Source organism: Mus caroli, unplaced genomic scaffold, assembly GCF_978045245.1.
Source record: "Mus caroli unplaced genomic scaffold, Mus_caroli_1 scaffold_2, whole genome shotgun sequence".
Lineage (NCBI taxonomy): Eukaryota > Metazoa > Chordata > Mammalia > Rodentia > Muridae > Mus > Mus caroli.
Genome location: NW_028227257.1, coordinates 158,151,826 through 158,296,004, shown reverse-complemented (window position 1 = coordinate 158,296,004; position 144,179 = coordinate 158,151,826). Strand labels below are relative to the sequence as shown.

At 40.8% G+C, this 144,179-nt stretch overlaps 2 protein-coding genes across 3 annotated transcripts; one reads left to right on the top strand and one right to left on the bottom strand.

The window, feature by feature from the left end:
• The first annotated feature begins 27,472 nt into the window (after nt 1-27,472).
• Apbb1ip (amyloid beta precursor protein binding family B member 1 interacting protein) lies at nt 27,473-125,663 on the top strand. The gene is made up of 14 exons (XM_021155983.3): nt 27,473-27,662; nt 70,835-70,906; nt 73,458-73,545; nt 76,935-77,230; nt 80,726-80,803; nt 90,021-90,180; nt 91,652-91,773; nt 100,983-101,069; nt 104,539-104,682; nt 109,655-109,765; nt 118,366-118,464; nt 119,114-119,228; nt 121,677-121,789; nt 125,087-125,663. Exons 2-14 carry the CDS (start codon nt 70,835-70,837, stop codon nt 125,612-125,614), a joined length of 2,013 nt encoding a protein of 670 aa, XP_021011642.1. The 5' UTR covers nt 27,473-27,662; the 3' UTR covers nt 125,615-125,663.
• Nucleotides 125,664-138,882: 13,219 nt separating this feature from the next.
• On the bottom strand, nt 138,883-142,311 carry LOC147005962 (igE-binding protein-like). 2 transcript variants are annotated; one of them, XM_085835136.1, is made up of 3 exons: nt 142,053-142,311; nt 141,699-141,890; nt 138,883-139,945 (listed from the first exon to the last, which is right to left on the bottom strand). In XM_085835136.1, the coding sequence occupies exons 1-3, from the start codon at nt 142,154-142,156 to the stop codon at nt 139,777-139,779; spliced, it is 465 nt and encodes a 154-aa protein (XP_085691262.1). In that variant the 5' UTR covers nt 142,157-142,311; the 3' UTR covers nt 138,883-139,776. The 2 variants fall into 2 exon arrangements, with proteins under 2 accessions (XP_085691262.1, XP_085691261.1); XM_085835135.1 differs by having other exon boundaries at nt 138,883-141,890.
• Nucleotides 142,312-144,179: the final 1,868 nt, after the last annotated feature.

The window sequence follows — 144,179 nt, the reverse complement described above, 5'->3', positions numbered from 1 at the left end:
TCCTTCCTGCTGAAAGGCACTTCCCCTTTTGCTTGTGCATTTAAACCTTGGGCCTGGCTAATACAGTGGAACCTTGATGCCACTCAGAATGTTTCCGTGTGTCGTTATTCGCACAAGGTTCTCGTCTCTCTCTATCCCCCCATTTGGTTCTTAGGAGAAGGTCCCCTCGAGACCCTCGAATAACTGGACCTGCTGGGTGGGTCAGTCTACATAGCAAGTTCCAAACCATCCAGGGTTACATAGTAAAGCCTATCCAGAGAAATAGTAATTATGACTTAGTAATTAGTAATCATGACTTATAAATAAAAATTCTGTGAAAGAACCCTACTACAAACACATCTTATGTTCCTATTTTAAAACTTTACAGTTTTAGTGACTTTAACATTCACATAATGAGTTTGCTCTTGTTTTCTTGCCAATGGGAACGATGGTAGACATGCTGCCTCTTAGAGTAAATCCCACACAGGACCAAAGGCATCAGCTGCAATGAGCTTAAGAATCAGCCTCATAGTGTTATGAGTTGTGGAGGTGATGCTACCCTTTGCCCCTTCCCACCTTTGGCATTCTGGAAAGCTGGACCCTGGAGTCATGAGAGGAGGTGAGCTGGCCCTACCCCTTAATGACTCAGGAACTATGCTGGCCCTGGTGGAGGAGGTGAAAGGTGGGAAGGGCAGGGGAGTGTTGAGGAGGGTGGGAATGGGGGGTTGGGAGTGAGGGAGCAGAAAGTGAAAGGATTAGCCCCACCAGTCTCCTGCCTCTGAGGTGATATGGGTGTGTGGGGGGGTTGACCACCCCCTCACTTCTGCAGTCATCTATGGTAGTTGGGAGAGCTGGCCCCCTGCACTTCGACAGGGCAACACAAGTGGAGTTGGCCCTGATGGTGAAGGCACACCCCTTACAGTTGCAGCACTTGGGAGAGTGGGCACGCCCTTGACTGGGCAGCAGAGTGGAACTGACTCTGGAGGCATGGGTCTAGCCTAAGCAGTGCTAGTCACCTGGCTGATATGGATAAGGGAACAAGCTAACCAGCTCAGCTACCACCCAGGCCCAGATCCAGCGCTCTGAGTTGGCCTACCCCAACATCTATATCATCTGAGAATGGTTGGGACATGTGATAGGGCCTGCTGATCCAAAGCTGCAGGATCTCCATGACACAGGGTAACAACAGAATAACTGGGAGGAATCTCAGTGAGGATCCATATTGATGATGTCACAGAAGCCAGAGATATAGAACCAGACCAATGACTCATTGCAATGAACATTGGCAAGTGAAGATGTGTGGGGAGAGAGGTATATACTGTGACATATGATGAGATGTTTTCTATGCTTTGTTGTTGTTGTTGTTGGTGGTGGTGGTGGTGGTGGTGGTGGTATGTGTGTGTGTGTGTATTTATTAGGGGGGAGGGCAGAGATGAGGGGATAGGGAGATGAGCAGGACTGGGGTGTATTATGTGAAACCCACAAAGAATCAATAAGAATTTAAAAATCAGCTTCACAGATCAGAACCCACATCTGCCTGCCCCTCAACTCCAACTCAAGGCTGCACTTTCGCAGCCACACACAGACTCTCTCTTTCTGTCTGTTGGGAACTAAAATGGGGGCCTTGGGGAAGAGAGGGGGGGAAAAACCCATGTCCTACCAGAGTTTTACCTAGTCTCTGGTCTGTCAGGCATAAGAGAGAGAGCTGCCATACACTTTCCACTCAGCCCTGGGTGGGCATTCAAGCTTCTGACCCACTCTTCAGGGGGTGGTCAAGGGGCAGCCCTACCTGGGAACTCCGGAGCTACTTTGCTAAAGCCACCAGGATTATAGGAGAGAGGGATGAGGGAAGAGAGGTTCCCAACACTGACAAGAGTGAGTGCAGTGGGCCTTGAGCAGAGAGACTCTATGGTTTTAGAGCTTTATTATAGAAATGCAGGGAGAAAGAGAGAAGGGAGAGAGAAAGAGAGAGAGACAGGGGGAGAGAGAGGGGAAGAGAGGGGGAGAGGGGAAGAGAGAGTGGGAGGGGGGAGAGAGGGAGGGAGGGGGAGGGGAAAGGGGGGGAGAAGGAGAGAGGGGGAGAGGGAGGGGAGGGGGAGAGAGGGAGAGGAAAGAAAGGTAGAGGAAATTTCTGTAGATGCCTTATGAAAAAATTAAGATTAACCCATATGCAATTCTAAGACCTTCAGCAGATGCATAAACCTGCAGCTGGTATGGAGGCCCTATTAGTGTACATTTCCTGTGAATTCACATCTCTGAAAAAATTCAACTTATATGTCAGGCACCATAAAATATATTAATAGTAATAACTAAACGTAAAACAGTTATAACAGTGTTATGTAACAAAATTACCACTAGTGTACTTTGAGGTCATTGTTAGTAAAAATGAAGGTTACTTGAACACAAGCAGAGTGATGCTGCAACAGTCGACCTACTAACCAACGTGGCTGCTCAGTGATTAGGCAGTGTACGCCTGCCCGTTGTTCATCCATTGTTCATGGATGTGTTGAACAAAGGCTCTACTCTCAAGAGGGAAGCAGAGGGAAAGACCTATTAATGTTCAAAGGGAGTGACAGGTCACCTGGACATAAGGATGATACTTTGAGAGAGATGGAGGGGAAGGGGAAGGAAGCTAAACTTTGCTCCACTGTCTTAGTCAGGGTTTTTATTCCTGTACAAACATCATGACCAAGAAGCAAGTTGGGGAGGAAAGGGTTTATTCAGCTTACACTTCCATACTGCTGTTCATCACCAAGGAAGTCAGGACTGGAACTCAAGCAGGTCAGGGAGCAGGAGCTGATGCAGAGGCCAAGGAGGGATGTTCCTTACTGGATTGCTTCCCCTGGCTTGCTCAGCCTGCTCTCTTATAGAACTAAGACTACCAGCCCAGGGATGGCACCATCCATAAGGGGCCTTTCCCCCTTGATCACTAATTGAGAAAATGCCTTACAGTTGGATCTCATGGAGGCATTTCCTCAACTGAAGCTCCTTTCTCTGTGATAACTCCAGCTGTGTCAAGTTGACACAAAACTAGCCAGTACACTCCACTCAAGTGGCTCCTCACCTGGAACCTTAAAAGGTGGGGTCTCATTCAAATGACAAGCCAGGTAGCCTGGATGAAGAGACTGACAGTCCCACCCTCAGGCCAAGCCTGTAGCTCACACAAATGTCCAAATACTGTAAGTTTTAGAGGACAGTGATTCCTCTAGCAAAGGGATCATCGACTATGATGATGAATTCCATCTTGTCTCTGGCTATGACACAGAGTGAATGCGGGAGTGTAGTCTTAAAGAGGACCTACACTATGGAGCAATCCCAAATTAAGGAGCCTGAATTCAACTTGCCACATCCCTTGGGGAGGAGGTCTGCACAGCCCTGGGATGCATTTGGAAAAGCAAAAGGAACAAATGCCAGAGGCTCAGTTCAGGATGTGAAGTATATAGGGCAATGCACCTCTCCTAGTGGTAGAAGCAGACCTCCTCAACTGGAAGAAGTCTAGCGTTTGACAGATCTTCATCTGTTGAAGCCACCTATCTGCTGTGAGGTTCTCTGCAGTACAGTGTAAGCACCCGGAAGCTCCCGTGGGGTGCTTTTCCTCTACAGACCTATCTATTCACCACCCCATTAGCAGGATGATTAATGTCTAGGGGATTTTGAAAGTATTAAGACAGGTCTGCCTGTACAGATTCGGTTCCTTGGTCAACTCCCAATGCATTAAGAGATACCCCTACTCCCCAAGTTAGAACTGGGATATGAACTATCCCAGGACAGTTAGAAGGACCTGGCTGACCACAAACTGCAAAACTAAATGTGACCAGCAGAGGTCACTAGTATGCAAAGACGAGATGCTACTAAAGGGAGGACAGCTCTGGTGAACTGGGGAAAAGAGAGTACAGGACTAATAAATAAACCCACAGAGCAGTAGCTGGCTAATCTTTGACAACAGTATGAAAATCATGCACTGGAAAAGAAGACAGCCTCTCCTTTACAACATTACACGTGAGACCATAACATGTATAGAAAGAAACACTTCAAAATACCAGCACAGGAGAGGACATTATGAAAAGGGCCCCATTAATACTGGAAATAATAATCCATGAATTGACAAATGGGAACGCTTGGAATTATAAAGCCTCTGCCCCACAAAGGAATCTGTCACCAATGTGAAGACAGCCTGCATAGGTGTTGGTAGGGGAACACTTGCTAACTATGTGCACATCAAATAGAGGACTGAAATCTAGATTACCTATGGGGTTGTAAAACTTAAAACCCAAGAGACAAATCATCTAATTGGTACATGGCAAGATGAACTGACTAGGCAGTATCGAAAAATAAATGCAAATGGCCCATAAATATTCAAAAATGCTTGCAGCAATCGGTGCCAGATCAATTGCTCTAAATCCTATATCTGAAGTATGTGGTGTCTTCAACAATAGAATCTTCCCTTCGGGTTCTAGAATGAACCAAGGACATAAGCAATAGCCTTCATTGTTTGGAGATGACTTGCATTCACTTGACCAACCACTAGAAGAAAGGTGTTCCATTAAAACCTACTATCGCCTAAAACTCTCCTAAACCAGTATAATTTCTAACTCCATTCTAAAACCTTATCCTTATATCCATGGATAAACGTAGCTCTTGTCCCTCTTCAAAAAATAGTTTTTATTTTTCCTACAATAGATGGAGACTACTACAGAAATCCTAAAGTAGCCAAACTGCAAAGAATAGCATGCATATATATATATATGTGTGTGTGTATGTATACATATATATATATATATATCCCCAAATGATACATCACATAAGAAGGTGGGGGAAAGACTGTAAAAGCAGAGGGACAGGATATCTGCTGAGAGATGGTGCCTTAAATCTACGAAGGAAAGCTGCACTCAGGAATTATAGGTTCAAAGATATGTTTACCTAAACAAGAGCTGCTCGGTGACAATACTATAGGACATGCAACACAGATGGGGGGAGGGGAATCTCATTTCTAAATGAAAAGTTACAGGAAGTAACAGTCAGTCTTCTCCAAGAGTGAGTCACTGATAGGTTACCCACTTGCAAGTGGCCATCCCTAAACACATGTACATACAAGCAACACCAAACAGACTCAGCAGGTTACATATTACATATAGAATAATTAAAGAGAGGCCATGAACTTAAGAGAGAGTAGCGGTGGGGATATGGGATGAGTTGGAGGAGTGACTACTGTACTAATGTATAAAATTCTCAAATAAATAAAATGTTTTTCTTTAAAAAAAAAAAAGAGTTCTTAGCCTTAAATGCTCAGTAATTCTTTATGTGTTGTAAAAATTGGCCCAGAAAAGAAAGTTTCTTGTTCAAAAGAAATTACAAATCAGGAATAGTACTTAACAGCAATTGAAAATTAAAAGTTTCTGTCTGATAAAAAGAAGGAAGGGAGGGAGGGAGAGAGGAAGGAAGGAACGAAGGAAGGAAGGAAGGAAGGGATGGAAAGCTGACCCAGTGCCTAGCCATTGGGGAAGTATAAATTAAAACTACTTTTGGCTTCTAGCTCTTTCCAGTCAGAATAATCATCATCTAGAAAAAACAGACAACAGATCCTGGTGTGGGTGTGGGAAAGGAGTCTTTTACACGGTTAGGAAATGCAGCTCCTATGGAAATCAGGACAGAGTTTAAAAACAAAACCCTGGTGCCAGAACTGTCATATAACCCAGATGTATCACTCAGCAATATCTTTCCAAAGAACCATAAATCAATATACTGCAGAGACATTTATGTATTTATTTTATGGCTGTATCAATGGATAAAGAAATATGTTATAAGTACAAAATGAAAGTTTATTTAGCTGTAAAGAAAGACAAAATTTGCAGAAAAATAAATGTTAATTACTATGTTATGCACAATGAGCCAGACTCAGAAAGTCAAGCACTGCAGGTTTCATCTCCTATGCAGATTTAAATGTGTGTGTGTGTGTGGTGAGTGCATACATGCCTGTGTGTACTCATGTGTACGTGTGTGATGTGTATGTTCGTGTGTGTGTGTGTGTGTGTGTGTGTGTGTGTGTGTGTGTGTGTGTGAAAAAAGAGAGAGAAAGAGAGGTAAGTAGAAAGAGAACATGGAAGGGAAAGAGCTTTAAGAGTGGAAGGCATAAAGGGGAGGATAGTTGCGATACATATGATATGAAAGCAGAAAGAGACTATCTCTCGTGTGGGGGGCAACCAGCAAGAGGGCACTGGGGGAGATAGCAGTAGGGGAGAGAATTAAATATAGTATAATATTTCTATCTCTATCTCTCTCGTACACACACACACACACACACACAAATGCCATAATGGAACCCACTACTATCTACATTAATTTTAAAACTTACTTTAAGATAGAAAAATAAAAGTCAAATACAGCAAGCATCATCTGACATGGGGAGAGCTGAAAGCATTTTCTTTAAAATCAGGAAGCAATGGAGATGCTTTATCATCTTGTTTTGAGTTTTCGTTTGGGGGTGATGGTTTTGTTTCTGATTTTATTTGGTATCATAGTCAAAGTCTTAGCTGGAGCAACAAAACAAGAGAGAGAAATTAAAGGGGCACAAAAAGGAAGAACTAAAATTATCATTTGTAAACATCATGATCCTATTCATTAAAGATCTTAAACAGCCACTAAACACGTCTTCAATATGATAGGATGTCAGCAAAGTAACAGGATGCGCAATAACCCCATTGTATATACCAACAGTGAACCTGCTGAGAAAGAAATGGGGCCCCATTGACAATAGTTCTAAAACTGTATTCCTAGGAATAAACCTGCCCAAGGAACTACAAGACTTCTACAATGGAAACTTGAAAATGCTGAGGAAGGAAACTTGAAAAAGACACTACAGATGGGAAGACCTGCCTCCATGCTTATGGATTGGAAATTTTGCTTTGAAAATGAGTATAATGCTGAAAGTTATCTACAAACCCAACAGGATTCATGTTAAATGTCAATGGCATTCTTCATAGGACTCATTAAAATTAATGTAGAAGCAATCAATCAATCAATCAATCAATAAATAGGAAGACCACAAGAAGCTAAAGCAATCCTGAGCAAAAAGAACAGTGCTGAATCGCCTTTAATCCTAGCACTTGGGAGGCAGAGGCAGGCAGATTTCTGAGATCGAGGCCAGCCTGGTCTACAGAGTGAGTTTCAGGACAGCCAGGGCTATACTGAGAAACCCTGCCTCGAAAAAGCCAAAAGCCAAAAGCCAAAAAAAAAAAAAAGAACAGTGCTGAAGGTATCACAACACTTGACCTCAAACTACACCAGAGAGCCATAGGGTCAGGGGCCAAGCAGCACTGTCACAGAAGCAGCTTGTAGACCAGTGAAAGACAACAGAAACCAGAAATAAACCACACAAGTGCAGCCACCAAAACTTTGACAAAGATGTCAAAAACATAACATTGGAAGAAAATTCTCATGAGGAGAAAAATGCTGAGAAAACAAGTTGAATACATAGAAACATAAACTAGATCCTTATCTTTCTTGCTCTGTGTGTGTGTGTCACACACACACACACACACACACACACACACACACACACTCACACTGTCAACTCAAAATGGCTAAATGCCTTAATTTCAGACCTGAAGACACTGGTCAAAAGCTTTATCAGCTTTATCATCTCCCATGCAAATGCACTTGTCCCACATGTTTGCAAAGTTCTACCCTGAATCATTTCCTTCCCTCTCAGCTGATACTACATGTGGGGGTAGAGGATGGTGAAAGGCTGAGGCCTGCTCTTGGCCTTGAAGTATCAGGAAAGTAGAGGCACATTCATCAGGCCAGTGAGCTCACCCCACAACAGGAAGCACTCTGGGACTGTCTGGGACTGTCCCTTGTCATTCTATATGTCTGTCTCTGGGAAATGGACTCTGACCCACAGAGAAGCCAGTACCAAGTTGATGTGTGTCTACCATCTACTGAGGGGGAGTTCTTGCACATTCCAAGAACTCATTTCATCTTTACTGTCTTCCTTCAAGTTGGGTCAGTCACCTGCATTAATTAAAGAAATCATCCAGACAATCAGATAACTCAACTCAGGTTTTTTGGGCTTTCGTGCTTCGATAACCATGCAGTGGCCATCTTTTCTTGTCTTCTTTGTCTTTGTCCATTCATTTTCATTTTTGGTCTGGATTCATCCTGGTACCTGACATGGGGGCTAGTTTCCCAGGTTGTGGTACCAGGGATTGGTTCCTAAATGCCTTTTCCTTCCTAGGTACACCATCCAAGTATAAGGCCTTTGAGATGCACCTGAAGAAGTCTCCTGCTTAGTACATCATGACTTCCGTTGCCTCCTCTGTCATATTTGTCACATCTATTCGTCATTGGTTTCCATTGTGCTCATCATCATCATGGGTTTTCTCCCCTCTGCCATCAAGGAACCCCAGATTAGGTCTCAGAAAATCCTTCTGGTTATTCGTGGTCTCAAGGTTAAGACTCACGACCTGGACCAATTTTTGGAGGAGACTGCTATATTGGCTCCCTGGATATCCCCCAGAGAACATGTGGGACCCTGACCTCTGGATGTGTGTTCTCTTCCTTGCCTAAAAGCACGAGGTAGAGTCTGGAATTATCCCTCCATTATTCTTTGTCTTCATCCTCCTTGCAGTCATCACCAGTCTTAAGAATTCTTTCGCAGAGGAAGTAGAGGCTGCCCCTAACAAACACTGCCAGAATCAGGTTAATATTCACCTTTCCATTACTGACCCCACCCCCCCTTACTCTGGGCAAGCAGGTTGATTTTAGCGATGAGAGCTCCAGTCTGCAGGCACCAAGTCAGCTGCTGTCCAAGGTCCCTTGCTCAGTAGCCCTTCTACTCTGGCCATATAGGAGGTACCACCAGCTTATCCCCCAGTGTGATTTAGGGGGACTTTCATGTTACTCTAACTTATGGCACCATGTTAGGCTTCAAACGTCACATTCCCCTTGCTGATTACAAATCACCAAAAGATCCCCCCAAGTATATCACATCAACCCCTGCCTCGCTTTCCAAGGGTCCCTCACATGCTTACTTCCATTGGACTTCCTATCCCTTGGGAGCACTGCCAGCCTGCACTAGTAATTCCAACATGAGTTTGACATTGGGCAAATCAAGGTTATCTTGATCAGTTCCCAGAAAATCTTTTTAAAAATTGGCACCTATGCCCATTGGTGCTTCTCACTGAGTGGTCCAATTTACACCTCTTTTTCTCAAATCTTTGCTTCTGTTTGTGAATGAGCTCAATCACCAAGAAATTAGGGTAGAGATGGTCAATATTGTCCACAACATAATTACACTTGGGACATATATCATTATCCTCCAAATTCTGATGAATACACTTGTAGCAAAAGCTGTAGCCACATTTTGTCATGTATAGCTCCACAATCATATCAAAGCAGATGGGGCTGCGTGATGAAGAGGTATAGAATTCATCGGGAGCTACCCAATATTATCACTTGCAATGTGGAGGTTTACCTCATATGATGTTTCCAATATTACTCCTTATGTTAACAAGGGTCCCATTAGATTTTGATATGACCCTATTATGAGCAATTGGGATTTATGAGGCCCCTCTAATTGTCTTGATTTATGCCCCCTTACTCTCCTAAAGGGTGGTGGTCTCTTTAATGGGACAATATTAAGAGGTTGTTTGACCCCTCATGGATAGCCACTTATGCTATGATGGGAGGGATGGTCATATTAATAATTATTTTGTTTAAGTGTCTCACACAGCACATCTCCGGGCAGCATTCCATAAATAAGGCAACCCTCCAGGTGCTGATGGCTCTCAAAAATTCCAATTGTGGCTTCCCAAGGAAGTGATCAAAGCCAGGATGGCAGAGATATGTGAGACCACCATATAGGCTGTTCCTTGTCTCCCCCTTGTGTGACATGCCTCCAGAATGATATCTCTTTGAGGGCTGATAGTCAATGACAGGTAAGATCCTGGAAGACAGGACAGCCTAAGATAGTTACGGTCCAGTATACTGGGAATCATCCAAGGTGGGATCAACAATGTTGAGGCAATGGCATTCCAGATACAACTAGGCTGTCAAATCTAAAAACAAAAGGGTGGATGTGTAGCAGGAACAGCAGGGCTACCTCTATGTAAACACTGGGGGCCATGCAGCTGCAGAAGCATCTCCTGCAGGAAGACCTGATTGAGGACTTCCTGTGATATCAGCATTCCTGCAGGAAGACCTGATTGAGGACTGCCTGTGATATCAGCCTTCCTGCAGGAAGACCTGGTTGAGAACTGCCTGAGAGAGCAATGATTGCTGGTGCAAATAATGCCAGCCAATCAGGAACTGCTGTTTAGAATAGTTACTTTCTTGGGACCAATGGGGATGTGGGTGGAGGGTATTAAAGGAGCTTGCAGCAGTGCTCAGATGAGCTTGCTGCAGCATTCTCACCTGCTCCCAGAGCCTGTGTCATTGACTCTGTGTCCCCAAGCCCCAAAAGCAGGTAGGGTTGAGCTGAGAGCTGTTCAGGGCACAGGCAACATATAGTTGTTGGATATTTGTAGTTTTTCTTTTTAGAATAGTAAGAGGCCATTTTTAATAATACAACTTCCAATTTCAAAAACTGCAGCCTTAAATATATGCTAAATATCCCAAATATTCTTCCTGTGCACCAATATAAAGCTTTGGACTTTCACTAATTTTAGGATATAAAAACCCTGAATTATTTAAAGCTTTAGAGGTTCAAATTTTAAAAGTTTATTCTTTTTTTCTTTCTTTTTTTTAATTATTAGGTAATTTCCTCAATTACATTTCCAATGCTATCCAAAAAGTCCCCAATACACTCCCCCCCCCCAGTCCCCCACCCACCCACCCCCACCCCTTGGCCCTGGCATTCCCCTGTACTGGGGCATATAAAGTTGGCAAGTCCAATGGGCCTCTCTTTCCAGTGATGGCCTACTAGACCATCTTTTGATACAAATGCAGCTAGAGTCAAGAGCTCTGGGGTACTGGTTAGTTCATAATAATGTTCCACCTATGGGGTTGCAGTTCCCTTTAGCTCCTTGGGTATTTTCTCTAGCTCCTCCATTGGGGGCCCTGTGATCCATCCAATAGCTGACTGTGAGCATCCACTTCTGTGTTTGCTAGGCCCCGGCATTGTCTCACAAGAGACAGCTATATCTGGGTCCTTTCAGCAAAATCTTGCTAGTGTATGCAATGGTGTCAGCGTTTGGAAGCTGATTATGGGATGGATCCCTGGATATGGCAGTCTTTAGATGGTCCATCCTAAAAGTTTATTCTTAAAATTAAAAAGACATAAGCTGCTCTTCCAGTCTGACCAGCACCGGGGTAGCTAGGGTGCAGGGTCGGCTGACACCCGCCAGCTGCCCACGACACCCGCCACAGGATCTTGGGACTTCTGGTGGGTGGAACACAGCTTCTGCTCCAATCCAATCGCACGGGACCTGAGACTGCTTTAGTTAGGGAAGCAGAAAGCCGGCCTGAGTGGGGCCACAGGCCTCTTCCTGTCTGACCAGCACCAGGGTGGCTGGGGGCAGGGTCGGCTGACACCCGCCAGCTACCCACAACACCCGCCACAGGATCTTGAGACTTCTGGTGAGTGGAACACAGCTTCTGCTCCAGTCCAATCGCGTGGGACCTGAGACTGCTTTGGTTGGGGAGGCAGAAAACCGGCCTGAGTAGGGCCACAAGCCTCTTCCGGTCTGACCAGCACCAGGGCAGCTGGGGCGCAGGGTCAGCTGACACCCGCCAGCTACCCATGACCCCCGCCACAGGATCTTAAGACTTCTGGTGAGTGGAACACAGCGTCTGCTCCAATCTTTAAACAGTGACAACGATAACAACTAACCCCAGAGATTAACAGATGGTGAAAGGTAAACTTAATAATCTTACTAACAGAAACCAAGACCACTCACCATCATCAGAACCCAGCACTCCCACTTCGCCCAGTCCAGGGCACCCCAACACACCGGAGAAGCTAGACCCGGATCTAAAAGCATATCTCATGATGATGATAGAGGACATCAAGAAGGACTTCAATAACACACTTAAAGAAATACAGGAGAACACTGCTAAACAGGTAGAAGACATTAAAGAGGAAGCACAAAAATCCCTTAAAGAATTGGAGGAAAGCCAGACCAAACAGGTGATGGAATTGAATAAAACCATTCAAGACCTAAAAAGGGAAGTAGAGACAATGAAGAAAACCCAAATTGAGGCAACACTGGAGATAGAAACTCTAGGAAAGAAATCTGGAACCATAGATGCGAGCATCAGCAACAAAATACAAGAGATGGAAGAGAGAATCTCAGGTGCAGAAGATTCCATAGAGAACATCGGCATGACAATCAAAGAAAATACAAAATCCAAAAAGATCCTAACTCAAAACATCCAGGAAATCCAGGACAAAATGAGAAGACCAAACCTACAGATAATAGGAGTAGATGAGAATGAAGATTTTCAACTCAAAGGACCAGCAAATATCTTCAACAAAATTATAGAAGAAAACTTCCCAAACCTAAAGAAAGAGATGCCCATGAACATACAAGAAGCTTACAGAACTCCAAATAGACTGGACCAGAAAAGAAATTCCTTCTGACACATAATAATCAGAACAACAAATGCACTAAATAAAGATAGAATACTAAAAGCAGTAAGGGAAAAAGGTCAAGTAACATATAAAGGCAAGCCTATCAGAATTACACCAGATTTTTCACCAGAGACTATGAAAGCCAGAAGGGCCTGGACAGATGTTATACAGAAACTAAGAGAACACAATTTCCAGCCCAGGCTACTATACCCAGCCAAACTCTCAATTACCATAGATGGAGAAACCAAAGTATTCCACGACAAAACCAAATTCACACATTATCTTTCCACGAATCCAGCCCTTCAAAGGATAATAACAGAAAAAAAACAATACAAGGACGGAAACCACGTCCTAGAAAAAGCAAGAAGGTAATCCCTCAACAAACCTAAAAGAAGACAGCCACAAGAACAGAACACCAACTCTAACAACAAAAATAAAAGGAAGCAACAATTATTTCTCCCTAATATCTCTTAATATCAATGGACTCAACTCCCCAATAAAAAGACATAGATTAACAGACTGGCTACAGAAACAGGACCCAACATTTTGCTGCTTACAGGAAACTCATCTCAGAGAAAAAGATAGACACTACCTCAGAATGAAAGGCTGGAAAACAATTTTCCAAGCAAATGGTAGGAAAAAACAAGCTGGAGTAGCCATTATAAGATCTGATAAGATTGACTTCCAACCCAAAGTCATCAAAAAAGACAAGGAAGGGCACTTCATTCTCATCAAAGGTAAAATCCTCCAAGAGGAACTATCAATTCTGAATATCTATGCTCCAAATACAAGGGCAGCCACATTCATTAAAGATACTTTAGTAAAGCTCAAAGCACACATTGCACCTCACACAATAATAGTGGGAGATTTCAACACACCATTTTCACCAATGGACAGATCATGGAAGCAGAAACTAAACAGGGACACAGTGAAACTAACAGAGGTTATGAAACAAATGGATCTGACAGATATCTACAGAACATTTTATCCTAAAACAAAAGGATATACCTTCTTCTCAGCACCTCACGGTACCTTCTCCAAAATTGACCACATATTTGGTCACAAAACAAGCCTCAACATATACAAAAATATTGAAATTGTCCCATGCATCCTATCAGATCACCATGGACTAAGACTGATCTTCAATAACAAAATAAATAATAGAAACCCAACACACACGTGGAAACTAAACAACACTCTTCTCAATGATACCTTGGTCAAGGAAGGAATAAAGAAAGAAATTAAGGACTTTCTGGAGTTTAATGAAAATGAAGCCACAACATACCCAAACTTATGGGAAACATTGAAAGCATTTCTAAGAGGAAAACTCATAGCTCTGAGTGCCTCCAAAAAGAAACTAGAGAGAGCACACATTAGCAGCTTGACAACACACCTAAAAGCTCTAGAACCAAAGGAAGCAAATTCACCCAAGAGGAGTAGACGGCAAGAAATAATCAAACTCAGGGGTGAAATCAACCAAGTGGAAACAAGAAGAACAATTCAAAGAATCAACCAATCGAGGAGCTGGTTCTTTGAGAAAATCAACAAGATAGATAAACCCTTAGCCAGACTCACTAGAGGGCATAGGGAAAGTATTCTAACTAACAAAATCAGAAATGAAAAGGGAGACATAACAACAGACCCTGAAGAAATCCAAAACACCATCAGATCCTTCTACAAAAGACTATACTCAACAAAACTGGAGAACCTGAATGAAATGGAGAAGTTTCTAGACAAATACCAGGTACCAAAGTTGAATCAAGATCAGGTTAATGATCTAAACAGCCCTATATCCCCCAAAGAAATAGAAGCAGTCATTAATAGTCTCCCAACCAAAAAAAGCCCAGGACCAGATGGGTTTAGTGCAGAGTTCCAGCAGACCTTCAAAGAAGATCTAATCCCAGTTCTTCACAAACTATTCCACAAAATAGAAACAGAAGGTACTCTACCCAACTCATTCTATGAAGCCACAATTACTCTGATACCTAAACCACATAAAGACCCAACAAAGATAGAGAACTTCAGACCAATTTCCCTTATGAATATTGATGCAAAAATCCTCAATAAAGTTCTCGCTAACCGAATTCAAGAACACATCAAAACAATCATCCATCCTAACCAAGTAGGTTTCATCCCAGGGATTCAAGGATGGTTCAATATACAAAAATCCATCAATGTAATCCATTATATAAACAAACTCAAAGACAAAAACCACATGATCATCACGTTTGATGCGGAAAAAGCATTTGACAAGATCCAACACCCATTCATGATAAAATTCTTGGAAAGATAAGGAATTCAAGGCCCATACCTAACCATGATAAAAGCAATATACAGCAAACCAGTAGCCAACATCAAAGTAAATGGTGAGAAGCTGGAAGAAATCCCACTATAATCAGTGATCATACAAGGCTGCCCACTCTCTCCCTACCTATTCAACATTGTACTTGAAGTCCTAGCCAGAGCAATTAGACAACAAAAGGAGATCAAGGGGATACAAATAGGAAAAGAAGAAGTCAAAATATCGCTTTTTGCAGATGATATGATAGTATACATAAGTGACCCTAAAAATTCCACCACAGAACTCCTAAGCCTGATAAATAGCTTTGGTGAAGTAGCTGGATATAAAATTAACTCAAGCAAGTCAATGGCCTTTCTGTACACAAAGGATAAACAGGCAGAGAAGGAAATTAGGGAAACAACACCCTTCTCAATAGTCACAAACAATATAAAATACCTTGGCGTGACTCTAACTAAGGAAGTGAAAGATCTGTATGACAAGAACTTCAAGTCCCTGAAGAAAGAAATTAAAGAAGATCTCAGAAGATGGAAAGACCTACCATGCTCATGGATTGGCAGGATCAACATTGTAAAAATGGCTATCTTACCAAAAGCAATCTACAGATTCAATGCAATCCCCATCAAAATTCCAACTCAATTCTTCAATGAATTAGTGCAATCTGCAAATTCATCTGGAACAACAAAAAACCTAGGATAGCAAAAACTCTTCTCAAGGATAAAAGAACCTCTGGTGGAATCACCATGCCTGACCTAAAGCTGTACTACAGAGCAATTGTGATAAAAACTGCATGGTACTGGTATAACGACAGACAAGTAGACCAATGGAACAGAATTGAAGACCCTGAGATCAACCCACATACCTATGGTCACTTGATCTTTGACAAGGGAGCAAAAACCATCCAGTGGGAAAAAGACAGCATTTTCATCAAATGGTGCTGGCACAACTGGCGGTTATCATGTAGAAGAATGCAAATTGATCCATTCCTATCTCCTTGTACTAAGGTCAAATCTAAGTGGATTAAGGAACTCCACATAAAACCAGAGACACTGAAACTTATAGAGGAGAAAGTAGGGAAAAGCCTCGAAGATATGGGTACAGGGGAAAAATTCCTGAATAGAACAGCAAAGGCTTGTGCTGTAAGATCGAGAATCGATAAATGGGACCTCATAAAGTTGCAAAGCTTCTGCAAGGCAAAAGACACCGTCAATAAGACAAAAAGACCACCAACAGATTGGGAAAGGATCTTTACCTATCCTAAATCAGATAGGGGACTAATATCCAATATATATAAAGAACTTAAGAAGGTGGACTCCAGAAAATCAAATAACCCCGTTAAAAAATGGGGCTCAGAACTGAACAAAGAATTCTCACCTGAGGAATACCGAATGGCAGAGAAACACCTGAAAAAATGTTCAACATCCTTAATCATCAGGGAAATGCAACTCAAAACAACCCTGAGATTCCTCCTCACACCAGTCAGAATGGCTAAGATCAAAAATTCAGGTGACAGCAGATGCTGGCGAGGATGTGGAGAAAGAGGAACACTCCTCCATTGTTGGTGGGATTGCAAGCTGGTACAACCACTCTGGAAATCAGTGTGGCGGTTCTTCAGAAAATTGGACATAATACTACCAGAGGATCCAGCAATACCTCTCCTGGGCATATATCCAGAAGATGTCCCAACCGGTAAGAAGGACACATGCTCCACTATGTTCATAGCAGCCTTATTTATAATAGCCAGAAGCTGGAAAGAGCCCAGATGCCCCTCAACAGAGGAATGGATACAGAAAATGTGGTACATTTACACAATGGAGTACTACTCAGCTATTAAAAAGAATGAATTTATGAAATTCCTAGGCAAATGGATGGATCTGGAGGGCATCATCCTGAGTGAGGTAACATATTCACAAAGGAACTCACACAATATGTACTCACTGATAAGTGGATATTAGCCCAAAAACTTAGGATATCCAAGATATAAGATACAATTTGTTAAATGCATGAAACTCAAGAAGAACAAAGACCAAAGTGTGGACACTGTGCCCCTTCTTGGAATTGGGAACAAAACACCCATGGAAAGAGTTACAGAGATAAAGTTTGGAGCTGTGAAGAAAGGATGGACCATCTAAAGACTGCCATATCCAGGGATCCATCCCATAATCAGCTTCCAAATGCTGACACCATTGCATACACTAGCAAGATTTTGCTGAAAGGACCCAGATATAGTTGTCTCTTGTGAGACAATGCCGGGGCCTAGCAAACACAGAAGTGGATGCTCACAATCAGCTATTGGATGGACCCAATGGAGGAGCTAGAGAAAGTACCCAAGGAGCTAAAGGGAACTGCAACCCCATAGGTGGAACATTATTATGAACTAACCAGTACCCCAGAGCTCTTGACTCTAGCTGCATTTGTATCAAAAGATGGCCTAGTCGCCATCACTGGAAAGAGAGGCCCATTGGACTTGCCAACTTTATATGTCCCAGTACAGGGGAATGCCAGGGCCAAGGGGTGGGGGTGGGTGGGTGGGGGACTGGGGGGGAGTGTATTGGGGACTTTTTGGATAGCATTGGAAATGTAATTGAGGAAAATACCTAATTTAAAAAAAAAAGTACCCAAGGAACTAAAGGGATCTGCAACCCTATAGGTGGAACAACATTATGAACTAACCAGTACCCCGGAGCTCTTGACTCTAGCTGCATATGTATCAAATAATGGCCTAGTCGGCCATCACTGGAAAGAGAGGCCCATTGGACATGCAACCTTTATATGCCCCAGTACAGGGGAATGCCAGGGCCAAAAAGTGGGAGTGGGTGGGTAGGGGAGTGGGGGGGAGGGTATGGGGGACTTTTGGGATAGCATTGGAAATGTAAATGAGGAAAATACCTAATAAAAATATTTTTAAAAAAAGACATAAGCTTGATATAAAATCTTTAGTGTGTGTGTGTGTTTCATCTAGTATCTTCTCCAATGTATCACAAAACAATGTTTTGGTCTGCTATCTCAACACTAGGGAGACTGAGACAGAGGATCTTGTCACTTTGAGACCAACCTAGGCCTCACAAAATAGGCACAATGACAAAGATTCAGAATCAGGCATCCACACATATATAAGTAAGCCCGTATAGTAGCATAGCTAATAGACACTCAAGAAATTATAGATATTGTGGGTATAAGACCCAGATTTTTAAAATTATGATTAATTATGATTAATATGTTTAAAAATCTGATAAAAATGGACACTACAGAGAACCAAAACATTTTAATAGTCAAATCTGAATTCTATAATAGAAATTATGGAGTAAACCAATCGTGCTTAGCAGCTCAACATAACAAAGTGAGACCGGAAAAAAAGATCAAAGCACAAGGAGAAAGAAAAATGATTAAAATTATTTTTTTAAAATGCTTGAGACATAGTTATCACACAGAAAAATGCATTGGGCATACACACAATTAGGATCTCAGAAGAAGAATGGGGCAAACACCTTTTTTTAATGAGATAAAAGCTGAAATTTTATGTAACTGACAATTTTTTTTAAAAAGCCAAACTGCACACTCATGTTTCTCACTGAGACAAGCAGGTCACACCACATTGGCTCTCACTGTCAAGCACACTAAGCCTGGGGGGTCTCTGTGATCTGCTCTCTCTTCTCCTGTCCCAGTGGTTCTCACCCTCAGAGGGTCTGCACTCCCTGAGAATTATGTAGAGAGAATTTTACAGATCTCCAAGCCCTCCTCCACCCCCTGATCTGGTTTAGCTGAGCTGCACATGAGGAGCAGAACATCTGTTAGTTTTGAAAAGCTCCCATGAAGGCTGTAATGTGCAACCGTGAGAACCGTGCACAGCAGCTCCGTTTGGACCAGGGGAGCTCAACTCTGAAAAGAACTAGAAATCTAGTATTGCGCCCAAATTCTACACTTCAGGCTTACCAACCAGAGCTGCTGTTTGTATTGCTGCTGTTGTTAGTCAGCCACTGTTGGCTCTTTATTCCCATCCTTTATCTGGAGTAGAGTCTAAGAAGGAAAGAAAAGTGGGTCTTTTATTAACTCTGAAAAGCCCAGAAATCTGTTGACCAAAAATCTGAACAATGATTCCTTTGATATCAAAAGCAAGTGCCGTCTGACATGTTGGTCCTTTGTCTAGGCCTGCACTATTTTTTAAGGTTTTAATTAGTGTATGTCTGAATGTCACAACTATGAAGACTCAGAAGGCCTTTGTCAACTGCATCATATTAAAACCCAAGGACATCCTTGTCTGCATGAGCTTTGAGTTTCTCTCCATTGAGTTTTAATTGCTTTTCCCATGACAGAAATCAACTATAAATTTAGTAACTTAACTGGCTATGAATTAGGAAAGGCTTCAGATTGATTCAGTTGAGACAGATCTACTAAGAAGTGGGCTACCATTAAGCAGAGCCTACCACAAACACCACCTGGGTACCACGAGGAAGATTACTTCATAATGCAGACTGAGAAGCTAAACAATAGCAGAAAGGCACCGACAAAATGAGTGACAGCCATGGTGGCCCCTTGGCAAAAACACAGCAGCATTCATTAGGCCCAGATGTCACTGAGTGAAGGTTAATACGTGGATAAGGACTATGGAAAGCGATTATCTAGGGATATAGAATGCCAAGTGGATAAGAAGAGTCACTAAAGATCTCTGTTGTATAGCATGGTGACTGAATTGGTAATAATATATGGTGAACTTTAAAATCTATGACGTTGCAACTAGCAATCGGCACCATGTACAGCATAAACATAATTTCATCAACCAAAAGTTTTAAATAAGTAGGGAAACGGGCATCTATGGGCCGGAAATCATTTATTGCTTCAATAAAAGATTGAACAAAATCCTGCAGACAGTTTTGTAAATTATAAGATTCTTTGTTAGAGATGGTCAAGGTGAACTGACCTGCCCCAACCTGTGCCATAGTGGACTTTAGTTTCAGTATAGTACTACAGAAAGAGTACCTGAAACTTCCTCTGTACACCCTTGTCAGCTTGTTTCTAGTCTCTACCCTGCCACTAAGAAAGTGTGCGGTCCCGGAGACCCAGTAGATTAATCTGTAAGTGACCAAAGGCCCGTTTGCCATGCTCCCGGTCACTAAGCTCCTGACACAAAGTCCCAGATCCATAATTCTGTGGCCATCAGTCATGTGGGTTGTCCAGACTCCATACCCAGTTACCTGGCATCAGCCAGGTATGTTCCTCCCCACAGTTACCTGGCAACATCCAGGTAGGCCCAGTCCACTATAAAAGGAGCTGCTTGCCCCTCCTCTCCCTCTTGCTCTTGCCTCTCTTACTCCTGCCCTCTTGCTCTTCCTCTCTCCCCATTACTTTCACCATATGCCCATGGCCAGCCTCTAATTCTCTACTTCTCCCTCTCTCTGCCTTTCTACAATGAACATCTTAAACCCATGAACTTCCTCTTCTAATCAGGATTCGCCGCCGTGCTGGAGCAATGGAGCAGGTCTTCCCTTAAAGAGTCGCACCTCCCACAAGAAGCCTCTCAGCGTTCCCAGACAGTCTCCACCAATCCAACCCGCCCGCTCAGGCAAGCCACAGCTTTCCCCCTGCCCTTTTCCCTTAGGCCCCAGGGCAGAGCCCAACCACTGGCCAACTGTGTTCTCAGCTCTTTCACAGCATTCAGTAGCCTCTGTGATGCCCAAGAGTGAGAACCTGCTGGTCTTGGCCTCCGTGTGGGCCTGGACTCCCAAGCTGGCTAGCAGCAGGTCTGCAGGGACCTCCAATTGCTCCTTCCCCACCATTGGAGTGGGATCCAGTGGCTTCTCACAGCCCAACGCCCACCTGGTGGCAGCTTGGGGTCCACTATGCAGTCAAACTTCCTGCATCCCGCCTTGTCCAGTGGCTTGAGCCCTGGACTGGATGCAGGACCCCATTTTTAACCCACAAGGAAGAGCATTCGGAGATTCCCAGGTAAGAGGGGAAGGTTGGAAGGCACATAGTTCTAAAGAAAGCACAGAAAGGTTTACTTAGTAAATAAAGAGATATTCCTCTATTATATACCAATATCAACCAAGGCAAAACCACCCATTCTGAAGGGAAGATCTTTAAGACACGGGATGTTAAAGGGGCTATAGAATATTCCATCCAACAGAGGGCACCTTAAGCTCAGGAAGCAAACCATTCAAAGGCTTCAGGAAATACCAGAAACTGATAAGAATCACTAGACTCTCCCTCCCCAAAGGAGTAAGGACTGCTGAGAGACTGTCAATAAAGCCAATATGCCTAGAAGAGGCTCAGACCAGTCAAGTGGACTGGAAGAAGCTGAGACACCAGCTGAACTGCCTGGAAAAGATATTCCCAAACTGTTGAGCTTGCTGGCAGGTTGTGAGACAAGCTCCATGTTTCCAGTTTTCATCACCTGATTCCTGTGCTGAGTGGTCTTTGGTGATGCAACTGTCTTTGAGTAATTTCTTCTGCTGTAAGAAACCCCTCACATATTTGTATAAGTAACCCCAATAAAACTCTTTGACTCACCAACTTAGACTTTGGTGGTATACATACTTTGGTCTGTCGTCAATTTCCTCTCTGAAAGGAAATGACACTTGTTCATGTCTCCTCAAGAATGAACACATCTTTCTAGAAAAATACTGAACTGTATGTTGAGGGCAGTACTCCTTAGCAACAATTTGAGTAACTACTAAGTTCCTTATACAGATGGTCTTAGCTAATCTTCAGAGAAACCATATAGCCACATATGTGAGTAGAAATGCAATGATTTAACATGGTTTTTCATGATTTCTACCCAATGGCCTTCGTTTTAGTTTTGAAAGTAAATCATTCCAGTGTTTAAAAAAATAAATGGTTTTCGGGGCTGGAGAGATGGCTCAGTGATTAAGAGCACTGACTGCTCTTCCGAAGGTCTTGAGTTCAAATCCCAGCAACCACATGGTGGCTCACAACCATCCGTAATGAGATCTGATGCCCTCTTCTGGAGTGTCTGAAGACAGCTACATTATCAGCTACATTATATGTAAATATAATAAATGAATGCATCTTTTTTAAAAATGGTTTTCAGTCCCCGAAAACACATTTATTTTGTCATCTACTCTTATGAGGAGAAAACTTTGACGAAAAGACTTACTTAAAATGATGTCTTTTTACCTTTGTTACACACCTACATAAATATCAATTACTATAAAAAGATAGAAAACTTAATTTGGAGATTTAATCAAAATTCTTCAGTACATTTATAAACATATAATTGTGAGCTAGTGAGATGGCTAAGCACATAAATGTTCCTGTAGTTGACTTTAGTTTGATCACTGCAATGTACATGTAAGTCCCACAAGTTATCCTCTGATTTACACACACACACACACACACTATAGATGGATAGATAGATAGATAGATAGATAGATAGATAGATAGATAGATGATAGATAGATGATAGATAGATAGATAGATAGATAGATAGATAGATAGATAGATCATATTTTTATACAGCATATAAAATCTGTACAAAAGCCAAATGAGTGAGACTCTAGCTTTGCCATGACTATAATTTGGATAACTGTCTCTTCTCTACCCATGTGTTAAATGCTTGGCTCTCCATCCTGTGGCACTGTGAACCTTTAACAGGTAAGACCTAGAGGAATCTAGGTTACTGCTGCCCAACCCCATTTGACCCCTTCTCCACTCTTCCAACCCTTCTCCCCACCTGTCTCTAGTTTGGACCCCCTCTCTCTCTTACTTCCTTCCCTCTTCCCATACCCCTCTGCCCTCTCCTCCTCCTTCTCCTTCCCCGTTCCTTCTCCTTCCTCGACACTAGAAGAGAAACACCTTTCCCAAGCACTCTCTAGGATGAACTACTTCATTGCAAGCCAGAGACAGCAAATCCAAGAGAACACAACCTCTGAAACCACGAGTCACCACGAGCTTTTCCTCCTTTAAATGGATTTTCTCAGGCCTTTTGTCCCAACAAAGATACACTGATTAACACAGACCAATAAGAATAAACCTAAAGCAAAATGTGAGTAGGGAGACTGGACTGTGGACAGCAGTGTTGGGGTCCTGACAGACGCGGCTTTTGGGTGTCCTGGCACTTGACGGGGCCAGCAAAGCAGTAGTTGCCAGAATTAACCAAAATCTCTCTTCCTCCACATGTTCCTCCTCATGTCTAAAGACCCGTTCCCAGCTTCTTCCACTGCTCTGTGCACACATCTCGGTGTGAGCATGGTGAGGATGTCACAGGAAATCTGGGACCTAAGTGCCATGCCCCTGTCTTGTTCTTGTAAGCCTCAGAAGTTGGGAATATCCAGTAGAGATTATCCATAAGCACTTAAAATGAGGGAAACCCAGAAAACAGAGGTGTTGAGCTCTTCTCTCTTGTCAGCTGAGACTACAAGGGTGAGAGTGTCACTCAGGACAAACACCTTCATTCCCATCTGGCTTCTTTAGACGGAGCAATATCCTCCAAGCTCCCATAGCTGGATGCTACAGTCACCTCCCTGGCAAGCTGAACAAATGGGCCAGAACATGCTGCTCATAGTCGCCAAGGCACAGCATATTACAGGAGGGAGCCAGATGTTTCCTTTGTGTACCCAGAATATGGGAGGTAGAGTGCTGGAAGCTTTATACTAGGGAATGTCCTCCAGACTAGGGGAAAGGGCAGGGGACTTTATAGCCCTGGCCACTGAGAGTCAAATAGGAGACCATCATATCAGTATAAAACAGGGCCTTGGAAAGAATCAAATAATATTCCCTTTAAAACAACAATGAAATGCATTTTAGAATTGAGATAAGAAAAAGCTGAAATAATGGGAAAGTATTAGTGGAAACTATTTTATCAAATACCATTTTATTGACCAACATAAGCCAGGAAAAAAAAAATGACAATTTGTTTTGTATCTTAGGGGAAAAACAAATTACAATTTGAAAGAAGAAAAATATTTCAATGTGGTTTTAATTAAAGATTTAACTTCAGTAATGGATTATTTTATCCTTTTAACCGGAAGCCATAGGCTGTAGATGAGCTAAGTAAACTTTCATTTGTTGTCTTAGGAACTCTGCTTGGTCAGGTGACTACACTAGGACCCACTTATATCACTGATGACAAATTTTAAAATGTCGTCACAAGTTTTCCTGGTCAGAAATTGTTCATACAGAATTTTCCATTTTGAACAGATTCCCTTTTCAATTTAAGCAAGGACTGGGAGGAAAGGATAGGAAAGGAGAAAGAGGGAATGAAAAATAAAGGGAGAGAGAGTATGAGAAGGAATGAAGGGCGATGGGAGCTTAGACTCAAGTGAGCTAGACAGGAGTTTCCTAGGTACACTCTGACTCTTAAAGCCAGAGTGTAGCTTACTGGTAGGTGTGCACAGTGGGCAGCCCTGAGTTTAGTTCCTAGCCCAAAAGGAAAGAAAACAAGAAAAGAAAGAAAGATGAGGAGTAAGAGGAAGAGAAGAGGTGAGGAAGAAGAGAAGGAGAGGAGGAAGAAGAGGAAACAAAAAAAAAAAAAGAAAAAATGCTTTTTCCCAACAGTTCTGAGGTACAGATGACATCCAGGAAGCTGCACATTCCAAATGTGTGATTTGTTCAGTTCTGACACACTCGTCCACCAGAGCCATGACTGAACAGAGTTCACCACTTCTGTCTCCCTACCACCACCCCCACTACAGCCCTTCTTGTTCCCCAACTTCTTCACACAATGAGGTTGAGTTTTATTTCATAGGATCACATAACGTCACACCATGTGTTCTATTTTATAGTATGGTGCCTTTCAGCAAATCAGGCTTTGTATATGTTCTGTGCTGATAAGTAGCTTCTTCTCTTGGATACAGACATGTCTCCATACAGAGGTGCCAAGACTGACCAAGCTTGACTTGCCTGGTAACTGTCAGCCATCCTAACAGAGCATCTCCTCCAGATGCAGGCTTACCATCCCCCTCCCTCTATTCATGTCCAGGCACCACAGCCTCCTGCCAGCAGAGCCTGCAAACATCTTCCTCATGCATCCATTGCTTTGCATTTCCATGGCTACCAAACAAAACCATGATAATTTCTTTCCCAACTTTCTTGGAAATCACCCTGTGTCCATTCTTTTCTTCATTTTAGCAATCCCCATGGTACAGCCAGGGTGATTTCTTTCTAAAACACAATCCCTCCATTGCAGCTCCAAGTCTCATTGAACATAGTTTTGTTATCCTTAAGATTTGAGGACAAGTCTTTGACTCGATTAACTTGAGTGGTTCCTGTTAACCTTTCTATAGAGACTGACCTCTGGGTTAGTTACCAGAGCTGCTAGTGACTCAGGTCACACTGTTTCTAAGCCCTCTGGAAGTCCCCCATCTCCACCCAGAGCCCATCAGCAAATCACAGTTCCTACTGTTAGTATGCTATTGGAAGCTACCATTATTTTAATGTTAATATTTATTTTTCTCTTTGAGAAAAAAAAATTTCCTTAAGTACTCCAGGCTATACTTGAACGTAGAACTCCCTACTCCCTTCTCACTCCCCACCCCCACCTCTGTAACTCACCAAGTGCTGGGATTAGGGACTTGAGCCACAGTTGGGTTCAGCAACCACCATTTACAACCAACCGTTTCATCTGAACTGTTGCCACAAACCAGTAAGGGGAAAGTTAAGTATAATTCATTCATATTCTTCTTCCTCCATCTTCCCTCCGTCCCTCTCTTCTCTCTCCTCTTCCTCCCACTCAACTGCTTTTCTAAGTATTCCTTAAACTGTATGATGACTTCTAGAATAAATCAAAGCACATATCCAGTTGTTATAGTCCTTCTACTATCTGTCCATTATTATTATAGTACAACCCGAAGTCCTCTGACTGACCACAGGTCCTATTTAATCCGGTTCTTGCTCACGCTCTCCCCTCATCCTCTGCCTCTGCCTGCCTCTTTCACCCTACTGCAACCCTGACATCTTATCTTTCTGCTCTTGGCTCAACACACCCCATTGATCATCTCTTGGGATGCTTTTTGAGCTCCTAAATCATCAGAACTCTCTGACCACCTTTTCTCTTCGGGAGAATCGCTCTCCATCCTGTTGCTTGTTTTTGCTTTCTGTTCCTCTCAATGGCATCCCACCTCACTACATCAGCCTCTACAACCATCTGGCCATCTTGTCCTTCATAACCTCATCTCTTTTCCGTTCTCTTCACACCACTCAGGCCATGCTGTTACTAGTTTCCTTGATGTTTTTCCAGGCTCTTCAAGGGCTGTCCTAACTGAAGAGTTTAGAGGTATCAACCTTTCTTTCTAGGATATTCTTGCATAAAACTCCTAACATCATTGGATCGCTCCTTTCATTTAGGTCTGACTCAAGTGCTGGTCATAAGGTTGATCTTTTTCCACAACTCAAATTAACAGAGAAGCCTTATCAGCACAACCATTACTCTCTACAGTCACCTTTTATTCTTTCTCAGCATGTTGACTATGCAGTGTATTAGCTGTTTTCTGTGGAGTAGGGTGTGCCATCCAGCAAAGCAGCAATCCTTTCTGTTACTGCTGTTTACATTCTTCTTAGACAAACTATATATAGTCTCCCATTGAGTACTGGAACTATCTGAAATTAATTTATATGTCTAATTTATATCTTCATGTCTCCACCATTTTGCCTTACAGCGAACCCTTTAAGACACAGCTGTGTAGAGGAAGAGAAATTAACTCAAACATCATTTAAAATCATAATTGATTTTAGTGGCTGTATTTTCAGATCTCCCTAAACACTTTCTCTCAGAGTGAGTCCCAGTCAATCTTGTGATATACAAGCTATGAACAAACAAAATCATAAGAACAAAACCAGAAAGTGATCTCGGTGGCACATGAGAGGCAGGAGGATCTCTATGTGTTCGAAGCCAGCTTGATCTACACTGCACCACTTCTCTGTCCACCCTAACTGGAACGTCCCCTTCTGGGCTGGTCCAGGAAGTCTTAGACAATGGCAGATTGAGGAAGTGCAGCGAGGATTGAGGTAAAGACATAGAAGGCTATTGCAAAATAAGATGGCCCCTTTACCCTTTGTGGAACTTAATAGATTGGGATTGATCCACACGATGTGAAAATAAACGGAAGACAGGCCTCAACAGAAGCAGAGGGTCCTTTTATTAAAACAATGAAGGGAGGCAGTCTTGGGGGAAGTGGAGGCTGCGCAGATGCTCAGGGAGCTTGAAGGTTTCGTGGGGCAGAAAAGGGAACTTACATCTGTTCCGCTCAAGTCTCAAAATTGTAACCAATGTAGGTTGATTTTTAGATCTCGTTGGGAACTAACTGCCTGCAGGTGTTACTAACTAACTGGTGAACTCTCCTGTAGGGAGTTTCTCAGCTAATCTGAGACTTTTAGTCTTGAGCACTAACCCTTCAGACTAGCATCTGGGCGTTAGTCTCGACTCTTACAAAGACCACAAAGACCCATACAGACGAGAGAAGGCTTTCCCTAACCTTAGGGCAGGAAGTGTTTTCTTCCAGGGGTGGACAGGGTTTGGAAAAAACAACCCAAACTTGCTAAACTTGCGGAGCCCTTTAGGCGGGGCTTGGTGTCTGTCTATTCTCCTCCAGGGCTTTGCTAGCTAGCACCTCCGTGCAAAGCCAAGAGTTTGCGCCGCTGGGTGGGCAGGGCTCACAGCACTTCCTCCCTGAGCCCACGTCCTCGCCTCGAGGCCGGTCCAGCCCAGAGGCGCCAACCACTCATCTCTGCTCATTCCGGTGCACTTCAGCTCAACTCGGCCCATCTCGGCTCAGCCCCGCGCATCTCCGCACAGCCTCCTCGCATCTCTGCACAGCCTCCTCGCATCTCTGCAAGCTCGCACCCCCCTTCCCAGCAGTCAAGGTAAGCCGCACCCTAATCCTGCGCACGGGTTTGGGGTACTCAGGCTGCTACACTGCGTGTCCTATGGGGGTGGGATGGGGGTGGGGGAGACTACGTTGTGGCACAGGTCCACGCTCCGGCCACGTGAACACGCCCCACACCCCACACCCCCGCAGCAGCCAGGAAGCTTCAGGTCCCCTGGGAACCTCTTGCGCTCTTGACCTGGGGCTCCCTCTTCTCCCCCGTGCGTTTTGTTTTAACAGATTTTCTGCTTAAGAAATGCTACCAGGTCTCAGGGACCCCACATTAAATTGAGCTAATCTTGAAACAAAACATCCCCTGAGGCATTTTAGGGCACCTCACATTAAGTGGTAGTCTGAGGAGACTTTTGAGAGTCAGAGGACACATAGCTCAAAGTGTTTCCCTTCATTTAAAACTTTAACTGCAGTTCTGCTTTTTGAAGACTGTCTTTCCCTCTCAGTCTCCTTTTCTTTGTAAAAAATGTGGTAAGGATAAGTTTGAATACCAGACAAGGGATTCCTAATTTAGTTTGGAGTGAAGATGCAGAAAATGCTTTATATTTTGAAAGATAAGAATGCTCTTGTATACCACCACCACCACCACCACCACCACCTCCACCACCACCACCGCTAGAACCCCCAGTACAGGCCCCTCGCTCAGACTTTACCACGTGTACCTCTTCATTCCCCTTGGCAATGTATTTCTCAGCTTTCATACCAAGGTGCAGAGTGACATGTGCTCTCCTAGAGCATCTCTGTTCAAAGAGTAGTTTTGTGATAGGAACGCGCCGAGTAAAGGGGAAAATAGAGCAGACAAGAGGCTGTGGGTTTATCCGCCATACAACAGTGATACGGTGTGAACAAAAGCAAGCGCGCAAATCTGGGACTCCAAACTGAAACTTCAGAAAAGAAACTTTGGCTTTCAGACTAAACCAAGAGTTTTGCCTTCTGGGCCTCCCTAAAATGGGAGCACGTGGGCCTGAAGAGGAATGCTGGCTAGCAAGATAGCAGAAGATAAGAAAAGAGTCGCTTGTTCTCAATGTCCTTCCAGGTGGTGTCTCCTGTCTGATCAGTAAACTCAGAGTCTAGCAAATGTAATGTCATCTTCAAACTATTAGCACTTAACTTGTACATTCTTATAAATATTTGTGACCTTTCTGGTACTTGATAGATTCCAGTTGTTGCTCTACATCTATAGGACACTAGCAGACAGAAATGAACTTATTTACATTATTTTAACCACACTGGAACTCGTGTATAAATAAGATTATACCACATAAGAATGGAGACGCTAGCAGTGCTCAGAAGGGGTCCGGTGAATCACATGCTGCTTCAATCTTGCATTCAGTTCCAGAGGGAAAAGGAGAATGTGCCAACAGACTTTGTTATAAGCTGAAATATAAACACTTTTGATGAGTTTTGTTTCTGAGACATTCCTCTTAAAAAGCAACGTAATTTCTGGTCCTTATGTAAGTTGCCAACATTCCATTGTATTGCATTTCAGCAGTCCTGAGTTACTAGTTTTTGAGAAATGTAACTTTGAAATGTGTAATTAATTACACATACTCACTGGGCTCTGCAGTATCCACTACATTTTCTTGGAAATTTTATATTCTGAGAGTGTATACCTGTTCTCCACTATAGTTTCATTGTATGTCACAGATAGATTTTTAAAAGCTCTAGATATTTTCATATTATATAGTAAGCAATTTATGAAGTTGTATGAGTTGTTGTATGAGTTGTGCAACTTTGAATTCTCAAATGGCATTGTTGCTTTTTATTTCTATTTATTTCTAGTCCTTTTCTATTTCAATTTACCTATTTTGATAAGTCTTTTAACAAACCTACAATTCTTTAGAATAAATTCAATTCGTGCTTTGTAGTCTATCAAACTATAACCTTTACAACATTATTGAACATCATAAGTGATCTTAGGAACTTTCAAAATGAAATAATCTAAAATAAATAAGACAAGCATGGACATTATGCACATAATTGGAATGTTATGCAATGTTTTGGATAATTATGTGTGTGAGAAAAATTATATATTGCAGCTAAGTGTCTAGATGCCTTTTCTGCCCCTTGGAGATGCTAAATAAATTCTATGTTGTAGGTCTGTGTATGGACTCTGACATGTGGCATGAGGTTAGATTAAGCCTCAAGACTGAATATTTTTTAATTAACATGATTGGTCCTTTCAATATGAAATTTGTGTTTTGTATTAATTCTTTGGTCCCAAATTATAAGTATCTTAAAAGTTCAAATATTATATGAATTCACTATAAATGAATTACATTGTATGTACATTGTAAATATACATTAAGGATATTTGGCAAGGACACTGGTTGTACAGTGATGTATATATGCATAATAGTTATGTCAGAGAATTAACTTTCAAAGGCAACTTAATATATCTGAAAAAATAGTACTTCCCTAGAGAAAAGAGGAGAGCAACACTAAGACCTGATGCCTCTCCCAGTTCAAGAGATGGGAAGGCAGGGCTTGGGGAGAGCTGAGGACTAGAGGCTACCACTGCCACCCTTGTGTCCCTACTTCCCAGCCAAATTCTGTCACTACCATTGAGATTCAAAATGTCTCAAGCCCCAAGACCCAGTTTGTTCCCTGGTTCCAATTTTGAGGCAGTATGGAAGATAAAATACCACACCAAGCCCTCACACTTCTCAGTCCAGACTCAGGAGTTTCAGGTCAAGACTACATTTCCTGTGATCTGACTATAAACCTGAATCACTAAGAACCATGTTATTAAACCTATTTCCTTCTTTTTCTTGAAACTTGGGTTCCCTTTGGATCACCATGTGGCAGTAGTACCTAATATTTTTTTTTTAAGCAGGTAACAACTTAAACCCCTTATCTAAGTTCTTGAGACCAGAAGTTTCATTTTTTGGATTTTTGGGGAATGGAGGATAGAATGTTTGCATACACACGAGATATCATGATAGTCATTATGAACATGAGATTCATTTGCTTCATATGCACTTTATACACAGAGTTGGATGGTACATTATGCAAAGTTGTAAATTTTTCTGTACATGAAAAAGGTTTATATATTTCAGCTAAGGGGGTAAGAAATATTTCCCCCCTTGAGAAGGCTAAATAAGTTCAGTATTCTGTACCTATATTTTGGACTCTGAACTGTCATGTGTGGTCCCGTGTGGAATTTTCTGTTTGTGACATCATTATTGGTGCTCCAAAATATATCAGATTTTGTAGGATCTAAGGTTTGGGGTTTTTAGAGTTAGAGATGTTTAACCAGACCAAGATGGCTTAATTACCATGTGACTGGCTAATCTTCACATCTAGACTTGTACTACTCCAGCTCCTCTTTGTCACTGAAATGAAAGCACAGACAGGTTAAGAAATGTACATAGCCAGTGACCTGGAAAAGAGCTGATACTGACCTGGAGAAGTTTGATAGCAGCACCATACATCTAGCGCAAGTGCTCAGCTGAGGCAAAAGATGGGACCAATCCTCAGTGAGATTGTAGCCTAGAAGTGGGGAGAAAAGCACAGTGATAATTCTACATGGGACTAAAGTTGTGTTCTGTGTGGCCACATAACAGGCCAGAGCGGGGAAGAGGGATGAATAGAAGAGAGCCAAGCAAAACAAGCAGACTTGCCTTGTAATAGATGGAAGACAGATAGCATTCTCAATTCTAAAGTTAATGCCTTTGTCTTTGGAAAAGTAGTCTCCTTTGGCCCAATCCTGTTTTCATTCTTCATTATATCCACATTCCTCCAGGTGGCCTTCTGGCTGGATTAAATCAACATCATAGTAAGTCTAATCCTGTCTCTAACTCTACTGGAAGTCTTTCTGACTTGAACTTATATAACAGACTCATCAGAGATATGTCTGTGTTCTAGGAGGGAGATAATTACAGAGAAATTCTGTTCCCATACAGTGGCTGGCAAATTTATGTACAGGTAACTACATCCTGTTAGACTGGAGAGAAATCAGAAGTGCCACTAGAGCAAGTAAGCTGTGAATGGGCAATTTTCTCTTCATTTTTATTATGAAATTTTCACGCATACAAATGATGACTATGTATTTATATATTCATATAATTGTGTGTGTGTGTGTGTGTGTGTGTGTGTGTGTGTTGAGAACCACTGCCATAGAGAAAACTTACTAGCTTGCTCCTCATGGCTTGCTCAGCCTGCTTTATTATAATAAAACCCAGGACTACCAACCCAGGGGTGTCCCCACCCACAACATACTGAGCCCTACCCCCATCAATCACTAATTAAGAAAATGCCCTACAGGCTTGCCTGCAGCCCAGTCTTATGGGAGCATTTTCTCACTCAAAGTTTCCTCCTCTCAAATGTCTGGCTATAGCTTTGTCAGGTTAACATAAAACTATACAGCACATGGAATAAAGACCCCTGAACTCTCTCACAGCAGTCACTGAGAGGTTGTTCTGAACCCTGTTAGGTCTTTTCAACTTGTTAAATACCAGATCCCCAATTTCTTCCTCATTGCCCAACTCCTATATGAGGCTACTAAGGGCTCTTCAGAAGAGCCTCCCCTTGCTCCCTCCTCAAATCCCATTCAACCACTGAAATGGGCCTTAGCTAAAACATGCACCTTATCACTACCCAATGCTTCCAAATCCTTTCTATCTCTCTATTCTAACCAGGGCCAGACCCTAGCCTTCGCCTACTCATGAGCAGGAGATGCCTACAATCCTGTCACATATCACTATAAGCCAGTCTAAACCCAACCTTCCTGATGTTGTGACTCTTCATTGCAGTTCTTCATGTTGTGGTGACCCCCGACCACAAAATTATTTTCATTGCTACTTCCTAGCTATTTTGCTATTCGAAAACATAATGTAAATATCTGTTATTTGTGATATCTGATATGCAACCCCTGTGAAAGAGTTGGTCCAGCCACAAAGGGGTCGAGACCCACAGGTTGAGAACTACTACTCTAAACAGTTAGCTCCTGTTACAAAGGAATGGTCACCTAGCTGACACTTGATCCTTTCAGAAGCCAACAAAAATTTCTCACATAACCTAATAACTATTAACTCCTGCCATTCTCTCAAAGATCCCAGGTCCAAACCTTCCATGCCTGTCTCCTTGATTCTAATATTTCCTTGGAACCATGCCCTATCTTCATCTCTGCCATTGCCCTTCCAGCTCACACTGCTCCCACGCCTCAAATACCTTGACATTCATGCACAGACACTAACCATTCTCTCAATCCCTTCATGCAAGATTCAGTCACCTCACTTACAGACCCCCAAGCTCCAGTTTGATTTATAGATGGGGCTACCGAAAATTACCTCCTTATGCCTCAGATTATTCCATCATCTGGGACCACCCCAATTCTCACAATGCACCTTCATTAAAGATAACCTTCTGGCCATAGGTACCATTTCTCCACAAGCCAAACCACTGCCTTTAAACAAGCCCTAATACTGGCTAAAGATCTTTCTGTTAACATATATATTCATACTCAAATATGCATATAAAATAATTCATTTAAATATTCTAATGTGGAGCTTAAGAGGCTTCCTCACCCTAAAGGGGACCCCAGACATCAATCTCTCCGCTGTCCAGGGCCTTTTGACTCTGTCCTTTTTCTGTCCAATACAGCAGTAATCCATGAAAAAAGGAACCCCAAAATACATCTTCTCTCTCAAAACAGAACATGCTGATGAACTATCCCCCACACTCAGACCTTCATCTGCCCTTTCTCTCTTTTCTTACCTATCACATCCCCCCTCTTTCCCCCTCACCCAAGTTTTCTCACACAAATACCCTTTGTTTCATCTGTCTAATCAGACCCTAACTTCCATCCTACAAAATTATGGATAAAACAGTATTATCCATTTCTGAGATTGACAGATCTATAAAGCCTCAACAAACACTTATGATAGTTACCAAAAAACAAAAAAACAAAAAACAAAATATGTGCATGCCCCCCCCCTCTGTGTGTGTGTGTGTGTGTATTTATCATTGATACCTTCTCTGAGTGGGTCCAAGCATTTCCTACTACCAAGAAAAGAGTGCTCACATATTCATTACAGAACTTATTCCCTGATTAGGTTAGTCATCCTCAGTACAATCAGATAACAATCCAGAATTCACATCCTCTATTTCCCAAAATATTTTAAATTACTTAAAAGTCTCCTAGATGTTTCACACTCCTTATTACTCCAGTCTTCTGTCAAGGTTGAAAGGACAAGCCATAATATAAAAGGAACCTCATAAAACTCACCCTAGAATTAATATAGAGTTGGGCTAAACTCCTGGACCTGGCATTGCTCAAATTGAGAGCCTTACCCAAACAACAACAAGACAAACTTTGGGGATCCCAAAGACTTAAACCATCCTAATCTAGCTAGCTTAAGAACACAGTTAATCAGTACTGTCTCACTTCTGGATAATCAAGATAACTCCAATTGTTTTTAACATGTGTGAAAGGAAGAAATGAACATTGAGGATCCCTGAATTCACACATACAGTGTTGGTCAGTGATACACTGTGCAGTGAGGGACTTCTACAGCTGCAGCATAGAAACACGGTCCCCAGGGAGACTGGATGAGGCACTTCACCAACACAAAAGCTTATTGTGCCCAGAGATGAAAGAGTTTCTGTTTTCAAAATCCAAGGCTAGATTTGGAATAAAAAGATGCTTTCTCACTATGCAGCTCCCCTAGAAGCTACTGAAAATATCAGGGACAATGGTAAGGTGTTTAAAAGCTGAAAGTTCTTGCTGACAGGAGCCTGATATATCTGTCTCCTGAGAGGCTCTGCCAGTGCCTGAAAAATACAGAAGTGGATGCTCACAGCCATCCATTGGACTGAGCACAGGGTCCCCAATGAAGGAGCTAAAGAAAGGACCCAAGGAGCTGAAGGGGTTTGCAGCCCCATAGGAGAAACAACAATATGAACTAACCAGTACCCCCAGAGCTCCCAGGGACTAAACCACCAACCAAGGAGTACACAAGGAGGGACTCAAGGCTTCAGCCACATATGTAGCTGAGGATGGCCTTGTGGGACATCATTGAGAGGAGAGGCCCTTGGTCTTGTGAAGGTTCGATGCCTCAGTGTAGCGGAATTGCCAAGACAGGGAAGCAGGAGTGGGTGGATTAGTAAGCAGTGGGAGGGGCTTCAGAGGGGAAATTAGGAAAGGGGATAAAATTTGAAATGTAAATAAAATATCTAATAAAAAAAAGGAAAAAAAAGCTGAAATTTAGGAAGCAGTTCAAGTGGAGCCTGAGATAACTAACATTTCACTTAGCTTGGTAGCAGGTCTCAAGATGTGTCGTTGTGAAGTAGTGATAGAGCTGGCAGAACACCACTAAGAACCGTTGGCTACAATGACAGAGCTGTGGGTCATGACCCCTTTGGCAAACCTCTATCTCCATAACTATTTACATTATGATTCCCAACAGGAGCAAAATTACAGTTAGGAAGTAGCAATGAAAATAATGTTATGGTTGAGGGCCAACACAAAGAACTGAATTAAGGGGTCAGAGCCTTAGGAAGGTTGAGGACCACTGCCATAGGGAGTTCTCTACAACAAAGGTCCAGTCCTTACCCCTTAGACTTTCATCTCAAAAGAACAAATTTTGCAGATGTGATAGGATGAAGGAGATCCCATGAAATAGTTTTCTACTTACTTCATATCGTGTTTCATAATTGCATTTTCTGACCGAGTTTATCTAGGACTACTGTATTTGTGCTATTGACAGGTGCCTTATCTCTGCCGTTAGCATTCACAAGTGGCAGTTACATCCAGGAACCAGCTAAGCTTGGGATGCAGTATTATTTTCATTTGGGCATAGTGGCTTCCTTGGGGGAAGGATGGTATCCCTGAGTGATTACCCCAGCCCTGTCTTTCATTGCTCTCCTTCCAATTCAGTTCCATAAATGACTGGAATCAGTCAACCAAGATTCACTCTTAAGTGTATTTAGAATTTTGTGGCTTATATACTTCCTACATTGTAAAAAAAAAAAAAAAAAAAAACCCCGCAGAAATGAAGTCCTGTGTGCTGTGAGTGTCTGTAAAGGAAGTGTAGCCCAGTGAATACTGGACAGAGAGGAAACCCCAAGAGGTCATATCCTCATGGTTCCTTTATGGAGCTGGGGCTGATACCTAACATATGTTTTAGTTAGATGAAATTTTCTCAATGTAATATAGTAGGAACTTCATTTTTCTCCCTATTTCAAGTATTTTTATCTTTTTGAGGGTCAACTAGGTACCAGTGTGACAAGGTATAAGATAAGAAATGGTCCCTCGAGCCCAAAAGATTGCAGCCTAATGGGAAGATGTGGCCTACAGATAAACATGTGATAATGTATTATGTACACTGATAGGTGCAAAACTCATGAAGTGAAGAAATGATAGAGGGGCAGTGTGTGGGAGTGACCTCGGTATGCTTTGAAGGATAAAGGAATGTTCAGGTGGATCAGTGGAAGAACTTCAGACACCAGACACATGGGACAGTGTGGCAGAGCTGGAGCATAAGGTATATAGAGAGGAATGGAGCAGCTATGAGTAATATTCAGACTGTACTCATGTGATGTGTTCTCCATGCCCAGCCATGTTAGAGTAAAAGGCAGAGGCAATCCAAAAACCTAGCCATAAAATGCAATGCAGACCATACATGGAACTTTGAATTTCTTAGAAGAAACTTAAGCTTCTTAAAAACTCTAACAAATATAATTTTGCATTGATTCCAATCACATATTTGGTGAAATATCCAAAACTATCATCTACTAGATGCTCACTATTTTAAAGTACAGCAAATTTAAAATGCGAGGAAATTATTTCTTTTTTCACACAGTTTTCAAGATCCTTTGGGGAGTTGTGTGTACAGCACATGTCTGTTCAGCCACAGCTCAAGTGCCAAGTAGCTTCATCGTGTCTGAGTAACTGGACAGAGCAGCTTGAGATAAATGCAGATGAGTAAAGGGGGTGTTAGGTGAATTCTGAAATCAGCTAAAGGAAAGGGAGGGAAAGATTGCTTTGGTTTTATCCCTAGCACCTGTCTTGAAGTCATATTTAAATCTCAAGTGATAGTATAGTTTGTTGTTCTCTTTGCTTTCTTAAGTTTTTAAGGTTTATGTCTGTAGCCTTGTCTGTCCAGGAACTAGCTCTGTAGATCAAGCTGGGCTCAAACTCAAACCTCTGCCTCCCCAGTGCTGGGATTAAATGTGTGCACCACCATGCCAGGTTTTAAATCCCAGGTTTTTATTAGTACTCTAGCTACAAAGACAAGCTCAAATGTATTTTCTTATTATGCTTCCTCTCCTCTGCATGCTTTATTTTATGTATTCTGCCTAAAAGTGACAGGAACAGAAAAATAAGTAGAAATTAACAGCAGAGCATGCTGCCCTAAAACCCACATCCGGCCCAATGCGATCTGTTGCCCTAGGCAACACTGGTTGTCAACTTTTATTTTGTTTTCATTTTGGTTCACCTGCTAGTTCACAAGCATAACAGCAATAACAGAAGCTGTTCACTTGCAGTGGCTCTCCACCCCACAATTGCACTCCCTTCTCAGGCAAAGGCAGAGTCAGAAGATTTGGGGTACAGAGCTGGAGCCATCTATGGTATAGCTTTAAAAAGTCTTGGAGTGTGGACAGCATGGTTCTCTACTGTTCAGATAATGGAGCCTCTGTCCTAGAAACTCTATTTACAAATGCTCAGGAAGTGTGGACATGTGGGATGTAGGTATATTATTATGGCCTTAGGGGTTTGGTGTGTGTGTGTTGGTGTGTGTGTGTTGGTGTGTGTGTGTGTCTGTTGGAAGGAGAACATAATAATAAAAAACTAAAACAGGGATAATAAAATAATATCTGGTACTAAACACACACACACACACACACACACACACACACACACACACACACATTTTTAGTTTCCTTCTAAATTATAACCAAACTGTATTTACTTGAATGGGATACCATGTTAATTGCCTCCTCTAAGAGAAGTCTTGGCATTTAAATCTGAAGTGTCCCTCCAGGCTCCTGTTTTGAATGCTGAGCCCCAACCTGTGGTGCTATCTGGAGACCTCTGGTGCAGTTAGGAAGTAAAGCTTAGCTGGAGGAAATAAAGTACAGCGCAAGTCTTTGAAGCTATGCCACCCTGATCCCACGCTGGCTGTCAAATATCCTCATCCAGATTCACTCAGGTGCCTAAACACTGGCAGCTTCCTGTTGGAAATGGCACAGGCTAAGGTACAGAGAGTGGTCAATACTGGGTTATTTAAACCTGTTTAAATGCAGACCAGGCCAGAGCTGTATGAATATTCAGCAGAAGAACCTGGAATAGCATCCAACTTGTTTGAAACTGTTGGAACAAAACAAAATGAAAACGCATTCCCCTAGAAGTCCCTAAAATTAAATCAAATATTTTTCCTGGATGTGTCCATATTTGAAATAATCCTGTATTATTCAGATTCTTTTCAATTGTGAAACACATCTTTCATCCAAAGGATACAAAGTAGAAGATAAGAACATTTCTATTCTTTTACCTCACTCGCCTTGTTTAGCATTGGCAGTGAAAACTGGTATACTCTGTGGGAGACAAGTTTCAGGATCCCATTGAACATCAATATTCACAGATATTCAAGTCCTCTACCTAAAATGGTGTACCATTTGCACAGAACATATACACACATTTTTTTTTCATGTATTTTGGATCATCTTGTGGTTCCTTAACATCTCTACTAAAACATAGCTGTTCTAGGAATAACAGTGACAGTAATTTACTTAGGGAGTAATAACAAAAGGAAGTCTGTATTAGGTGTGTATACTGGTAATCTCTGCACTCAGAAACAAAGGCAGGAGGATGGAGACTTGGAAACTAGCCTAAACTGTGTGTGTGTGTGTGTGTGTGTGTGTGTGTGTGTCTGTGTGTGTGTGGTAGTAGTAGTAGTAGTAGTAGTAGTAGTAGTAGTAGTAGCAAAACCCTATCTCAAATAAGAGAGGGAAGTGTGGGGGAAGGGAGAAGGAGCCTGTACATGCTAAAAAAAAATTATTAGTTTTTCATTTTGTGCAGTGTCTGACTTGTCTACTGTTATAACCCCCTGTAGCTGGTCTTTGCTACTTTATGTGTTCTTTTCTCCACCATTGATCCCTTCAGTTCCCCCACCCCCATCACTAGATAGGAGAGAAAGAAGGATAGAGGTGGAGAGAGAGAGAGAGAGAGAGAGAGAGAGAGATATCCATGAATCTAAATTTCTTTCATTTTGTTGCTTTTTTGAGCATGACTACCAACAAACCTCAAGCAACCCCTCTGAACAACCAACAACGCACCTCTTGGGGACCCTAGCATTTATATACCCTCTGAAACATCCCCAGAATTGAAAACATCACACATTGACAGAAACTATCCGCAGCTGGCAAAAACACACCTCTGCTAGAGCATGAGGCAAAGCATAGTCAGACAAACCATAGTCAGTCTGAAGCAGCCTCCTATCCTACACCTGGGATTAAAACAAAACATAGTTTTATAGTGTTTCTTTGTTTTTAAAGGAACCAAGTTTCCAGAATTGTCCGTCCATCTCCCTCCAATCACTGTCTTTTATTCACCCCTACTCCTCCAAGCCTCCTTCTTCCCAGAGAGTTGCCACTGGTTTCCTGTCTTGTACAAGTGGCTAGAGCTTCTGTGTGCTCTTGATGCAATGACCATGTCACATACAGAAGACAAAATGTGCTCTGCTCTATCCTCCAGGTCTTATAGTCTGCCCATCTCTTCCTCTTCCATAATATCGCCTGGGTCAAAGAGTAAGTGACATGGCTGTTCCATTTGAAGTCTTGAGTATTCAGCATCCTTATTCTCAGCATTTTTCTGGTTTACAAGTCTGCTTTGATCGCTGCTCACTTCTCTGTTAAGACTAAGATTCTGTGCTAGTCTATGGATATAAATGTGACTATTTAGAAAGTAGTTTAACAACATGCCTATTTAGCAAATCAGCAATTATAGTTTCCCCATATGACCTGTGACCTCTCTGGCCATCAGCTTTTGAGTGCATTTACAGTACAGGCATGTGTTACCTCTCATGGAAGTGGACTCCAGATCCATGCAGCAAGCAGTTGGTTACCCCCAGAACAGTCATGCCACTGTTACACTGGGCATATCTTGTCAGGAAAGTCAGTATTGTAGCCTCAGGAGCTCCCACTGGTCAAATTATAGATGACTCTCCTCTCCTAACACCTTGCCTAGCACCCTCCAACACTACGCATGCTCACTAACAGTAGGAAGCCACCAGTTCAATTCCAGTTGATTTCATTGTAAACACAATTTTTTGATAAGTATTTTCTCAAGCTTGGTGAAATCGTCAACTGGTAAACCAATCCGATAAGGACAGTCACCTATAGGTGCAAAGTTAATTTCCTGCTCTCTTAGAGCAAAGTCTGGTTGAAGTGATGAGACAGGGTGTATTAAAGTCATAACAAGCTAAACAAGAATGTCAAAAGGTACAGCTGATAACCAAGCAACCACTTCTAAATAGCTTTGTTTAGAAATGAGAATGAGCTTTATTTTAAGTGATCTTTCCCACATGCACTGTTACACTACTTTGGAAGGCACAGAGGAAAGAAATCAGGCTTGGAGCCTGTTACTTACTTTCTCAGAATTTAGTGAATTGAAGAGTTGTTCTCTACCCACAATGGGAACTCAATAATTTCTTAAAATAAATGATCTGAGACTACTTTGATCATTGTAACCATTTTCTTCCACTTTTTGGACTTTGATACCCACAACAACATCTGTGGGTAAGTTTAGCCACTGTGTAAATCATAGTCTATTTTCTATTCTCTTGTTATGTATCTTTAAATCCTTTGTCAAGCCCTATGGAGTAAATAAGTAATGAAACTTCTAAGTCATTAATCTTCCCAACTTGATTTTCAATTATGAGATGAAAAGCTTGGACCAAGTTAAACTTGACCCACTTTGCTAGCTCTTACTCTAACATGTATATGAAGGCAGGGTTGTCCAGAGAGTGAAGTCTTTGTGTCACACACAAGGTCCCACAGGGAGTCAGATATATTCATGGTGCATTTCCATTGCAGAAATGTCAAAACCAAACAGCACAATGGGGCCAGTGAGGTGGCTCAGTGGGTAAAGTATCAGAAGTATGAAAAGGGATCTGCTAGTCACAACCTCAGGTACCCACTGCGGCTCTTAGAAAGTATCTGCTCTGGGACACTTTCCTGTAAGCGGATGTTTAGAAAGAGGAGGAAGGTGGGAGTGAATTTGGAGCAATGTGCTGGGGATAGATTGTGGATGAGTTCATCGTAGGGTTTCTCTGAGCATCTCTTCTAGCCAGCTTGGGAGATGTGAAGTTGACCTATTTGGACTGAGGCAGGGCTTCCCTGCTATACCCATGTGCTGGGTCTGGAAGGAAACACTAGTCTCTCCCTTCCTGGGTCCTTCACCATCAGTTTGCCTTTCTGAGGCTGATGTACATTTGATGGATCTAGTGGTTGCCTCCTCCTTCTGACCTCCAGTGTTCAGATTGCCTACTGACCTGGCTTCTGGGGCTGAACTACAGTATCAATTCTGATCATCCAAGAGAAAGGCTTCAAGGTATAGTTTGTCCCGGGTGAATGCTGACCTTGAAGAACCAAGAAATCTCTCCACAATTGATACCACAAGAGATTATTTCATTTTTGGCTGGCATCTCTGCTGCAGAGTTTTATTTGTGCTACTTAGGAGTGTGCTGATACAATGAGCTGAGTGATAGAGTGCTGTAGAATGGCTTTAAAAGTTTTACGAATAGTCAAATGATGAGACGCAGAGAAACCAGTCCACTTAGCTAACTGAAATGAAAATATAGGCCATATATTTGTTTACGATGAGCATGTTATCCACAATAATTACCTGTGTTGGTACTTTCTCTTTAAACTATGAAAGTTGCATGTTAAGTTTTGTGAAACATGAAATGCATAACTTCTTAGAATTTGTTTTCCTTTCTGTATCTGCTGATTCAGCACTTTGGGGCTCTAGGTGTTTTGTTGCTGCTGCTTCTGCTGCTGTTTCCAGTGCTCAGAGTAGAACTCAAGGCCCCGTCCATCTTGAAGATTTGTGTATGGATGTGTGTGTGCATACTTGTGTGTGTGTGCATTTGGGTGCATGAGTGTGTGTTCCTGTGTGTGCTGCTTGTGTATATGTGGATTGTAGTTCTGTCATAACCTATTGCTGTCAGTTCTGTTGATCACAGATACTAGCTCACTGATACAAATACTTGCACAAATCATTCAATAAGTATAAGGAGGATCAACCTGGATTGCATAGTGATTTCCAGGCTAGCCTGGACCATACAAAGACTTTGTCTTAAAAAAAATAACATCTATCTCTGCTTTCAGTAGTATTCATTAAAAAAAAAAAACAAAAATTCTTATTTTCTATAAAAATCAACTTAAAATGAGCCATTTGACTAAGCAAAGGAGCTTTAGTTCCATTTTAATTTTTGTAATTTTAATTACAAAAAAAAAGCCTATTAAAACCCCTACCAAAAGCATGGGATTAGATTTTCATGATGTTAAATGAAACAATAATTACTTACAATAAAATTCCCAAACCATAAACAACATAAGAGAAATGTATCATTTGGTCTCAAACCTAATTAAAATCGTTTGTGCTACAGTGTCTTCAAAAAAGCAGGAAGACCATGTAGAGAATGGAAGAAAACACAGGTCATATCTCTAAGAAGGGACAACTGTCAAGAATATTTAAGGAAATCTTGTAATGTAAAAATAAAAAGATAATCTACTTTAAAACTGGACAAAAGGTGTTAATTGCTATTTCTCAAAAAAAATAGGGATACCAATTTAAGTACATGGAAATATGTTCAACATCATAAGAGAACTGCAGTTCAAAAGCAGTGAGAGAAGCCGGGCGTGGTGGCGCACGCCTTTAATCCCAGCACTCGGGAGGCAGAGGCAGGCGGATTTCTGAGTTCGAGGCCAGCCTGGTCTACAAAGTGAGTGCCAGGACAGCCAGGGCTACACAGAGAAACCCTGTCTCGAAAAACCAAAAAAAAAAAAAAAAGCAGTGAGAGATGTCATACCCATGAGGACAGCTGTTCTCAAAAGACAGAAGACATGGTAGATGCTGATGAGGCCCTGGAGAAATAAGGATCAACCTAAATAGCTATAATTGATGTAAAAGAAACGTACTTCCAGTGCATATTATAATTTGGATGAACTTTGAATACATTATGCTGAGTGCAAGAAGCTAGATACAAGAGGACAAATACTGTATGATTCCATGTGTATGAAAAGCTCAGAGTGCACAAACTTTCTCTATCAAGAGAAAGTAGCTGGGTGGCTGCTGAGGACTTGAGCTGTCAGGTGAATGGGCAGAGTCTCTTTTAAAAGGGAAGAAAGTGTTCCAAAATTAGATTATGGTGGTAGTTGCACAACCTGCAACGGTGCAAAAATCCATTGAAATGTACACGCTTAGTAGATGAATTTTCTTTTTTCATCTGTATTCAAGGAACCACTGAGAAGATGAAAGGCTTCAGAAGCAATCTGTGCCCAGGCTCAGTACATTCAAAGAGCTGGGGGTTGATATTTTAATGCTGGTTATTAGTGGTAGAATTTATGAAGAGGGCAGGATGGACATTTGAAAAGTGGCACTGAAGAGGTTAATAAAGATTAGACAAAAGAGGAATTTTAAAACCACATTGAAAAGTTTCAGAGTAAAACCCTCAGTTGGTAGAGATAGCACAAAGCTTTTCTAAGCTAAACTGGGTTTAGGAAGAACTCTGTAGTGTCCATCTAGCTGATTTAAGAGGGGGAGTCTATCGGTATGGAGACAAATAATATACTGATGAAGGAGTCATGATAATGTGTGAAGAGGACCTGTACCCAGAAGGGAAGGATAAAGACAAGATTGGGAAGGCTAGATTGACAAGACAAATTAGCTATCTCAAGAGTAGGTAAAAATTCTTAAAAGAAGTGCTTGGGTCTTTATTTAGTCAAGATAAATAAAGATAACAGTGTGATTTATGTATTTTATTTAATGGGTTTAAGAGGTTATCTGGGGAAAGGGATGCACCTGTGTAAGTGGTTCTGGCCTGCAGCTCAGCTGACAATCCTCTGCCTAATGATTGTAGACAGGCAGAACTGTGGAGTCAGTCTGCTAGTGTTTTTTCTCAGAACCTTTTCTTCCTTTTGTCTCATCTACTTCCTGCATCCCAGTATAACCTTCTGTCTCGGATCCTCTTTCTGACTTTCTCTTCAGCTCCCAAGATAACCTCAGGCTTGTATCTTGCTAGACCACAAGCCAGGGAGATTCTGTGTGGGTTGGTGAAGAGGCTGGTAGCCATGTTACATCTGAGCCCCTGCTGGGATGCCCTCCTAGAAATGCCCAGCATGTAGGAAGTGTATTGCAGGCTTAAGAGTGCATCTAGAGAAGGAACCTTAGATGACTAAGATAGTGTACCCTTGCCTGGCAGTGGTGGTGCTTTAATCCCAGCACTTGGGAGGCAGAGGCAGGCAGATTTCTGAGTTCGAGACCAGCCTGGTCTACAAAGTGAGTTCCAGGACAGCCAGGGCTATACACAGAGAAACCCTGTCTCAAAAATTAAAGATTAAAAAAAAAAGATATTGTACCCTCACACTGCAACAATACTAGAGAACAGAAATAACTGTACCATAAAACAAGGAGAGCTTACCCCAAACACCCTCCAGATTACAGCTAAATTAACTATATTTTAAAAGAGCAAACTTGTTGGCACATTGACTTTAGAATGTGGTTAAAGCTGCATCATTACTAATATTTGTGAAACATGAATGTTTTTACTAAGCCATTGTCAAGACAGCCCCCATCGGCAAAAAGGAAGATAAACAGAACCAAAGGTTCCAGGATTTAGTGGACTGTCATCTGACATTTTTACTGAGATTTTATCTGGAATGGCCCATGAACACTTGATTAAAAACAATTAACCATGCATACCTCCCAGTTCATTTCCCCTTAGCATCCATAAAAAAAAAAAAATCAAAACTGTATTGTAGGTTTTATTATTATGTAGGCTATATGTTTATTGTAATATAGGTTAGTATAACCTACATTAACTGTCTCAATTAGATCTAGATGTCATTGGAAGTTGTTATACTAAAACAAAGTGTTAGGGATAAAATTAGAAATAAAATCTACAATATGCTACCTCTAAATTAAAACTATCTATTAAAATTGTCTTTTATCTTCTGATTCAGAGTCTGGTAAAGGTATAAAGCTCTGGCTTCTTTGATTGAATAAGTTCCTTGAATAAGTTTCTGCGCTCTCTTGTATCCCATTCTCTATTTTGGTCCTATACTATTACTGTTCAAATTTCGTTATCTTCTTGTCTCCAAAACTTCCTTTGAATTGCACTATGATTAAATTGTAATACCCTCTCCTACTCCTGTGTGTGTGTGTGTGTGTGAACTCTCTTATAACCTAGAAAATAGACACACACATACACACACACACTCAGAAGAAAGATGATTGCCATTGGTTTCAGGTAAATACCCTTTATTGAGTTAGAAAAAAATAGCATCCATTTCAACCTTACTAAGAGGATTTTTAAAATCAGCAATAGCTATTGATTATTCCATCAGCCAGTCCATTTAAACATCAAGGTGATCATATGTTGAGTCTCCGTATACTGTTTTGATTTGGTTTTGGCTTTTGAGACAGAGTTTCATGTAGCCCAAACTGCCTTTAAAATCCATACATAGTCAGGATTGACCTTGAACTTCCGATCCTCCTACCTTTGCATCTTACATACACAAATTAAGGTTCCACTACTGCTACCAGAGTCTTTTAATATTCTAATTTAGTGGATTATTCTAATATATTTCACACCAATCAGCTATTCCTATATTCATCAATAGCACATACTATTATAATGGGTAAAGTAACCCCACTTTATGCTAGATATCTGTGTTGGTACCAACTAGCCATTTGTCTCTGAATCTAGTCCCTGGAAGATAGTTCACAGTAACCCAGCCTCAGTGACCCTCACCGAGAAATGTACAGTCATGACCACCTACTTGTTATGATAATGCTAACTGCTTTTTGTTTAGCTTCTGTAATTTGTATGTATGTGTATGTTATGTACATGTGTGTGGTATATATGAGTGTATGTTTCCTATGTGTGTGTAGGTGCACATGTGTATAGAAACCAGAAACCAGTGTCTGGTGTCTTTTTTTTTTTTTTTTTTTTTTTTTTGGTTTTTCGAGACAGGGTTTCTCTGTATAGCTCTGGCTGTCCTGGAACTCACTTTGTATACCAGGCTGGCCTCGAACTCAGAAATCCGCCTGCCTCTGCCTCCCGAGTGCTGGGATTAAAGGCGTGCGCCACCACGCCCGGCTCAGTGTCTGGTGTCTTACTCAACTGCTCCTCACCTTATGTTTTGAGACAGGGTGTCTGAGCCGGGAACCAACTTATTCAGCTAGATTGGTGGGCCGGCTTCTATCCAGCAATGGAGCTGAAGGCAGTGACACCACAGCTTCAACGTGGGCTCTGGAAATCTGAACGTAGGACTTGTGCTTATGTAGCAAGCACTTTACCAGCTGAGCCATCCTCAAAGCCCTTTATTTTATTCATGATGCTCATAAGTAATATCAAGAGGCTGCTTTTAATTTTCAGACTGCTTTTCAAAAATAACAACTCTTGTCATGTCATGTTCAATCTCTCCAAAAGATACACTGGAGTTTTTTAGAGTTAGATTTTAAAGATTTAATCTTTAAGAATTTCATAGGATATATTTTGACTTTATTCACCCTTTCTATTTCCTCTGCCCCCATTCCCCTCCCAACTTTGCCTCCTCTTCCTCCTCCTTCTCCTCCTCCTCCTGCTCTTCTCATAACTCAGTGTGTATTGCCCTGATATGCAGGACTATGGAAGCAACCACTGGACACGGGCAATCTAACAGGGCCATACCCCAGAAGAAAACTGACTCTTAACACAACCAATTACCAACAGTTCCTTGGCTATGAGTTAGAATTTTCTAACAGTGTATTTCATCTGCTCGGTTTACTCAGGGATCAGTGCTCTGGTTTCCAGGCTTCCTTCCTATCTTCCTTTTTTTTTTCTCAAATACTTGATGATCTTTGGTTGTTACTTCATTTCAATGGAAGGACTAAGATAATACAGAAAGCTGCTTGGATTTTCTCAGTGGCTGTAGCTAGTCATCTTCTTGACTAGGAGTCCAGTCACAGGCCTTTCAGATGATCATGCAAATGTGTAGACAGGCAGCTCTTCCCTTCAGGTTAGAAGGTGGTCAGACCCTCAACTCTCATTTGCTGAAGCCAACAAGCCATCTGTCAGAAATGAGCATTAAGGTGCTAAGCACATCTTCCTGAGATGTAGACATTTCTCTTTCTGCTTTTCTTGATTGTGATTGATTGACAAGTTGATGGATTGAATTAGTATCTGTTGTGATGTCCCAAGCTTTTTGGGCACTGGTTACTTGTTTTGAGGGTCTTGAGACCAGTGTCAGGAACCAAAGAGGTACTTCTCTGTACTATAAGGTGTAGATTCAGTGGATGAACAGCTGTTACTATCCTTTGAGTTCGAACGTGTTATTTTGTCATTCCAGTGGAGAGTTAGGAACAAGCACAAGCTAACCCAACTGTCGGAAACTGGAAATTTTTAGTCTATTTCAGACACACATCCCTCTATGCAAGTATCACTATTGCCAGTGTCTCTATGTAGTCACTACTATGAATAGTTACTGTGCTTATGCAATTATCATAATTTATGAATCAAGTTTTCCTGTCATTATTTTACAAGTGAAAAATAATGTGGGTTTTTCCCCAATAACATAAGTAAGTTTATCGAGATCATGGAATAGTTGGCATTAAACCCAAATCTGATGCACTCAGCTACCATATTCACACTAAATATGTTTCTGATGATAGAGTAGCTCCCAGGTACCATTTGAATGGTTATCAAGAATAATTCCAAGTTCTCAATTCATTGCTTTTGTTTTGTTGACACATAAATTAAATATATAATTAGCTTTAGTGGACTAACTAAAGCAGAGAACTCTGAAACTCTGGTTTCCATTTAAGCCTGGCTTTTCTTGAAGCTGAAAGGAGATAAATGAAAAGGTTGCATCATAGACTCGAGAGAAAGAAAAACATAGTCAAGGAAAAAATGGTCTCATTGTCCACTTATCAAAATTCCCCTTTAAGAAACTGTGTGTAAGAATCCCTCACAAAGTAACTGAAGAACCTTTCTGTGGAGACGAACAGATAAACTTCTTTGCTTCATAGGTTGGCTCATGTTCTGACTAATTAGCTGTTACACTTCGTATATAAGTTAATTAAACCACTATGCAATAAAAAGTTACTGTGGCGCTCAAACACAAGGTCACTCTTAGATAGTTGGCTTATTCAAGGATACAGACTTCTACATGTTCCATGACACATATCTCATATTTGTGAATTCTGGCATGTATTCTATACTGTGATGATATTATTATTAACTATATGATTAATAACAATTGTACTTCCTGAACCTCCTGATGGATTCTCCAAATGACACTTTTAAAGCTAACATTTTATGTTATAAGAAATTTTGTTCATTTTTTGTGGTTCTCTGACATGATTACAAATATAAATGCCATTCATAATCTACCTGGAGTATAGATATGAATTTATGAAGCTTCTAACAAATAAATATTGTAGGATATTATAAAAACAGTTTATATGGAATTAAGTTGATCACAACAACAAAGAAAAACAACTCAGAATAAAACACAGGATGTTATGAATAATTTTCTTGATGTTTACCATCTGTTAGGTGTCTAAATGTACTATTTTTATGTACTGAATTTTGACATAAACTGACCATTTAATGGACAATTTTATATATCACTGATTCTGTGCATTAATGAACATTGTACACACAGCAGAGCTGGCTTGTCTTAGCTCCCCAATGTCTGGAAAGTCCTCTTTGGAAAAACTTGAGCAGCAGCCCTTTTTACAGACCCTCCCGGTGTCTTGAGTTTCCTAGCCATTCTCTTAGTCAGAACCCAGCGAGGTGACCTTCACACAGTCATATCCTGTCTCTGTGTCATACTGCATTCTGCCCCAGGAGTCTATGACCTGCTCAGTTTCAAAGGATATGCCTTGGACTGGACTTAGTCAGTCTCTCAACCCACGAGAGGATCAGGGTTCCAGTACTCAGGTATGCAAGGAGTTGGTGGGGTGACAAACAGACACGAACACCAGAGAGAGTGTTGAATCTGAGTGTAATTTCTCAAAGTGAGCATCAGACTTATATTACAGAAGAAAGAAGAAAACAAGGAAGTTAAGTGATACATTAAGGTCATCCAAGGTACACTGAGGTTGCCCAATTCAAAATGACTCTTTACACAAAACAGAGGAGTGCATACATAAAAGGTAACAGGAACTAGGCAGTGTTTACAACTGGGATAAAAATCAGTGTTTACAACTGGGATAAAAAAAAAAAAACAGCCCCACCTAAGGTCAGTTTATTCTTAGAAGCCAGGGGCAAGGACTTCATGCCTTCCCATAGTTAATACACCTTCTCCCTAGGCCATTGTAAATTCCTGTGTATGGGAGTGACTCAGCTGTTAGTCTAAGTATTTACTCTAGTTCCTTCTCAGACCACAACCTTCCTTCTTCCTAGGCCATTGTAAATTCCTGCACCTGGGAGTGACTCAGCTATTATTCTAAGTTTACTTTGTAGAACTAGCCCTGAGGTTTCTAGCTCTTCAGTAAATTGTTTTTGTTTTGGGGTTTTTTTTTTTTTTTTTTTTTTGGTTTTGGTTTTTTTTTTTTTTTTTTTTTTTCGAGACAGGGTTCCTCTGATAGCCCTGGCTGTCCTGGAACTCACTTTGTAGACCAGGCTGGCCTCGAACTCAGAAATCCACCTGCCTCTGCCTCCCGAGTGCTGGGATTAAAGGCATGCGCTACCACGCCCGGCTCTTCAGTAAATTGTAATGCCTGATTTCTTTCACTATCACTCTGTCAACACTGGAGGCTTTTCATCTGAATGGAAGCCATCATTCTTACAAAATTCAAAGCCTAAGGTTGGCTCAACGATTTCCTAGGATATTGGAACACTGGTGGAGGCTAATCTAACTTAGCTATATGTCAAATCATTCCTTGGAGGTGCTTATAATAAAACAATATTGAAGGAAAGCACACAGATCCATTCACCGTCTCACATAGGGACAAGTTTGGAGCATTCATGCTACAGGGTGCCAAAGCTCCAGGAGACTAAGTTTCCATGAAACTCTTTGCCTCAGGACTGCGTCCAAGCTTTTGGGCTTGCCATGCAGACTTCACTGGAGTGGGTGTGGCAAGGATGGGACATAGACCTATCCACAGACAATTTCTTAATGGGAGAAGTGTCAGATTGGAAGTATAGAAGTGAAGGATCAGAAACCAAGTTTAAAACCATAGCTACTGTCATAGTTAGACTGTGAATAGGACTCTGTAAGAGTAAAAGAAGCTTTAGCTTCAAAACGATACAGCTTGAGGTGATGTATCATGCCTTTGGTCCTAGCACTCAGGAGGCAAAGGCAGGAGGAATCTCTGAGTTCAAAACACCTGATTTACATAGTGAGTTCCAGGTTAACTAGGACAACACAGTGAGACTCAGTCTCAAAGGAAAAAAAAAAAAGTCCATGTGGTTACCCAAGACAGGAACATAAATGATAAGAATGAACCCAAATCCCCAGCACATAAATCATAACACAGTTTCTTTTCAGCCTGTGTACTTCTAAGCAACACAGTGTGTTATGGTTTCTAGTGCATCTTATGTCATTGAGACAACAAGGAGTATGAGGGGTGCCGTCTTCCTTGCCATCAATATTAAACAAAAGCAATTTTGGTTTGGGGTATATTTTTTGGTTCTCTTGGTTTCTTTACATTCTGTATTCAAATTTCTGTCTGAAATTTTGCCATCTACCCACAGGACAGCAGTTCTTAATTTTGTATGCAACAGAGTCACTTGGGAGTATTATAATGCAGGCTATTCAACCTCCTAGCCCAGAGTTTCTAGTTTAGTTGTTTTTAGATGAAGCCCAAGATTTGCATTTCTAACATGTCTGTATGATTTTACTCCTGGTAGTTGGAGAACCTGCATTTGAAAACCACCACTGTAGAGAAAATACAAAACCCAGCCCAAAGATTAGCTCTAACCTCTTCATATCACTCAGCCACATGGACTACAGGTGCTTTCCTGCATCTTGTACAGTCCTTGTGAGATTTCTGTGCCATAAGTATAAATGCAATACCAATAATGAAACCCACTATCACCACTAGCTAAGAGTCAATACAACAACCATTTAACAAGCAAATGTGACATGGTCTTTCATTTAACTATTATGAAACTCACTGAAATGGTCCCTTCTCGTGGATGGAGAAAATACAGTTGTGTTGAGGTGACAGTTTTTAGCATTGTATAGTAAAAACCCAGATGAATATGGTTGTTTCGGGATGCAAAGTCCATGTAGATGACAGCTGTATATCTGCATATACGCACAGGCTGCTGGTCTCAGCTCCTTACTCCAAGAGCATTGTCAGTCTTTCTTCTCTGCTCCTACCTTTGTGACTTTCATATTGCTGTGATAGACTACCTGAAAGTACAGTTCAAGGGGGGAGAGGTTTGTCTTGGCTCAGTCTCAGAGTATTTAAGTTCTTTATAGTGGTTACCATGCTGCAGTGCTAAGAACTCTCATCTCATCTCTGGTGAAGGGTCTAGTCTGCCCCATGCCACTCAGTGATCCCCTAAGCTGTGATCCTCTGATGGATCCATATATGACAATAAAAATAGGAGCTATCACAATGTACCCTGAAAAAGCTAACAAGACCATTTTGGGAAACTATATTATGCAATCTTTAAAATTGTAATTAATAGATTACCTAGAATGTGTGTGGGCATGTAGCAATTCAATTCCTTTTTTGCTTCAAAACAACAGTATTGTCAACAGTATCTTCACAGAGGGAAAACAGTATTTACTAAGAAATTCAGGAAAAGAACTAAATTGCCTTTCTCACTGAGAGGGAGTGATGCAGCCATCGGTAGAACAGCATGTGTTTAGTGTACACCATCCTAGACTCAATGTACAGGGCAGGAACAACAAGGACAGAAACAAAGAAACAAACAAAACAAAACAAAACAAAACAAAATCCACCATCTGGATTGCCTTTTCCCACAGCATGTATTACAGAAAAATAGTTTATATAAACTAGCTATGGTGATTTAAATAAGAATGGCCTCCACAGGCTCAGATATTTGAATACTTAGTCACAAGGGAGTGGAACTCTTTGAAAGGATTAGAAGAATTGGGGACTGGGGCCTTGTTGGAAGAAGTGTATCACTGGGGGTGAGCTTTAAGGTTTTAAAAGGCCATGGCTTCACACCCCACACACACCTGCACCCCTCCACCCCAACTTTTGCCTGTGAATCAGTACATATGTCTCAGCTATTGTTCCAGTGCTGTGCTCCCTACCATGATAATAATAGACCAAATCTCTTAAACTTTAAGGAAGATCCCCATTAACTGCTTACTGCTTTCTTTTCATTTGTTAATGAGTTGCCTAGGTCATGGTGTCTCTTCACAGCAATAGAACAGTTACTAAGGCACCAACTGAAATAGAAGAGGCCTTTATAAGAGAAATTCAAAGAAGTAACTGCGACAGCTGATGACTGCATGTTCACAGAGCCAGGTTGTGATCATTACCAACAGCCTCACTCAGGGAGACTCTAGTGCCGGCTACAGAATGTCAAATGAGACAAGCAGGAAATCCCTCTTCTCACACAGAGTCAAGAAGTGACTGATATTTTCTGTTTTATCCTTAAATCATGCTTCATATCATTTTTCTGAAGAGCACATTTTGAAGAGAAAGACAAGCTGTACCTTTCCAGCAGTGGAATGGATTAAACTTCAGTATTGTGTATGCTCACGTGAAAGATGCTTGGAGCCATAAAATAACTGAAAAAAAATCTGAATGACAGAAAAGATAGCAATTTATAGCTGCAGTGTTCTCAGTGTCACCTGGGTTATTTCTATTATCTCATTCACTTTTTAAAATCGGTCTGGGGATGACATGTGCTGAGCACATGTTCTGCTCTGCATTTGAGCTGTAGCCCCATCCTGAATAGGTTTTGGGTTTGGTTGGTTGGTTGATTTTGTTTGTTATTTGTTTGGTTTTTGTCAACTTGACACAAACTAAATTTATCTAGGAAGAGTTAGAACTGAGAAAATGCCTCCATCTGATTGCCTGTGGGCTTGTTTGTGGGACTTTTTTTTTTTAATTAATGATTGATGTGGGACGACTCAGCCTACTGTGGGTAGTGCTAGCCCTGGGCACTTGGTTTTAGGAGGCTTAAGTAAGGTCACTGGATGAGAGCCTGGGGAGCAAGCCAGTAAGCAGCATTCCTCCATAGCTCTGCCTCTTTGAGTTCTTGCCTTGAGTTCCCGGCTTGGCTTTCCTCAGTAGACTTTGAACCCACATGAACCCTTTCCTCTCTAAGTCACTTTTAGTCATGATGTTTTATCACAGCAGTAGAAACCTACAACATCTCCCACATGACTCATCCTAGCAGAGGTTCTGTTACCACCTTCAAGGAAGGTTATCTGAACACTTGGAGTGACAGAACTGTCACTTCTCAGCTGAAATCTGGAGAACACTCAGCAGTTATCAAATGTAAGTCCAAAATGTAGATTATTTTTTTCTGGGGACAGGGAGACTGCACTAAATATTAGGAACAACTTAACATAGTAACAGTATAGTAGCAATGAAGAACTCGTGAGCTTCTTGACAATGGGAATCTAAAGATTCTCAGTATGGGGAAGCTGCTACTTCTGCTTGTTGTGTCCTCTTCCATTCCCTCTGCCCCCTCAGCCATGTACTCTCACATGACACGTTATGCCACCACAAGCCAGAGCACACCAGGATCCAAGATGGCTGTTCATTACCCAAGCCAAGTCTTGTTCTTTACTGTCCACCATGTGACTTAGAGGCTTATTAAAGAATGTGCTGTACTTTCTCTGTGTCTTGTTTGATTAAGCAGGAAAGTTTGTTTCAGTGTTGGATGACGGATTGTTAGAACTCTGCTTTCCCTGAATGTCAGTCAGAAGCATTGGCTTCGCAAGGATTACTAATCGGTAATATTCCATCATGAATAAACCAGCCCGCCAACCTCTGTTGAAAAGGAAAATTACTCTTTGAGTGCTTGGGGAACCTCTGCTGCTGTGATGGCATGGTCTGTAAACAGCTGTCTTTCTTGAATGATAGCTTTGCACTTTCGTAGCACAGCCTTGTGAGTCTCCATGAAGAGCTTTTGAAGGGATGGTTTTTCAATCCAAATTTAAACTGTGTATTACTATACTACCGCTGGGGTTTTCTAAATTTTTCCCAGTGGCTGGGTTGTCAGCCACTGGCACTACTGTGAAAGCATAGACTCTGTAGGAGGCACAGTCTTGTGGGAGTAAGTTAGGATAATAGGGTGTACCCTGGAAGGGGATTCTGGATCCCTGCATTTTGATCTTTCTCTACTTCCTGGATATCAGACACAAACATCTTCCTCAGTCATGTGCTTCTGTTATGGGGTACTGTGCCACCACAGGACCAAGCAATCATGGATTGAAATACCACACACTGGATGCCAAATGAACCCATTTTTCATTAAGTTGATTGTCTCTGGTATGTTTTTTAACAGCAACAAAAAGCTGATTCACACATTACTAATACGGATCTGATAAATATGTTAGATGGTAGGTATCTATTCTGTTCCACTCAGTTCCCATATAAGTATTTGAGGAAAATTTAATCATATGTAACTTCTACTGGTGGCTAAATGTTCATATTCTACCACATGAGTCTTCCTGATTTTCAGCAATACTAAACCATGACAATGGGTAGGTAAGATAGATCAGTGGAAAAGCCTTTCACCACACCAGCTCCCTGGAGCCCATATATAAAGGCCGAGGGAGAGAAATGACTCCATAAAGTTGTCCTTTGACCCCAAAACTCAAATGTGGTATGGAATACCCCCATACTCACTCTCTCTCTCTCTCTCTCTCTCTCTCTCTCTCTCTCTCTTTCTCTCGTCTGTCTCTTTATGCCTCTCTCTGTCTATCTCTCTGTCTGTCTCTGTCTGTCTCTCTCTCTGTCTCTCTCATTCTCTCTCTCTGTCTCTCTGTCTCTCTCTCTCTCTCTCTCTCTCTCTCTCTCTGTCTCTCTCTCTCTCTCTCTCTCTTTCTTTTTCTCTCCTACATCTTTAACTAACAATATAGGAGCACTTGCTGCACAAAGCATGAAACTGTGAAATCAGATCCCAGCACTCACTTAAGTGCTGATCATGGTCCCATGTATGCCTGCAACCTTAGCACTGAAGGGGACAGGGACAAGATGAGAACGTATGCTTGCCAACTTCCAACCTAGCTGAAAAATAAGAGCTGTAAGTTCAGTGAGAGGCACTGCCTCAAAGAAACAAGGACACCCAACAAAGGAGAATACCCAACATCATTGTCTGGCTTCTGAGCATGCAAAAGTGCATGAATGATGCATGCACACATAACACACACACACACACACACATGAAAAATCTCTTTGCCATTAGTCCTAAAGTAGTCTAGTGGCAGAGTTTGGCCATCACTGATTGGATAAAGTGGTAGTCTCAGCTTTATGGGGACTGTTACATAGCTTGAAAAATATTTTCTGCCTGGTACAGATTGCCAAAGTCTAGGTGACATGGCTTTTATTACTCCAACAACAGATGAAGTTGTGACTTCTAATTGTTATGGATCTTTAGAAAATATCCTCTCTACAACCTGGAAGATTAAAAATAAACAAACAAACAAAAATACTATTTGAAACTAATCCCCAGGCTTGGCCATTGAGAATTTTACTTGGAAGTATTTTATACAGAGGAAATCTTTTTTTTTTTCACTAAAAAATATAAAACTCAAGGCCAAAATCTTTAACCCTTTTCCCCTTTTTGTACTACACATTTTCAGAGACTATAGCAGAATGGCTGAGCCGAGTAGTTATACAGAAAAGAAGTTTTTTCTTCTTTGTCACAGTTTTGGAGGTGGGGGCTTCTGATTTAAGAGATTTGATGAGAGCATGGCAGGCTAGTTGATGTAACATGACACAGTGAGACAGGAATTCAGAGAGCAGGGGAGGGTCACCCCGGATCTTGTTACAACTCATCCTTGTAAGAGCTGCACCCATCCCTTCTGAGGGTGATATCCCAGTGAGCCAACTACCTCCTACTGTGTCCCCTAGAGATTCCACTATGTCCCATAATAGCAACAATGAAAATTTCTCCACACACAAATCTTAGAACTTTCCTTTAAAATATATTCAATAATATTCTTCTTCCTTGTCCACTTCAGTTTGTAGTCTGGCAGAGAGAAATTTGCCTCTGAAGTCTTCACTCAAAAGCTTGTGCATCCCACAAAGCACACCATCCAGACCTAATCAATGTTTGCATTGTTTGCCTAAATACATTTTTACATTTTTTCATCTGCTTTCTACCAAGGCTTTGATGTTCTCAAGGCTACAGCAGATCCTGAGCTCAGCTCAGTATGGTCTGTACTAGAGGAGAGCACTATGACTCTCCATGCCAACAACCTTGTCTGACTACCCACACTGACACATGCCTTTTTCCTTGTATGTGAATGTGTGTTCCTGAGTCCTTAGATATTAATTCCATCTGTGTTTCTCTCTCTCCCCCCCCCACCCACCCCCCTCTCTCTCACACACACACACACAATCTACCATGAGTCATCATCTACACACTTATCTTCCGGAAAACATAGTAGTGATTGAAAGACAGGTCATCCAACCACGTGCAAGCTGTTTGATCCTAGACATGTCACTCCGACTTCTGACCACACATTCTTCCTCTATGAAAATGAGAATTTCCAAATCTCACCTGGTTTTAATAAGAACTAGATAAAATAATTTACAATGCCCAGGAGAGATTTTTTTTTCTTTACATCTACTTATCTGTCTACCCCTCTTCCTCTCTGGTTGTTTTTACTTAACTTGGTTCTTTTTTCTCTAAAAATTAATTTTTTGAAAGGCTAAACTTTCAACAAATAGGAACAATGAAATGATCACCCATAAGTCCTTCACCTAACATCAATCATTGTTTATACTTCTCTATTTCCACTGTCTGTCTCTGAAGAACATAAAGAATTCTCTCACATGATTCATATATCACACTGTGGCAGCTGCATACAAACACCACAGTACAATAATCACACTTCTCTTTCTGATATATAACCTATACTCATTTTTTATTGTCTTAATAATACTTTTTTTATTACTTGAAAAGTTGAGACATTTTCCCCCAACACTCAGTGACTGAAGCAAGAGGATTATGAGTTCAAAGCCAACCCAGGCTACATAATAAAACCATGTCTAAAAAGAATATTAAAAGTCCAGACCAGTTGTTTTGTTTGGCAGAATGTCCCTCAAATTGGATTTATCTGGCTGATTGCTCTGACTGGATGTAGAGCAGGATTGCCACTTCCAAAGAGTTCTGTAGTGGAGATGCTGTGTCCTCATAATGTCAAATCACTAGTGGTGAAAAATTGGATATCTGGTTAATCTGAGAGAAGCCTCTTTGGGATAATTTTCATTTTAAAGTACCTGCTTTGTGGGCATTAAGTAATATGTGTGACATGATTTTCTCAATCTGCTAAACTCTGAAGAGTCTCATTCAAACATTTCAGTTCTCACCTCTCAGAGTGTGGCCTGGAGAAGTGACAGTGATTTGAGTAAAGGTCACATTGCCCCGTCTGCCCAATGATGTAAACAACCATTGTCTATTCCTACCACCACCCACATGGTAGCTATGGAATCATTCTCTGCTTTAAGATCCATCCATCTCCCCAATAGCCAGGAATGACAGCAAGGGTCTGAAATCCCAGAACCCAGGAGGTGAGAGCTCAAGGACCATAAGTTCAAAGCCAGCCTGGGCCACAGAGGAAGCCCTTTCTCAGCAAAACAATAAAATTTATCTTCTTCTCTTTTTCCTTTCCCATCTTCTTCCTTAACTTACTAACTTCTCCAACATGTTTGTGTAAAGACCTTACATGACCAAGGTGGTCATATGTGTCACCATAAGAACACATGGATGAAGAAGGCAGCCTGGCCTCCTGCCCTCAGGGAGCTTGCTCATTTAACAGTTATTCATTTCACCACTGCCATAATCTACATTGTTCTATTTACTGGGACTGTAATAGTAAACAAAAACAGTTAACCCCACATTGGGCTTACATTCTGGGGGTGGGGGAACTGTAAACAGGAGTGAGGAGTGGGAGGTATTGGTGGATAGTAGAAAAGAACTAATTTGAGCTAGGTCTAGGAAGGTCTCTGAACTAGGGTGGTGCTGACTAGATGGTTAGTGCTTCAAAAGACAGACTTGTGTGGCCTAACATCACTCAGGAGCTGACAGAAGTTACCATACCAGGAGTCAGCAGGAAAGCCTGGGGCTGCAGAGAAGGAGGTGAGTGTACCCTGAGGCCAGAGAAAGTAAGAGGCCAGGGAGAATTGAGGAGGCTTGGTGAGGGCTGGAAGGAGAGGCTCTGAGCTTATCCAGAATGAAGTTGGGGTCTCTCCAGTGTGATACTTATTCAATGTTAGAAGCTGTCTTCTGAAAAAACATAGAGCAGAAACTATGGATCGGAAATAAAGAACCAAAACAAATAGAATGTGTTGAGTTTCAGTGAAAATACTTAACACATGCAAGGTCTTGCGGTCCATCTCCAGCATGCACATACACACACACAAAGACACACACACCAACACAGACACACAAAGATACATATAAAGACACACTACACACGTATAAAGACACACACAACTCACACATGTAAATATTTATTTTATTTTGAGCAAGAAGGAAATCATAACACAGTTTTACATGAAAAATACTGTATCAAATAATTTTTAATTTTTGATTACCAGTCAGCTCCTTGACACATGTTTTCTGCCATCTTAACTTCGTGACCTCTTTGGAGAAGGATGGGTTTGAACTACAGGTTTAGTAAAGGTGATAGGTGATTTAACTGTTCCTCTAATTTAGTTACTCAATTCTTTTGTTTGGGGTTGTTTATTGCTTTTGTTGGCTTGGCTTGGTTTAGTTTTTGGTTTGTCTTTTTAATTTGTGTAGTTGGTTGGTTGGTTGGTTTTGAGATAAGATCATTTATTGTATGTAGTACAGCCTGGTCTCAAACTCCCTATGCCTCCAAATGCTGATTTCAAACTCACAGTAATCCACCTGCCTCACTCCTGTAAGGCTTAAGATTAATAGCATATATTACATGCCTGGTGCCAAATTAGTTTTAATGATTGATAGTTCAATAAATGGATACTTTAGCCCCTATGTACTCCACAGTGAGGCCCCACAGTACAGCCTGGTCTCAAACTCCCTATGCCTCCAAATGCTGATTTCAAACTCACAGTAATCCACCTGCCTCACTCCTGTAAGGCTTAAGATTAATAGCATATATTACATGCCTGGTGCCAAATTAGTTTTAATGATTGATAGTTCAATAAATGGATACTTTAGCCCCTATGTACTCCACAGTGAGGCCCCACAGCGAGGCCCCATTTGTAACTTCCTGTGTGGTTTCTTATTCTGCCAACCCTTCTTGCTAAGGAGCAAGATGTGAGAGAACCACAGCCCTCAATCACTACACATGGCCGAGTACACACCACTCCCAGGGCTCAGGCAGCTGGGCTGGAACCACACAGGCATCAGTTCCCAGTCCTCCCAAAGCATTGCTCCCAGCTCTCCTCCCTAGCACAGAAGATGGAGTCTGAAGCCCATGGCATTCATCATAGGGAGGCTCCCACTAAAATCTGTGTAACACGGAGATAGGGAAAGCAGGCCTTAGCCCCACTCCAAGCATAAGGATGACAACCAGGCTGATCTCCCAGAGAGAGAACAGTGATCCACACTGTTCTTCACACCTTAAAAGAGGGTACATGTTTCTTTGAAAAATACTTTTGCTCCATGATGGGTTGACTCTATGGATCTTGAACCCTCAGATATGGAGGGATGGATGACCCACAACATTAAATGCTGTATCTGATGATGGAACTGTCGCATGTGGTCACGTGAGATTCATTAGTAATCTTGACCCAAAGAGTAGGTGACATGTCAGGAACAAAAGTTGAACTGGGGTACATTCTGAAGGCAACAGACCAAGTGTGAACCAATGAATAAACTTGACTAGCCCCAGGAGTTTTGTTTATTGAACATCAATATGCCTAGTTTATCTACAAAGGCTGTCAATAAATATTTGCTGGATTTGCTCTTCAAAAATTTCTAAACTGTGTTACAATTTTGTTTTATGTCACAAGAGATTCAAAATCAGAATAGTTCCCCATTCATTATATAGACATTCTAAATGTAATAAAGGGGGAACTTAAGAAACACCCCAAGATTTAGAAAGATCTTTTCACACTCTGTATGTTCAACTGAAATGAGTCTGCAACTTGTGTCCCAGAGATCCAGAAAAACCTTTCAGATGAGAGGATGGTAGAGTGTGGTACTCCTCTGACCTGGCCTGGTCTCCTTGTGATCCATGACGCTTCCTTGATGAGTTGTGTTCAAGTACTTGGAGTCTGATTGAATCATCTTTCTTTTTGCCACTGGGGAGCTTGATCTGGTTGAGTGCCTGGCTCTGTTCACACAGAAGCAGGTTGGAAGTATGTACATTTGAAAGTCAAGCTCCTAGACCTGATGGTTCACACCTGTATCCCTAGCACTGGCGTGGTCGAGGCAGGAAGATTTTGAATTTGAGGTCAGCCTGAGTTACACACCCAGAACAGCTGAAAAATTAATTAATTTGTGTGTGCACTCATGTGTGTATACACACACATGTCCTCTTAAAACTGTGGTAGCCCATCTCATTGCTCAGTGTGGAGTGTGTGTGTGTGTGTGTGTGTGTGTGTGTGTGTGTGTGTGTGTGCCCACACACACGCACACACACATACATGCCAACCTCTTGTTCTTTAAAGCAGCCTGTCAGTATTTAAGTTACTGAACGAAGTCTTTTTACAACTGTTTTTCATCTCACTGTCCCATGGCATAATTGTGAAAGTGAGCTGTTGTGTTGGACGTTGGTACATGACCACACACATAAGTACAAATGCAGTGTCCATGCGAGTTTCCCCGGTGACAAGTGTGGTTAGTCTCTATTGTCTCATGACCACAGTGACTGTCCAGCAATCTCAGGAGCTGGTTTTCATTCATCTCAAGCATACTGTGCAAAAGCGGGTCAAACAACTCCCCTGAATTCCTCTTAGTTATTTGTCAAGTTATATTAGTTTGTCTTCTCTGTTACATTGGAGGTACCTCTGTTTCCTGTTTCACATTACCTTTGCTTCCTCCTCTGCCCCTAAACATTGCAGCAACCTTAAACCACGTGCTGTGCTGTTCTGTGAACCACTTCCTCTTCAAGAGAAGCTTTCATTACATTTTGGGGAGAAAAAAAGAAATTATGCTGAAAAAAATTAGGTCAAGCTCAACAATGTAACTTGTTCACCAAACATATTATAAAGCAACAACTTCATAACTCCTGCTGACATGTGTGCTTGACTGGATTCTGCGCTTTGTATTTCACACCAATTGTGACACCAGTCAGGTGTGACACCAACTAAATGTGACTGTGAATTTTTTTTTCTTTTTGAGAATAGGTCTTTTTGAGACTGACTCACTATTTAGCTGAGACTGACTGGACCTTGCTATGTAGTTCAGGCTTCCCTCAAACTTACAAATCATCTGCACCCATTTCCCAAGTGCCACCACACTGAATTTCATGGAAGGAGTTTCCAAAAAAGTTTTCTTCCTTTTAATCTTCCTTTTGTGGTATGTTCAGTTGTTCCTTGAAAAGCTATTATCAGCTGGCTATTTTTAAAAGCTTAGAAATAATGAAGGCAGAAAAAAATGTTGCTAAGAGAGCCTCATATCTTTAAATGTTGTTTGTCATTAATTTTAATTATGACAAGCTGATTATAGACTCAAAATACTGTTCACCTGTAATGTAAAAAAAAAAAAACAGTCTAACAATATAATCATCTTTTTTACCATCTTCTAACTGCAAAGATGCTATGTAAGCTCTAAATACTTAATCTTTGGTGTAGGCCCAGGATAATTGCAGTTACAGAAACCCACACAGGAAGTCTTACAGGGGTTAAGCCTCTAACCATGTAATGCATATTTGTTGACTGTCAACCTTGTTTAAGCACTGGGTACCTCAGTAGTCTCTTTTGTAAAGTAAAGATTTATTTCTCATACTTTATGTTATGAATGTTTTGCCTATATGTATAATTTTGTACCATATGTGTGCTTGGTGCCCAAGAAAATCAGAAGAGGGCACTAGATCCCCTGGAACTGGAGTTACAGATGGTTGTGGGTAACCATGTGGGTGCTGGGAATCAAACCTGGTAACAGATGCTCATAACCAGTGAAGAATCCCTTCAACCCAAAGCTACTTCATTTTTACTTTTTTAAATAAGATGTATCTAGATGTTCATGGAGTTAAAATGAGTTAGGAATAGCATGGGAACAATTAAGGTACTTTTTTTTTCCTGCCTCTTTTTCTCTTCTTCTTCTTCTTCTTTTTTTTTTTTTTAAATTTTTGTTGGTTGGTTTTGTACTTTTAGACAAGATCTCACTAAAGAGATCCATACTGACTTTGAGTTTTTCTTTCTGCTCCCTGAATAGTGGAATTAAACAAACCTCCATACACAGCCTGTTTTTCTGTTTATTCTTTCATGGCAATGGAGACAAGGTATAACCATAGAGCTCAAACTGGCCTGCAATTGACTGCCTAAATGCTAAGTGACAGTAGCCTATATTATTTATTAAATGACAGTTTAGCAATTGATTACTTGTAAAACTGATTGGCCTGGGGTTGGCTTAGAAAAGAGTTAAACCCCTTTGTAGTGCCAGTCAAGTTGCTAATGGAGCTCTTCTCAAAGCAACTACAACCCCTGGCTTAAAGCAAGCCTGTAGCTGTGACAGCAGCTAAAAGCAGGCATTTCTGGGCCTCACTTGGTGGTTGAGAGTGTGCTTTTTCTGTGAAACAGTTCATAACTGCAACAGAGGATCTATCATCCTCTTCTGATATTTGCACACATGTGACAACATCTACACACACACATATTTTGTTTAAAAAATACACTTAAAAAAACTGTTTAAAGTCAACTTCCTGTTTAATTGACCTGACAGTCAGGAAAGATGGAATTTGTTAAGCTCTAAGGATCATCAGGCACCGCCATGTTGCATGTCTGATGTGGTACCACAGGAACCATGTCAAGCATGTAGGCAGTGAGGTGACAGGGAGCTTTGTGTGTAGCTTACTAACTGGATGGTAGCCCACATCTTCCTGTCTGGGATGGGAGTTAATCAGCGGGACAGTTTGGAAGACATAAGTGGTAAGTTCTCATCCTTAGTAACTGCTCCCTAGTATTTTTAGTTCCTAGCATTTTTAGTTCCCAGTAATCTCAAGAGTTCTAAGATAGTAACCAAAGGAGTCTGGTGCTGTCATGTCAAAGGCTGTGACTGCAGGCTTAAGGCAGGACTATATGAACTCTTACATAAATGCCAACAGCAACTCTGTGAGATGTATGCTATTAGTCCTCATTTTGCAGACAAGGACACTGAGGCACCAGGAAGTTAGATACCTTCTTGAGGTGGTCGCTGAGGCCAGAATTGACTGTATGCTGAGGACAAATGTCCGGTGGTTTTACTCACAGCATTGAACAGTGGACATGAAAGCTGGATTTTGAATAACTCGAATTTTATGAAGCATAAACAAAGGATATTATTTATGAGGAATGTATACACAGAGACAAAAAAGAATGGCACAAAGTCTATTCATATGGCATAAAGGGCCCTGCATAGCAAGAACTGAGCCTTAAGAAGTGGATAGGAGAAGTTCCTGGAAGATTCTGAAGACACAGTGGGCACAGAGCTCCTCCACTCGCTCATGGTCAGCCATGGAAGGTCTTTTAAGCAGAAATGTGACGAGTTCATGACTGTGTTTGAATTCAGTGCTCATGCTGTCATTGAGGACAGGAAGCCAGGGTGACTGGAAGCTGGACGAGCAGATAGATGAAGCTGTCAGCTATGGCCATGCAGTAAGAATGAGAGGAGAAAACATCCACTGGAAAAATGCAACAGGATTTTCTGACTCGCCGGGTGGGAAAATGGAAGAGGAGAGGATCATAGCAACTTCTAACTCAGACTGATGAGTGACAAATGGTCACCCGCCAAGCCTGGAGCGTTGGGGTTGCAGAAGAAGAAATAGTGAGAGGGAGCGGTTTGCATGGAAATGCCTGAGGGTCTTTAAAATGGCTTTTATGGGCAGGTAGGATAATGGCTGCTCTGACTTGATTCAAAAGCATGGCAGCATTTACTAAGTAAACAACAATGAAGACTGCATTCAAACTGAATTAAATGTGTGAAGTTAATCTCTAAGTATATGTCCTGTGGAACATATATAGAACATAGTACTTGGACTTTCAAATATACGTGATTGAAGTTTATTTATGTGAAAAAGAAAAAGTCTTTGGGGTCAATACCTGAAGCTTGCATTTGAAGCTGAGGAGATATTTGAGCATTAGGAAAATTCCATGGCCACTGAGAAACGTCAGCTTAGCCTGAGTGTGCCCCTCCTCCAGCACACCCTCTTTCTCCAGGAGAGGAGAATAGCATAACTCTGATAAAGTACTACTCCAGGTTTCCTTTAACCAACAATGCCATATTCTTCCCAAGGCACAAAAAGAACCCAGAAATAACAGACTCATGAAAAGATGTTGTCTCCACCCAGTCCTGGTGTGAACGTGGCTTGTTTTGCAACGCAGCGCCTCATTGCAACAGCTCCTCCACCCCAGCTGTTGGCTGCGAACCCCAATAACACATTCAGCCTCATGGTTGGGCGTTCTCTCTTTTGACCTTTGGAAAGTACCACACACGCACAGCCTCATGTCCTCATACTTGTGTGTGTGTGTGTGTGTGTGTGTGTGTGTGTGTGTGTGTGTAAATGTGAACTGTCTGTGGCTCTTACCCATCCATTCCAGAAATGAGGTTTTCTGAAAGGAAAGGATAGGTGTGTAAGATGATTGAATTTACAGACTAACAAAACTTTAAGCTTAAAAGGAGGGGAAAAACTATGAATTCTCTACTACACTAAAATCCTATCACTTTGCTCACTGAGGCAGAAGGATCCCAAGTTCAAGGCTAGATAGACAACACAGTAATACTTTTGTACTCCTGAACCCAATGTCTGATTTACCAAAAATCCAAAAGATTTTAAATGCAACTTGTTAAACATTATATTTACATTTGTATATTTCCAGCAGACTTTGGATGAGGAGGACAACATCTGAGAAGCCACATAGAGAGTAGTGGGGGCAGGGGAAGAGAGAGCAGGGAAAGGGCAGGGACAGGGGTCAAAGGGCTATGCTGTCGGTCTGAGTTATTTCCTCTTGGGTGAGTAACTTGCTCTCTCTCATTCGTTACCCAGTGTGCATCAGTAGTGTATGCAGACTGAGAAACCAGAGTCTCAGGCTAAAGGGAGGGTGAATTGCTGAGTCATAGATGTTACATTGCTTTAGTTTAGTGCTTTTTCCAGTCACGGGTTTAAGAGAGCATATGGATGGTAGATCCTTACTACCTATACAACCTTTGCTTCCTATGAGTTCGTTGTAACGTAGATTGGTAGCTTATAATGACAGCCAATAAATATACTTTATATTCTCTGAATAGGTTGCTTTGTCTCGTTAATGCAATTTTTTTGCTGCTAATAATAATTTGTCTGAAGGATTCCTTTATTTCTCACATTGCTATACCACATAAACCTCTAATAAAACTTACATGAGCAATTGTATAATTTTATTATTTATTCTGCTAGCTTTTCCTCATTAAAATAATGCATGAAAAATCCATTCTAGGATTTTTGAATAGCATTATATTTTTACAGACAATCTGTTAAAACATAAATATTTTATTCACTTACATATTTTCCTCCATTTTGTAGGAAATTTGAAAAGCAGAGCCTATTAGTATAATTTTTGTTGCTATAACAAAATACCTGAGTCTGGGTACTTTAGAAAGAAAGGACATACGTTAGCTGATAGTCTGTGGCAAGGAAAGTAAGAATACTAAAGCCCAAGATACTAAGTACTAAAGCCAAGCTGAGAATAATTTGAAAAGATTAGATACTAGTTCTACAGGGTGGATATTTGGAGAATATTCACAGATTCACTCCCCATCTCCCCCCCAAAAAAGGTTTGTGTAGTGTTATATCTTCTAATCCTCTCCTGGGAGGCAAATGTTGGCTTACAGAGAGTTTTAGCGATGTGGATACATATCACTGTTACAGTCTTCAGTACATCATTTTTCTTCTATAAACTGGACTCCTTTTAAAAATCACTGGAGTTGTTTTTCAGAAACAATCAATAGGTAGAACAGAAGTAATTATAAAGAGTCAGAAATTGAATAAAGCTGAGAAAAACAAAGATGTTACTACTTAAATAATAAATTGAAGTCATTTAAAAGGTAAACTGTAAGTTTTCAGAATAAATTATTCTTCCTTGGCCTAGCCTATTTCAGCAAAAGGTTTATTTTTTTTTATTAAAAACTCTAAAAATATTTTATTTAAAATATAAATTACATGAAAAACTTCACCAAATGTACAACATAACTCTGCCAGACTTTCAGACAAAATTCTGAGTATTCAATCCTTTACCTTTCTGTGACCAATCAAAACTTCTTAGAGATTTATCAACTTCCTGAAGTTGTACTGTCAGAAAAGGAATATAGTTAAAAAAAAAATAGGAGTGTCCAGTAGTATACCTTAGTACTAAAACTACTAGCAAAAGGTTTATTATTAAACAAATCATAAAGAATAGGATTGTAATTATTATTTTAAGAATCTTACTATTGTTGGGTCTGGTGGTATATGTCTTTAGGCCCAGCTTTCAGGAGAGGCAGACAGATCTCTGAGTTTGGAGTTACCCTAGTCTATATAATGAGTACCAATCCAGCCAGGGCTACATAGTGAAATTTTGTCTCAAATGTATTTTTTTTGTTGTTGTTGTTGTTGTTTTGGTTAGGCAGTCATAAGCCTCCTGGTAGGAGTGCTTAGAAGAGAACTCATGTCCTTTGCAAGAATACTATGTGCTTTTAACTCCTGAGCCATTTCTCCACTCCTGAAGCCATAAATTACTAAAGAAAAAAATGTCAGTATCCAGGTGGACTACATTCCTAGGAGTTGTTGGTCAGGGACTCTTCTGAAGCCAAATAATACAAGCAATTGCTACTGGTCTTAGTTGCCCAGAAAACTTGATGGTCAGACCACAGTACTGAATATTTCTCATATTGTAGTCATGGTGTATAGAGAAATCAAACTGAAACTCATTTAGATACTTCCTACCTGCTGAATAACTGTCATAGCATCAGAAGTGCCATGCAAGCTGCTGAGAAAGGATGGTCATTGGCCGTCCTGCTTAGCTATGGACTCTGTCTGCAACAATCCTGCTAGGACAGGCAGGATGAGTCCATTCATGCAATAATGACAAGTCTGCTACAGGATAACCAACTGTTACTTTTCTATTACTGTGAAGAGACTCCATAGGCAAGGTAACTTATAAAAGAAAGCATTTAATTAGAGGCTTGCTTATAGGTTGAGAGGGTAAGTCTATGACCATTGGGGAAGGAAGCATGGCAGTAGGCAGGCATAGCAGTACAGCAGTAGCTGAGAGCTTAGATGTTCAGATGACAACTACAAGGCACAGAAAGACAGGACAGAGAAACAGATGTGTGCAGAGAGAGAGACAGAGACAGAGACAGAGACGGAGACAGAGACACAGAGAGACAGAGAGACAGTGAGAGACAGAGAGAAGACTGACTAGAGTGACAGAGTAGCAGGAGCTTTTGCTCCTAGTCCTTCCCAAACACTTGGGGACCAAGTGTTTAAACACATAAGCCTTTGGGGGCCATTCTCCTTCCAACGACCACACAACTGCTTTCTGATTGGACTTGATGCCTGTTCCACAGGAGGGAATTCTGCGACTACAAACCAGAGCAAAAACTCATGGCTGGAAAAGTCATAGATCCTACTGTGGTTCTTTTGCCAAACAGACAGGATATGCCTATCAAATTGCCTTCGAATTAATGTTGCTGTCAGCTTTGGTCAAACGTGTTTCTTTATTCGGTGGTCAGTGGTTACTCAGAAGTTTAACAACAGGTCAAGGTTATTTAAAAAAAAAAGACTGTGGAATGCCCAGACATCTACATCTCCAAGACTCAGGGAACGGTGCAGTAAGGAGCAGAAAGAATGTAAAACCTGGAAGGAAGTGTGGGGATTAGAAGGAACACTGACCAGGCATTTAGTGACTCATACAATCTTGAATTCACAACAACTGTGATTAACTGCAGATGATCTGCACAAAATTGAACCTGTCAATATCTTGTAGTAGCAGTGGAAAGGCTTCATGGGACCCATTCTCCCATGAGAACTTACACACATTTAATTGTTGGTAAGGAGGGAAATTTTCTTCAGTGGTATAGCTAATGGTAAAGTACACATGTTCCTATAAGCAACATTAATGGAAGTCACTGTGTCACACACATACATCCCAAGAAAAGATTTTAAAAAGTAAAAGGAAAGCCGGGCGCATGACTTTAATCCCAGCACTTGGGAACCAGAGGCAGGTGGATTTCTGAGTTCGAAGCCAGCCTGGTCTACAGAGTGAGTTCCAGGACAGCCAGGGCTACACAGAGAAACCCTATCTTGAAAAAATTAAAAAAAAAAAAAAAAAAAAGTAAAAGGGAGCTATTTACAGAAAGGAAAGGAAAGAGATTAGCAGGAGTGGAAGGGGGACTTGAGTGGATAATGGGGGCTGCATATGATCAAAATACAATGAGGAGATCATGTATAAAAATAATGAGACCTATGTTTGTGCATAATTCATACATGCTACTGAAAGAATTTTAAAAACTTACTCTTTTAAACCTGACCTGCATATTAAAGGATGTGTGGAAAAATAGTGTTTGTCTAAAAGAATCCATTGAAATTTTATATATATATATGTATATATATATATATTAAAAATATATATATAACATATATTTTTTTAAAAAGCCTAGTCATATTGATCATTGTAAAAGCCAAATAGTAAGTACATAGCAATCATTGTGTACTTATATAACATCATTTCTCTGCATACATGCATATGTCCATATGTAAACAGAAGCACATATGTATACGTGCTCAAATAAATATTGTTGGCTGAAATACAGTCATCCTTCAACACCTGCTGGATGGTTCCAGAAACCTCTATGGATTCCCAAATCCTAGAATACTCAAGTACTTTAGATTTCATTTTATATACATATATATATATATATATATATATATATATATATATATATATATACACACACATATATATATGTGTATATATATATATATATATATATATATATACACATAAATTTTCCTCCTGTATTCTTAGTTATCTCTGGGTCACTGATAACACCATAGCCACTTATCAGTCAGCAGTGGGAATAAGTTTTGAGCAATGCATGCTTAGGCTTTTTGATTGTCATAAGCTCATAGAATAGACCTACACAAACTAAGATTGCTGCACCACCTCCAAGCACTATGACCCAAGGACAATAGTGGTTAATGCAGTCTGTCCTTGACAAAATAATGACAAGTTGTTGACCATTGCATGACTATAGTTGCTATATGGGAAATTTACCAAGAAAAAGTTTTGACATATTCAATGCAAGAGTTTTTTCCAAGTATTTTTGCCTAGTGGGAACAAGAATGGATTCACAGGTCTGACCAAATACATACAGATCCACTATCAACACCAGGTTGACATTGGTCTTGTAATGTCTCGTAGTGTTTAGAACCCTTGAGAATGTTCTTGGGGGAATCCTTCATTTTACATGTAACATACTTCATTCCCTTTGCCACACTACAAGCTGACAAGCGGTCCTTGAAGAATGAATATTCTTATCTCCTCATTTTTCAATTCACCCTTGCCAAAAAAATGTTAGGCAGGAGAGCAGCTTCTTGCCCCTACCAAATTGCCTTGCTACATTTTATCAAAACCTAACACTTCCCCTTTTTTTTTGGACAATTTTTTCATTTGGTTTAGGGGATAAAAGAAGGCTATGGTGAAAAATATCCTTTATTTCCATCCTTTGCTATACCCTGGAGCTTCTGTGTACTTACAAATAAATGTACCAAAGCTGTTACTATTTCACAGATATCGTCATAAAGTAGGGAACCATTTGGTAAATACATTTAATCACAGGTATTTTAAAATGCAGTCCATTTTAGTGTGTTTTTAAATGGATGTAAAACTCTACATCCCTCTGACATCATAGTATTGCATCTTAGTAGCTCTGTTATCACAGTGACCAACTATGTAACAAAAACAAATTCAAAAGGAGGGAAAATACTATTTTGACTCTTGATTTTAGAAATGTTAATCCAGTTTCTTCACTCAGGCAGATTGTCACAATGGCAGAAACGTAGAAGAAGCTGATCACTCCATAATCAACAGGAAGCAGAGAAAAGAGATAGAGGGAGAAGCCAGAGCAGGCTATAACTGCACCCAACATGGACACACCCATGATGACTTACTTCTTTCAGCTAGGCCCACTTCCTACTTTTCACCACTTCCTAAAAGTATTATCTTGTTATAAATAAGTCAAGGGGTTAATCCATTCTTCTCTGGAAACTTCACAGAAGGGTGCTTCACTAATCTCACTGATATTCCACCAGAACAAATCAACAATCAAAACCATCAAGAGTGGCATGAGGCCTTCTCTCCTTCTGATAAAAGAATCCTATGGCAAGGTGAATACCAAAACAATGTCCACTTTGTTCACTTGACATTAAGGACCAGTAGTTTAGACTGAAAAAAACAAATTCAGGATTTATTTGCTCTGCAGCAGGTCCCAAGATTTAGCTTAACAGATATCAGATATCAAATTAGAAATATCCAAACATGAAATTCCAAGGCATTTGAGGCCTTCTTCTCCAAGCTGTTCTCTTCATGGATTGCTTTATTCTGAAGGAAAGAATGAAAACTCAACATGTATGCCCTGATAAACTTTTAGAGACCTCTAACGTCTCTGTCTCTTCCTGTTTCAGATGGGTGAATCAAATGAAGACATAGACCAGATGTTCAGCACTTTACTGGGGGAGATGGATCTCTTGACCCAGGTAAAACCCTCTACTGAACCTGAAAACTATTGGGGGATGGGGTGGTCAGGGATTGCAAAATGTGATACAAATGCTTCCTTTAAAAAACGTCAGAGACTAGCAACATCATGTGCCCTGATGGAACTATGACCGTGTTGGGAGAAAATACTAAGACTTCTCATTGGTTCTGCTCCTCAGTGCTCATGGCTTGATATAATGATCACACATACAGTGTCTGTGTGTATCATGTCCCGTGAAGGAACTCCCATGCTTCCTTCAACAACAAACTCTGAGCAACAGCCCTAGTGCTTACCTATCTTCATAGAGAATAGCTGATAAATGGCACTGAATAACATGCTTTTGTGCCACCCTTTAAGGAAATACTGTATTTCAAAGGCCTTTTGTGTGTTCTTAATGAACTGTAAGGACTCAGTTCCCTCTAGGAAGCATGAAAGCCACTCAGCCGCAGACTACATATCTGAGAAAGGCAGCCAATCGAGACCAGAGTGACCTTATGTGGCAGTCCATCCACAGCCCAGGAGTCAGAGGCTGATTCTGGTTACAGAGTCCTGTGAGCTTTTCTGTGCCTTTAATGTTCTTACAACTGTTTCTTAGTTTCTGAGGTCACTCGACTCATCACTTCCACATACAATGTTTATAACTACAGATAGCACAATATTCTAAAAAAAAAAAGATGAGAGTGTTAAGGTCTCTTCAAAACACATGTACAGTCTATTTTGAAGACAGTTTGCTCAAGGGAAAATTAACCATTTTTAGTTAGCATTTATTTTCTATTCCCGATAAAATTCATAAAAGTTTAGATTCTCTGAAAGAGGAGACAAGGGGTAAAGGCACTTGCTATCAAACCTGATGACCTGAGTTCAATCTCCAGGACTTGCATTGTAGGAGAGAACTGATCTCTGCAAGTTGGTTTCCGGCCTTCTGCACATGGGTACCATGCATGATACATGCACACACAAACACACACATATACTATGATAGATAATTTTTTAATTTTTAAAAGAATAGAAAAATATGAGGCTTTGAGGAAATCATGTTTGAGGGTGAGATTTATGACATAAACACATTTCATTGGGCCATGGTCTTTTTCTGTGCATTTACTCACATCTTTGACTAACAGAAAAAATGAGCATCCTGACTGGATTTTTCACTGTCACTCTAGAGTAAGAAAGGAACTTTATCTCATCTCCTGGGTTTGCCACAACCAAGGTCATTTAGGTTTTGGTCTTTGTTGTGCCCAAGATGATGGAGTCCTCAGCTCTCTTGATTCATGAGAGTCTCCCAGGTGGGTCCCAAGGTTTGAGTCTAGAGAAGGAAGGCCCTCCCTATCTTGTGCTTTTCTATGATCTGTTCAGTAATTTGAACATTTCCAACTTCCTTCTGAGATGATTAAGTATCTCCCCAGTTATTCAAAGAGCTGCTGCTTTGGTCTCGATGGCTGAATTTTGTGCCTGATCTTTTCCTTGAAATTAGAGGTATGATTAAGAGTGATGGATAAACCTTGGTATCTGCAGTTTCCTAAGATAAGCAAAAATTAAAGAGGGTCGAGATGCATTAATGTGATTGTAATACTGAAAAAAATCGAGCTTACAAAAAAATTGAAATAGTTGTGTGAAGAATCCCCATTTACTGTTCTCCCAAATTTCTAAATGATTAACACATTGTTCTATTTGTATCCCCCAGCCTCTCCCTCATATCCTGATAAAAGTTGCCTTCCATGTAAATACAAAAATTATAATTTAATAAATGGTATTGGAGTAACACAGCTGTTAAGAGCTGTAGCTCCAGCTCATGCTTTATAACTTAATGAGTTCCATGGATCAAAGATCTAAATATATGAAGGAAAGGAAAGCATAGAGGAAAAAAAACGCTTATAATCTTAAAATATGACCACATCTAAATAACAGAGAGAAGCTACAAAACATAAAATGAAATATTTTAAACTGGAAACATTTAATTTCCGCATGGCAAGAAGATAAACAATGAAAATATGATATCAAAAATCAACAAAAGCAAAACTAGTGGTCCGAGAACGCACGCAGCTCAGTGGTAAAGCAGTAGCTTGGCCTAGACAGGCTCTTTTGGGGGAAGCTTATTTATCAGTCTCGATTGGAAAAGTCAGAACATTAATGCCCTTGGGGTACACAGGTAATTGGGAGTAAACAAATCTTTGAAAGGTTTTTGTAGAAGAATTTCTTCTGCAGATGACTGGACTTCTTTTTTCTTTGATGTCACTATGTAAGTCCTTATAAAATTGTGTGTAGTAAGTGCCTTCACCAAGTCAGCAAAGTTTCTCTGTTGTTTAGAAAAATTAACTATTTCCTTCTCATTATTGTCAAGTAACACAGTCTGTTTCAAAACATGTTTTATAGAACAGGTTTTTTAAGCTGAAATTTTCTATACTGGAAAAGAAATGATAAAACATTTCAAGTAAAAAACACAGTTTTTAAAAGCATATTTGCAGAGAAAATGTATAAACATGAGTGGTTTGGGCTTCAGAAATGTTGGTTTTGTGACTCACTCACACAAACCGTGGGATCTGTTTTCACAGAGTTTAGGAGTGGACACTCTTCCTCCTCCAGACCCCAACCCACCCCGAGAAGAGTTTAACTACACTGTGGGGTTTAAGGATTTAAATGGTAAGCACAGAAACTTGTTTCTTAAGAAATCTGAAGCCATAGCAGTGATGGAGGTCTCCATGGGACCGATCCTGACCATGAAACCAAGGAAATGTGGACTTCATGGGAAATAGTGTGTAAGTCCTGGATGGTGCATTGTCGTTTACTGTGTCTACATTTAATTAATAAAATCAATTAGATATTTTCACCTATGATGAAAGAGAAGACCAGCTTCCATTTATGAAAAGTCTCGAGATAAACTTATTGGACAGAGCACAGCGTCCCCAATTAAGGGAGCTAGAGAAAGTACCTGAGGAGCTGAAGGGGTCTGCAGCCCCATAGGGGGAACAGCAATATGAACTAACCAGTACCCCCCAGAGCTCCCCGACACTAAACCACCAACCAAAGAAATCACATGGCTCTAGCTGCATATGTAGCAGAGGATGGCCTGGTCAGTCATCAATGGGAGGAGAGGTCTTTGGTCCTGTGAAGGTTCTATGCCCCAGTATAGGGGAATGCCAGGGCCAGGAAGTGGGAGTGGGTTGGTTGGTGAGCAGGGGGAAGGGGCAGGGCATAGGGGGATTTTGGAGGGGAAACTAGGAAAGGGGATAACATTTGAAATGTAAATAAAGAAAATATCTAATAAAAAATAAAAACAACAACAACAAAAGAATCCAAGATGACATGAAGAGGGGATGGAGGGGGGAAGTGGGGTGTGAATATGTTCAAAATTTACTGTACACGTGTATGGGATTCACAAACAATGAATAAAAATATTATATACTATAAAAAGGAACTTTCTTATTACTAAGGAGTCAGTAAGAAATGTCTCTTCAAGGATAAAAATTAAGTGTTTAATAACAATTGACCATGTATGAATGGGAACTGATTCCAAGTACATTTTATTCTAAATATGTATTTTAAATTACAAGCATGTATCTGTATATAGTTTACTGTTTGAAACTTTCAGTCCTCTGGAGATTAAATCTTTACTTTATAGCAAGATCTTCTTCTTTTCAATTTATTGCAGAGAACTAATCTGATGATCATGGAAATGATGATGAATCTTGAATTATTTCTCACTTCCATGTTAGTGAAAATTCACTGGAACTCTTGGTGTCAGACATTGAACCACAAGGGCAGTCTTGCTAGAACTCTTGAAAAGAGTAGCCAAGTCTTTCAGTGACCCCAAAACATAACTGAAGTTACAAAGAAGCTCAGTCCAGAACCCCAGTCCCGGCTACTGTTTCCATTTCTCACCCAGCTTCACTGTTTCTGTCTTTTGCAGTATTTCCATGATAAGCCCAAAGGCACCAATGACTGTTGATTGGTCAGTTATAATGCACCTCTTTCTAGTGGTCTCTATTCTACACTTATTTTCTATACTCTACTATTCACCATAAAACAAAATGTATTATTCCTGCCAGTTCTAGTCACTGAGATAATAGCATCCATGAAGTTTCTAAAGAGTAGTACACTTTGCGTAGTACATTTTGACAACCCTGTCTAGCAGACACTTCCACATAGGGCCTCCAGTGAGTGTTTTGTTTGGAGAGGAGTTCCTAGTTTTATTGTTTTGTTAACTTGATCTCACCTCATGATGGAGTTCTGGCTGGCCTGAAACTTTCTATGTAGACTATGGTTGCCTAGAACGCTCAGAGATTCACCTGCCTCTGCCTCTGGAAGTGCCACAAATGAGCACTTTATCATCAGTTCCACTAAAATTTAAGTTTAGTCAGTGTTCTTACTGCCGTAGTAAACTCCAGGTTTTCTAAACACTTAGGATTTAGCATCAAAAAAGTCCCAAAGATGATAGAGTCAAAGAAACCCACAAATCTCCAGGCACAGCCCGTTACGATGTGGCAACAAGGGGACAATATGCCCATCGATGGATGGCTTTGGGAGAGGGCAGAACTACCAAATTCCTAATGTATATAAAGTTAAATTTGTTTAGAATACATTTTTATTGCCCTCAGTTAAATTATTGCTAAAATGAGTTAAAAATAAGTTAAACAAGTTAACTAAAAATGAATTAAAAATTCAGAGAATAACAGACTTCAGCATGGAATCCATTTCTCATGCCCAATTCTTCAGTATGCAATTCTACATTGATTAATAAAAATTAATCTATACTAACACATTTAAGCTATAGCAATACATTTTGAGCTCTTTGACAGATTAATAAGATATTAAAGAACATTTGAATGTAAATGAACTTTTCTTTAGACAGTAATATAAATATCATTGTAGGGATTTTATCACTAAAGTGCTTATAACTATATACAATATAGTTATAATTATTTAGAGTAATGTTTATTAAAAGGTTTTTCATTAACAATAGTGGCTGACCATGTTAGGAAATTATAAACAAGTTTCAGTTTGGGCTCATATCGCTGAAATTTTTTAAAAATAATATTTTTATGCAAAAATAGTTTATAAAAAATCTGCTTCGCTCATTTTATGGTCAAAGCTTGGAATGAGTGCTGTGCTAGAACTCTTATAATGATGAGCTGTGCTATAATGGCACTGAGGTTGTCCAGTTTTTAGTAGGCTCCATTTCTGGCACTCCCATTTCCTCATTCTGGGTCATCATGCACAGGGTCCATCCTTTGTCACTGAATCATCACTTGGTGAATGCCTGATTGCCAGCACAATCATCTGCTGATGTTATCCACCAATGCCACATCCTCTGAACCCAGCAAGCTAGCCCACTTGCTGAGTATGCATGTGCCCTTATCTCACAGTTGGGTGAGATCTGAAAGAAATCTCCTCTATATCGCTCTAAAAAGCTGTGTTCTCTCTATCTTATGAAAGCTCTCTGAGTGAGCCCACTGCCTTCACAAAATCTTTACTACTTAGTCTCCTTTTTATTTTCTTTTATTCTTTTGTTGCATTAATCCTGCACTTCAGAATGTAAGGTTCTGGGTGGTTAAGTGGGGGGGGCTTCCAGAGGTTTGCTCTGCACTTCCTAAAGGTGGGTGAAACCCAGCTGACCACCAGTGGGAGAACTCCCCCTCCACCCATTTCCACTTTCCTCTTCCTCTACTCTTCCAAAGCCCAAGGCTCTTGCAGCAAAATATTCAAGAGTCCCTATGTAGGCATCTGCTCATGTGCTCAACTCTGACTGTAGCTGGAGATACGCCAGTGCAGAGCATATTTCCCTCTTTTCTTCTTGTTAGGAACTTACTTACACTATGTACTGATTGTATTATTTTAGGAGTGTCAATATGTGAATGTGTCCCACTGCATAAAAATACTTCCAACCTTTTTTACTGTATCATAGAAATTTAAATAATGACTCCCACCTATGTACATATTGCTCTTTAAAAAAAAAATGCTTTCAGGTTTTTCCAGGTACAAATAGTTGATTTGTTTTCCAAACATTGATACTGCTATTTTTTTCCTCTTAGAGTCCTTAAATGCACTGGAAGACCAAGATTTAGATGCCCTCATGGCAGATCTGGTAGCAGATATAAGTGAAGCCGAACAGAGAACCATCCAGGCTCAGAAAGAGTCCTCTCAGAATCAAGATCATTTTGCACTTCTGAAGGCTTCAGATGGCCAGGGTACAGCCTCCGGAGGTTATGGAGCAAGTGCTGCTGCCATTGATGTTAGCCACCATGAGGAAGCTTTACCACCTCCACCCGTAGAACCCATGCTAGACCTTCTGCCTCCTCCTCCTTCTCCTCCTGAACTTCTCTCTAAAGTAAGTCCATAGGACCCAAGATGGCAGGACTGTTGCTCTTCATTTACTATCTACCCATCATCTTGGACTTTCTTTGAAGTGACAATTACATCTATCAGTTTGTATGCCCACACCTCTGAGGTACTGGGAAAAAAGATAGTGTGTGTTTATTACAAATCTGGAGAGGCTTCAGGAGCAGCGTTGTCTTAATCTGTTTTCTATTGCTGTAACTGAATACCACAGATGTTTAATGTATAAAAGAAGAAAGGTTAATTTAGCTCACAGGTCTGAAGGTTGGGGAATATTAAAGTATGGTTCTGGCACCTTCCCAGTTTTGAGAGAGGGCTTTCTGCTCATGCCCCCTTGCTTTAAAAAGATATCACTAGATCCCGTCTTTTAATTCTTCACAAGGGAATTAAAGTTCAACATCTGATTTGGTGAGAATATTTAAAGTGTAGCAAGTATATATGAAGAACCCATTAAGACCAAATATAGTGTTTATAGCTTGGGTAAAAGTAATATGCATATTCCTTAATAATACTCAAGCTTCATGGATACTTACAGCCATCCATTAGACAGAGCACAGGGTCCCCAATGAAGGAACTAGAGAAAGTACCCAAGGAGCTAAAGGGGTTTGCAGCCCCATAGGAGGAACAACAATATAAACTAACCAGTACCCCCAGAGCTCCCTGAGACAAAACCGCCAACCAAAGAAAACACAAGGTGGGACATGCTCTAGCTGCATATGTAGCAGAGGATGACCTAGTTGGTCATCCATGGGAGGAGAGGCCCTTGGTCCTGTGAAGGTTCTATGCCCCAGTATAGGGGAATGTCAGGGCCAGGAATGGGAGTGGGTGGGTTGGTGAGCAGAGGGATGGAAGAGGGGATAGGGGTTTTTTGGAGGGGAAACTAGGAAAGGGGGATAACATTTGAAATATAAATAAAGAAAGTATCTAATAAAAAGAAAAAAAAAAAGAAAAGAAATGCCTGGCTTCTAGGAACAGTTTTTACCAGTCTTTTAAACTCCTGTTAAAAATAAATTGTAGGGCTGGTGAGATGGCTCAGTGGGTAAGAGCACCCGACTGCTCTTTTGAAGGTCCAGAGTTCAAATCCCAGCAACCACATGGTGGCTCACAACCATCCGTAACAAGATCTGGTGCCCTCTTCTGGAGTGTCTGAAGACAGCTACAGTGTACTTACATATAATAAATAAATAAATCTTTAAAAAAAAAGTATTTAAAAAAAATAAATTGTATTTTTAATTTGGTTACAAAAAAAGGTACTCAAGCCGGGCGTGGTGGCACACGCCTTTAATCCCAGCACTCGGGAGGCAGAGGCAGGTGGATTTCTGAGTTCCAGGCCAGCCTGGTCTACAAAGTGAGCTCCAGGACAGCCATGGCTATACAGAGAAACCCTGTCTCGTAAAACCAAAAAAAAAAAAAAAAAATTGGGATGCCTTCATTGGGGAGGGCAAAGACAGGTAATAAATGCTTGATATTTATAAATTGCTAAACTTTGTAAAATAACTATATAATCTTCATTTAACATGTTAATTACATATTTTTCAAAAAAAAAAGAGTAAAAACACTTTGAAGACTTTTCTTAAATAGGTCCTTTAAAAATATTTCCAAGTAAGAACCCTGCTCAGTTTCCTGTGGGCTCCTCCTATTGTCCTGAATGGTGGTGGTCAGTACCATTCAAATCATCGTAATGATGCTGGGAATGCCTACAATTTTAAATTTAAATCACATGATAAATCCACATTGTATCACATTCATTGCTTCATTGATTGAGACAAAGCAGAGTCGCCAAGCATAGGGCCCCTCGTGGTATCAGGGGGACCATCAACTCCTTGAAAGTAAATACAAAGTTGAGTGTTCAGGTAGATACTTACAAAGTTCCTCACTTTCAATTGTTCCTAAAGTATCTTGGCACTCAAAATTATTTCAGAAACCAGTGGTATTAGAAGAGATAATTCTACTTTCAAACAGTAGAGATGTAACCCTTTTTTTTCCTTTCATGAAAAACAATTCAATCTCTTATCATTATAAATAAACAAATAATATTTTGCTGACATGACGCTGATATAGCTGTCTATTGTGAGACTATGCCAGTGCCTGGCAAATACAGAAGTGGATGCTCACAGTCAGCTATTGGATGGAACACAGGGCCCCCAATGGAGGAGCTAGAGAAAGTACCCAAGGAGCTGAAGGAGTCTGCAACCCTATAAGAGGAACAGCAATATGAACTAGCCAGTACCCCCTGGAGCTCGTGTCTCTAGCTGCATATGTAGCAGAAGATGGCCTAATCGGCCATCATTGGGAGGAGAGGCCCTTGGTCTTGCAAAGATTATATGCCTCAGTACAGGGGAATGCCAGGGCCAGGAAGCAGGCATGGGTGGGTTGGGGAACAGGGAGGGGGGAGGGCATAGGGGACTTTCGGGATAGCATTTGAAATGTAAATGAAGAAAATATCTAATAAAAAGTTTAAAAATAAAAAATAAATAAAAACATAAACAAATAAACAAGAGAGCCTTAATAGTCCTATTGATAAGATTTACATTATAAAATCAAAGGCGTTTGAGCTCCTTTGAAATATAAGAATATTGCACACTCTTTGCTGATGTTCATTTTTGTGTTCATTAGTGGAGTGTTTGTTTTATTTCATTTTGTTTGTTTATTTTGTTTTGCTTTGGAGTTTTTGTGATTTATAAGGTTAAGTTTTGGCTTCTGTATTAAAATGTAGGCTGTTAAAGACTCTTTAAAGCTCCTAATAAAAGCTAGGAGTCCTCCTCTAAATAGATACCATAAACCAAGAGGATGTGTATAATGGTAGGAAGTGCTCAACTCCCTTAGGATGAATGCTTTAATAGATTCTGTAGGTTGGTGTCTGTATTAGTTATTTTTCTGTTGCTGTGATAAAAATACTACTACCAGAGCAACTTAAGAGTTTATTTTAGCTTACAGCTATAGAGAAATCCCATCATATTGGGGGAGACCCAGCAGCAGGCTTGCAGAGCAGGAAGCTAACTGATCACATTGTAGGCACAGGATAGAAGCAGAAAGCCAACTGGTCATGAGACAAGGCCATAGACTCTCAAAGCCCATTTCCACTGATGTACTTTCTCCAGCAAGGTTCCACATCCTAAAATTTCCAGTACTTCCCCAAACAGCACCACCAGCAAGGGACAAAGTTCAAGTACATCAGTTTATGAGGGATATTGCTTCATTCACATTCACCGTCCCCTGTTCTTTGAGCTGAGCACAGATAGCATGTTCTAAGTATTCCATACAGTTGTTGAAATCATAGTTTCATCTCTTCGAATAAAATCCTCAAGGCTATAATCAACAGCTGCTTTCTGTATATTTGAGTAGAATATTTTAGTCAAGGGCATTACCTACATTCTGAAAATGAAGGATGTGAAATTTTGTAATTTTGTTTCTCTAAATGAACCAACACACAATTAGTCACTGGTGTGATTTATTGGACTCTGTTGACTGTCTTGCCCCTTTACAGGAAGAAGAAGAAGCCAAAGCAAAGGCTGATAAAATTAAGTTAGCACTGGAAAAGCTGAAGGAAGCCAAGGTTAAGAAGGTAAGCTATCAAACACATTTGCATAGGGGAGTTAAATTAATGATGTCATATTATAGTTACTGGTAAACAGTATAATAAATGTTCACGTGCCTCTGAGAATACAGGTCAGTAGTTGGTTATCTGTTTAGCATGCACAGGACCACAGCTTTAACAGTGTCATTGAAAGAATACTCAAGTAGCACTTTCCAAATAATTTTTAAAGAATTCTCAGAACATAGTGACATGACAACATTTTTCTCTATATAACAAACACCATTTAGCTAATTTGCGATTTCTAGGTAGGGAACCTACCTCCATCCATTTCTTATAAGGGCTTTCTGATGCCCCATGGCAAAGAGCTCTCCATTGTGAGAACAAGAGTGTCCAAAAGCATTTGCTTAGCTCACATGTGACTTTTTGCTGGTTTCACATACATTTTCCCATAAACCAGGATAGTGGGTGTAGAAATCCCCTTTAACAAGAAAGAAAAAAGTCTTTGGTTTTGCTATATCCTAGGCAAGGGCCTTCTCAGTTCCATTTTGAGAACTTAAAATATGTCCATCCTGGAATCCCTTCCCTGAGGGATGCTCTCTGGGGTCTTCCATAGCTCTCTGCTTATAGCATCCTCTGGGCATGCTTTAATTGGGTCACACCTTAGCATCCTTGGCCTCACATTTACACAGTTTCTTTTGTGAATTTTATGCTCCTTGGGAAGCCTCTAGACATTAAGCTTATGTGGTTGTCTCCCCATGAATCAAACATTTGTTATTAATCTAGTCTTTAATTTGTGTAAGCTTTGAGTGATCTGTTTCTTATCCTTCTTTACCAGTTAGCCTATAATTTTCTTGAACATTTTTGTGAGCATAAGGTGTTTTAGGAAGATATGTATTGTATTACAGTAGAAAGCCTTGTATCTAACCTGATTAGAACACTACATCTACTATTAAAATGTCAGTTAATTTTTTAGTTAATGAGACAAGTACTCAGTCTGCATCTTATTTCAATTGAAACATCTGTCATCTCTCACTAAGGTGAATTGTCTTTGTCATGTCAGTTCTTGAATGAAGGAATTGTATACATGGTGAATAATTCAATAAATATCTCTTGGGGAGCCCACATCCAGACTTTCAAGGCTCATATGTGAAGATGTTTTCCAGATAGAGCTGGTTCAACCAACATATTGCTCTCTGCGTGTATGTGTGAGCTCTTCCTCACTGTGACAAGCACCTAAGATGATGACCTGGATTAGTGACTTTCCTCACTGCTGTGATGAATGCCCAGCAGTAGCAGTCCTAGAGAGGAAGGATTGACTTTGGTTCTCCATTTGAGGTTTTAGTGCATGATAGTGGGGAAGGCACAGAAGCAAGACAGTCAGAGGCTGTAAGAGCAGGAACATTAAGGCCAGTGGTCACATGGTGTCTGCTGTCTGGAAGCAGAAAGAGATGAATGCTCAAACATGTGAAGCCTGTCATGGACATCTCACAACCATAAACTACATATATCATGCACCACTCAGGTCATGAGGGAAGAATTGCCATGCTGTTGTCTAAGATCACCTATCCCTGAGCTGGGTGTGGTGGTGCACGCCTTTAATCCCAGCACTCAGGAGACAGAGGCAGGCAGATTTCTGAGTTTGAGGCCAGCCTGGTCTACAGTGTGAGTTCCAGGGCTATACAGAGAAACCCTGTCTCGAAAAAACAAAAACAACAACGTGATCTGCGTGATCTGGCTGCCATTATCTCTCTAGCCTCAGTTCTCTCCATTCTCTTCTTCTCTCCCTCTCTTCCTCCCTCCTTCTCTCTACATTTACCTCACTGTAACTACCTGTCCTTGTAACTGTCCTTCAAACACTCCACAAGTCCTTGTTGTGGGACTACCTATCCCTTCCACTCTTACCCAGATTCTCACTGGATTTTTTCTGCCCCCCCCCCATGTATTCAGTCACCTTCTAAGTGAGAGTGTCCCCAGCACTGTACACACTACTCCCTAAAATTCTCCTCAGTGATTTATCACCACACAATGCACTACCCACTAATTCATTGCCTATCTATTCCCCAGAGTCTCCATGGAAACCCTCTAAAGACTTTATCCTCTTTAACAATGCACTCTGACTTTAGAGGAGTTACTAGGTTTGTATAATGGTCCAGTGAGACTGTTACTTGTTTTAAGCTAAATTCCAGTAAGGAAGGCAAATGCAGTGATGAAAATTAAACCAGGCTCAGTATGGTGTCTCCTGCCTCTTTTCCCAGCACTGAGGATCTAGAGGCAGGAGGATTGAAAATTCAAAGCTATCCAGGACTACAACACTAAGTCTTCCTCCTCCTCCTCCTTCTTCTTCTTTTAAAATCCATAAGCATGAGCCAGAAAAGAAAAAAATGGAAACCAGAAGAATTGCGAGGCATTGCCTAAGCCAATCCTCACATCCATTGGTGATAATGAAGCCTCCCTGGGAAGGAAGGGGGCTCTTGAGCAAAGTCCTCAGCAGCAGGAAGCAGCTAGATACACAGGACAGTAGTAAAGGTGATCCTCAAACAGAGATGAGTGTTGATGATGCAACAAGTAAACCTTAGCTTGACGAGATGGAACAGAATGAAAGACTGTTGACCACACTTCAGTGACCTACTGAGTAAAAGCAAAGGAAACAATTGATGTTAATGTGGCAGGTAGGAGCCACAAGAGCACATAGATAGCAGAGCGAGTTTGGACTGTGTCTTAAGTACAAGAAGCCTTTAGGGGAGCTCTAAATGGAGAGATAGAAGATTAATTAATAATTTTAAAAATCCATACTGGCAGATTCACAGAAAATCAATTGTAGGGATGTGCAGGTGGTCTATGACTGTATTGGCTGATCTGGACTAGGTGGGTGCCCTGTTCCTTCTTTAGTATCCCATGTGTGTCCCTCCCCCACTTACAGGGGGCTGCATGATGGGTCAGAGAGGACTATGTTCCTCATAAATAAGGACTGTTGCTCTATCAAGAGTATACAGAGTGACTAGGCTCCCATGGGAAATAAATTATAGTAGTGGAGAATGGCAGTGAGGGGACTTGTTCTAGATTGTTCTAGCACAGATGAGCTTGTGTTGGCTTGAGGTAAAAATGAATAAATAGCAGGTGTGGATATACTGTATGGAATGGTTTTGCCGATGGATGCAGATAAAAGACAATAAGGGCAGAGAGGCTGCAGTACGAGGATCTCAAGTTCAAGAGAAGCCAGAAAACCCTGTCACATAAAACCCCAAGGACTCGGGATGTCCTCACTAGTAGGATGTTTTTCTAGCATGTGCAAGGGCCTGGGCTTGATCCTCCCTCAAGAGAGGGAGGAAGAGATGGAGGGAGAATGAGCAAGTTTTTTGAAAAATTATAATTATGCACTTTTAAGCCACCAAAATGTTTATAACTGAGGGTCACATTGTGTGATTTCAGAAAAGAACTGAAAAGAGATATGTCTCTTACAAGAGAAGGTGGGACAAGGAGCAGATGTGGTAGCTTTGCTCTGGCTGGCCTGCGGAGACTTTGCTCCTTTTATTTACAGTGACTTTATGGCAGTAAACACAAGGCACAACCTGCCTGGATCCATGGAAGATCCAGAACATTGCACTCATCAGTAGGAAGGGATGGAAGGATCCTGACTCTCCGACTACATTTTTTAAGACATGACCCTGAGTCGCGTGGTGGTGGCAAACGCCTTTAATTCCAGCACTTGGGAGGCAGAGACAGGCGGATTTCTGAGTTCCAGGCCAGCATGGTCTACAAAGTGAGTTCCAGGACAGCCAGGGCTATACAGGGGAAGCCCTGTCTTAAAAAACAACAACAACAACAAAGACATGACCCTGTGTGTGACACAGTACATTAAGCAAATAATAGAAATGCTCCACATTTAAGGAAAATAACTTTGAGCATTTTAAACAATGAATGTGAGTTAGAACAAGAAGGCTGAGGAGGAAGATGACTCTTACCTCAAACTTAACCCAAGTTTAAGGGCAGACTGAGTTACACTGAAAGACCCTGTCTCATAAGAAAACAAGGGGGAAACCCTCCCTCATTAGCAGTATTTGCTCTTAAGGATTTGGTGGAATGCTGACATTATTCTGAATTACAAATGATGTCCATAGCTTATAGCATAAAGCTTTTGAAGCTGGAAACACAATCTGACTAATCTATTAATTTAATTTATTCTATTTTTTTTTTTTTTTTTTTTTTTTTTGGTTTTTCGAGACAGGGTTTCTCTGTGTAGCCCTGGCTGTCCTGGCACTCACTTTGTAGACCAGGCTGGCCTCGAACTCAGAAATCCGCCTGCCTCTGCCTCCCGAGTGCTGGGATTAAAGGCGTGCGCCACCACGCCCGGCTTAATTTATTCTAAAGCTCTGCGGCAGAAGAACAATTCCATTTGTAAATCTTATTATAGAAGGCCAAAAATGTAATTTGCATGATTTAGGGCTAAATATTTCCCATTTTTAACAACTTGCAAATAAAAGTGAGATTTCATTATCAAGGCATTTGGCCCATTGAAGATCATGTGACTAATTAGTTGCGTAGCACCGTGGTGCTGTGGCGCTGTTACACTTTGATAAGTACCCTCTGCAGCTTGCAAATAGAGTAGAAACTGTGAAGAACCACAAGTATGAGTTCTTCCTTTTTATTCACTTTATTTTTCTAAATTCTACAATTATGGATATTCATAAATACATATGGATTAAACTTAGTTTGTAGTTTATGCCAAAAAGAAGCCTCTTACATCATTATGAAACTATGTGGTTTAGCAATGTCTCCTTCCATATAAAAAAATGAAAGGAAAAAGCAACATGTTTTCCTTTCTAAAGCACCTCTAAGTAGGAGTAAAATGTGGTCAAATGTCATGATTTTTCTTTATCATAAATATTGCTTTCAAAGCCCTAACATCAGTTGTGTTTCCCAGGAATGTAACTATTCTATCGCCATAATTCTCAGCAAAGAACAGCATGTATGCATTCCACAGAAAAATACAAAACCAAAAACAAAACAAAACAAAAGACCCAACTCTAGTCAAGCTAAAGAAGGTATAATCATCATGACAGACCAGGGGGCACTCCAAGGTGACACTTGTCCCCTCCCTGTACCATCAGACTATTGAAGTAATGAACCTTAAAGAATTAAAATTCCACCAGTAATCCCATACAGAAGCCTTAAACTCTGTCACCAGCCTGTTCTAGTTTCCTTCTGTTGATGTGATTTAAAAACTCTGACCAAAAGCAATTTAGGAAGGAAAGGGTTTATTTGACTTGCACTTCCAGATCAGGAAAGACCTTTGAGAGAAGTCAGGTTAGAATTGAAGGCAGTACCTAGGATAGCAAAAACTCTTCTCAAGGATAAAAGAACCTCTGGTGGAATCACCATGCCTGACCTAAAGCTTTACTACAGAGCAATTGTGATTAAAAACTGCATGGTACTGGTATAGTGACAGACAAATAGACCAATGGAATAGAATTGAAGACCCAGAAATGAACCCACACACCTACGGTCATTTGATCTTCGACAAGGGAGCTAAAAACATCCAGTGGAAGAAAGACAGCATTTTCAACAAATGGTGCTGGCACAACTGGTTGATAACATGTAGAAGAATGCAAATCGATCCATTCCTATCTCCTTGTACTAAGGTCAAGTCTAAGTGGATCAAGGAACTTCACATAAAACCAGAGACACTGAAACTTATAGAGGAGAAAGTGGGGAAAAGCCTTGAAGATATGGGCACAGGGGAAAAATTCTTGAATAGAACAGTAATGGCTTGTGCTGTAAGATCGAGAATTGACAAGTGGGACCTCATGAAACTGCAAAGCTTCTGCAAGGCTAAAGACACCATCAATAAGACAAAAAAACCACCAACAGATTGGGAAAGGATCTTCACCTATCCTAAATCAGATAAGGGACTAATATCCAATATATATAAAGAACTCAAGAAGGTGGACTCCAGAAAGTCAAATAACCCCATTAAAAAATGGGGCTCAGAACTGAACAAAGAATCTCACCTGAGGAATACCAAATGGCAGAGAAGCACCTGAAAAAATGTTCAACATCCTTAATCATCAGGGAAATGCAACTCAAAACAACCCTGAGATTCCACCTCACACCAGTCAGAATGGCTAAGATCAAAAATTCAGGTGACAGCAGATGCTGGCGAGGATGTGGAGAAAGAGGAACACTCCTCCATTGTTGGTGGGATTGCAAGCTTGTACAACCACTCTGGAAATCAGTCTGGCGGTTCCTCAGAAAATTGGACATAGTACTACCGGAGGATCCAGCAATACCTCTCCTGGGCATATATCCAGAAGATGTCCCAACCGGTAAAAAGGACACATGCTCCACTATGTTCATAGCAGCCCTATTTATAATAGCCAGAAGCTGGAAAGAACCCAGATGCCCCTCAACAGAGGAATGGATACAGAAATTATGGTACATTTACACAATGGAGTACTACTCAGCTATTAAAAAGAATGAATTTATGAAATTCCTAGCCAAATGGATGGACCTGGAGGGCATCATCTTGAGTGAAGTAACACAATCACAAAAGAACTCACACAATATGTATTCACTGATAAGTGGATATTAGCCCAAAACTGAGGGTACCCAAGATATAAGATACAATTTACTAAACGCATGAAACTCAAGAAGAATGAAGACCAAAGTGTGGACACTGTGCCCCTTCTTAGAATTGGGAACAAAACACCCAGGGAAGGAGTTACAGAGACAAAGTTCGTAGCTGTGATGAAAGGGTGGACCATTTAGAGACTGCCGTATCCAGGGATCCATCCCATAAGCAACTTCTAAACGCTGACACCATTGCATACACTAGCAAGATTTTGCTGAAAGGACCCAAATATAGCTGTCTCTTGTGAGACGATGCCGGGGCCTAGCAAACACAGGAGTGGATGTTCACAGTCAGCTATTGGATGTATCACAGGGCTCCCAATGGAGAAGCTAGAGAAAGTACCCAAGGAGCTAAAGGGATCTGCAACCCTATTGTCGGAACAACATGATGTACTAACCAGAACCCCGGAGCTCTTGTCTCTAGCTGCATATGTATCGAAAGATGGCCTAGTCGGCCATCACTGGAAAGAGAGGCCCATTGGACTTGCAAACTTTATATGCCCCAATATAGGGGAATGCCAGGGCCAAAAGAATGGGAATGGGTGGGTAGGGAAGTGGGGGGCGGTATGGGGGACTTTTGGGATAGCATTGGAAATGTAACTGAGGAAAATATGTAATAAAAATATTAAAAATTAAAAAAAACAAATAAAGACTAATACAGAGGGCTCCTCAAAAAAAAAAAATAATTGAAGGCAGTAACCTGGAGGTGGGAATTATGGAAGGAATGTTTGCTTGCTTGCTCATTGGCTAACCCATAGATATATTTATGTTTACCTAGCATTTTATACAGTCCAGTACCACCTCTCAGAAGAATGATGTTGCCTACCCACTGTGAGCTGGGCCAATCTGTATCAATTAATAGTCAAGACAATCCCTTGCAGATATGTCACAGACCAACCTGATAAAGACAATTACTCAATTAAGATTCTTTTCTCAGGTAATTCTAGGCTGTCTCAAGTTGTCAGTAAATGAACACAACCAGAGGAAAAAATATATAATATATACATATAATATGTATATTATATATTTATATTATATATTATGTACAGTGCTATATATATATATATATATATATATACATACATACACACATACACACACACATATATATACATCTACTTAACACCCATCCCTGTAAGGTTCAAGGAAGAGAAGGTGAAAAGGTTGTGAGAGCCAAATGTTGATGCGGACTGCTGTAAAAGAGCACCTTCTGGACATGACAGGGTTGCTGTCTCATGAACTCCCAACAGCTGCAGTTGCTTGCAGAAAACTTGTTCAGGATCAGGACAAAGTTCCAGCATGGGAGAGGAATTCATGAAGCCCTAACCTTACCTAAGAAGCTATTATCAGTTGATGACACTCAGGAGGGGAAGAGGCAGTTTCTTAAGGGATATGGTCCCTGGTAGTTTGCCCATTCTCCAATGGATGGGCCTGTGTATAGATACATATTGGCAGCACTGACTGGATTCAATAAATTGAAAAAAGAGAACATGGAGTTGGGATGGGATATGGTAGGGGATGTTGGAAGAGATAGAGATGGGATTATGGGGGATTAATATGATCAAAATACATTGTATACATGCCTAAATCTCTCAAAGACCAAATAGAAATATAGTTAAAAAGTGGGATACATCCTCTGACCTCTCTGTGAACTCCTTTATATATCAGAAAAACACAGGATGAGAAATAAATTCGAAAAACACAACCAGACAATAAACAAAGCCCTTGGCCCAGTTTCAAGACACTGATTTCTGGTGGGGAGACAGAAAGCAAACAGAACTGAAGAAGCACTCACTTCTCATTTTCCCAACATCCTTCCACTTTTGTTCCCATTCATTTTTAGGGCCAGAAGTATTTCTTAATTAAAAGGTCTCCTTGTGTCTTTACAACTGAAGTCCCATTGTTAAGGGAAATTTTAAGGTATGGCAGCCTTTGATAAGCTAGGCTTATCAAAGTGTGCCATACCCAGTGTGCCAATTAAGTAAAGCTACACTGGGAAGAAAAAGAAATAAAGGAAGGGGTGCAGAGCTCCTCAAGTAATTGTTTAGGACGTTGGCAAAAGGTTTAAAGAGTGGACAAGAGATTTGTGTAATTAAATAGTCCTGGTTAATGACTTATATTGCTAAGCACTCAGAGTCACTTATTCAATGTACTTTGACCAATTGAGTCATAACTCACTGACAAGAGTCAAGAGTTGCGTTAATCTATGGATAAAAAGATATATATTTAGAAGGCAGTTTGATCCTACATTGTTTAGTAAAATAATAGATAGAAGTAGGTTTTCTTCTGGGGCCCATAATCCCTTCAGCCTTGGGTTCTTGGTCCAGTTTACAGTACCAGGCATGGGTTCTGTCCTGTGGAGCAGACTTTAAATCCAATCAGAAAGTGGCTGGTTACCACCCATAACAATCATGCCACTACTGCTGGTAGTGAGAAAAGTCAACAGTCTTACCCAACTGTGAACCTAGTGAGCTACAGTAAAAACAGCCTATCAAGATATCCAAAGGATGCATTTCTAATGCTCAGTGGCAGAAACAATAACAATGCTGACACCTTAAGCTTAGCAGACTGCCCCAGTTGCTGGAACTAACTAACTGTTCTGTGGCTTCATCTTCAGCTTGTAGTTAAGGTGCACATGGATGATAGCAGTACCAAGTCACTGATGGTGGATGAGCGGCAGTTGGCTCGGGATGTTCTGGACAACCTTTTTGAAAAAACCCATTGTGACTGCAATGTGGACTGGTGCCTTTATGAAATATATCCCGAACTGCAAATTGGTAAGTCTCCTCGACACATCTGGGTTGCACTTCAAAAGCCTGTTTTATTACAGGTTTTAGTCTGTTTTAACCACTTGTTTCAATATCTCAAGACATGATGGCATGTGTCTCTGCCTTCATCTGAGATAAATCCTTGTCTCTTTGTTTCTTTGTGGCAGACACTCAGTCGGTAGAGGGTAGCCAGGCTTTGGATGATGTGAACTTCATTATGTCACCTTGCTAGTCACTCCAAAAGGGAAAAAAAGGGGGCAGTGTGGTTCATCCTGTTACATGCTTAGGAAGCTCATTAGACTGCAGGAGATTCTGGGTATCTGTCTGCTAATATTCCTTTAAAGAGTACTTCCCTGAAGCATAATGTGACTTCCAGACCTTACATCTATGCTCATTTCTTCTTCCCCTGTCTAAACTTGACTGATCACCAATTTCTCAACCCCATAGAGCAAAGAGGAGTGAAATAAATTGATGATCTCTCTCTCTCTCTCTCTCCTTTAAGCAGTTTAATAACTTCCCTCCTCCTTCCCACTCATCCCCTGGGCAACACTATCTCCCAAGAGGGTTGTATAAAACTCAGAATTATCTGCTTTTGAGGCTTTAGGGCAATTTTTTCTATAGAAAATGGTCCACATTAAAACTGTTCCTTAACCAGGCATGGTGGCACATGCTTGTAACCCCATCCCTGGAGAGGCTGAGATAGGAGGAGGATGAGTCCCAGACCAATTCAGGCTATGTAGGGATAGTCTATCTCAAAACTAACACAAAGCAAAGCGAGAACAGAACAAAGGCTTGCTGTTTCCTCCATTTCTGAATGGGAAACAGGGAAGGAGCAGCTTCCTTTACTATCCAGCTTGGTTCAGGTGTCCACCTATTGTCCTTAGAGTTGTAGAGTCATAGCTTAGGAGTTTCACAGTCTGCATCCTCTTTGGTCTTCCCATAGTATTTACCTCTGCTAAGGATGTTTTCAAAGGAAAAACAAACGCTAACAGTTAAAAAGCAGGATAACTCACTACAGCCCAAAATACTGAAATTTCCACCATTTATCATGTTTTTATGTAAAATAAACTTAAAACCTGACAGTGACATATAAAATAGTAGGAATGCTGCACTACTGTTACAGGCATGGGTGTTAGTTCACACCTCAGGCACTGAAGTCCCCCAGTTCTCCTGCCTCTTTACAGCAGACCATACAGAGACATGTTGCTAGTTCAGGAAAGGAAATAATAGGTTGGAGACAAGGCACATAGGGGCCTGGAGGTGTGCTGAGGAGGGCCCCAGTAACCTTTTATGAGTCATTAACATAGTACCTGCCTCTGTCGACTTCAGATACCTACCCTTTTTTTCAGAGCATATGCCTTTGGCTGAATAGATTCAAACCCAGGTAAGTAAGGACTGCCAGTCTTTAGAACCCTTGTGAAGCAGCATTGTGCTTAACTCAGTAATAGACTCCCACCTGAAATATCTTTTATTTCATCAGAGAGAGTTTTTGAAGACCATGAAAATGTTGTTGAAGTCTTATCAGACTGGACAAGAGACACGGAGAACAAAGTACTGTTTTTGGAGAAAGAGGAAAGATATGCTGTGTTTAAAAACCCTCAGGTAAGATGGCCTGCATTTCCTTAAACTATGTAATGAAGGAAGAAGTTTTTGTCACCTGTGTACTGACCAAACCATAATCTCAGGAAATCTCACAAGTGTGTTGCTTTCAAAAAAAAAATACAAACTTAGAAATACCTCAAAAGATTTTAAAAGAAAACCTTTTTCTTTCTTTTTTTTTCTTTCAAAATTCAAAACATATCTATTTGTTGTTGTCTAATTCTCTTCTTGCGTCTCAATTTTTATTAGGCGCCATTAACCCAATGTGCCTTGATATACTATAGATTATTAAATTTTTCTATTGCAAAGTACTGCAATTTTTAGTTCATATTTGTTTCTTATTGATACTGTGATAACTGAAGTAAGAGGCACAAGAAGATATGAGATCCAAAACCAACCACCATATTTTTAAAAATAATGTTGAGGAGAGAAAGATTTATTTATAGTTTGGGTCAGAGTTTATGAAAGAAAAATACTTAGTTTCTCTTTACCTTTTCTATGGCAGAGTCATATTTTATGGAAAAGATACTATGAAGGTCAGAAAATACACATGGATAGACTTAGTCAGAATGGTATGAACTCTGTTCCTTGGAGACACCCACTCTGCTGATGCAGCTACAGCCCATTCCTTCTCTCTGCATGGAGAGTTTACATAAACCACCCCAAGAATCATGTCTTTTACGGGGTCCCAACAACACTGTTTCAGGAGCACCTGGAGAATGTAAAATTTATTGTGATGTCCTTAGGCAATTGACACAAAGACAAAATCACTGTTGTTGTATTTGAAAGAGTATCCCTCAAGTCATATATCAGGATGCCACCAAAAAATCTAAGCCTTTCTAGGAACAGCCTCAAGCAACTGGAATCACGTGAGAGACACCACATAACCAGAATACCAGCCTGTGCTGCCTGTCACCACAAACACAGTGGACAGAGACAAGGATTGAACCTTTAGTTTACACTGAGTTACTCAGAGAGGCAGCAGTCTGGAAAAACAGACAGCCAACACCCGCAAAAGGTCTGCCTTCTCCACCCCATCTAGTATTCTTTGTAGGGAACCCTAAAAAGGCAGTTAAACATTCCAAAGTGTATCCCTGTCCCTCTAGTCAGGGGATACTGACTCTAATTCACCATTTTGGACTTCTCTGCACTCTTCCTCTGCTACCACATTGCCCTGTGGAACAGAGTTTTTCACCACACAAGGCTATTTAGTCTTGTATTCCTCCCAGGCAACATCCATACCAAAAGCTGGCTCAGCGGTGTGTACATGCTGAGCTCTACTTTGCAATGGCAGGTACCACATGTCTTCATATAAAGGGTCCCTTTCTGTCCCTCCTGTCCCAATTACATTTTTTTTCAATTCTAAAAATGTTACTAATGAAAGAGACCTCCAAGGTCATCCAGACATCTTTCTATTTTACAGAAGAGGAGTCTGAATCTTGAATCAATAGGAGCAGAATTAGGAAAGTCTGGGACAGGCTACTTACGGGAAAAGGTTCTTTCCCTCTGTGTTAGTTTTTTCATCATTGTTGCCAAATACCTGGCCAAAAACACTTACAGGAGAAAGGGCTTATTTGGCTCACAGTCACAGAGGCTTCCATCCATTGTGGTAAGGAAGATATGATGGAGCCTTCATGTTATGATGGACAGGAAGCAGACTAGGGAAGTAGCAAGAAAAAAAATCTAAGATAAATCCCCAAAGATATAGCCTTAGAGACCTCCTTCCTCCAGTTAGCGCGCACACACACACACACACACACACACACACACACACACACAGAGTTCCTCCCCTTCCCAACAGTCTATTCAGAATGTGAATCTATCAGAGGATTAATCCACTAATTAGATCATGGTCCTTATTCTATTTTAATTCCTGTACTAGTACATGGGACATAACAAAGAATTCCTCTAATTCCATGTGTCGAACAAACCACAATCCTCCTTTTTATATACTGACCCAGAAAAAGCAAATTGATTTAATAGGATGTCTCTGCCATCCTCAACATTTGGCTTCTATCTCCATGTCCATGGTGGCATTTTCTAACAGCTCATCCAAGGTAGCCTTTTCCTAACAGCTCATCTAATCTGTAGGAAAAGAGGTAAGAGCCAGGGGAATGTTTCTTTCTCTTTGACCCCATTAGCCATAAATGAGCTATGGTGACACTGAACTACAAGGAGACTGAGGATGTGATGCCTGGATAACAACCATGTACACTGTACTCAGGGCCACCATTTTGCAAAACCCCTTCAAAAGAGACCTTTTATATTGACTCTGTGAAAACGCTGTGCAGGGATTGTGCAGTGTTAAGAGGAGGGAGGAGGCATTCAGCCTGCTGTGGTGAAGCACTAACGTATCAATCATACAGTCAGACTGTAGAAGTCCAGTCTACGAACTTTACAAAGTGAATACTTACCTTCAACTCATGCCTTCGAGAGGCCTAAATGGGCTCTTTGTGTCTTTCCCCAGTCTTTGCTTCCCACTATAGTGGCAATCTGTATTCAGATCTTTACTGCCTCCATTTTCCCTTACTTTGGACTCTGTGTGAAATGGTATCACGTTGCAGTTCACATTTATGTTTAGATTTTATTCCCACTTGACTTTCATTCACATAGCTACCCATAGCATGTTTCCCCTTCTCCCTGCCAATTGGTATTCCATCAGACAACTAAACAAAAACATATTTATTCGCTGAACTGCTAGCAGCATGTGATTTGTTTCTAGCTGGAGGGTTAAGTAGTAATGATGATAGGAATATCCCATACATGTTTTCAGCTGAACAAATGTAAATAAACATTCTCATGCACATATACCCGTAAATGAAATTACAAGGACATAGATTATATTTCTATTTAGCTATGGCAAATCCTGATGAAGAATTTTCTGAACGTTCGTTAGGTTGTCTCTCCCTTTATCATTGTATGAAAATCCCTACTTTTCCAGATTCTCAGCAGCTATTGGTGATGCTTTTTCTGGTTAGTCTGAAAAAATTAATAATAGATTCTAAGTCACAAATAAGGCATTGGTGTCACATTAAGAAAAGAAGTCAAGGTGCTTTCCTTCTGTGTCATTTAATCAAGGGTGAAGCCAGATCTGAAGTCTCTACTTCATGCTCCCTATCTTCCATCTTCTGTCTGTTTGCTGTATGGGTCTGAGCCATGCTTACCTTAAGGCTGTCTTGTGAATCTGTCCTGTGTATGTATATGTGTCTGTCCCTGGTGTCTGTGTGTACTTGTCTCTGTTGCGTCTATCAAAGGGATTTGTTCTGTCTTTATTGAACAGCACAGAAAGCATCCCATGAGGAAGGAATGGGGTACTTTAAAAACATTTTAAACAGAGTTTTACAAGAGATAAAGTCACCTATTCCAACCAACCCAGTTAACAAATATCACTGTTTACTGATCAATTTCAAATGTTGTATGTTATGTTCCACATTTACAGTAAATACTCATGTTATAAAGTTGCTTTAAACCTCTAGTTTTTCTATTTTCAGCAGAAAATGCACTGCATTAATCCCAGGTCCAAGACATGGTAGACAGGAAATAACTTAAGATTGCAGCTATTTTTATAACCTTGGGCTATTTTTTTAATACTGTCTATAGCCAGGAAGCAGAGAAAGATGAAAACTTGGCACTCCATTCACTTTCTTTCTGAGTCTACTTTTAACTATAAAGCTTAATCATATAATACAGGTGACATGGAAACAGAAGGAAAGATTACTTGTGGGGAGGAAAGAGACAAGACAAGACTAAGAGTAGAAGTATAGGGCAGGGACCGTGGGGTGGAGCAGTGGGAACAGGACGAATAATAACATAGTATAGTGACTTACATGAGTGAAACAGTCATGATGAAGCCCATTACTTCATATGTATACTTAAAATTGTAATGAAAAAAATAAGAAAGAAAAGAAGAAGAGGGGAGGGAAAGGGAATAGAGTGGATAAGAGGGGAGGACGGGAGGAAAGGAGGGCAATAGAGAAAAGAAGAGAGGAGAGGAGGGGAGAGAAGAAGAGGGAGGGAAGAGGAGAAGGCTAGCAAGATACACAGTGGGCATACACAGCCTGACAATGTGATTTGATTCCTGGTTCCCACAAGAGGGCAAGAGAGGACTGACTGTTCTTTCCTCTGAATATCACACAACTGCACACACACACACACTATATGGATTAAATAAAACACTCTTAAAAAACAGCAAATATGTCCCAGAATATCAGTTTTGAAAAATTATTAAACTATACAAAACTATAAAAGTGGATCATTAGAATCCCAAAACTGAAATCTTCAATATTGATGAAATTTATTATCAAATGCTTATCTGGGGGTAGGCCTGGGGAGAGGATTTAAAATAGATGTAAAGGGAAGCTTTGAGCTTAATTCTAGGAACAGCAGCCAGGAAGGGTTTTACCACACTCATGGCATGCTTACACTGGTGTAACTCAAAGGCTCCCACCGACAGCCAGAATAGTGACTTCACATAGCTGGATCTGGAATCTAGTGCTAACTTTGTTACTTCAGTGTGTTCTCTGACCAAGGTTACATTGCACTCCTCAATTTGAAATGATGCCATTGCTGCTCTTCCTGTCTACTGCAACACGAAATCCATTGGGTCTACTGTTAAAATGATATGTGAAAGGGAAGTGGCTTGATCTCAACCAAAATGCAATACTTGTTTCCAGTCAAATTAGCCACAAGAAATTTTAAGTTTGTGGAGAGAAACCAGGATCTACAAATTTGTAAGATGCTTAATTGGAGAATGTGGAGAATTCTAAAAAAGATGGTTTGTCTATACTGGGAAGTGATAACAGATCACCCCATTTGAAAATGGGGGAAATGGTAGGAAAGGACTTATTTGGCTTACGTATCTGATCATAGTCTACCATTGAAGGAAACCAGTGCAGGAACTCAAGTTGAGAACCTGGAGGCAGACACTGAAGCAGAGATCTTGGAGAACCGGTGCTTACTGGCTTGCTCTTTATGGTTTGCTCAGCTTGCTTTCTTCTACCATCTGGGAACCACCTGCCAAGTGGTGGCAATGCCCACAGTGGGCTGAGCCCTCCCACATCAGTCGTTATCCAGAAAATGCCCTACAGACTTGCTTATAGGCAATCTGATGGAGACACTTTCTCAATTGAGGATCCTCTTCCTAAATAACCCTATCTTGTGTCAAACTGATTTAACCGGACAGGTGTTAACTACTTCTTACAGATGAAAAGCATTGAGAAAACACATTCCAGTTAATAAATGGATGGGAATAGAGTTCAGATGTTTGACCTCCTTCCAGATTGTCAGCTAAAAGTCACCAAGAGTTAGTGATGGTTCTTTTTATCCACTGGCTGACCAGATAATTAGGTGTGTTCCATTGTGAGGGAAGCAAGGCATTAGAAATCACCTGACTTTCAAGGGGACTTGTGACTGGTCTTCCACTTTTTCATGCAGTGTTTCAAGTGATTGCTTTGTTTGGGCCTTTGAGCTTGACAAACCCAGAGAAGAAAAGTTTTTGTAGATGTGCAGGGTGTCTACTCTTTTAAGGGGAGGGAAAGCAATTGTGAACGAAGCTATTCATTATCTAGCAGATCAAATTTAGAAATAGAGGTGAACGATGTAGAAATCGATGTGGGTGTAGCCTTGAAGAGGCTTCCCAGGTATACCAAAACCTCAGATGTGGCTTACCTCAGAGTGGCTCAGACTTCCCCACTGTTAATTGTCCTTAGCTTTATAAAGCTATTGCATCTGTTATGAGATACTAGTGTTTATCATTAGCAACATCAACAGGCAGTTCCATGAAAGTAGGTGCTATTAAAATCCCTGTCCTGCAATGAAGGGACTTAGCAAGTAATACCCAGTGACATGTTAAAGACCAAATTATAACAAATCTGGATTCACATATCTTATGATTTTTAGATTCAGTCTAAACCAAAAATTATTTGTAATGCTCCACTAAGCATCCCCTACATGGCAGGTTATATCAAGGTTGGAGTCAAGAAAATGGTATATCAAAAGCATGAGAATAACCACAGCTCTATAGGTGTATTCTTTGAATATTGTTTAAGTAGTTGGCCACTTCTAGGTATCTGAGAGAAATCTTGCTCTGTTCTGACAATGACAATACTTTTTATCAGTGTTCAAACCAAACAGAAGACCTACTAATCTCCGATAGGTCCTGAGGTGACGTTTCTTAACTTTGTGAAATGTTGGAGTTTAATAGTCAAACCTAATAATGTCTTTTAAAATGGAAAGCCAAGATAGCATTCAGTGAACTGGAATTACTATTTTTGAAAAAGATTATATTGACTTCACTACAAGCCAGTTTTACTTAAATGTCCAACAAAAATGTTCTGTTAGTCATTCATGATTTGATTCCTGGTGTATGACCTCAGCCAGCAAGCACTTCTTCAGTGATAGATTAGGGATTGGAGGATCCAGGGAATCAGAAGATAAAGAAAGATAGGAAAGTTTGGGGTCAGGAGGTCTTGCACAAGCTACATTTCATGCCAAGCAAGCTTATTAAGAAGTACAGCAACTTATCTACAATTTGTAAGGGGGAAAATAGGACAGAGTCTGTGGGAAGTTATATGATGGGACAAAGACTAATGAAGCAATGAGTATAGCACAAAAGGAACAGTAGATGTACTGGGGGTCGAGCACATCACAGATCAACCTCACAGTGGCCTTGAAACTGGTAACTTTAGTCACTCCTGGGGAAAAGCCTGTTTGCCAGGAACCTTTGCCCCTTGACTGGACCTTGCCAAGTCTGCCCCTGAATGGAATGCAGATCTAGGTGCCCATATCCTTTCATCAGGCCTCTGAGGAAGCCTTAGATTGGTTTGACCCCCAACAGTATGCATAAAAGCCATGAGATGTTTTTGCTTGCAGTATCTATTTCTCCTTAGGAGCCTCTTAAAATGTTTTTGGTTTTTGATAAATTTGTACAATGTTCTTTAATAATATTTACCCTCTTCACAACTCCCGGGTCTTACCTCACTCAGCTCCCTACCCATTGAACTTCATGTCCTCTCTTTCCTTACCACCCACTGCTTTCTCTTTCTTACGAGAAAAATAAAAAAAGTGAAGTCCAATTGTGTTGCCTGACTATTCTTGGAATGTGGTTGATATACCAGGTGTCACTCTACTGAAGAAAATTGACTTTGTCTGTCATCAGAGCAATAGAAAACAAATTAAGACATTGTAGAAACTCTCTCAACAGCAATCAAATGCTAATAGCTCTTAGGCAGGAGTCGGATTTCATGCTAACCTCCCCTCTTCCATGATGAGACTTTGTCTGGTTTGAGCTTGTGCATGTCTTATGTATGGTGATGACACCATGTCTGTGAGCTCATATTTACATCTGTTCTGTTGTGTCTGAAAAACACTGTTTCCTTGAAGTTATCCACCACCTCTGGCTCTTGAAATCTTTCTGTCCTCTCTTCCACATAGATCCTTGAATCTTTAAAGGGGGAGAAACATAATATAGACATCCCTTTTAGAGCTGAACATTCCAAAGTTTGTTATTCTCACATTGACCAGTTGTGCATCTCTGTGTTAATTATCATTTACTGTAAGAAGATTCTCTGATGAGGTCTGAATGCTACATTAATCTCTGGGTATAGCGATATGTCATTAGGAATCATTTTATTGCCATGCCCTTTCAGCAAAATAATAGTAGTAGCTTTTCCTATAGGGCCTAATACATGTCTAACCTCAAGTTCTTGGCCTTATTGGCAGTATCAGGTATGGGTTTCATCATGTGAAGCAGGCCTTAAGTCCAGCAAAAGTGATTGGTTGCTCCCAAAACATTTCTGCCACTATTGGATCAGTGAACATATCTTGTCAGTCAGATAATTACTGTAGTCCACAGTGTTCGTGGTTGGGCTGGATTGGTGTTCACTTTTCTCTTTCAGTGGTATATCTAGCATCTTCCAGTGGTGTGTCTAGCCCTCTGAATTCTAATCAGTAAGGATGAAGCTTCTAGTAGAGATAGATTTCTCCATATTCTATGACTCAGATATAGGATGTCTTCAGCTGTAGAGTTTTACTACTAGGTCCTAGAGAGTAACAAATAACGTTGGCAACCATCCATAATATTAGGGAGTCTATGGGATGCCTTTGGCCAATGACTCAAAAATATATAACTAATTCTGGGTACTGGGTATTTTATTTGGTCTGGTTAGGGGTATCATTTCACACACACACCCCAGTATAGAGTAATTCCATTTAAGCTCCTTTTATATATATGTATATATTTTAGTAAGCTTCTACAATAGTAGGTGTCCATGTTTTTTCAAAAGGACTTTAATGTTAGTTATCCCTCCCCCTTATATCCTTCCTCTAGCCTGTCCTCACATCCTCCACTTCATTTAATCCCCTCTCTTCCACTTTTCTAAAACACCGTTTATATTTCCTCTTCCTTGAAAGAGTCCCACTACCCCATGGTACCTTACTAGTTCCCTAACCTCTGTTGGTGTTCTTAACACGTATCCAAAATTCAAAGGTTAACATTCATATATGACAGAAAACATAAAGTGTTTGTCTTTCTGGGTCTCGGTTACCTCACTCAGTATAACTGTTTCCAGTTCCATTAATTTTCCTGAAAATTATACTTTTAAAAGCTGAATAATAGTTCATTGTGCAAATGTACCACGTATTATTATCCTTTCATCAGATGATGCACTTCTAGGCCCTTTCTAATTATTGACTATTATGAATATGAATGTGAATGAGCAAGTATTTCCATAGTGTGGTATGGTCTATCTAGACAAACACTTTATGTTTTCTGTCATATATGAATGTTACCCTTTAAATTTTGGATATGTGTGTATATCCTTCAGAATACCAACAGCCAGACTGTTCTCGTTCCACTAGGCTAGGCAGTGGAATGCTGTGGCCAACAGAAGGTGGTATTCCTGACCTTAGAGGTACACTCTTGACTTTCCTCCCATGTAAGCCCCTAGCATCAGTGTTCGACACTGAGGTTCTATAGAATTTAACCATTAAATGATGTTACACATATTTTCTGTTCTGCCTTCTGGGCAGGAATGAAGATTCTGCTAGAGCCTGGGTGGTTCACTAGTCAGTCCTGTTGCTTCTTTAACAGAAATACAACAGTTCTTTTGTGTTTTTACATGGGAACATCTCTCTCCAACAAGATCTCGAGTTCCCTGCAGTATCCAGTGTAGTAATGAATACTTGCTGATCTGATTTCTTAATGTTTTATCTAGAATTTCTACTTGGATAATAAGGGGAAAAAAGAAAACAAGGAAACCAATGAGAAAATGAACGCTAAAAACAAAGAATACTTACTTGAGGTAAGCTTCACTTTGCACAATAAAAAAAAAAATCCACAAAAGACATTTGCTAGACCTATTAAATTATTTGATCACACAATAATGGAAACTTCTGAAATGCACTATAAAATTTTAACTTGCAGTTTTAAATGCTAGTTGTTATCAAATGATACCAATTTAGACAATACAGTGGCTTATTTTGTCAGTTACACTAAAGTATGACTTTAGACAAAATAGTTTGCTTTTAAGAAATTGAATAAATAAGTCTTTCACTAAAAAGACATGAATCTTCATGAAACTCTCTGTATCATGTGTGTTCCACTTCATGAAACTCGATATTACATGAATGTCCCACTTATGACTCATTCTGACATGTATATTCTATTTCATGACTGTGACATGTATGCTCCACTTCATGAAGCTCACTATAAGATGTATGTTCTACAACAATATGAACTAACCATTATCTCTAGAGATGCCTGGGACTAAACCACCAACCAAAGAAAACACATGGTGGGACTCATGGCTCTAGCTGCATATGTAGCAGAGGATGGCCTAGTCGGTCATCAATGGGAGGAAAGGCCTTGGTCCTGTGAAGGTTCTATGCCCCAGTATAGGGGAATGCCAAGGCCAGGATTGGGAGTGGGTGGGTTTGGGACCAGGGGTAAGGGGTAAGGGATAGGGGGCTTTTGAAGGGGAAACTAGGAAAGGAGATAACATTTGAAATGTAAATAAAATAATTTTAAAAACTGGAAAAAAGATGTATGTTCTATTTCATGATACTTGATGTGACATATATGTTTCATTCATGAAGATCACATGACATGTATGCTCTACTTCATGACCCTCACTGTGACATGTATAGTCTATTTCGTGACACTGTGACATGTATGTTCCACTTCATGATGCTCAATATGACATGTATGTTCTACTTCACAACACTCACTGTGACAGGTATGTTCCACTTCATGACACTCACAGTGACATGTATGTTACATTTCATGACACTCACAGTGACATGTATGTTACATTTCATGACACTTGCAATAACATATATGCTCCACTTAATGACACACAATGACATGTATATTCAACTTCATGACACTCACTGTGACATCTATGTCTTATCTCAGAAGGGCTCTATAGAATCAGATGTAAGGATTTCCAAATCTTTGTCTTTGGTGAAGCTCTTCTAGCAGCCCAGATAGAAGTCTAGAATTAGACATGTCTGAGGATGTGACTCTGTGAGTTGCTCATGTGCTAATGGCTAGAACACACCTCTGTGAGCCTCAGTAGCAAATCATACGGGATCACCATAGAGATTCAGAGAGGAGATGAATGCCCAGCACCTTTGTTGGTCGCCATTGGGGCATACTCAACAAGTTTCTATTTTTGGAAGCTATTAAGGCAACTGTGCTAAAGACCACAGCACTCTAGAAGATCTCAGATCATATATGGGCATCCTCGAGCCCCAGGCAAGTTGCCTTTATTCACTCCCAACATAGTGTTGATCAGTCTTGAATTAATAGACTTTTCTCTCAGAAGTTCAGATCTGGTAAAGAACTTAGCACCTATGGAACCAATTTACTGACTCTAAACAGCGCCATATTCTGTCCCACAGTGGGCTCACTGCCTCCTGTGTTTCCATTCCCTGCCATGTTCTAGAATCCCTAGACCAAAACTGAAGCAGGTTCTAGTACCTTGCTGCCATCCTCCAGGGTCCTAAACATGCTCTTCCTGGTCTGGTTCTGAACTGTAATATAATGGGCATGTCAGTGGAGGCCCAACAATGAAAATGAGACATCCTTTCTGCTCCAGCCATTAGACTCTAGAACAGCAGTTCTCAACCTAAGAATTGAACAACTCTTCCACAAGGGCCACCTAAGACCTTCAGAAATGTTTTCTCTAGGTAGATCTGCCCACATACAAGAACCAGGTAAAGCAGAGGAAACTTTAATGAACTATTTTGACCAAACTATGCAATCTTTCATCTTTTGTACTATTAAAGCAATTGTTATATATTTCACAATGTATAATGTATAATCACATGTTGTTTTGTGATTAATCACTATGCTTTAATTATGTTCAGTTTGTAATGATGAAAATGCATCCTGCATATCAGTTATTTACATTAATATTTGCAACAGTAGCAAAATTATAGTTATGAAGTAGCAACAAAAATAATTTTATGTCAGGTGTCACCCTGACATGAGGAGCTGTATTAAAGTGTCACACATTAGGAAGGTTGAGAACCACTGCCCTAGTGTGAATTGATGAAAATGAAACACCAATGTCCCCAAAAGCAAGGATAGGAAGAATTCTGACATGTCTAGTGATAACAGAGACTGACTGTCATGGAAAATAAATATTTTCCTGCCACATTCATTTGCTTTAGCTGATGATTAGAAATTAGTTGTCTACAGGAGAACACCTGCTTGTGTGTGGATTGATACAGTTGTATGAATAGCACTTGGGATTTGATTTCGAAAGTATGCACAGCTGAATGTGAATGAAAACACAAAACCTATTATGTGCATTGTTCTGCTGTCATCTTCGGGCCAAAAATCCAAATCTTTAATATATGGTTGGCAAGCCAACTGCTACCTGAAGCAGAAGGTCACTGGGAGAAATGTGAACAACCCTGTTCTCCAGCTCTCCTGCACAGAGGTTTACTTTGGAGGATGCAAAATTAAATTATTTTGCATTTATGAAACTATGCTGATAATAATAATACTAAAAGAAAATAATAACTTTGAGCATCCAAGCAAAAAAATAAAAAATAATATGAAATCTATCCCATTGCTTTTTTTAAATTATTGAGAATTATACATTTCTATGCAAAATTTGAACATCTACACACTCAGAAAATGTTCTTTTCCTTGCTTGTTATAATATTAATCATGGCATTTCTTGTGTTTGAAAACTTAAAATATTAACCTATTTTATATGTAGAATTATATAATAATATTACTACTTAATGGTGATAAAATATTAATTCTCTTTTTTGTTTTGCTTTTGGGCAGTTGTCATTGGTTTTGGTTTTGGTTTTGGTTTTGGTTTTGGTTTTGGTTTTGGTTTTGGTTTTGGTTTTTAGGGTTTCATTCTATATACCACTCTTGCCTGGAACTTACTAACCTAAGCTGGCCTCATACTTGTGGCAATTCTCCTGCTTCAGCCTCCTCAAGTGCTGAAATTATGAGCAGAAGCCACCCATGTCTGACTATTTCACAATAAAATTATACTGTAAAATCAAACTATTACTCCATTTTTACAAAAACAGAAACTGGGAGATTTAGTGGTGCACAGGTGTGTAGCTCAGTTGCAAGAAGTCTGACATAGAACCCAGGATCCTATACCTTGGCTACTCAGTCCTCTCCTCCCCATTGACAGACAACATACAAAGCACGTGTTCAATCTTTCCAACAGAACTGGAACTATTTTTTAAATGTGAACAGAATGTGTGTGTCATGCCTGTGGATTCTGCTTTCAGGAAAGTTTCTGTGGAACATCCATCATTGTACCAGAACTTGAAGGAGCTCTTTATTTGAAAGAAGATGGAAAGAAATCCTGGAAACGGCGCTACTTCCTTCTGAGAGCTTCTGGAATTTATTATGTTCCCAAAGGAAAGACAAAGGTCTGTGTGTCAGTTTTCCCTATAATAACATATCTGAGACAATCAACTTTAAAAAAAAAAAAAAACAGGTTTGTCCCACAGCTAACTCTCAGGTTATTGCAGAAGGTGGAGTAGAAATGTTGTAAGATCCAGAGGGAGTTTGCTGTGAGATTGTGTCTCCTAGCAATACCATCCATGCAGTCTCACCAACACAACTGCCTGAACATGAGCTGAGCAAGGGCAACAATGGACAGGCCAATGTGGACGGAGGCTTCACCCCTACACAGAGAACTACAGCCAACTAGTAATGCTGATAGAGAAATAGTCTTCCCCAGGGAAGAGCACACCAATTGGTTATCCAAAGCAAATGGTCAACCCTGTAAACCTATAATATTGTATTTAGAAATATGTTTGTAGTTGCCATTAAAGAAAAAGAGGGAGAGAAAGGATGGGTATATAGGAGGACTTGGAGAGAGGACAGGGAATGGGGAAATGAGGTAACTATAAATCTCAAAAATTAATATTTTTAGAACAAATTTATTTTGGCTCAATTTTGGAGATCAGCCTACTGTTTCATAGGAGGAAACATGGTAGAGGAAGGCATTACCTTGGGGCCAGAAGCAAAAGAGAGAAGCCAGAGTCCCACAATCCCTTCTGGGAATACCCCAGCAGTTCCACCTCCTAATGGGTCTACCACCTCCCAGGAGTGCGACAGCCTTAGCATATGGCTCTTAGAGGTCAGTCTACCACAATTATAAACCAACATAACAAAATGAAGAATCAGAATGGCACCTGTGTGAGGAAGCGTCTCATAAGGACAAGACACAGAAATACATCACGGGGTGGTAAACTTAGCTGTAACTATCATGTGTGAGGAAATATCTCATGAGGGTGAGACACAGAAATACATCAGGGAGCAGTAAGCTTAGCTTTAGCTATCATGGTCTTGGTACCATGGGACCTGTGCTACAACAAAATCTACACAAATCTATATACTACAATACAAAATCATTGAAGTAATTTGAGTTTTCTATAGCTTTCTCTTGAATATGAAAGTAAATTCTATGGGTTTTTTTGTTTGTTTGTTTTGTTTTTTCTTTTAAATTCCATGTATTAAAGTCATGGGCTATCAAGATGGCTCAGCAGATGAAGGTGCCTCCTACCAAGCCTGACCTACTCTATTCTGAAAACTTTTTTCCTCATATTAATCCCTTTGTTCTATAATCATTATGATCAAACTTGCTTTATCTACAATCTCAGTCGAGTTAGAAGTTTTAAGATTTTCATTAGATTTAAATCTTATATTCTGAACAGTGATTTTTTTGAGAGGCATACTTAATTCATATGCTTTTAATTTATCAGAGTATTTTAGATGTCATTGAAGTTTTGCTTGGCAAGTTGTGATCATGAACTTGAATCTACAAACGTATAGTAAATTGTTCTAAATCTAATTTTAACCCTACTGAGGCCTTTCCTGCAGAGTTGGGACAGTCTGATTTTGTTCACCTATAAAAGCTGAGGTATTTTTTGTGTCTCATCCTCATGAGATGTTTACCTCTGTCTAGAATACACAGAACAGGGCTTCACCAAGTGAAATGCTTGTAGATTGCAGATTTCCTCTAGTAAGTCTTATCCCACATTCCCAAACAAGGAAGTCACCAGTCAGGTGACCCGACCCGACCCCACCCCACCCCACCCCCATCTCTGTGTCATTGTAGGCCACTGTAGGTAATTCTTAATGCAAGGCACATGTTGCCCAGCTTTGTCTTTTTGCTCTGGTGTGAATCTTAGACCTAGTACTTCCTACTTCTGCTACATTTACTCCAGTCCAAAGCTGGGCAGGCAACATTATCAAGCAAAGGATTTATTTGACAACAGAGATGTCCTAAGAAGTTGGATACAAAACATATAAGTAAGCCTGGAGCAAACAGTATGTTCTCATCTTAAGGTTGAGCAACTGTTGCCACAAACATTAGGGTGGAGGGGGGGCGGAGTCAGAAGTACAGTCATTGGGAAAAGACACAAAAACCCACAGGGTTCACAGCTGGTGTGCTTGTCTCCACAACTGAGGATGCTTGCCTGGAAAATGACTGACCAAACAAACTGGCCAAGTAAGAAATCATTTTGCTTTATACGAGCAATATGAAAATCAAACATAATTCAAATTCTGTGCAGAGCAGGAGTGACACATGTAGAATAAACAAATGTATGGAATAAACACAAACATTCAAGATGTATATTACATAAAATAGACAATGTTTACCCAAAAAGTGGTTCTATGAATCTATGAAAATTCTAGTTGCGTTCTTTTCACTTTAAATTCAGAGACTGATTGTAAAATTACTCAAGAAGAAAAGCTGTCTCCTAACAGACTCCCTAAAACTGGGAGGAACAGTGATCTAAAAATGCATCTCTCAGATTTCAGTGAAAATAAAGCAGTTATAAATGTACAGATCAACAAAGAGCCGACTAATGTGGGGAATTTAATCGGAATTCTACAGCAGTAGGGAAACAATGTAGAATTCAAGATAATAAATAGTATTGAAATAATTGCATACCCATGTTTTAAAGTTTTTTACTTTAGCACATGATCCAAATCAAATCCTCATTTAATTAGAATGTTTTTTTTTAAACTACTCAAAAAACATTAAAAAAATATGAGTTGATATTTTCATAATTCTAGGGCACAAAGATATTTCTTAATCAAGAATAAAACCCAAAACTACAAAGGAGAAAGGTGACAGCTTTGACGACATGAGGTTGTTTTAAATTCCTTATGGATGATAATATCAAACAAGACTTTAAGGACTAGTTACATAGTCAGACATTTGAAACATATATTACCAAGTGTGACTATCCATCATGAGTAAAGACTTCACCAAATCAACAACAACAAAAAAAGATAACGTGCACAGACACATGGCAAAGATTATTCAATGAGAATAGCCAGGAAAAATATAAAAATTAGCTTAGTGAAAACTGTACCATCTTACCAGTAAATATGGTAACAGATTAATAAAATCAGTAATATTGACAATGTTGGAGGGAGAGGGTAAAAAAAAATTCTTGGGAATGAAAAGATGGACTGTAAAATGGTACAGCCAAGTTGAGAATATTTAACAAGTCCTGTGCAATGGAAAGAGAAGCAAGTGCAGACCCTTTTGGTCAGAAGTTACCCCTTTGGTGACTGATCCACAGAAATATTTACTCACATACACAATGTTTTTATAATGGCAAAAGCTGAATTAATCTCTAAGCAATTACAGTACACTACTTAAACAGTTCTACTTAGACAGTGGGATACTGGGCAGACATCAAGTACCAGGTTTCCACTTGTGTGTCCTAGGGAAATCAGTAACTGTGTCCTCATAAGGACTGGGAAGGAGTCAGGAAACAGTGTTTGGAGTGGTGTCATTCTTGACTTAAATGTATTATTTGAGAATTTTGTACAATGTATTTGATCACATCCACCTCTCTTCCCTCCACTCATATCTACCTCCCTTCTCTACCCACCCAAATTTCTGTCTTTTTGTTTGTTTGTTTGTTTGTTTGTTTTAACCCATTAATTCCAATTTCTGCTGTCCAAATCCTTTTTAGTGTCTGGCAATCTGCTGGAGCAGGACTGACCTACCAGGAGTCGTACCCTTAAAGAAAACTGAGGACTCCTCCCTCAGCAGCTCTGTGCCTATTTTCCCCAACCCATGCTGGGATTTTGTCTGGCCTGAGCTTGTGCATTGGTCTTGTGCACTCTGTCCTAACTTCTGTAAATTCATATGTATAATTTCCCTGCTGGGTCCAGAAAACACTGTTTAGTCATGTGTCACCTCTGGCTCTTACAATCCTTATATTGATCTTGGAGTAGAGAACAACCCTGGCCTGCACAATGGCTTGGGTTTCATCCCTACTGAGAAAACAATTAAATACACGAATATGTGTGTAGTTATATATGTGTATATATATACTATATATATATACATATACAAGTATGTGTGTGTGTAATGTATGAGTAAGAGGGTCTATCTCATCCTATAAATAAATAATTGATGATGATAGATGGATAGATAGATAGATAGATATGATATGATTAATAGATTAACAGAATGAAAGAAAATGTATCCTCTAAAACATGTAAGACTCTATCAGTCTATTTTACCTGTGGTACATCTAAGGGTAAACAGGAGGAACAGGAGGAAGGAGGAGCTGATAAAAGAAAATAGATAGGGTATAATTTTAATTATGTTGTTTTGTAGTTAAAACATTAAAAGTTAAAAATATATATAAAAAGAAAAATGCCCTGCCATACATAAAGAAATAAGGTGTCCCATATAGTGTAATATTCCTAACTTGTATTCTTTATTCAGTAACTAAGTAGGGGTTCTAGAATATGCTAGAGACGACAACAAGGATAGTGGAACAAATGTGTAGTCAAAGTGAAACCAAGTATGTAGATTACAGGTTGCCATTTTACAACACATTTTATTCACAGAAGTCTCTGTTTCCATGGCAACCCTAATAGCCAAAGGAGAAAGCATGAAAGAGCATGGAGCCGGTGCTAATTTACTGAGCATCAAATTTATCTCTCATCCTGATTTTTCTAATGCTCAATCACAAACTTGCTACTGACTTGAAATAGCAAAAGTCAGTCACAGTAAAGTTTCCGACAGTGGTTAGCCTGTTATGATTGCATCAGTAGCAACCGTGCATGATCACTTGTTTCTGACCCCCAGATGCTGGGACAACCAACCATGATTCCACAACAGATGCTGGGACAACCAACCACATCATCTTTCATTCCATTGCAGGACCAGCACTGATTGTCATCTTTTATGTGGGCTTGACTTAGAGAAAACTGTGTTCAGAAGATGTTTATATAAATTATCTAATATTTCAATATTTTACTTACTAAAAGAACCTTTATTGCAGCATCAAAGAGAAACTGGAGGAATTAGCAACTGCCATCTCAGAGAAATTTTTTTTTCCCCCTGTCTTTTAGACATCCCGCGATCTGGCATGCTTTATACAGTTTGAAAATGTAAACATTTACTATGGGATTCAGTGTAAAATGAAATACAAAGCACCCACTGACCACTGCTTTGTTTTAAAGGTACGTTATGACATACTGATTTAGACTCCTAAGTCATTTCAATTCTGGTTTTTGAGACAGGGTTTCTCTGTATAGCCCTGGCTATCCTGGAACTCACTTTGTAGACCAGGCTAGCCTCGAACTCCGAAATCCACCTGCCTCTGCCTGAACCAATGTTAAATGTTATTTCATAAATTTTAAGTATGACATTATAAAATGTATAGTTTTAAACCAAAATAACAAAGTACTGTGATATCTATCAACTTATGTCCTCAAAAGCTTTCATCTGATCCTAAAAATTTAAATCTAAATTTATTTAATGTACTTAAATAAATTTATTTAAATCTATTTAAATTTATCAACTCTAGAAATATAAGTTTTATATTTTGAGTAAATTAATTTAAGATTCCATTAATAAAACAGACCAGTTTTCAATCCTTATCATATTTTTATTCCACTGTATGAATGTTTTTGAAATTATGATCTTGCCAATGTTTTCTAGAAAAACAATAGAGAAGCCTTTTAAAAAATTACCCAGGTTGTAAACCTTTTTTTTTTTAAGTCTTGTGTATCTCATGCTAGCCTCAAGCTGGCTGTGTAGCTGAGACTCTCCTGGATCCCTTAACCCATGGCTTTCACCTTCCAAGTGCTGGGTCTACAAGCAGGGGCCACCATGACAAGTTTAGGTTATGAGACTTTTAAAGGTGCATGCTGTCCAGAGGAAATGTGTGTTATCAGAGATTTGAGGCAGCTTACATCTTAAAGTTAGACTCTCAGACCACTCCGGTCAGCAAGTGGGTTATTTTTATAGTTATGCTTGAGTGTCTTTTGACCTACAGAGCTCTGGACTTAAGACTAAGGTAAGTTTGTTTGCATTTGTTCTTAGTCTTTTTTTGTTTTGTTTTGGTTTTGGTTTTTTTGGTTTTTTTCAAGACAGGGTTTCTCTGTATAGCTCTGGCTGTCCTGGAACTCACTCTGTAGAGCAGGCTGGCCTCGAACTCAGAAATCCACCTGCCTCTGCCTCCCAAGTGCTGTTCTTCATCTTAATAATTCAGCCAAGTCAAATATTCAATAATTTGTCTTCATCCACAATTAGCATTGCTTATTGTAATCAAATAATTGCCTGGAATTCGTGGCTTCATTAAGGGCTCAGTATTATGCCGGTCTTTCCATTGCTGTGTACCCACTTTTAGTAATTTATCAATAATTTTTACAATAATGAACACCATACCAGCCTAGTCTGCATGACACTTCCTGGAGGTTCTCATCCAGGGCCTTTTAATTCCTGGGAGACATTTGGATATACCTAGAGACATTCTGATATTCATAACTTGGGGCAGGACCAGGCACTACTTCCTGGCATCTAATAGAAGCCAGAGCCATTAGATATTACTAATGCACGAAACAAGCCCACAACCAGATGACCTGGCCCCCAGTATTGACATTGATATTGTTGAGAAATCCTGTGCTCATAAGGTGAAGCTCAGAACCATGGCTGTAAAGGGACTGAAGCAAGGCAGAGTGCTAAACTCATTCACTCATTCATTACTTATGGAGTGGCAGCTGTGTTCTGAGAACTTTCCAGGTGTAGAGAAAACAGGAGTAAACCAAATGTACAATGAGCCCTATTTTGGAGTTTAAGGTCGGTGTGAGGAACTGGCAGTGAAGAAAAGCATGTGCTGAGATGTCAGGTAACAAATACAGATGTGATTCCAAACAGAGAGGAGCGGGTTAGAGCTGACCAGAGCTGGGTCAGGCTCCCCTCAGATAGGGGCAGGAGGTGCTGACATTTGGCAAAAGATATAAATGAAGTGATAAGAGAATTGTAACTGAAGGAAAACACTCTAGAACAAGAACTGTAATGGTAAAGGTCTTGAGATCCCTCCCTGGTGAGGGCAGAAGGAGGATTGCCAAAGACAGCACCCTGTCTCCTGGATTTTGTGCATCCATGTCCATTGCTTATGATGAGAGGGCAGTGAGAATAATAACAGCAAACAATTATAAAGCATTCTGTTCATGGATATAGAACTTGAGCTGTAAGTGGCCAAGTCTGGATGGGAGCTCAGCACTGCAGCTCAAGGTGCTGTTGTTCTTCCAGATACTTTTCAATCGGATTTCAGATTGTCAGCGATGGTACAGGCCAGAATGGTTACCAACAACCTGGGAGTGTCCCTTATTCTCATAGACTCTGACTCCAATGAAGCTGAATCCCTGACTCTGTGCAGAAAGGATTTTAGGATGAGCCTGTTTGAAGTAGAGTGGGAGTTTATTTGAGCACACAGGCTGATAGAAAGAGAATTGCTGTGGGCTTTTCAAGGAAGAACCACTTCCATTTGAGTGGCCTTCATGTTATACCTTAAGCATTGATAAGAAATGTTTTCTATCTTTTTTTTCAGTAAACCAGAGTATAGCATAGCTCCAAAGGTATCTTGAGAAGGGATTACAATCTGATAAGACCAAAACATCAGCCACAAGAGTTTCACAAATCAGTTAAAAACTGTCTTTTAATATAAATTGTATTTCTGCTGTGATCCATAGAAAACATTAGGTTTGCAGCTGGGAACAAAGAAAAGCCTTGGATATACTTGAGTGTGATTCTCACCATATTGCTGCTCTCTGTGAGAATTCATATCCTAGTCACAGTTCCAGCTACTAGGTATGCAAAATATCCCCAGTCTGCAGTAATGGGCTCACCTTTGGACAGCAGCAGTGACTGCAAATCTAAGGACACCTCAGCCACCACCTTCTAGACAGTGACCCCACCTCCTCTCCATCCTCAGCAACCTATCCCCAAATTAATGATCTCATCATCTCCACATTAGTCTTCCACTCACTTCTTCCCTAACACACTACTAATTGGCTTAAAGATAATCGAAATTTAGTGCTCTTGCATTTTAAAATCAGAACTGGGGGAAGAGAGCTTGCCATGCAAGCTTGAGTTCAGTGTCTGAAACCATAGTGGCAGGAGGGAACTGACTCCCAGAAGCTGTCCTCTGACCTACACACACATACATACACACTCAGGACTAGAGCCCAGCATAGTGACTTCCAACACTAAGGAGTCCCAGTCAAGGCCCTCCTGGGTAGCTTGAGATCATGTCTTAAAAAGGAACAAAGAAAAGAGCTGAGTTACTTCCTGAAAAGTCTGGAGCCATCTGTTCTATGCCTTTTCCCAGGATTCTGGAAGTTTCCAACAGCCCTTGCATTCCTTGTCTTGAAGCTACATGATACTAGTCCCCTTGTACATCAGTGCATGGTCATCATTGTCACTGTGTGTGCCTGCATCTATTTCTTATCATCTTCTTGTAAGGAAGGAGAGTCATAGGATTTAGAACATCTACCAGTTCAATATAGCTTCATCTTAACCTGATATCTACAAACTTGCTTCATACACAGTGAGGTGACATTTACTTTTCAGCGGACACAGATCTGTAATAGCCACGTGCTTTACCAAGCTATGAACAGAGAGATCAGCCTCAGATCCCTTCATCTTCCCCTTCTCATCCAATCCTTGAAGCAGCAGTCCTGATTTTATATCAGCGTCTCCCTTACTCCTTCCTTTGTCTGGTCATCCTTTAAGTTCATCATCTAGGTCAACCTCAGCATCATTGCTGTTTTAAAATATCAGTAACACCAGAACCTAGAAACAGTCCTGCCTCAGCAAAGGGGCTTTACCCACAGCTCCTTTCCACCTTAGATTCTGCCTCTGTTCAAACCTTCCATGGAATTTATTGACATTCTCCAAACATTCTAACACTTGTTCAATATGATTTTTCAGTCTTTTTCAAACTTTTATTATGAAATCATAGAATAACCACACTTTTGTTGGCATTTGTCTCTGCGTGCCATCTTTTTACATGCCTGGGGGTTATATTGTCAACTCCCAGGGCTTGAACAAAAGAGGATTTTATTCTAGTTTTTATCCTGATGTTACCTTTACCCCAAGTCAAGTTGTTTAACTTTGTCTGATGCCCTCTTTCCTCATTTTGTGAGTTTAGAGGACATTAGGATCCCCTTTAGCAAGAATGTTCTGCCATGGCCTTGACCTTACACACTCAGAGCTTCTGTTATTCAAGATCAGAGACAAGGATCACGAGGAAGATTCCAGCTGGTTGGCATTGATTTTGTGTTTTCTTTAAGCCCTTTTGCAAGTAATTTCTTTGGTGGCGCACGCCTTTAATCCCAGCACTCGGGAGGCAGAGGCAGGCGGATTTCTGAGTTCGAGGCCAGCCTGGTCTACAAAGTGAGTTCCAGGACAGCCAGGGCTACACAGAGAAACCCTGTCTCGAAAAACCAAAAAAAAAAAAAAAAAAAAAAAAAAGTAATTTCTCAACCAAAGGCTGAGTTATACAGAAGTAAGTCCCTAGGTAAGGTGAGGTGACCAAGGCTAGCATTGTGACAGGCTCTGAGACTTTGTCACAGAGCCCGAAGAACCTCTGAAGTGTGAACTTGGTGTCAACCAGATAGCTCACCTCAGAACCACTAAGTTAGAGGATTGGATGAAATGTAGTGGCCCTTTATTTTATATTAAAAGCCATCTGATTTCTGGGTACAACCACGTTTTCCTGTAGTTAGGTGAATAACATACTTAAATAGTTCACTGTGCTTCTTAAGTGGAGTGGACACCTCTATACAAATAACTGGTGCACTTTGCACTGTTTGCTTGACTCCTATGATATGCACAAAACCCAAAAAAAATGGAATATTTAATATTAAGAGTAAGCCAAAGGTAACAATATCAAATTTCTAAATATCTCTGAAAGAAAAATTAGACACTTTCTTCTTCATTATTTTACTTATTTTTACATGTCTGTAGTATCTACGTAAACGTATGTGTATACATGTGTGCAAGTACATACAAATAGAGGTCAGAAGAGGACATCTGACATCTTCTTCTAAGACTCTATATCTATTGCATTAAAATGGGGTCTCTTCCTAAACCTGAACCTCAGTTCTCAGTTAGGCTGGAAGCCAGAAAACCCCACCCGACTCGGAGCTGGAATACCCAGCTTGTTATGGGGGTGCTGGGATCCAAACACTGGTAGTTTTCATGTCTGAAGAGCAAACCCTATCAATTGTTGAGCCATCCCCTCGTGCTCACCCTGTGTTTTCATAAGAAGAATTTAAATATTAATTGCTGACCAATGTCCTGCCCACACGTTAGTCAGAGCAGAGATTCTGTTGTAAGTTGGGCATCTGTGGTCCTGATACTGAATAGTGAGCACTTGATTTGGTTTTGCAGATTTCTTTGTTGAGGATGCTGCAGGCATCTACAGAATGTCACATTCTGGCTACCAAGTGCCTGATTCACACTTGAACACTCTGACATTTAGGTTAGTCAATGCTATTGGACCACACTACTTGGTTTGATTGATGTTTCCAATGTCAAGATCCCCTTGAGACCGTGATTATTGGCGTAAGGTTTACAGTACTGAAATCTGAGAATTTCTTTTTTATTTATTTTTTTTGTTATCACCTGATTCCTTTTTATTTTATTTTTTAATTTTTTATTAGATATTTTCTTCATTTACATTTCAAATGCTATCCCGAAAGTCCCCTATACCCTCCCCCGGCCCTGCTCCCCTACCCACTCACTCCCACTTCTTGGCCCTGGCCTTCCCCTGTACTGGGGCATATAAAGTTTCCAATACCAAGGGGCCTTTCTTCCCAATGATGACCGACTAGGCCATCTTCTGCTACATATGCAGCTAGAGACACGAGCTCTGGGGTACTGGTTAATTCATGTTGTTGTTCCACCTATAGGGTTGCAGACCCCTTCAGCTCCTTGGGTACTTTCTCTAGCTCCTCCATCGGGGGGCCCTGTGTTCCATCCTATAGATGACTGTGAGCATCCACTTCTGTATTTACCAGGCACTGGCAAAGCCTCACAGGAGACAGCTATATCAGGGCCCTTTCAGCAAAATCTTGCTGGCATATGCAGTAGTGTCTGCGTTTGGTGGCTGATTATAGGATGGACCCCAGGTGGGGCAGTCTCTAGATGGTCCATCCCTTCGTCTTAGCTCCAAACTTTGTCTCTGCAATTCCTTCCATGGATATTTTATTCCCTATTCTAGGGAGGAATGAATTATCCACGCGTTGGTCTTCCTTCTTCTTGATTTTCTTGTGTTTTGTAAATTGTATCTTGGGTATTCTAGGTTTCTGGGCTAATATCATGACAAGTATCAGTGAGTGTATATCAAGTGACTTCTTTTGTGATTGGGTTACCTCACTCAGGATGATGCCCTCCAGGTCCATCCATTTGCCTAGGAATTTCATAAATTCATTGTTTTTTTTTTTAAAGATTTATTTATTTATTATATGTAAGTACACTGTAGCTGTCTTCAGACACTCCGTTCCGAAGGTCCAGAGTTCATTGTTTTTAATAGCTGAGTAGTACTCCATTGTGTAAATGTACCACATTTTCTGTATCCATTCCTCTGTTGAGGGACATCTGGGTTCTTTCCAGCTCTGGCTATTATAAATAAGACTGCTATGAACATAGTGGAGCATGTGTCCTTATTACCAGTTGGAACATCTTCTGAGTATATGCCCAGGAGAGGAACAACACAGTATGGGGCAGCCATCCAAAAGTGTTTGCCGCCATCTCCTGGCGCAACTGGAGAACTACAGCAACAGTCTGCAGGCGTCGTCAGGAAAGAGGAATTTAAGAGGGACAATCAAGGAACTAACTGGCTTCTAGGCCAGGCTGGTGCAAAATCCAAGTCAGTAAAGGAAGCAATCCAATTAAAAGGGCCAACTTTTCTCAGTTGCTAGAAAAGACCACAGACAGGAATCCTTTACATTTTCTGGTTTTTTTTATTCATGTAGTATCTTTAAAATACAGTGCTGTCTTCAAGGACTCAATATAAACTCAGAAATTCTAGTGGATAAAGAAATATTCAGGAAGCTCTCCAAATATCAATTTTTATCATTTTTAAACACAGAAATAAATAAATTTAGAAATAACTAAAGCCCTTGCAGACTATGTGTCTTGCAGAGGATCAATGTGGGACACATCAAGCACAAAGCTTGCAGAGAAACCACACCATAGGCTCTCCCTCATATTGCAGCATATTAAAGGCATAGTTCAAAAGCTCAGATCACCATTGACGATTAACTACTTTCCTAAAGGTCAGTGAGTTTGCTCAATGCAAGTGGAAAGCTCTATGAAGCACCATAGAGAGGGATTGCTGCTTCAGCCCATTTCTGCCAATGGAAGCCTCCTAGATCTCCTGACACCTCTGATCTTTAGTGCCACTAGTTTATGCTCAGACTAGCAAGGCCAACCTGAGCTTCATAAGGCTGATGTAAGGAAACACACACACACACATATGCATACACATGCACACAGAGACAGTTGTTTTAGTTGGGTTTTTTTTATACAATAAAATGTAATCGAAGTTACAATGGCCCATGAAAATTGACATCACACACATTTCAGATCCTAGGTTTGGTTACCAGCCTCTGACCCAATGACTTCAACTTTTCTAAGAGTAAATACTATGCTTATTTATATATTTAAAAAATTATTTTGACACCCAGATTAAGGTTCTACTACATGCCAGGCATGTGCTAAGCACCAGGGATCTTCCAAAAAAAAATAATACAGGCAAAGTTCCTATCTGATAGAGAGCTGAATGTGTAAAAGCCAAACAGAAACAAAAGCTACAAGGACTAGAGAATCGAGAAACAGAGTTGCAATCTCTTTGTGTCTCTGCCACATCAGTGTTCTCTTGTAAACTCCTGGGGACCTATATAACCCCTGTACACACACTGTTGATGGCCACTTAAGGACAGATGGAAACACTGAATGCCATCATGCCTGCAGAGGATGTGCCCAAGTGGATGTGAAACCACCATTAGGAAAGAGAGATAGATCATTGCAAAACTCTGTATTCTTGTTGAAAGAAATGACACCTGGACTAAATTGTGGCACAAATAAAACTAATTTTATAAGCACCAGTTTTGTAACGTAAAATGCCTATTAGGTAAGCCCCTTATATGATAGAGAAGCAAACTGATTTCCAATGAGGAACAGACATATAAAATATAAAACGGATTTCAGCATTTAGAAGGGAGAAATACAATTATCACTGACATATAAGAAGTCCTTATGGTTAAAGCATATAACAGGCTTCTTAAATCTGATCAGAGTTGGGCCTTTTTCTTAATAGTGCTTGGGGGTGAGCCCAGGGCCTCACAGATGATAAGCAAGTATGCTGCCACTGGACTATACACCCAGCCTTTTCAGTACCTTTTACTTTTGAGGTAGGGTCTCATTATATTTCTCAAGCAGATCTCAACCTGGTGGTCCTCCTTTCTCAGACTCCTCTCTAGTAGCTGAGGTTGCAGACTTGTGCTGTGGGGCTAGGTATGCTAACATGTGATCTCAGCTATCAGGAAGACTAAATTGGAAAGATCATGAGTTCAAGGCCATCCTGGGCTTCATAATGACACCTCGGCTCTTCCTGATCCTAAAACTGCTACCAGATGTCTTTGCCACCATCTCAGTAAATCATATATATTGTCATAGTTTTTCTTTAAGTTTTTTTTTTCAAACAGTGGTTTGGGCTCTTAATAAATTGTATCTATTAATTGTCTTCAAAACTGCTTCTTTGTAGCATCCTCAAATTCAGAAGGAATCTCAATATATCAAGTATCTCTGCTGTGATGACGCAAGAACCCTCAGTCAATGGGTAATGGGAATAAGGATTGCCAAGGTGAGTATTTGCTCACCTTCATGTGCTCTTGGGCCAGCCAACACGCTTGTTAACTAAGGCCCACATTTCAGCATTTCTGGGTACAGATGTTATCTCGTCTATTTGTTCTTGATTTCTTTCTACCCATCAGTAAGTGGAGTCATTCACTTACTGCTGTACAAGCACACACCTGTCCAGTGGCGTGATGAATCAGAGTTGACTTTCAAAGAAAAAAAACTGTTCAGATTCACAGGGAGAATTGCAAACACAGTGTGCAGATAAGAAACTTGAGACCAGACCAAAGGTCTGTGCCTTAATGGTAAAGCCCTTGCCTAGCATGTGTGGGGTCCTGAGTTCCATCTCACCATAGGAAGGGGAGAGAGCGAACGAAGCCGATTAACTCAACTCAACAGTTACATGACCAGAATTTTGTGATTGGCATTTTGTGGCTATCCCTGTCCTCTAGTGTGTAGATGAGAGAATTTGCTAATTTTGCTAATCTAGAGAATTATTTAACATTTGAAAGTGCAATCAGTGAAATATACCCCCAAAATAAAACTTGGATGAGGAGAATAATGGCACCTTTTTCTCTTCCAATATGTATCTTGCAGTTGAGTGCAAAATTTAAATAAATGGATTCCTTCTTTTCTCCTCTGTATTCCCTCCTTAGTATGGGAAGACTCTTTATGATAACTATCAGCGGGCTGTGGCAAGAGCTGGACTTGCCTCTCGGTGGACAAACCTGGGGACTGTTGGCACACCCATGCCAGCTCAGCCTTCTACAGGTAAAAGCAGAGAAGACACTCACGTTCACACACCAACAAAACCGGAGCCTAGCTCCAGTCTCCAGGTTACACCCAAACAAGACGAGTGTCTCCAAGTTATTCCTCCAACAAACCTGCACCCCCAGGTTACAAGCCCTCCCCCTGCCTAACGACCACCAGTACAGAGTGAAGCAGAAATTAAGTTTATGATATACTCAGAGCACCAGCCAATTGTGTTAAAGGCCATAGTAACTTTCCACTTAGATGCTTGCACACTCACCTATAGCCTTCTATAAAGTCTTGTCTGATAGATATCCCGTGCTCCTTCTCCACCAAACCATCTGTGTGATGGTGGTGTGCTGAGGGACCCGAGCCAGCTCAAAGAGAATAAAGGCCCTACTGTGATTTCATAAGATCAGCTCCTGTCTGTTTTTTAGGGGGATTGCTAACATTTCCCTGACACAACAATACTTGTGTCTAGGTTGTCTACCGGTGACTTTTCACAAAGCTTTGGCCACTTTTTCACAATAAACCCATAAATAATGTGATGATCATGATTTTAGGGTGGGCTAAAAGGAGATGTGCTTTATCAAAATACAAATATCATATAATGCAAGGCACCTTAGTGCCAAGCAGGATACTCAGAAGATATCTGGTCATTCCCTGCTGTCTTCCCGCAGTGACAGGATGGCTAGAGTCTCATGCCCAGTGCCAGGCATTACATGTTAAGGTATAAAACCTTGTCTTGTTTGTATTTTTAAGAAGACCAGCCACTAAGATTAGGTACCCAGTGAGATTTCTGCTTTACATTGAGAACTGCCCTTTGGAATCTGTGACCAATTCTAGGAAGCCCATTAGCATTCTACAAGTACAAGTACTGTTATACTGTACTGTTTAGTACAAACAACAAAGAAAAACCTTCGGTGGGTGGTGGACAAGGGGCAGTCCTAGGCACAAGGTTCCCAGCCTCTGGCATCCCACGCTGGATACCCCGGAGAAGCTGAGAACAAATGGGGACCCTTGGACAGCTCGGTCAGCTCTGGGCCGAAGGGAGGAGAGGGCAGGGGGATATGAGAGTCCTTGGTCTGGTCTGTGGCTGGAGCATAGGAAGGCTTTCTGGAGGGAGGTTAGACGTGGCTCGTTAGGAGAAAGTCTATCCCATCTTTCAAGCACCGTGGGCCTAGATGAGCAGAGACAGTGTGTGGTTTTAGAGCTTTATTGTAGAAAGGCAGGGAGAAAGAGAGAAGGTAGAAAGAGGGAGAGACTGGCCATGGCCACGTTGGGCGGGGGGGGGGGGTGGGAATGGAAAGAGAAAAAGAGGGCTAGAGAGTAAGAAAGGTGAGGGCTTAAAGAGAGTGAGGAGGGACCAAGCACTCCCTCTTATAGTGGGCTGGGCTATCTTGTTGTTGCCAGGTAACTATGGGGAGGAGCATACCTGGCTCTAGTCAGGTAACTGTGGGGGTGGAGTCTAGCCAGAATGCCAGAAGCTTGGGACATTGTCTGCATGATTGATAGTCACAGAATTATGGAGTTGGAGGCTCTGTGGTGCCAGGCACCTGGCTCTGGAAATGTGACTCGCTTTTCTGTCCCTTGTAGAGCTCTCTACTGGGTCACTGGAGCAAGCCTCATTCAACCAAGATAGGCTGGGAGGAGCAACAAAGATGTCCCATTTTAGGGCTGAGCACCCCATCTCTAATTCTCTGCCTTTGATCAGTAATGAATCTGTCCATTGATTCTGCACACTGAAAAATCTTAGTGTTTACTGAAAGCCTCATGATTTTTGACTAAACACAAGTTTTCACACATACAAAGCATGTTTGTTTTTAGATGTTTTATTTATTACTATTTATTATTTTTATATTTTATTTATTCACTTTACATCCCAATCCAATCTTCTTCCCTACCTTGCTCTCTTCCCAGTCCCCCCCTCTCATTTCACTCCCCTCCTAGCTCTCTTCCCCATCTCCTTAGAAAAGGGGAGGCCTGCGGTAGATACCAATTAGAATAACCAGGCATACCAAACCACAGCAAGATTAGGCTGCTTCCTCTTCCCCTGAGTCTAGACAAGGCAGCCTAATTAGGAGGAAAGGATCCAGAACCAGGCAATGTAGTCCGAGACAGCCCCAGCTCCCATTTTAGGAGTCCCACATGAAGACCTAGCTGCTACATATGTGCACGGGGCCTAGGTTCATCCCATGCATGCTCTCTGGTTGGTGGTTCAGCCTTCCTGAGCCCCCATGGGCCCAGGTTACTTGACTCTAGGTTTTTCATGGTGTCCTTGATCCCTCTGCAAAGCCCATTCTTAACCACAGAGGCACATACCTCAGACCGCAGCTCAGACTTTTCATGAGACTTTGTGAAATACTTGACTTTATGGAATACTTGTCAGTGTTTCCTTTTGCAGTGCTTTGTGTTTGCAGACTCTCCTTCAAAAATACTAAAAATGTCTTCTCACTCTCCTCTCTTCAGTTCCCTCAGGACTTAAAACAGGCACCAGCCAGCCCAATGGTCAGATGCCCCAGGTCATGCCTTCTGCTGGTCCTGCTCCGCAAGAGGCCCAGACACAAATTGAAACAACTAAGGTAAATCAGGGATCCACTCAAAGGTTGTCGACCTGATACCTAAAGACCCGCCTTCTAAATGTGAGCAGGTCCTGGTACTTTCTCTTTTTAAAACTCACATGCCATTCGAACAACTAGGAAGCCACTGTGCTATAATTTCATTTAGGAAATGGCTTCGTATTTCATCATAAAGCTTCCGAGGCTAGAGGTGAAAGTTAAAATCAGCCATTAATGACACTGCTTTATGGTATCCTAAGTGTGATATCCAAAGGGATTTCCTTCATGTCATAATAAATTTCATGTCCTTTCAGTCAGCCCTTGAGACTCGCAGGTGTTTTGTTTCGTTTTGTTTTAGTGAATTAAAGCAATTGAAAATTAGTCGGAAACCCTATATGAAGTGCCAAGTGAATCCCAAGACCGGATCAGGAGATTCCTAAAAGGGGTCCACTTATAAAGTGTGCATTTTATATTTTTCAGTTAATGACTTGAATGTATACTCAGGGTGATGGAAAAGAAAATACATTTAAGATAATAACCAAGAGCTAGGGGTGCAGATCAGAGGCACAGCAGGTGCCCCGTATGTGTGAGAGTATGTGGGCTCCATAGCTAGCACAGACAGAAGGAAGGAAGGAAGAAAGGAAGGGAAGAAGGAAGGAAGGAAGGAAGGAAGGAAGGAAGGAAGGAAGGAAGGAAGGAAGGAAGGAAGGAAGGGAAGAAGGAAGGAAGGAAGGAAGGAAGGAAGGAAGGAAGGAAGGGAGGGAGGGAGGGAGGGAGGGAGGGAGGGAGGGAGGGAGGGAGGCAGACTGAAATATAACATCCTCCATAGCTTTTTATATAAAAGAGACTAATGAAGATTAATTTAAATTTGTATAAAACCCATAGATGCTTGTAATTTAGTTATTAATCCAATTCAGGTGACTCCTGAATTCCCACTGAGTCTTTCTTGTGGTGCAGAACAGCTCAGACTAATTGTGGTCCTGTCCTATCACTCACATATAACAATCCATGTGCACAGCTTCAATAATTTTCTCCATCCACGCCTTCAGCGGTAAAAGTGAAAATTGGTGTTCACTTAAAGAGTTCTTGTTTTTGAAAGCCATTTCAGACTTTTCAAAGCTGTTTCTCTAATCTATCCAAACCTGAGAGTCTGACCATGCAGTGTTCTTTCTGTTATATTTTCATTATTTCTGTAACATTAGTCAAAAAGAAGTATTTTTTTAAAAAGGAATAAAAGAACCCCAGAATAGAAATAATTTCTTTGTGAATGCCAATACCCAATCTGCCTGATCCAAAGAATTTAACAAATAAATCACAAGTTTATGAGCTTTTCATGCTTAGTAAATAAATGAAACACAATTGAAACTCATTGAAAAGTACTTTGCTAGGAAAAAAAAAAAAACTAAATTTAATATCCAGTAGTTCAGGCTGTTAAGCAGAGAAAAAAATGTTTAAAAAGCTGATAAAAATGTAAATTAAAATGATGATGGTTTTCACCAGAACATAGTCATTCAATTCAGCTGCCTGAAATTGCTGGGGACATTACATTTATATAAATACACTGTTACTTAAATACACATTGTTATCGCCATTGTCAAGTCCTCTATTGAACGCTGTAGACCTTAGAGTCTAGAGAGACTTAAGCCAGGTCAAGTGTTCTGACTCTAGGGCTTATCTCACTATAACATGAGGCAGCTCGTGTTCAGTGTATACCTCAATTTCATAACACACAAGCACGCACTCACACCCACACACAAATGCACACACACAATTTTAGACTATGTGTCCTGCTTCCAACCTCTCCCTTCTGAACCCTTCTAAGGTACAAGGACAAAGTTTATGATGAGCCCCTCCTTAGAAGGGCAGAGTCTAGGAACTGGAACCTTTGTTCTAAGAACAGTACTGCATGGAAATTTCATCCACAACCAAGGGACAGATTGGACACACTCTCCAGCAGGAAGAGATCCTTTATGGCTTTGTAAAAGAGTTACCTGTCACCCAGACAGGATTACTTCTCAGTTTCTTCACTTGTACATTCTTCATCCTGACCAAGCAGGATGTCTAAGCAAAGAGGATTTTTTTTAGCATAATATTCTTTATTTATTCTTTGAGAATTCACAATTTATCTCAAGCACATTTATCCCCCATTCCCCCATTCTAACTCCTCTCAAATACCCCCTCACTCCCACACACTCTTCCTTCTCAACTCCATGTTCCCTTTTTTTCTTATAACCCACTGAGTCCAGTGTTACCTGTATACTCATGGGTATAGGGCCATCCACTGGGTCACAGTCAACCTGCCAGGGACCGTAGCCCTAAGGAGAACTGACTCTCCCTCCCCAAGTAGTCAGTCAATCCTCAGCTAGGGGTAAGAGCTCCTATACATGTCCCAGCTGTGCTGGAATGTCGACTAGCTGGATCTTATGCAGGTCATGGCCTGTCATGTCCAGGACGTACTTTCACCCTCATCTTCTCCAACCTCTGGCTCTTACAGGTCCTTTTACCTCTTCTTGTTCCTGGGAACTGAGTCTTGGGGGCAGGGTGTATTACAAAGATGTTCCATGTATGACTGAGCACTCCACTGATACTTGTTCTCTGCACCTGGATCAGTGTGAGTCTCTATAGTGACTGTTGTCCACTGTGCAAAGAATTTTCTCTGATGGGGACTGAGCAGCACTAACCTAAAGATACAGAGAGATATTTAGAAGGCAGTTTAAAACTATGTCCATTTAGTAAAAATAATAGTATGTTCACCCCTAGAGTCTGTGAGCTCTTTAGCCAAGTACTTCACCAGATTTTAAGCCAAGATATTTTGGTGAACACTCTGAGATGCCCCTTAATTACCTCTATGCTGTCAATGGTGTGGCACAGAGGGGTAGTACACTCACACATACTCATGCACACACCTAAAATTGTGTTCCTGCATATGCCCATTGATAGCTTGCCTTAGGTCAGGAGTAGGGAGTCTTAGAGAATCATCTGGCTTCCAGTTTGAGTTGAGTTAGGATTTATTAATACTTTAGAGAAACATTTAACTTCTGTGTAAGACTTGCTAGGGAAGGTCTGTGCTTGTTCTAAACACAGTAAACACCTCCTAGAGTAAATGTGGTTAAGATGCCCAGTCACAGAGAGTGCTGTTTTAGTGCTCACATCTAATGATGTGACAGACATTTGGAATCATTCCTGTGCCTGGAGAAAGGTGAGCTCATGAGCACGTTTAGACCTAGTGTAGGAAGGAATGGGGCAATCCCATCAGCGACAATGCCACATGATGGATGTACTGTCAAGAACTGTAAGAGCTCTGTTGTTTCTTTGTTAAAGGATGAAAAGCAAGGCTTGGGTAACCATTCCCCAGGAGCAACCAGGGAGAACCACCGTCCTAAGTCCAGCCTGCCACCGCCACCCCCTCCAGTAAGACGGTCTTCAGACACCTGTGGCAGCCCCGCCTTGCCAAACAAGGTCAAGGGCCCTGGCAGCTGCACCTTCCCCCATCCGCCGGAGAACTTCCTGCCACCTCCACCGCCCCCACCGCCTGAGGAAGACAACAGCGGGCTACTCCCGCCACCCCCGCCCCCGCCCCCGCCCTACCTGGAGGAGCCACCGGACTTCGTGCCACCGCCCCCACCGCCTGTAGCTGTTGAAGACTCTGCATTGCCACCCCCGCCTCCACCCCCGCCCTGTCTCTCCCAGGAGATGACCAAGTCATCTCCGTTGCCCCCCAAAAAGCCCCTAGTCCCCCCCAAGAGGCAAGAGAACCAAGGACTTCCCAGTGCACCAGGGAACAGTGAGCAAGATTTTATGTCAGATCTCATGAAAGCATTGCAAAAGAAAAGAGGCAATATACCCTAGAGACATGTTAGTATTTGGGATGCTCGCTATTAAAATTCATGTTTTGGTACTCTATTGTCATACATCTTGTTCATTTTAGTAAAATGTTTTCCGACTAGAAATAATGTAAAATCTCTTCACTGTTGTGCATACTATGTTCATAGCCATTAAGGTAGCCATATTCAGGGTTTCTAACTACATACATCCAAGCACACCCACATGTACATTGTGTGTGCTTTCACCTGATACATTTTTGTCTTGCAGTCCAGGTTCACTGAAATGATATTCTGGGTATGTTTTCGTGTGTTCAGAAGGCTCAAATTTTAAAAATTAAAGTTTGTCTGAAAACAGTATCTCTAGAAACAGTGTGTAAGTTTTATATGGTGTCAACACTACTTTAGATTTGACTCTCTAAAAGTTTCAAATTCCTATGCCTTCTTAAGTCTTGTGCTATTTCTTTCTTGGTGTCTAACCTCTGACATAACAAAATGGGGGTGGGGAGGAGAAAAAGAAAGCAGATGTTTCATTTCTTTTATACTTCTTGGTTGATTCTATCTCAGGCCCACATACTGCTTTTATGTGTGGGTGGGTGGGTGGGTTGGTTGGTTCTGAAGGGCTGGGGATGAACCCATGAGTGCCTACCTTGGCAAGTGTACAACAAACACATAGCCAACTTTTCACTTTTTTGGGTTTTGCTTTCCTAAGTTTGAACAATGACCAGGCAGACACACACACACATACACACAACACACCACATTAGTATTTGTGTGTGATATATCTGTGTGAGTGCATATGTGGATACTTTATGGAGAGAGTCCACTCCCTCCTCCTGTATGTGGATCTGAGGCTTGGATCCTCATACTGGCTTAGCAAGTGCTCTACTGGACCAGTCTTTGTTTTTTTTAAATGGATGGACAAAGCTATACAAAACTGGACAGTTTTTGTTTTGTGACTCTTTAGATGCAGTGGTACAAATATCCTTCAGATAAAGCAACTGGGAAAGACAGGCTGGTGTGCATCCTGTATCCTGATCATGAACTGCAGAAATTTAAGACTCGGCATATTCTGTGCTAGGTGAGCCAGCTTTGCCTTCTCTAGTTGGCTCCTCGGTGGCCTTGTCGAACTTTGAAGTTGACTTCATAACTCTGCTTTTGTTCTTAATAATATTTTTTCATTTAAAATCTTTAGTTCCCTCAGAGTATATAGAAGATAAAAATAATATATTTTTTAAACTAAAGATAATTAATCTTAGTTTTCAATATTTGGAAAGAAGTTAGCTCTAATATTTTAAATAAATTCAGTTCTAAAACTAACATATCTAGTAATTAAAATTACTAAAGCAAGAATGCAGAAAGAGGGGTACCTCGACGAAAGTGATCTCAAATGCTCTTGAGCAAGAATTTGAAACTGAAGGTAAACAAACACTTTACTTCAAATCTCACCCCACATACATTAGATCGTTCATGTTTAAGTTTTATGGTTTTATAACAGTGTAGTAAAATCGTAACTTCCTGATTCTGGCTGTTATACAGATCCCTGGAACAATGCAGTCAGGCATGATGGCATGCTTTTTTAGAGACCAGTTCAGAGAGTTAGAATGATGAATGTGGCCACACAGACTTAAATCTGATATACATTAATGAATGTGGTCCACATGGCTTAAATCTGATATACATTAATGAAGCTATTGCAAAGAGCTCAAATTGAATGATCTTTTATAAGGACTGTAATCTGGGTTCACAAATGTGGATCAAAATAAGCACCCAGAACCAGTTGTGGTGGTGCATGCTTGTAATCAAGTCGGAAAGCTAGTCTTGGCTGTATAGCAACACCTTGTCTCAAAATAAAAATAAAACAATAAATAAAACTACTACCGTGATTGCAGATCAGGAGCATTTGTATGCTGAACCTGCAATTCTGGTCACCTGGAATCTAGAGTAGAGTTTCACTTAGTTTATTTGACAGCATTCAAACTGAGGTAGGGATTCACAGTCGACGCTATAGAAGGAAGTACAGATTCCTGTTTGACAGCCGTGAAGTCTTGAGCACGAAGGCAGTCAGGAAATGATTCAGTACACTCCGTGAGTTAAAGTTCTGACCTTATGTTAACAAAATCACCTAGTGCAACTAAATGCAAACTAAAAGTTCATCTCTGTGATTTAAGAAGCCTGGGTCAAGCATGCATCTAAGCACCCAGGTCCCAAAACAGGTTCTGAAAACTTCTTAGCTCTCCCCTCTTTTCCCAGCTTAGCCGTTATTTGTACATTTGCTTCACTGTATCTCTGCAAACTGCAACTTTCTATCAACTGTCCTGAGCTTTTCCCTAACGGGAAAGACTTTCTCAAAACATCAGCAGCCAGAGGGAGTGAAGAATTGTTCCTTATTAAGCTATGTGTAAACAGAACATGAGGCTAGTGAAAGAGGTGCTAGGAAGTCATCATTGTGGACCAGGAGAGGGAAAGGACCAGGACCTGAGTTCCTTGGGGATAAAGGGGGGTATACAGTTGTAATGGGCTTCATAAGAGACCCCCCCCAAAGCGTGCAGGCCCCACAGGGCTGGTTCACATCCTATCTCCTAAATTCTACTTGTACCAGACTTCTTTTTCTTTATATAACAGAGTATCAGGGTCCAGTCTTGACACAGGATCGTAGTTCTTAACTGGAAGCAGGAATATCTTGAAGGTCCATAATAAATATCACAGACTACTTTTTGGGTGTAAACTGACAGGCATTTTTTTCAAGGCTTAAAGTTGCTTCTCTCTCTCTCTCTCTCTCTCTCTCTCTCTCTCTCTCTCTCTCTCTCTCTCTCTCTCTCTCTCCCTCTCTCCCTTCTCTCCCTCTCTCCCTTCTCTCAGTTGCAGCTTGAGCACATACTCTGCATTCTCTTGTGCACTCTGCTTTTCTCCTGTGCACACTTCACACACAACTCACACACACCACATGCACTCCTTGCATACACTCCCCATACACACCTCACATTCTGTCTTCACACACTCTTCACATTCTTTCTCACATTCTCTCTACTCACTCTACACTCACCTCATGCACACTTCATTCTCACCTCACTTGCTCTTCACATGTTCACTCACCTTCTTCTTGCCCCAGTCTTTTACTGATACTCCAAAAGCATGTAGAAAAAAAGTTGTATAATATCTTCCAAATCAAATTCAAAAGAATAACCACATCCCACAAAGAGTCAAGAATTACAATTTACAAAAGTTCCAAGCTTCCCTTATTCCCAGGCCTGTGGCCAAAACAATAATAATAATTGCAAACATCATTATTTAAACTTTTAACTTTTAACTTATTAAACTTTAGAGCTCTGAACTCCGAGATCAGCTAGTTACATTTTCCTGTGAAACTTTAATGATAAACATGGGCAAAGCTGCCAGGCAGTGACCAGAAAGAATCAAGTTAACCTTAACTCAGTAATTCTGCTAGCTTTCTGTGTCTGCACATTGCACACAATGACTCTCCTAAGAATACCAGTGTTTTGAACTAGTTTTATTAGGATAGAATGTTATGCATTCTATACTTGCTTATCTTAAATGTTGTGCAAAACTTATTTCATAACTTCAATAATCTTTTCCTTTCTTAGGGTCTTAATGTTGGCTCTATTTCATTTTCTAATAATTTCTTCAAACTTTTTTTGCAAGTCAAGCATTAATCTGGAACTACCACTGTGCAATTATTGCATTGTTTCCAAGATGAGAATACACAGCATGAACCTGTGTGGCCACCAGCAGCCACGGGTTACTGGGTTCCTGAAAGGAAAGATGGGGATGGATGGGAAGAAAAGAGAAATAATGAGCCAAGACAAAGTTCTCTGCTCAAGGCTCAATGTTTTAATTCTAGGGTCTGAACTTAAAGGGGAGAAACCCATCCCTCACTTTGCCAGGAGCTAAAACCATCCAGTGGCTCTGGGATTCTCATCTGCTCCCATCAGTTGCTGGATAAAGTTTCTCTGGTCTCTTTTGATGATGGTTCTGCTAGGCTCCTGTCCCAGCATACTTTGCAGGCAAGGACAATCTGTAGGTCAAAGGTTTGGGGACTGTGTTGGTGTCCCTACTTCCACTTGAGGCCTTGCTTGGTTACAGAAGATGGACACTTCGGGCCCTAAGTCCCCCATTGCTAGGGGTCTTTGCTAGGGTTACTTTTATAGATTCCATGGAGTTTTTCCACTGACTAGGTTTCCACCTGAATCCTGAAATAACCCCAATACCAGACTCTTCTCACAGTATTTTTCTTTCAGTTTGTTTATATGGTGGATTACATTGATAAATGTTGTATGTTGAACCATCCCTAAACTGTGGTAGATGATCTTTTGGTGTGTTCTTGGATTCAGTTTGTATTTTATTGAGTATTTTTGCGTTTGTCTTTTTATTAGGGAACTGAGTCCACTAATATTGAGAGACATTAATAGCCAATGATTGTTAATTCCTAATGTTATTTCATAGTATTTCACAGTTGTTGTTGTTGCTGCTGCTGCTGCTGCTGCTGGTTGTAGTGGTGGTGATGGTGGTGGTGGTGGTGGTGGTGGTGGTATGTGGGTCTCTTTTCTTTGGGTTTGCTGAAGTGAGCTTATTTATTGCCTGCATTTTCACAGGTGTAACTAACCTCTTTGGGTTGGAGTTTTCCTTCTAGTACTTTCTGTAGGGCTGGGTTTATAGATGGATGTTTAAATTTGACTTTGTCACGAACTATCTTGTTTTCACCATCTCTGGGGATTGAAATAATTTCGCTAGGTATAGTAGACTGTGCTGGGATCTATGGTCTTAGAGGCTGTAGCACATCCATCTCCATTGAGAAGTCAGGTGTAATTCTAATAGGTCTGCCTTTATATGTTACTTGGCCTTGTCCCCTTGCAGGTTTTAATATTCTTTCTTTGTTTGGTGTTTTTTTTTTAAATATTTCATCATTTATTGAGGAACAGCATCTTTTTTTATAAGATATTTTCTTTATTTACATTTCAAATGCTATCCTGAAAGTTCCCTATACCCTCCCCCGGCCCTGCTCCCCTACCCACCCACTCCCACTTCTTGGCCCTGGCATTACCCTGTACTGGGGCATATAAAGTTTGCAAGACCAAGGGGCCTCTCTTCCCATTGATGGCTGACTAGGCCATCTTCTGCTACATATGCAGCTAGAGACACGAGCTCTGGGGGTACTGGTTAATTCATATTGTTGTTCCACCTATAGGGTTGCAGACCCTTTCAGCTCCTTGGGTACTTTCTCTAGCTCCTCCATCGGGGGCCCTGTGTTCCATCCTACAGAGATGACTATGAGCATCCACTTCTGTATTTACCAGGCACTGGCATAGCCTCACTCGAGACAGCTATATCAGGCTTCACTCAGCAAAATCTTGCTGGCATATGCAATAGTCTCTGGGTTTGGTGGCTGATTATGGGATGGATCCCTGGGTGGGGTAGTCTCTGGATGGTCTATCCTTTCGTCTTAGCTCCAAACTTTGTCTCTGTGACTCCTTCCACGAGTGTGTTGTTCTCTATTCTAAAGAGGAATGAAGTATCCACACTTTGGTCTTCCTTCTTCTTGATTTTCTTGTGTTTTGCAAATTGTATCTTGGGTATTCTAAGTTTCTGGGATAATATCCACTTATCAGTGAGTACATATCAAGTGACTTCTTTTGTGATTGGGTTATCTCACTAAGGATGATATCCTCCAGATACATCCATTTGCCCAAGAATTTCATAAATTCATTGTTTTTAATAGTTGAGTAGTACTCCATAGTGTAAATGTACCACATTTTCTGGATCCATTCCTCTGTTGAGGGACATCTGGGTTCTTTCCAGCTTCTGGCTATTATAAATAAGGCTACTATGAACATAGTGGAGCATGTGTCCTTATTACCAGTTGGAACATCTTTTGGGTATATGCCCAGGAGAGGTATTGCTGGATCTTCTGGTAGTACTATGTCCAATTCTCTGAGGAACAGCCAGACTGATTTCCAGAGTGGATGTACAAGCTTGTAATCCCACCAGCTATGGAGGAGTGTTCCTTTCTCCACATCCTTGCCAGCATCTGCTGTCACCTGAATTTTTGATCTCAGCCATTCTGACTGGTGTGAGGTGGAATCCCAAGGTTGGTTGGTTGTTTGGTTTTTGTTTTTTTTTTTTTTTTGTTTTTTTTTTGTTTTGTTTTGTTTTGTTTTGATTTTTCAAGACAGGGTTTCTCTGTGTATCCCTAGCTGTCCTGGAACTCACTTTGTAGACCAGGCTGGCCTCGAACTCAGAAATCCGCCTACCTCTGCCTCCCAAGTGCTGGGATTAAAGGAGTGCACCACCACCGCCTGGCCTCAGGGTTGTTTTTATTTGCATTTCCTTGATGATTAAGGATATTGAACATTTTTCCGGATGCTTCTCAGCCCTTCAGTATTCCTCACTTGAGAATTCTTTGTTTATCTCTGCACCCCATTTTTAATGGGATTATTTGAATTTCTGGAGTCCAGCTTCTTGAGCTCTTTGTGTATATTGGATATTAGTCCCCTATCTGATTTAGGATTGGTGGAGCTCTTTTCCCAATCTGTTGGTGGCCTTTTTGTCTTATTGACAGTGTCTTTTGCCTTACAGAAGCTTTGCAATTCCATGAGGTCCCATTAATCAATTCTTGATCTTACAGCACAAGCCATTGCTGTTCTGTTTAGGAATTTCTCCCCAGTGCCCATATCTTCGAGGCTTTTCCCCACTTTCTCCTCTATAAATTTCAGTGTCTCTGGTTTTATGTGGAGTTCTTTGATCCACTTAGACTTGACCTTAGTACAAGGAGATAAGAATGGATCAATTCGCATTCTTCTACGTGATAAACTCCAGTTGTGCCAACACCATTTGTTGAAAATGCTGTCTTTTTTCCACTGGATGGTTTTAGCTCCTTTGTCAAAGATCAAGTGACCATAGGCATGTGAGTTCATTTCTGGGTCTTCAGTTCTATTCCATTGATCTACCTACCTGTCACTGTACCAATACCATGCAGTTTTTATCACAATTGCTCTGTAGTACAGCTTGAGTTCAGGGATGGTTATTCCTCTAGAAGTTATTTTATTATTGAGAATTTTTTTGATATCCTGTTTTGTTTGTTTGTTTGTTTTTCCAGATGAATTTGAAATTGCTGTTTCTAAATCTATGAATAATTGGGTTGAAATTTTGATGTGGATTGCATTGAATAGGTAGATAGCTTTTGGCAAGAGGGCCATTTTTCCTATAATAATCCTGCCAATCCATGAATGTGGGAGATGTTTTCCATCTTCTGAGATCTTTGATTTCTTTCTTCAGGGAATTGAAGTTCTTATCATACAGATTTTTACTTGCTTAGTTAGATTCACACCAAGGTACTTTATGTTATTTGTGACTATTGTGAACGGTTTTGTTTCCTTAATTTCTTTTTTTTTAAGATTTATTTATTTATTATATGTAAGTGCACTGTAGCTGCCTTCAGACATCCCAGAATAGGGCATCAAATCTCATTACAGATAGTTGTGAGCCACCATGTGGTTGCTGGGAATTGAACTCAGGACCTTCGGAAGAACAGTCAGTGCTCTTAACCGCTGAGCCATCTCAACAGCCCTCCTAATTACTTTCTCAGCCTGTTTATCCTTTGTGTAGAGGAAGGCCACTGATTTGTTTGAATTAACTTTATCCAGCCACTTTGCTGAAGTTTTTTTTTTTTTTTTATCAAGTTTAGGAGTTCTCTGGTGGAATTTTTGGGGTCACTTATGCATACTACCATATCATCTGCAAATAGTGATATTTTGACTTCTTCCTTTTCAATTTCTATCCACCTTGATCTCCTTTTGATGTCTAATAGCTCTGGTTAGGACTTCAAGTACTATATTAAATTGGTAGTGAGAGAGTGGGCAGCTTTGTCTAGTCCCTGATTTTAGTAGGATTGCTTCGAGTTTCTCTCCATTCAGTTTGTTGTGGCTACTGGTGTTGGATTTTGTCAAATGCTTTCTCATCATCTAATGAGATGATTTGTGGTTTTTGTCTTTGAGTTTGTTTATATAGTGGATTACGTTGATGGATTTCTGTATATTGAACCATCCCTGCATCCTGGGATGTTCATTATGATGGATGATCGTTTTGATGTGCTCTTGGATTCAGTTTGTGAGAATTTCATTGAGTATTTTTGCATTGATATTCATAAGGGAAATTGGTCTGAAGTTCTCTTTCTTTATTGGGTCTTTGTGTGGTTTAGGTATCAGAGTAATTGTGGCTTCATAGAATGAATTGGGTAGAGTACCTTCTGTTTCTATTTTGTGGAATGATTTGAGGCCCAGACTCAAAGGGACTGATATGCATATGAACTCACAGAGACTGTGTCAACAAGCTCAAGACCTGCACAGGTTCAAACCAGACCAAACTTCAGCACTGTGAAGGGAAAGTGGATACAAAGTCCCACCCCTAACCAAGAAGCTTTTTGTAATTGATACCTGGTGGTATTGGGGGAGGGGTCCTTACTTTTCTTTGTTTTTTTTTTTTTTCCAGAGTTTTGGAGGTTTTTTTTTTTTTCCAGTTTTCTGTTTTTGTTTGTCTTTTAAGATAGAACATAAGATTGTGTCAGTAGGGAAGTGAGGGAGAGCTGAGAGGAGTTGTGGTAGGGAAAAGAATATGATAAAAAATATTGAAAAAAATGTTTTTAACAAAATTCTAAATAGAAGTGTCTAAAGAAAGAAACTTTTAAAAAGCTTAAAAAATAAGGGAGGACAACTCTTTCTGAAAGGAAACATCCATATTATCACTATGCTTCAAAAATAAGGCAAAGGGGGCTTGGGAGACAGCTCAGTAGTTAAGAGCACTTAGTGTTCTTACACAGGACTTGAGTCTGGTTACTAGCACCCACAATCTGCCTGTAACTTCAGATCTAGGAGCTCTAATGCTTCCAGCCACCTGGGCACACTAACACACACACACACACACACACACACACACACACACACACAGATGTTAAAATAGCAGTTTCCTAAGTAAAACAAGGTAAGAGTGACCATGCACATTTGCAGTCCAAGCACTAGGGAAGCTAAAAAACAGGTTCCAAGTTCCAGGTCAGCCTGACCTTCTCTCAAAAAAGGAAAAAAGTGAACCTATTTAAATGTAAATAAATGAGACTGCTCTGGTTGGGGAGAGAGAAATCCGGCCTACATAGGGCCACAAGCCTCTTCCAGTCAGAAAAGCACAGGGGCAGCTAGGGCGCAGGGTCAGCTGACACTCGCCAGCTACCCACAACACCCGCCACAGGATCTTAAGACTTCTGGTGAGTGGAGCACAGCTTCTGCTCCAATCCAATTGCGCGCGGGACCTGAGACTGCATTAGTTAGGGAAGCAGAAACCGGCATGAGTAGGGCCACAGGCCTCATCCAGCCGGATCAGCGCCGGGGTAGCTGGAGCACAGGGTTGCCTGACACCCGCCAGCTACCCACGACCCCCGCCACAGGATTTTGGGACTGCTGGTGAGTGGAACACAGCTTCTGCTCCAGTCCAATCATGGGGGACCTGAGACTGCTCTGGTTGGGGAGAGAGAAACCCGACGTACATAGGACCACAAGCCTCTTCCGGTCAGAAAAGCACCGGGGCAGCTGGGGCGCAGGGTCCGCTGACACTCGCCAGCTACCCACAACACCCGCCACAGGATCTTAAGACTTCTGGAGAGTGGAACACAGCTTCTGCTCCAATCCAATTGCACGCGGGACCAGAGACTGCATTAGTTAGGGAAGCAGAAAACTGGCCTGAGTAGGACCACAGGCCTCTTCCGGCTGGACCAGCACCGGGGTACCGTCAGCTACCCACGACCCCAGCCGCAGGATTTAGAGACTGCTGGTGAGTGGAACACAGCTTCTGCTCCAATCTTTAAACAGTGACAACGATAACAACTAACCCCAGAGATTACCAGATGGCGAAAGGTAAACGTAATAATCTTACTAACAGAAACCAAGACCACTCACCATCATCAGAACCTAGCACCCCCACTTCGCCCAGTCCAGGGCACCCCAACACACCGGAAAAGCTAGACACGGATCTAAAAGCATATCTCATGATGATGGTAGAGGACTTCAAGAAGGACTTTAATAACACACTTAAAGAAATACAGGAGAACACTGCTAAACAGGCAGAAGACACTAAAGAGGAAGCACAAAAATCCCTTAAAGAATTGCAGGAGAACACTGCTAAAGAGTTACAAATCCTTAAAGAAAAACAGGATAACATAATCAAACAGGTAGAAGTCCTTACAGAAAAACAGGAAAACACATCCAAACAGATGATGGAAATGAACAAAACCATACTAGACCTAAAAAGGGAAGTAGACACAATAAAGAAAACCCAAAATGAGGCAACACTGGAGATAGAAACCCTAGGAAAGAAATCTGGAACCATAGATACGAGCATCAGCAACAGAATACAAGAGATGGAAGAGAGAATCTCAGGTGCAGAAGATTCCATAGAGAACATCGGCACAACAAAAAGGAAAATGTAAAATGCAAAAAGATCCTAACTCAAAACATCCAAGAAATACAGGACAGAATGAGAAGACCAAACCTACGGATAAGAGGAGTGGATGAGAATGAAGATTTTCAACTCAAAGGACCAGCAAACATCTTCAACAAAATTATAGAAGAAAACTTCCCAAATCTAAAGAAAGAGATGCCCATGATCATACAAGAAGCCTACAGAACTCCAAATAGACTGGACCAGAAAAGAAATACCTCCCGACACATAATAATCAGAACAACAAATGCTCTAAATAAAGATAGAATACTAAAAGCAGTAAGAGAAAAAGGCCAAGTAACATATAAAGGCAAGCCTATCAGAATTACACCAGATTTTTCACCAGAGACTATGAAAGCCAGAAGATCCTGGACGGATGTTATACAGACACTAAAAGAACACAAATTCCAGCCCAGGCTACTATACCCAGCCAAACTCTCAATTAACATAGATGGAGAAACCAAAGTATTCCACGACAAAACCAAATTCACACATTATCTCTCCACGAATCCAGCCCTTCAAAGGATAATAACAGAAAAAAACCAATACAAGGACAGGAACCACGCCCTAGAAACAACAAGAAGGTAATCCCTCAACAAACCTAAAAGAAAACAGCCACAAGAACAAAATGCCAACTTTAACAACAAAAATAACAGGAAACAACAATTACTTTTCCTTAATATCTCTTAATATCAATGGACTCAACTCCCCGATAAAAAGACATAGACTAACAAACTGGCTATACAAACAAGACTCAACATTTTGCTGCTTACAGGAAACTCACCTCAGAGAAAAGGATAGACACTACCTCAGAATGAAAGGCTGGAAAACAATTTTCTAAGCAAATGGTATGAAGAAACAAGCTGGAGTAGCCATTCTAATATCTGATAAGATTGACTTCCAACCCAAAGTCATTAAAAAAGACAGGGAGGGACACTTCATACTCATCAAAGGTAAAATCCTCCAAGAGGAACTATCAATCCTGAATATCTATGCTCCAAATACAAAGGCAGCCACATTCATTAAAGAAACTTTAGTAAAGCTCAAAGCACACATTGCACCTCATACAATAATAGTGGGAGACTTCAACACACCACTTTCACCAATGGACAGATCATGGAAACAGAAACTAAACAGGGACACAGAGAAACTAAGAGAAATTATGAATCAAATGGATCTGGCAGATATCTACAGAACATTCTATCCTAAAACAAAAGGATATACCTTCTTCTCAGCACCTCATGGTACCTTCTCCAAAATTGACCACATAATTGGTCACAAAACAGTCCTCAACAGATACAAAAATATTGAAATTGTCCCATGCATCCTATCAGATCACCATGGACTAAGGCTGATCTTCCATAACAAAATAAATAATAGAAAGCCAACCTTCACGTGGAAACTGAACAACACTCTTCTCAATGATACCTTGGTCAAGGAAGGAATAAAGAAAGAAATTAAGGACTTTTTAGAGTTCAATGAAAATGAAGCCACAACATACCCAAACTTATGGGACGCAATGAAAGCATTTCTAAGAGGAAAACTCATAGCTCTGAGTGCCTCCAAAAGGAAACTAGAGAGAGCACACATTAGCAGCTTGACAACACACCTAAAAGCACTAGAACAAAAGGAAGCAAATTCACCCAAGAGGAGTAGACAGCAGGAAATAATCAAACTCAGGGGTGAAATCAACCAAGTGGAAACAAGAAAAACTATTCAAAGAATCAACCAATCAAGGAGCTGGTCCTTTGAGAAAATCAACAAGATAGATAAACCCTTAGCCAGACTCACTAGAGGGCACAGGGAAAGCATCCTAATTAACAAAATCAGAAATGAAAAAGGAGACATAACAACAGATCCTGAAGACATCCAAAACACCATCAGATCCTTCTACCAAAGGCTATACTCAACAAAACTGGAGAACCTGGATGAAATGGAGAAGTTCCTAGACAGATACCAGGTACCAAAGTTGAATCAAGATCAGGTTAATGATCTAAACAGCCCTATATCCCCCAAAGAAATAGAAGCAGTCATTAATAGTCTCCCAACTAAAAAAAGCCCAGGACCAGATGGGTTTAGTGCAGAGTTCTATCAGACCTTCAAAGAAGATCTAATCCCAGTTCTTCACAAACTATTCCACAAAATAGAAACAGAAGGTACTCTACCCAACTCATTCTATGAAGCCACAATTACTCTGACACCTAAACCACAAAAAGACCCAACAAAGATAGAAAACTTCAGACCAATATCCCTTATGAATATTGATGCAAAAATCCTCAATAAAGTTCTTGCTAACCGAATCCAAGAACACATCAAAACAATCATCCATCCTGACCAAGTAGGTTTCATCCCAGGGATGCAGGGATGGTTCAATATATGGAAATCCATCAACGTAATCCAGTATATAAACAAACTCAAAGACAAAAACCACATGGTCATCTCCTTAGATGCGGAAAAAGCATTTGACAAGATCCAACACCCATTCATGATAAAAGTCTTGGAAAGATCAGGAATTCAAGGCCCATACCTAAACATGATAAAAGCAATCTACAGCAAACCAGTAGCCAACATCAAAGTAAATGGTGAGAAGCTTGAAGCAATCCCTCTAAAATCAGGGACTAGACAAGGCTGTCCACTTTCTCCATACCTATTCAACATTGTACTTGAAGTCCTAGCCAGAGCAATTCGACAACAAAAGGAGATCTATTGCGAGCTTTTTTGTTCCCCTGGTATGTACACGCTCAGGGCAACTGGAATCTTCTGCAGCACAAGCTTTATTGCTTACCCCATCAGGAGCCAGTGGCGAAGGGAGCCAGAGAGAGAGAGAGAGAGAGAGCCAGAGAGATCCCCTGAATGGCGAAAACCTGTCCCTTTTATGGAGGACTGTCCTCCGCCTCGGACGTGTCGTTCCCTGATTGGCTGCAGCCCATCGGCCGGAGTTGTCGTCACGGGAAAGGCAGAGCACATTGCGTGGAAAGCTACCCCGGCACATGCGCAGCTTGCTTGTTTACTACTTAGAACACGGGTGTCAGTGCCATCAGTGCCATTTTGTAATGGCAAATGTGAGGACGGCTCCTTACATCTCCCCCTTTTCTTTTATTTAAGAGCAATAGGCCACCCATTCTAATGAGAGTGGAGATAGAGGTCAAATCCCCAGTGTGTAAAATAGGGGCTTTACACAAAACCTCCTCCCAGGCTCATCACCCAAAGGGGTCATGGTCCGCTCCCGTGTCGTTTTTCCTGGGGGAAGGACACTTGGACACTCAACCTTCTTGAAAGATGACATGTCTCCCTAGAATAGGCTCATATATGCCACAGAGCCCTTCTACTGCAGTGCTTAGCCGTGCAACTCTCTCGGGCTGCTGAAGCACACTCACTCTATCCCGTGCAATGAGACTAGCCTCGTGGGGTGCAAGAGCTGAGTGGCCAGCGACCTATTGCTTAAGCATAGATAACCATATATCAGGGGAAGCACCATGTTCTAGTGCTGCAAGCGCCTGGGAAGTAACCACCATGTCTCTCCTAGTTTGGGCCTTAAGCTTACAGACCAATCAGAGAAGCAACACTAATCCACAGCAAAGAACAGCTCCAAATAATTCCACCCCCACCCGTTCTTTAAAGAAGGAAAATGTTGAAAAGATAGTCCTTAGGTCAGGGACAGGTCCAAGTGCATGGGGCAAGTCTCAATTTTCAAAGGGTCTGTTCAAATTTAGCCGTCCAATTCTGTATCTCCCAACACTGCTTTCCCTTTGTTGTTATCACACTGGACATCACCAAGACGAGGGACATCAGTATTCCCTTGGTCAGTCTGGATTTTTCGGGTGAGTCTTTCTGGTATCCAAAATGGGTTGTCTTCATTCTGTGGAAAAACACAAACAGCTCCCCTGGATCTTATCAAAATAGGATCCGGGCCTTTCCATTTGTTATTTAAAACATCTTTCCATTTAACCATCTCTTTGGGCCTATCTGGCTCTGAACAATGTCGTTCAGCCGCTGTATGGCCATGAGAATCAAGATTTAAAAAATTGAGTGTAAAAAGTGCTGTAGACACAGACACTCTTGGTACTCGGGGTAAAGCCTCCTCGACTCCCCCTTTCTGTTTTATTAGATAGGATTTGAGGGTGCGGTGCGCCCGCTCAATAATACCCTGTCCTTGGGGGTTGTATGGAAGTCCAGTCAGGTGGGTTACGTCCATCTGACGGCAGAACTGTTGGAATTTTTGAGATGTATAAGCTGGTCCATTATCAGTCTTAAGGAGTTTGGGTTTTCCCCAAGCACTCCATGCCTCAAGGCAATGTTGAATCACATGTGAGGCCTTTTCTCCAGTTAAAGGAGAGGCAAACAAAACTAATTGTATCTACTGAAAAATATTGGCAACTTTACTGGAAGGCTTAATCACTCCAGCCACTTCTAAAAAATTGAGGGGTTCTAAAAAGGTTTTTAAAACTTCTAAAACCACTAAACATTCTACCACTTGAGGTGAATTTTCATTATATTGTTTGGATACTACTTTACCATTAGCCACATAGGCACCTATGCCAGTTTTTGATCCATCAGTATATACCACAACCCCATTTTTAAGTGGGTTTCTGACTGTTATTTGTGGAAACACAACAGATTGATTTTGGGCAAACTGTAAAATTGGATGTTTTGGATAATGGTTATCTATTTGTCCTGAAAAGGAGGTAACTAAAACTGCCCACTCATTGGATGTGGCTGCCAAGGTTTGAACCTGTCAAAAGTCCAATCTCTCTGCTCTGGAGTCAAAGCAGCAGCGTTTGCTCGGGCCTGCGTTTGTGCAGCCTCTTGCCATAGAGCTCTCCATTCCATATATTTGCCCATATTGGGGAGAGCGGCTTTTGCAATCATTTGCCAGTCGGCAGGAGTTAGTGCCATGCCGGCAAGCCTGTACTCTACCGGAGCATGAACACGCCCACCCTTGGCTCCTTCAAAGACTGGAAATGCCTGTTGCATCTTCCTTTGTTCCTCTCTTGGAATGAACGAGTCTGCGCACTGCCTCTCTGCGCAGGGCTGATGTACTACGCAGGGCGGGGGCTCCGAATAGGGCGGAGGTGCACTATGACCTTGAAGCCAACTGCCTGGAGACCTAGCAGCAAGCTGGACTTTGCCAGCCGCTTTTGGCTTTTTTCTTGACCTATAAGCTCGCATTTCTCTCTCATAACGAGCTGCTCCCTCCTCTAAGTCTGTTTTCTCAGAAGGGCTAATTTCTTTATCTGATTCGCAGCTACTAAGAACTGGCTCTTTAAACTCATCTCTTTTCTCTTCTTTCCTTCTAATCTCTCCCCAGGTATTTTTCCCTGACATTAACTTTTCTTTTTTCCTTTGTTTTTTCTCCTCTTTCCTTCTAGTCTCTCCCCAGGTATTCTTCCCTGACATTAACTTTTCCTTGGGTTCAAGACCCGTGGAAAGGCCTGTATACTTATTTGGTGCACCATGTTTTCTCTTTTTTCCTGCTCTCTCTCCCCGCTTTACTTCTGATAGACTGTCTTGAATTTTGTCCAGAATTCTCCACCCTGCCTTAACCACTTGTTGACATATGAAAAGGAACAAAAAGGCTTTTAACACTAGAGAAAGTTCAAGACCAGACATACCTTGTAAAGCTGTAACGCGCATCCCATCCCCACAGTTCTGGTTCCGCTCCGTTCCCCAGCTGAAGAGTTCTGAACCCACGCCGGATCCTTCTCAACAGTCTGTTTTGCGGGAACACTTCATTAACCGCTCCTTCCCCGTGATGCAGTAGCTCGTGGGTTTCGGCGCCATTTATTGCCCGAGCTTTTGTTCCCCTGTTAAGAACACGCTCAGGGCAACTGGAATCTTCTGCAGCACAAGCTTTATTGCTTACCCCATCAGGAGCCAGTGGCGAAGGGAGCCAGAGAGAGAGAGAGAGAGAGAGCCAGAGAGATCCCCTGAATGGCGAAAACCTGTCCCATTTATGGAGGACTGACCTCCGCCTCGGACGTGTCGTTCCCTGATTGGCTGCAGCCCATCGGCCGGAGTTGTCGTCACGGGAAAGGCAGAGCACATTGCGTGGAAAGCTACCCCGGCACATGCGCAGCTTGCTTGTTTACTACTTAGAACACGGGTGTCAGTGCCATCAGCGCCATTTTGTAATGGCAAATGTGAGGACGGCTCCTTACAGAGATCAAAGGGATACAAATTGGAAAAGATGAAGTCAAAATATCACTTTTTGCAGATGATATGATAGTATATATAAGTGACCCTAAAAATTCCACCAGAGAACTCCTAAGCCTGATAAACAGCTTCGGTGAAGTAGCTGGATATAAAATTAACTCAAACAAATCAATGGCCTTTCTCTACACAAAGAATAAACAGGCTGAGAAAGAAATTAGGGAAACAACACCCTTCTCAATAGTCACAAATAATATAAAATATCTTGGCGTGACTCTAACTAAGGAAGTGAAAGATCTGTATAATAAAAACTTCAAGTCTCTGAAGAAAGAAATTTTAGAAGATCTCAGAAGATGGAAAGATCTCCCATGCTCATGGATTGGCAGGATCAACATTGTAAAAATGGCTATCTTGCCAAAAGCAATCTACAGATTCAATGCAATCCCCATCAAAATTCCAAATCAATTCTTCAACGAATTAGAAAGTGCAATCTGCAAATTCATCTGGAATAACAAAAAACCTAGGATAGCAAAAACTCTTCTCAAGGATAAAAGAACCTCTGGTGGAATCACCATGCCGGACCTAAAGCTCTACTACAGAGCAATTGTGATAAAAACTGCATGGTACTGGTATAGTGACAGACAAATAGACCAATGGAATAGAATTGAATTGGAATAGAATAGAATAGAATTGAAGACCCAGAAATGAACCCACACACCTATGGTCACTTGATCTTCGACAAGGGAGCTAAAAACATCATGGAAGAAAGACAGCATTTTCAACAAATGGTGCTGGCACAACTGGTTGTTAACATGTAGAAGAATGCGAATCGATCCATTCCTATCTCCTTGTACTAAGGTCAAGTCTAAGTGGATCAAGGAACTTCACATAAAACCAGAGACACTGGAACTTATAGAGGAGAAAGTGGGGAAAAGCCTTGAAGATATGGGCACAGGGGAAAAATTCCTGAATAGAACAGTAATGGCTTGTGCTGTAAGATCGAGAATTGACAAGTGGGACCTCATGAAACTACAAAGCTTCTGCAAGGCTAAAGACACCATCAATAAGACAAAAAAACCACCAACAGATTGGGAAAGGATCTTCACCTATCCTAAATCAGATAAGGGACTAATATCCAATATATATAAAGAACTCAAGAAGGTGGACTCCAGAAAGTCAAATAACCCCATTAAAAAATGGGGCTCAGAACTGAACAAAGAATTCTCACCTGAGGAATACCGAATGGCAGAGAAACACCTGAAAAAATGTTCAACATCCTTAATCATCAGGGAAATGCAACTCAAAACAACCCTGAGATTCCACCTCACACCAGTCAGAATGGCTAAGATCAAAAATTCAGGTGACAGCAGATGCTGGCGAGGATGTGGAGAAAGAGGAACACTCCTCCATTGTTGGTGGGATTGCAAGCTTGTACAACCACTCTGGAAATCAGTCTGGCGGTTCCTCAGAAAATTGGACATAGTACTACCGGAGGATCCAGCAATACCTCTCCTGGGCATATATCCAGAAGATGTCCCAACCGGTAAAAAGGACACATGCTCCACTATGTTCATAGCAGCCCTATTTATAATAGCCAGAAGCTGGAAAGAACCCAGATGTCCCTCAACAGAGGAATGGATACAGAAATTATGGTACATTTACACAATGGAGTACTACTCAGCTATTAAAAAGAATGAATTTATGAAATTCCTAGCCAAATGGATGGACCTGGAGGGCATCATCTTGAGTGAAGTAACACAATCACAAAAGAACTCACACAATATGTATTCACTGATAAGTGGATATTAGCCCAAAACTTAGGATACCCAAGATATAAGATACAATTTGATAAACGCATGAAACTCAAGAAGAATGAAGACCAAAGTGTGGACACTGTGCACCTTCTTAGAATTGGGAACAAAACACCCAGGGAAGGAGTTACA

What these genes read in the sequence shown, in the direction of transcription:
- Apbb1ip (XM_021155983.3), top strand. Translation starts at nt 70,835, where the DNA reads ATGGGTGAATCAAATGAAGACATAGACCAGATGTTCAGCACTTTACTG. An exon ending in ACAAAGAATACTTACTTGAG is followed by an intron (nt 101,070 to 104,538) that starts GTAAGCTTCACT and finishes TTCTGCTTTCAG; the next exon opens with GAAAGTTTCTGTGGAACATC. An exon ending in CACAAATTGAAACAACTAAG is followed by an intron (nt 121,790 to 125,086) that starts GTAAATCAGGGA and finishes TCTTTGTTAAAG; the next exon opens with GATGAAAAGCAAGGCTTGGG.
- LOC147005962 (XM_085835135.1), bottom strand. Translation starts at nt 141,720, where the DNA reads ATGCGCGTTACAGCTTTACAAGGTATGTCTGGTCTTGAACTTTCTCTA.